The 136,420-nt window shown below is 39.0% G+C and overlaps 8 protein-coding genes across 10 annotated transcripts; 4 read left to right on the forward strand and 4 right to left on the reverse strand.

Moving 5' to 3' along the window:
• Positions 1 to 1,907: 1,907 nt before the first annotated feature.
• On the forward strand, positions 1,908 to 7,218 carry tmem276a (transmembrane protein 276a). The gene is made up of 4 exons (XM_079449504.1): positions 1,908 to 2,449; positions 4,030 to 4,143; positions 5,547 to 5,684; positions 5,937 to 7,218. Exons 1-4 carry the CDS (start codon positions 2,101 to 2,103, stop codon positions 6,185 to 6,187), a joined length of 852 nt encoding a protein of 283 aa, XP_079305630.1. The 5' UTR covers positions 1,908 to 2,100; the 3' UTR covers positions 6,188 to 7,218.
• Positions 7,219 to 11,796: 4,578 nt separating this feature from the next.
• On the reverse strand, positions 11,797 to 13,908 carry fibina (fin bud initiation factor a). The gene has a single exon (XM_079449998.1). The coding sequence runs from the start codon at positions 13,884 to 13,886 to the stop codon at positions 13,224 to 13,226; it is 663 nt and encodes a 220-aa protein (XP_079306124.1). The 5' UTR covers positions 13,887 to 13,908; the 3' UTR covers positions 11,797 to 13,223.
• Positions 13,909 to 14,811: 903 nt separating this feature from the next.
• Positions 14,812 to 29,636, forward strand: slc5a12 (solute carrier family 5 member 12; the record flags this gene model as incomplete). Its single annotated transcript, XM_079449735.1, has 15 exons — positions 14,812 to 15,156; positions 19,107 to 19,172; positions 19,273 to 19,324; positions 22,819 to 22,886; positions 23,173 to 23,327; positions 23,465 to 23,605; positions 23,852 to 23,981; positions 24,602 to 24,690; positions 24,928 to 25,040; positions 25,759 to 25,826; positions 25,913 to 25,999; positions 26,830 to 27,017; positions 27,284 to 27,387; positions 28,683 to 28,792; positions 28,869 to 29,636. The coding sequence occupies 15 exons, from the start codon at positions 14,812 to 14,814 to the stop codon at positions 29,043 to 29,045; spliced, it is 1,893 nt and encodes a 630-aa protein (XP_079305861.1). The 3' UTR covers positions 29,046 to 29,636.
• A 1,726-nt stretch (positions 29,637 to 31,362) lies between these two features.
• On the reverse strand, positions 31,363 to 76,182 carry ano3 (anoctamin 3). The gene is made up of 27 exons (XM_079449609.1): positions 76,031 to 76,182; positions 64,926 to 65,126; positions 63,401 to 63,540; positions 62,721 to 62,876; positions 60,457 to 60,557; positions 60,268 to 60,312; positions 59,874 to 60,008; positions 59,236 to 59,342; positions 57,991 to 58,077; positions 56,553 to 56,608; positions 56,310 to 56,431; positions 54,952 to 55,086; positions 54,727 to 54,823; positions 51,977 to 52,037; positions 47,227 to 47,309; positions 43,142 to 43,282; positions 41,097 to 41,261; positions 40,555 to 40,591; positions 40,275 to 40,386; positions 39,981 to 40,038; positions 39,578 to 39,675; positions 36,285 to 36,430; positions 35,998 to 36,150; positions 35,636 to 35,783; positions 35,053 to 35,139; positions 34,854 to 34,959; positions 31,363 to 34,237 (listed from the first exon to the last, which is right to left on the reverse strand). Exons 1-27 carry the CDS (start codon positions 76,128 to 76,130, stop codon positions 34,055 to 34,057), a joined length of 3,060 nt encoding a protein of 1,019 aa, XP_079305735.1. The 5' UTR covers positions 76,131 to 76,182; the 3' UTR covers positions 31,363 to 34,054.
• A 5,455-nt stretch (positions 76,183 to 81,637) lies between these two features.
• On the forward strand, positions 81,638 to 85,850 carry svip (small VCP interacting protein). Of its 3 annotated transcripts, none has more exons than XM_079449842.1 (5): positions 81,644 to 81,814; positions 81,949 to 82,126; positions 82,642 to 82,692; positions 84,054 to 84,167; positions 84,270 to 85,850. In XM_079449842.1, the coding sequence occupies exons 2-5, from the start codon at positions 82,064 to 82,066 to the stop codon at positions 84,282 to 84,284; spliced, it is 243 nt and encodes an 80-aa protein (XP_079305968.1). In that variant the 5' UTR covers positions 81,644 to 81,814; positions 81,949 to 82,063; the 3' UTR covers positions 84,285 to 85,850. The 3 variants fall into 3 exon arrangements, with proteins under 3 accessions (XP_079305967.1, XP_079305968.1, XP_079305969.1); XM_079449843.1 differs by adding an exon at positions 83,537 to 83,571 and having other exon boundaries at positions 81,690 to 82,126; positions 84,270 to 85,339; XM_079449841.1 differs by having other exon boundaries at positions 81,638 to 82,126.
• gas2a (growth arrest-specific 2a) lies at positions 85,802 to 113,003 on the reverse strand. The gene is made up of 8 exons (XM_079449840.1): positions 112,818 to 113,003; positions 109,413 to 109,565; positions 104,255 to 104,379; positions 97,797 to 97,938; positions 94,799 to 94,862; positions 94,529 to 94,715; positions 94,297 to 94,404; positions 85,802 to 86,838 (listed from the first exon to the last, which is right to left on the reverse strand). Exons 2-8 carry the CDS (start codon positions 109,558 to 109,560, stop codon positions 86,629 to 86,631), a joined length of 984 nt encoding a protein of 327 aa, XP_079305966.1. The 5' UTR covers positions 109,561 to 109,565; positions 112,818 to 113,003; the 3' UTR covers positions 85,802 to 86,628.
• Positions 113,004 to 113,656: 653 nt separating this feature from the next.
• fancf (FA complementation group F) lies at positions 113,657 to 115,543 on the forward strand. The gene has a single exon (XM_079449793.1). It carries the CDS (start codon positions 113,836 to 113,838, stop codon positions 114,838 to 114,840), a length of 1,005 nt encoding a protein of 334 aa, XP_079305919.1. The 5' UTR covers positions 113,657 to 113,835; the 3' UTR covers positions 114,841 to 115,543.
• Positions 115,544 to 127,431: 11,888 nt separating this feature from the next.
• Positions 127,432 to 135,235, reverse strand: slc17a6a (solute carrier family 17 member 6a; the record flags this gene model as incomplete). Its single annotated transcript, XM_079450386.1, has 12 exons — positions 127,432 to 127,779; positions 128,253 to 128,380; positions 128,592 to 128,702; positions 128,790 to 128,922; positions 129,705 to 129,854; positions 130,368 to 130,510; positions 130,732 to 130,818; positions 130,890 to 130,977; positions 132,395 to 132,509; positions 133,176 to 133,294; positions 133,494 to 133,749; positions 135,150 to 135,235. 12 exons carry the CDS (start codon positions 135,233 to 135,235, stop codon positions 127,432 to 127,434), a joined length of 1,764 nt encoding a protein of 587 aa, XP_079306512.1.
• Between the last annotated feature and the right edge of the window lie 1,185 nt (positions 135,236 to 136,420).

A 136,420-nucleotide genomic window follows, 5' to 3' on the forward strand; every position in this document is an offset into this window, starting at 1 on the left:
TGGATAGTAGCTTACAGTTTTATCCTGAGATCTTAACAAGGATTCTTTCTCTCCTGTTGTGAATTCTCCAATTCGTCTACCAGCCTTTTCCTCTCTTCTGCTCCATAGCTTTGCAATTAAACATTACAAACCCACTGTATGCTTCAAGTTACATACATTTTTTTTGTATGTGTTTTATCAATTTGTTTTCATGCGCTGAGAAGGTGGGCTTCCCCAGCTGGGTTTGTTTCTTATCTTATCTAAATGTCCTAGGGAGTTTTTCCTTGACACCCTTTGTCGTGATTCTGCCACATCATGTCAGGTTTCTCTTGGTCTAGTGGCAGGATCATGACAGAACTTCATGTTTAATGTGGAGAGAGGCAATTATTGTTTATTTGGCTTGCCATACACTCTCCCCGGTCTTGTCTCTGTTCCCATCCTAACAAGGGCAGACAAGGACAGGATAGCCAGGGCGGGAATGGCCGGCAGCACTGGGCGGGAATGCCCGGCTGCTCCGACCTGTAATGCCCAGCTGGGGATCTATTGCGGAAACAGGATTCCGACGGCTTTGACCCGGAGGGGAGCCCGGTGGTCTCGACCCTGGAAGGGAGTCCGGCGGCCTCAACCTTGGAAGGGAGCCCGGCAGTCTCGACTCTGGAAGGGAGCCCGGCGGTCTCGACCACTGCCGCAATGATCCCTCGATCTGCTGGGTCCTAATACGGTTGGCTCATTCTGTCATGACCAGGGTGGTGAGCATGGACAGGAGGACCCAGGTGCAGACAGCGAGTAAGGGGTTAATCTCTTGCCCGCTGTCTGCACCTGTGTCGTCCTGTCCATGCTCACCACCCTGATCATGAAACCCTCATCTTTGTCTTGTGTGCTAATTCAGAATTTCATGCTATTTGATCAAACCTTTTTTTACTTTGAAAGGCTGTATACAGAAGCATATGATCAGTATGTTGATTTCCAGAATATATTTGCGAGGCAGATCAAAATGATACACAGATGGTTTGATCAATTCACGTCAAATGAAGAATCTTTTGATTCTCTGATGCCACAGTCAATGACAGCCTTCATATTTCCTTACTAATAATTAACTGAAGGATTTACTGAAACTTGGATAAGTTTAAAGGTACAATAAGTAATGCAACCCTGTGTGAGCAGTATGGCGCTCTGCCTCCATCATCTGGCAGTGAAGAGTATCTTACAGAAGTTATTTCCAAAAGTACCAGACCTGTTTCTGCTTACATTTCAAAACGGTGCTAACTGGTTTTCTGACTTTATTTGCCGACACAAGGTGTACATTGGAAAGCTTGATGTGAAGCTTGTCCATTACTCTTGCTAATATTATCATTGCAGTTATGATTTCGATAAATGGCATTTATATTGTTTGGATCTCAATGTCTCGTATACATTTTTGTAACACTGTGTTATGGTGCTATGTGTCGTGCAACAAGACGTTACTAAGGTAATGTAAGGTTGGATTTGGTGACTTACACAGCCAAATGAGAAATAAAAAAAACAAATGAAGAAATTGACTTTCGAGGAAATGAGAGAAAACGAAAGTTTGCACCCTGTTCAACTATGAAAAACATCGTTTACAGTTACCCCCCTATGTCCCGTGCCCCCCCCCCATATATGAATATGTAAAGTATGCGTGCAAAGCAAGTGCAAATGCTGCCTGGAAATCGTAAAAAGGAAATTGTGCAGTTGCAGAATATAATAGCAATGACACAACGTTGTGCCCTATAAACACAGTTTGCTTTATTGCTTTTACGACAGTATTACACTATTATAATTAAATAAATTCAGTATAATTTAATCGAAATCCATATATAATCCTTTTAATCATTTTTTTTCATAGTGGCGTACGCTTTATTTCACATGCAAAATGTAACATCTATTTTGACATCGAGGTGAAAGCGGGCATCATCCGCCTGAGCAGGACATCAGCTCTGAGACTGAAGCTGCTGTCGGACGAATCGCCTGCGCTTTCATCAGCAGCCTCCAGTCTCAGCATTGGCTCAACTCAGTCTCCACAGCAGCGGAAACACACACACATGTCCGGGGTTTAGGATGACATGGGCTCGGCGGAGGACGTGACAGCAGTCCGCGGGCATCATGTGGATTTTAACGGCGTCCGGGCTCTTCCTGGCCTTGTGCTCCATCGGACTCTTGACCATGGCCATCAGCACGGACTACTGGTACGAGTCGGACGCACGGAAGCACCGGGATCGATGCAAAAAATACGCCAGTAAGAGAAACGACCCGGGATTCATTTACATCTCAAACCAGAACCTCCCGCTCCGGATGCGCCCCGAGCCCGGAGCAGCTCTGCGGGAATCCCAGCACCCTGCGCCCGTCCTCGAGTCGCGCTGCAGCCGCCACTACAACTCAACTACCACCGGCCTGTGGAGGAAATGCCACCGAGAAGGTTTCGACCTGGAAAACGAGGATCTGATTTTTAAAGGTGACGACCAATGAAATAGTGTTGAGTTCAAGTTGATGTTGATGGCTGGAGTAAGATTATCTGCTGTAAAACGGAGGTTTGGGAAGCGGTGGCGCTATCCAAGGTGCTGATCAGTCATATCAACAATAACAGCTCATTCGTATCTACTCAACAATCACATTAAAGCTTCGGGGGCATAAAAGTTGCTAAACATGAATACGTTTTCTGCAGATTCAATGCATTTTAGAGTTTTATCCTTAAACAAAAAGACCCCTTCTAAGACTCACAGAATATTACATCACAAAGGGCTGCAACTGTTATGTCCATTGTGTCATTTTGTTATTTGATAGTCTTTTTGATAGGGATAAATGGTGCATCACCCCTTTCTTCAGCCATGTTGAATTTATGTCATAAACATATGGACAAATAAGAGAAGTCTCCTAATTTCCCCTTGATTTCAATTAGATTTCTTAGCATTGGGATGATTTTATGCAGAAAACAGTAAATCACAAAACAATTACTTGGTGTTAGCCTGCACAAGGTGGTGTATGGTACACATGGACAAATCGTTTGCCAAACTACAGCATATCAGTGAATATTTTGGAATGAAGGGCAATGTGAGTGTTTAAGGTGCTGTGTGTAATGTTTTGGATGATCTATTGACAGAAATTGAATATAACAATATAAAATACATAACTATGTCTTCAGAAGTACATAAAGACCGCCATAGTGCTTTGAAGGGAAGGGGCGGGTGAGCCATTGGTTGCAAGTCGCAAAACCTTACAACTAGATGCCGCTAAAATCTCTACATTGCTCCTTCAAAGCAACACTTTGTTTTTCAAGCTTAAAATAATGTCTCTAAAATAATTTCAGTGGTAGAGCAACTCTTACCGGCGAGCTCTACCGCCGCTGCTACCTCGGCTACAACCTCAACCTCACTCTGTAAGTTCTGTGTTTGGGTCGATACACACATCCCCGCCCATCCCTTTCTGCAGAAGATGCGATATGGTTTCCAAACAACGTTTCTGCATTTGGCGGTTCCATCAGCTTGGTATATAGATTTGTGTGTATAGTGGTGCCCAGGGAAGCTTTACAGCGACTAATCACAATACTAGCAATGGACAATTGCGCTTATCAACCACATGGGGAGCCGTGAGCAAAAGTTCTAAAGTGTTGCTTTAATAGCTCCAAAAAAGGTTTGGTTCGTACGTCATCTGAACAAATATCATTACTGAAATTAGTCATGAATAAATGCAACAAAATGACTGATGCACACACTGCAGCATAATCTTTCCAGCAGTCTATAAACTGACCACAGAACTATATGATGGTTGATCCTGTTATGTTGTTAGATGGTCACTATCATCTAAACATAATATGACATTTACAACTATTCAGATGGTTTGATAGAAAGTCTGGTAATATAAAAAGCAATGCATTCAGAATGGAAGAGCACCTGTACTTTGACTGGTGAAGTATGGCGCTGACATTGCAATTCCATACACAGGGAACACACAAACGTGATATAGTTTGTACAGTGAGTTGCTCCGGATGTGTCAAATTCTATTATAATTCATAACTGCTTCTGTGAATGTCTGCAGGTTTGCTTCAGCGCTGTACGCCGGTGAAGTATTACTACTCCTCGGCCAATATCCCTCAAAATCTGCCTGTGAACATCACCAAGACTATACGACAAGATGAGTGGCACGCTCTCCGTGAGTCACCTTTATAATGACACTCGACCACTGTCACCATATCTTTTTTCTGCTGAAGTGAGTGGGGTGTAACTTAAAACTTTATTTGTGAAATATTTAGCCTCCGACAATCATGTACCTTCGTTTAACATTGACATGTTACCATGTCCACAGACATCGTAGCGTGTTTATATATAATAATACTGGGGATTATAATACATACATACATGTATTACACGGCTCGTTGGAATGCTTGATTCTGATTGGCCAGTCGCGACATTTGGAGGTTCGTTATTACCAGATAACAACCTCTCAAAACTAATAACGCACGGTGACCAGATGCAGCAAATCATTTTGACAGTTTTTTGACAAACTAAATATAAAAACGTCTTTTAATAACATTGCATTTACAATGATTAAACCAAAATGCCTCTTCGTGACGTTTGAACGTCGTTTCTTACCTCAAAACCGAAAGTAAAATGCTTTTCCTGGAAGGTCTGCATTCGGTAAAAATGAGCTGATAAAATATTTCACATTTCATGTCCAGTTCTTTCTCATGTGGGAAGTAGACGTGTAATAAGCGGAATAATGTACAAGCAGCCGGCTGTTATCAGGAAATAAGCCCCTTCAGTGTGACCTCCTCATGACACTGTCGGGGCTTATTTATGCGATAACAAGATGCTGCCTGTACATTATCCCTTACATTAAACACATAATACACAAATACGATACATTGGATCAATTCCACCCGTAAATTATAGAAAAAGGGAAACATCAGTGTATTGACTTCAGATGTTATACTTACAGAATGAACGTGACAGTATAATCTCCTAAAAACTATTAAAATATGATGCTACAATGAGTATTATCTACTGTAATTCTACCAAGTGGAAGTTTAATTTAATACAAATAATTTTATTTGAAATACATTAATCATGTATATATAAAGATCAAATACTTGTATTAGCAAAAGTGAATTTTCACAGGCATTATATTTGATATGTGTCAACTTCACTTAGGATGTTACGATAGTTTCCACTGTAAATAGCAACATTAACAGATATTTATAGGTATTTATTCAGCACCACAAATGTATCTGTCATTTGTGAATATTTATAACAAATATCTAACAATGACAATATGTGTTATTTGTCATCTGATGGCGTTGACATCAAATCTTAAAGGGTTAAAATTCTGTGATCATGTGTGACTGTACAGTATGACACAAACTAAGATGCATGCAGAACGTTACAGGCCCAGTTCATTGTCTGGAAAAACAGCAGCATCGATATTCTTCAGAATGTCTCGCACAAGCATTAAACAGGGTGTTAACTTTCAGCAGTCATTTCCCAGCATGCACTACTTTGCGCATCAGCTAATGTTGCAGCGTGCTTGTAATACTCCTCCGTCCTGTGTTTCTCCAGATCTGCAGCGGATGACTGCAGGTTTTATAGGCATGGCTGTTGCCATCATCTTGTTTGGCTGGACCGTTGGCGCGCTGGGCTGCTGGAAACACAATGAGCTGATGCAGTATGTAGCAGGTCTGCTCTTCCTGATGGGAGGTGAGAAGCGTTTACTCCGTGGGTTGTGTGGTTTTACAAACACCCACTAGATGGCAGCAGGGGGAAGAGGAAAGGGGGGTTTGGAGTGGCCTAAAACCTCTGCTAGAAATGCAGACGTTTAATATGTAAAAGATTAGAACACGAGAGTGCCAAAAATGACGTCATCAAAGCTTTAAAATAAAATAAATGTGCAGTGTTATTCATCAAACTTGACCGGCGCATCGTTTATTGCATGTCATATCGATTTCACAGGTACCTGCTGCATCATTTCTCTGTGCACGTGTGTGGCCGGGATTAATTTCGAGCTCTCGCGGTATCCGCGCTACCTGTACGGCCTGCCAGAGGACATCAGTCACGGGTACGGCTGGTCCATGTTCAGCGCGTGGGGCGGTCTGGGTTTGACCCTGCTGGCTGGATTTCTGTGCACGCTTGCACCTTCTCTACACAGTCCACAGATGACCACGACCACACACAAACCACGACAGGAGAACGGCATGGTGTGACACATTTCACACCACTCGTATTAGCACAGAAAACAGCGGGTCACACTGATATTAAAAATTGTCTTTAGCTGTCAAATACTGTCAATGACAAACAGACACAGATTGGGAAGATGATAGACCGAGATTTACAATGACTACACCAGTAGCAGTCTTGTTTCTCAGTCCAAAAAATCGAAAACATCCATAAAACATTCATGTTCGAAAAGTAAAACTGTATACTTTGTGTATACTTGTGTTTTTTAGTCCGAGAATATTGAAATCTATAAAACAAGAAAAGAATGGGCAAGAAAAATAAACAATGCACAATATATTCTCTCCTGTATCTTACAATTTTACAAATATAGTTTTGATTCTTCTTGTTTTGAGTGATGTTTAGATTTTTTATGAGAAAACAAGACAAAACACGGATTAGGAAATGTACGTTTTTCTGCCTCTAATGGTGCTCTCTTTCCGTTTATCTTATTTCATTATGTTTGTTATTTTTCATGATGTCTGTCCAAAGATATCAAGCGTTTCCAGTCTGTCTATCGCTCTTCTGTTTCTGTAGCTCAACGGATCCAAAGTGGAAATGTCTCATGATTCGTTTTTCCGTTCCGTAAACTGTTCTGTGTTTTGCCTGCTGTATAGAAAAGAGAAAAAACAAACCGAACAATGACATACTGTACTTGTCTTTAGTGTCTTCCTGTATGTTTTCAACAATAAATCTGACATGTTCAACAGCACAAGTAAAGAGGAATTTGGATTTGAACTTTATGTTCATGCACAACCTTATCAAGAAATCTTGACACACGGTGTTATGACATGTTTTGAAATGGTTATTTTTGATTTATGAACTTTTATTTTCTAATAAAATGCAGCTAAATCCTCTTCTGTCTGTTATTGTGACTGACTTCATTGTTTTGAAGTTATGAAGCACAGCGGTTTAATGTGAAGTCATAATGCCAGTGTGTTTGTGAGTGTGTTGTATTTTTATTGGGCAGATTTTCTGGACTGGGTTATAAAACAGCAAAAATACAATTTAATGAGACCACAGATGGAATGTGACTTTTTCTGTTTGTGGTTGAAGGATTTTTGACTCTTGACTGTACTGAAATGTTATATTTTCAGTGCTTTTTTGATTCAACATACTCTCACCGTTCAAACTATGTCAAGTGTTTTTTCACAAATCCAAAGTATAATGTGTTCTGGGAATAATTAACATAAACAGCAGCACGGAGCGCAAGCACAAGCGTAGATTATAGATATTAACAAAATCCTTTTGTTCTGTTACTATGAAAGGGGGTAAATCCAACCCTCAATATAGCTGCTCTAACAACGAAAGTCCCATATTCTAGAAACAAGAGCCAAGGCTGACACAGCAAAGGCAGGTGAAGAAAGTAAAAGTGAGGACAGATTTTAAACAAATCCCATGTTTTTATAATAGGCATCCGTTCACACATTTTTCATATGCTAGGCATTGGGGCCTGATGTACAAACTAACCAGGGGTCCCAGGAACCATAGTGATGTCCCTACTTAGGAGCACCACGAACACTCCAAAACTAACCAAAAAGCCAACACCTATCATGAGTTTAGATTCTATAACCGAGAACAAAACCTAATTCAAGAACTGAGAATTTTTATGGGAACCATTTAAATGACTATATATTCAAATATTGAAAAACATAATAAGTGGGAATTCATGTATTAAACAATTACATTTTGTGCCCACATTTATTATACTGAAAGTTCAAATTGTGTTCAGATTGTGTGCTGGTTTTACCTTCTGAATAATGTAATACATTTCTCACATACTGTTCATTATTACATAGAAACATTTTTATGTCTGAGCTGTAGCGCAGTGGTTAGCGTTCCAAACCTTGGCTCATGGGGACCCGGGTTAGAGTCGTGATTCCACACCATGTCCCATGCTCCTGTCTGCCTCCAATGTCCAGAATATATGAACATTATTACATCGTGATGATTACATTACAACGATTACTTTATAAACATGTTATATACATTATTGTATGTACAGTTATACTGTATTATGAGTTGTAATATAGTATCACATGTAAAAGTACCAAATCATTTTAGTAGTTACCGATCGATACAGAAACTTTAGCCTGATCTCTCAGGAATTCCTAACTATTTTAACAAGGTGGCTATTTCACATGAATCTGTGTGAAGTGGATTGTATTAAACCAAATACATGTGCAATAATGTCCCACCCTTTACCTCTAACAAAAGTATATCAAACCAAAACGCATGAATTTATAAGAAATAGTCAAATGAAACAATTTAGTTCAACGAGACTGTTACAATAAAGACAAAATTGAAGGTCAAAAGAGTCTTCAGGTGCTGGTTTTCTTCTCTTAGGTGTTTGTGAATCAGGTGGGAACATAGGCTGTGAACTTTAGTTTTTTTAGTTTCAGATCTTCACTTCCCCTTAGATCAAAACCACATCGGCAAGAGCAACAAGAATTTAAACCACATCCACTATAACCTCAGCAGGTCTGCCATTTCCAAGCTAAATATGTATTCAATTTAGACTAAACTAGATAGTTTGCACAGCGAATATTTAGATTAAACAAGCATTTGTAGTTGTTTGTTTATGCCGCACAAGAATGAAGACTATTCATTATGCAAAATCTTTCTTTGTCCCATGTCAACTCAGTTTGCTTTTTAAACGTACAGTATGTTATTTGTGAATTTGAAGTATTTACATTTCTATTACAGTGCCAATAAATGTTGTAATCAAAACACAAAAACTTAAGTTAAACAACCTGGAAAATTTGTATGTGTCTTAAAGAGTCACGGTAAAAATGTCCAAACTCTCTCTTTTCATTTTTGAGTCGCTAAATGAACATATATGGAGAATCGGTATCTGTGTGTTTGCACAGATGTCTGCAAATCTTTCTTTGTAAAAGTCAGATGCTAATATAACCCCCTGACATCCAGCGAAAAGTCTGGTGAAAATAGTGTTATGTGTAGTTTAATGAAGTCATTTTAGAAACATATGTATATCTATAAACAAATGAATGCATGGCATCTGTTAGCACAACTTAATTTACTGCATTGGCGCGAGTCAGAAATTATATTTTTTTTGGTTTAATAAAACCTTTTAAGTGTTAAACGCTATTTTGATGGGTTGTGCTGACTTCATAATTTTCATAATTACTGTAGCGTAATATTATGTGTCTTTTAAACAGTGTTTATTTGTTTACAGCAATATTTAAGTTGCAGTAAAGCAATTGGCTAGATAACTTGAATTTTCCACACTAATAAAGTTCAGGATTTCAAGACTCCTCCCAAACTATTTGACATATGTAAACAAGTTGGAACTGTGTGTGTTGGGTGTTTCCGAAGCTGAAAATAAATGTGTTCAACGTGTTCTCTCATCTAATGTTGAGGCTACATGAATGATGTTGGATTAAAGTAGCATTGCTGAGGTTCCCCAGTTACAATGAGACTTTGCATTTGAGAAATAAAGTGTTATTTATGGATTTTCATCAACATCAGACCATGCAGCATAATGTTCTCTTGGCACTTACAGAGGTTTTGGTTATGTTAGTGGTTTTAAGAGGTTACCATTGTCCTGAAGGAAAGCACATTTGCTTAGTTTAGGCTCAAAGAGAATCAGCATGAATGCTGTTTTACTCAAAATGCATTTCATTGGAAATGCTAGAGGCAAAATCAGGATGAACTTCATTTTGTTGTCACAACTCATAAATATTGATGCAAACTGTTGCGTTCATATTTTGCTGGGTCATATTTTTACATTTCATTCATAAACATATAATAATAAACAGCACATGTGCTTAGCTGTTTTTAATAGGGCTTGACAGCATTTTGCAAAAACAAAATCTGAACAGTAAACATGCAGTACATGAATCGAACTTTGCATCAGTGTTCCCAACTTTCGAAAGTGAGACTTCCTGATTTGTACCCAAATTTAACCTGGATTTTGTATACTGTAATAAAAACAAGTCAAGTTAGCTTTATTTTTATAGCGCTATTTACAATTTTCATTGTTACAAAGGAGCTGTACAAGAAAACATTGAACATAAGCAAAACATATAAGGTTATGCAAGTCAAAACACAGGTCAAATGTCTTACATGTCTTACAAAGGACACATAGAAATCTAGCTACACAGCAGAAAAACAACAATGGACCAAAAGAAGGCGTACGAAACACGCGTCTTTAATCAACTGTCAAACATACACGTATTTTACATATCAGATTAATACAAAATTATTTCTCACCATAACATGCCCCTTTGACACATGTCTGTAAACTTCCAGTCATGCAAAACATTCAGAAAATGCTATTTAAATGTGCTGTCATTTTATTTATTAAGTTAATTTTTAATAAATCACATTTAATTGAATCAATTTAAGTAGCAGAACAACAAAATATTGTTAATATGGCCAAACCTCACACATCTAATACACGAAATGTCCGCTAGGGACAAAAATGAACTGTAAGGTCTCAATGTTTGAGAGAAGTTTCGTCACAATTCACAGTGGCAATTTAAAAATAAATAATGGCCATTTATTTTGTTTCCTGTTTTTGTTTATGTTTAGAAAGAGTCTAGTAAATAATCTCTGAACCAAACCTAAAACATGAGTGATTTCTCATTAAAGAGTTTGTTTTTGCCTTCTGCTTCTGGTTAGTTCCATCACAGGTTTTTCCCACTTTAAATGAAATATTCTCATGGGTCTGTTGGGTGGTTGGTCAGATGTGTGTGGATGCCACCTCTACTGCTCATAGTAACATTAAAGATAAAGCATAGCTTATTAACGTTTACAGAATTGAGAAAATCGTCAATCCTCAAATGATTTGACCAATCATAGGCAAAGTTCTCCTTTTGGGTTCATATGTATTTTTAATTTATGTTTTTAATGCCACCTTTTTTTTTTGTAGGTGGCAAAACAACGATAAATGGCTCCCACAACCCCGCCCCTAAACCTAATGTCACGGGGGGCAAAGTCAAAACACACCAATGAGATCATAGGAATTCACACGAATGAGCCACCTTGCAAAATATAATTCCCATCAGATTGCGTTGATATATATTTATTCACATTATTAGCATTTTCCTTCATTTTTGCTGACATTGCTAGCTTGACGTATAAAAATCTGGATGTTCTTTTTACCACACAATACTCCCTCACTTTGTGTAGAGTTGCCAAATATCTGAGTAAGTTTAGCATTCAGTACCTTTCTACACGGACAGATGTTTATATGATAATGACTGACGAAGTCTTTAGGAAAGACAAACTCGCTTAACATTTAAGCTAGCAATGCCTGTGTTGATATAGGGTGTGTAAGAATTGTGTGTATCTGTTTGTGTGTGTGTGTGTGTGTGTGGGGGGGGGGTCCTCAGTAGGTGCGGGGGTGCTGATGAACACCAGCTGCTGTTTGTTTACTGAGTGCAGATTCCAGGAAGACACGCACACACACACGCACACACACACACACACACGCACACACACACACACACACACACGCACACACACACACGCACACACACATTTATTCATACTGTCATCACATGAAAGAAAAGATAATGCAAAAGGTTTAAATTAACCAATGAAAGGAGAGAAAAAAGTGACAAACTTTCGTGATATTTTGGAAATAACGCAGACTTCCCATTTAATATTCCTGCAAAAGTAACGTTTTAATTCAATGATTACAAATAAAACAGTAAAGTTTACACATCCGATTACAACAGTAAACGGCTTTAATAAATGTTTTAAACTTAAATTCTTCCCATTTTATTTAAATTGGGGGGGATTTTAAAAGTAAAAACAACTTCAAAACATAAAACATAAACAGACTAGGCCAGGCTGTGAACACTGTATCGACATAAAACTTTGACATAATATGATGTGGCTGAGTGATCCGCTTGCGTAAAGATGCTGTTACAGTATTTTCTGTCTTTCATCTTCATTGTGATGAGGACTTCACTAGTGATTTGGAAAATAATGCAAGAAATAGCCGCGCCATGATTTCATGTAGTCAGCTCAACATTCTTACAAAGCCGACACATCCATCAAACCTGTAAATTGTCATGATGTAAAAACAATCTCTGATACTTAAAACTAACATGATGAATCCTCTTTCACTTTTCCCGACAAAACCCCTTAAACTGAATCCATATGAGATGGCACCGAATAGGCACGGCTCTGGTAACACTAAACCATTAGTAATGACATTCTTTCCTTGGGCTTTAACCGCCAACAAGAATCAAACTCCGAATGTGAGAAAGTAAAAGAAAACAGTCCCAGCCCAGGGGATTGTGGGTAGGAAGGCTCACCATAAAAGCTTCATTGTTCTGGTTAGAAATGAAAATATAGAAACAATTCAGTGATGACAGGGATGTATTGGGAAATGTATTACTGTTATTTATTTTTTAGACCGATTTTATCCTTAAATCTTAAATGAAAAGGCTAAACGTCTAGAGTTAAAGGTTAAAACGTTCCCCAGCAAGTATCCCTGTAATCCCCAGGGACTGGTGAGGGAAGGGTAGATTGTGTTTCTTTACATATTTCTGCAGACTTTGATTATTCTTCCACATGGCAGAAAGAGAAAGAGACATTCTGTTCTAATGGCACAGGAAATGCCAAATCTCAACCAAAGATCTTTAGCCGCCCAGACTCCCTTAAAGTTCAATCGTGTCAGCGGTATACAGGCTGCTGAAGAAGCCCAGCCTACTGAGAACTGATCACTGAAACAATTTTTTTTGAAGGTTATTCATGTGAAAATGTGCTGTTGAGGTCATTTAGCCTATTTACGTATACAGGCAGCAATGTGTTTTGGATACTTTAACTTTCACACCAAAAGAAATTGAGATATCAAGCAAAATTATCAATATCAATTATTATTTACACATAAAAGAAACAATTGCAATGACCAAATTGAGCACCACGAAAAAAATAAAAACCTCCAAATTATAAAAAAACGAAAACTCTGAGAACAATTTTAAAGTTTAAAATACAACACTCCAAGGTGGACTGTAGTCAAACACTTCAAACGTACATCTGTATGTGAGTCTAAACATTAAGGTAGTCGTTTTTGAGACGACTTAACCTCGATCCATGGCTCCTGATGATCAAAGAGATGAGTTCGTGTTTATCCTTGAGCCCAGACGAGATGTCCAAAGTCTCCTGGAGAGTGTCTTTCACATCATGCATGGGTTGGATAAAGTTATTGGTAAACTGGCCCTCTTCCCTTTGTTCAGTCTCCTGGCTTTGCTTAAATTTCGTCTCCAGCTCTAGAAGCGATTTCTCAACGTTTGTAAAAGCGTCGTTGATTTGCACAATTTCCCTTTTCAGATATTTCCCGTAACTGTCCTCGCCGTCCAGATCGTAAGAAATTGTCTTTCCAAGGGTCTCCAAAACGCGCGCCGCGTCTTCGATCTGTTGTTTGATGATGATGAAATCTTCTCGGACGATCGTGTCCTGGTCCTCCTCTAGGGGACACGGTCTGCGGTCCATCCATCTGAAGAGCATCTGGCATTTCTCCGGGTCATCGGTGTCCTCGTAATCCCCGTCCGGGACGAAGAAGTGGTGAAACGTGCCGTTGGACATTTCAGGGAGCAAAGGTCCCTCGTAAACCGCACTGCAAATAGGCAATGAAAACAGGACAAGGGCGAATATTAACATGATAAAAATGTCGGTCTGCTCAGAAGAAACTGACCGAAGAGATGTCCACATGTGGAGGATTTCACATGAACGCGCCTTCTAGAGAAGACGCGCACGGCAGAAATGTGAGTCCGGCGCGCTTTTACGCACACTCATATTACACAGTTGCGCGTCTTTGCTCGTGGACATGCACAGTATGAAGGATACATGGCTATTTACCTTATTACGAATAACAGATATTGACATAATGAAAAGCATACAATAATAGGTTGTTAAATTAGTTTACTACTTTAGTGAAAGGGAGAGTTCACCCAGAAATGAACATTCTTTCATGATTTATTCAGCATCATTCCAAACCTTTATGACTTTCTTTCTCCTACAGAAGACAAAATAAGATATTTTGAGAAATATCTGTTACATACAATGTAAGTCAATGTTGTCTGATTACCAAGGGTCTTCAAAAAATTTAAGAAATATGATATTTAATATGTGAGACAGAATGTTATGTAAAAGATAATGTTTACGTTACAGGACGTATGCTTTACTGTTAGAAATAATTATAGGTTTAATGAAAACTAGGAGGAAATCATTTAACAAGCCTGTTACATATACTAGGATAAACATCATGTCACAAAGTGTCATGTAAAAGGTTACTGAAGCATATCACTAATAAATAAAACATTTACCACATGTTCTGAGTGGTTTCTATTGAAAAAGAATGTAAAATGAAACAAAAACATCAAAACAACAACTAAATAAATTAAACAATTCACAGACAGACAGATTCTGTTTGTAAGAACAAATCTGCTAACTCTTGTAACTCTTGTGTAACTGAGAAATGTAATGACTGCTGTGACCCCTAGACCCATGTTTTGAATCATAAGCATTTTTCACCCTATTAAAACGCAATAATTAACACGATCAACACGTGAGGCGCCTGATCCAGACAACATTACACTACCTGTTTGATCACAGTCCAATTCAGTCTAAACTAAACATGGAGAAATTCACACGGACCTTCCATGCTGGGGACTATGTGGTGTTTGCACTGTTGTTTGTGGTCTCCTCGAGTATCGGGGTCTTCTTCGCCATTAAAGACAGGAAGAAGGAGTCATCTAAGGAGTTTATGGTTGGAGGTCGTCAGATGTCTTGTGGTCCAGTTGCTCTTTCTCTGACGGCCAGTTTTATGTCTGCAGTGACAGTTATTGGGGCACCATCTGACGTGTACAGATACGGGGCCTCGTACATTATCTTTGGCATCGCGTACACATTTGTTGTGTTCCTGACGGCTGAGGTTTTCCTGCCTGTGTTTTACAGATCTGGCATCACAAGCACATATGAGGTAGGTTAATTCTGAACATTCTGTAAAGGTGTGATGTTTCACAGATAGAAAGAAGTTAAACACTCCTCTAATGTGTAAAAATATTGGCAGTATTTTCACCAGCAGCTTATTTTATGGCTATATGTCCAAAATATTACTTTTTTGGACAGTAAGATTGTTCCTTATCTGTCACTTACCAACTGTCGACGTAGTGACATTAAGGGTTCTCTCTGTTGATCTTCTTTTGATCTTTCATGAGAATAAGAATTAGTGAGAGGCATTTGCAAGTCACTCCCCCAAATGGGTATAAAAGGAGAGGGTGTGCCCCACTCACTCAGACTTGTCCTTCAGGGCATAATGTGTACAAACTATTCCTCCCAGCTCTTTATATTTCTGCTGGATCAAGGGTGCATTCCTGCACTGTCTCTGTTGTCACACTTGAGAGATCAGAGCTTCCTTTTTAAACTTAGGCAGCCACACAAAAACGCTGAAAAAGCTAACTTTGACAAAAAGAGTTTATAAAGATGTCTATCTGCATGTGTGCCACTGAATGCAGGCAATATATCAATCCCTACAGACCTCCCCTTCCATCGAGAGTGAGATGTTTGGTCCACCCCAGGGGGTTTATATTATTTCATTTAGGGATTCTAATGAAGATGAGCGTGTATGGGATTATGACAGAACCAGAGGCAGGATCATGACAGGACGCCCCCTTAAAGAACGCCCCAGGCATTCTCCAAGGGAGCACACTAACATGACAAGACCGACAGACCAGAGGACAGACACCATAAACAAAGAACAGAACAGACTAGGGCCAGAGCTGACACGACGGCGAAGGGGTTGGACATTAAAATAAACATTAATGGTAGGGGGAGGGGGAAAGGGCAGGTTAAACTTGGGAACTTTACAATTGAGCAGGACATTTACATTGACATTTAGGGATTTGGAAGACGCTTTTTTCCAAAGCGACTTACATAGCATTATCCTATACATTTATACATAGGTCTCTGCAATCCCCTGCATTCGAACCCACAAGCTCTTACCGCTGAGCTACAGGAAAGCTGGGACAGAAGGCAGGACTTAAGAGGGATGGGAACCTGCCTCCTAGAGCAGGGCAGAGGGGTGGGAAGAGCTAGGCGAGGTATGGGGTCATTTCCTGGAGCGGTTAGGACTGGCCGGACAGGAAGGGAAAGACCCTGTGCCCCGGCCGGTTCATGGCTTATTGTCATATGGTCATATGGTCATTATTCTTATCTCCGAAAGAGGGTCATTGAGGCCACCTTTAAAGAGCACCGTTAGCTCCTCCTCCACCAGTGGTAACAAGAAATCATGTTAGTTGCACATACTGAGTCAACTAAACTGAATGGAAGTAATATACCTGGCAACATCCCTTTACTGATGCAGGTCTTTAAGCGGCTGGGCATGATCTGACATCTGCAACTAACATCTCTCATTAACTACTGGATGGGATGCGGAGGGACAGAAGCACTCAGACCAGAGCCCCTTTAAGGTGGTTGTATCACCTGAAGTGACATATTTTCGTGATCTGGTGTTCTGTGGGAAGATCTGAAGAGGTACATAGCTGGGTTAGAGATGTCCCTTTTTTGTTTTGCTCCACCCTGAAGGTGTTTGTGGCTGCAATAACAGCAAAACACAATACACTGAATGGAAAATATTTAGGACCACATGACCAGGATTCTCAGAGGTGCAAGCAGAATGAATGTCCTAAACAGCAGTGGGGTCTTGTTGGTCTTATTGATCTTACTGAGTGCCACATTTGAGATCCTAAAGGAAGCTAAATTCAGCAGCGTGTCACTGAAGATGGCTCCCCTGACACAACAAGGGTGGTGAGGGCCTACAGGCTGAAGTTTGGACAGGGAAACTCTTACATTATCTTAAAACCATGGCCAGCTTTGTGCTCAAAGTACCCACCACTTCCCTCAGGGAACAGGTGGTGAACTTATAAGCACTCCCCTGTGGGAAGAAAGATACAACCTTATTCTTGTTGTCCAACCTTATTCTTGTCCAGTCCGCACTTTTCAAATTTTCCCATAGAGCTTTAGATACTCTCAGCAGATCTTTGTCTCTAGTAAGGAACAACAGAAGCCGAACAGAGACTAGCCTATCAGACTTTGACATATCAATCCCGAAATCTGCTGTGCCCTTTTGTTGTCTCAGTGCACTCCACAAGATGAAGGTAAACTCAAAACCTTTGCTGGATTTTATAGCCTTTGTGTTGAACTGGCTTTGTAACTGCGAATGGTCTATGACATTGGACTGGGTCCAGCCGGTTGGGTGTATTGCTGCAACTGGTGGCAAGGGAAATTTGCACTGTCTAGTCCATAAGATTTTTTTAATCTTTTGGGCTCTTAATATTTCAGGCAGGGGTGAAGTGGGACTTAAAAGCGGCCCTGGACTTCTTCAACAAGAGCATCCCACAACACCAGGCTGTCAACATAATACACCAGCTTATTTAGGAACAAATCATTCTATAAAACCACAATTTTGAAACAAATGTTTCAAAGGACCTATTAAAGAACCACTGCAAAGCCAATAAAACAACATTAAAGTAAAAGCCATGCAAGCAACAAATAGACTAACATAAAAGCCTGCCTAAACATCTTAATGTTATGTAGGGTAATGTATTTGAACTGTTTGTAATTGACACTTCACTGACCATGACATGTTACACACCTGAGTCATAGATTCAATTTTTACCCTGTTTTAAGTCATCATGGGTATAACCTCATACTAAGATCATTTACTTAAATGCTACTAAAAAGGTGTGACTAGACTTTTCTAAAGACTCTTGTTTTATTACATCAAATATAAAGTCTAAACAAGTCTAAACAAAACGAAGCATTTAGAATTATTACCAGGATTAAGAACTGCTGCTATAAATGGTATGCTGTCGGTTATGTGTTTATATATGTGAAGTCGAATGAACGTTAAACAGCTAACATCATGTGACAAACAAGTTTTCATTTAAATCAGCAGACTTCACAAAGTATTAAGTAGTTTGCCTCTCTAAAATCTTACCGTTTAGCATTTTTATTGTAAAACAGATGGCTTGTTATGTTGGACTTCCAATGTCTCAATACTTCACAGTGATCAAACTGAATTCACAATTGGTTTCTGTTAGCGCCCGCCTACCGAACTTCTGTCTTCTAGTCTTCTTCAATTGAATAGGCTGAAACGTCTGTCTTCTTCAGTTTGATTGGTTTAAGTTCTGCTTGTGTCATTGCTGAATGGATTATTGGTACTCCCCTTCCCACCCTTCAAGAACTGTATACATCCAGAGTGAGAAAAAGGGCTCAGAAAATCACTCTGGATCCCTCACATCCAAGTTACCCCATATTTGAACTTTTGCCATCTGGCCGGCGCTTCAGAGCAGCAAATACCAGGACAGACAGACACAAGAACAGTTTCTTTCCCCCGGCAATCTACCTCATGAACAGTTAAATGTTCCCGACTTATGCAATAAAAATGTGCAATATCCTTATATTTATTTGTTACCCCTCCATCCTAGTACATCCCTGCATCTAGTCAATCCTATCCCATTATCATTTCTAGCACAATTGTTTATACACTTATTTATCTGCCTATTTTTTGTCTGTGTGTTGTAGTCTCTGTGTACTGGAAGCTTATGTCACAAAAACAAATTCCTTGTATGCGCAAGCACACTTGGCAATAAAACTCTTTCTGATTCTGGTTTTGTATAATCGTATGCACATCAGCAGAAAAGTCTAAATGTTTTCTTCAGATTCACCAGCACAGAAAGTAACTACACATAACCACAACATTGGACAGAACTGACGTTCAGGATATTAACCATGCAGTGTGCTGTTGGACAGATGCTCCCGGCTTTTGTGGGAGGTCATGACCTGAAGTGTTAAATCTCACTGGATGTGTCAGCAGTGTCCGTCTCATGTGTGAACTGATCTGTACCTTGCTTTTTTCTTTTTTCACAGTATCTGGAGTTGCGTTTCTGTAAATTGGCCCGTGTGCTTGCCACTCTTATTTATACAGTACAAACGGTGAGTGTGATGAAATGTTCAGTGGTTTTCACACTAAATAAATACATTTGAGTTTGTTGTTGCGTATTTGAATAACAACGGTTGTGTTTTAACTACACAGATTCTGTACACTGGTGTGGTGGTCTATGCCCCTGCTTTGGCTCTGAATCAAGGTCAGTTTGGATATATTACATTAAAACATAAAGTAACAGTAACAGAGTTTTGAATAGTATTTCTACTATAAATACAATTTGTAGTATTTACATATTTTACAAAGCACAGACATTTTGTACATTCGACTACAATAAAACATAAAATATTGTTTTCGGGTAATTTATAAAAAAACTATTGAGGCTCTATGGTGGTGCCTCAAACTCTAGACTTGCTGAACACTGCCTATACCAGCGTTTAAGTAATTTAAGTAATTTCATAGATGAGTAGTTATATCTTCCCATGTATTTTTTGATCAGTTGAATTCATCACTTTGCAACGCAAGGCTTTATTTACATTGCTCCACGGTTCCCACAGCATTGTTTTAATATATTTAAGGCTCCTTAAGTTAAATAACAGTTTGCATTTTATAGAAAAAAAAGAAACTGAACTCTCTTTCTTATTTAATTCGCCTTTTAATAGATCCACTTTTTTCTTTTCTTTTCTGAATTAACAAGTTTTATCCCAAAGATTTTTTACCCAAAGATGACCAAATCATCATGACAATTTTCTTTTATTGGCATGAAATAATTACATGAAACACAAAATGAAGTACATTGTTTCTGTAGCTCATAAGGTTTTGGTCTGGAATGAGTTCTCCTGTGAAGTGTTGTTTTCAACAGTAGACACAGCAAACATTAGCATTGTCCATGAAATCTAGCGGCAAGGTTGCGAATTGCAACCAACCGCTGAGTCCACCGCTCCCCCTCATTTAACGGCTGACAGAAAATGACGAATTACATTCAAGCGGTGTTTGTAGAAAAAAATAGCTCATTCTAAGGTAATATAAAAATAATTCTCGCTTCTCACAATCTGTGTCAGATCATTTCATTGACAGGTAGATGCAGTAGAGTCTACTGTTGTTGTTACACTTTCTTTGCTTTACAAAAAAGTATTTTGAAACGTGTTGTGTTCTGCAGACAACTGTGAATAAAAACAAGTAATAAAGAGTTTATTTCCAATATTTCCCATTCTACGACCATAAGCGGTTCTTGTAAATGATACGCAAACACTGTTAAATACATCCAAGGGTCCGTTCTTTGTACCACGCTGACTCAGTTAGCTGGATTTGATTGTTGACGATTCTGGATCGTTCGGTTCTTCGACGCTCATCCTGGACTTGTTCTCGTAGTAACAGGTTTGTTAGCTTAAAGTCACCATGCAATCAAAGAGGAAGTGTTTTACACAGTGTTGCAGTGATTATTATAAATGATTTATCCGTGCACACCATTTTTAATTCATTTGCAATTGTAATCTTTAATCAACAACAACTCTTCACCACACGATGTCAGCAAAAAAAGGGCGGACTATACAGACTGTCCAATTGCCAGGCATTTTAAGCCCTCCCCTCCAGGCCCAACATACCAATCAAAATGGGAAGGGCAAAATAATAATAATAATACATTGAATTTATATAGCGCTTTTCAAGAACTCAAAGTCGCTTTACAAAAAAAAAAAAAAAAGGGACATGGGGCTATGGGTAGGAAGAGGTAAAGAGATGGGTCTTAAGGCGGGACTGGAAGATGGCAAGTGTCTCAGAAGTGCGTATGTCAGGGGGCAGGGAGTTCCAGAGCCTGGGAGCTGCCCTAGAGAATGCTCTGTCCCCAAAACTGCAGAGTTTGGACTTTTGAATGGAGAGTAGACCAGCTGAGGTGGATCTGAGGGACCGTGAGGGTTGGTACAAGGAGAGGAGGTCAGTGAGATACGTGGGGGCCAGATGGTGAAGGGCTTTGTAGGTGAGGACCAGGATTTTGTAGGTGATCCGGTGGGAGATGGGAAGCCAGTGCAGTTGTTTAAGAACTGGAGTGATGTGATGCCAAGATTTGGAGCGGTTGATGAGTCGGGCGGCTGAATTCTGGACCAGTTGGAGTCGGTTGAGGTGGGTGGAGCTGATGCCGAGGAGAAGTGAGTTGCAGTAGTCCAGTCGGGAGGAGATAAAGGCATGAATGAGTCTTTCGGCAGCTGGGAGTGTGAGAGAGGGTCTGATTTTGGCGATGTTGCGGAGGTGAAAGAAGGAGGTTTTAACGACTTGGCGGATGTGAGGCTGAAGGGAGAGGGTGGAGTCAAAAATCACGCCAAGGTTGCGGCACTGTGGAGATGGGAAGACAATGGTGCCGTCGATGGTGAGAGTGGGGTTATTGGTTTTGCTGATTGTGGATTTGGAGCCTATGAGGAGGAATTCAGTTTTATCACTGTTGAGTTTGAGAAAGTTGTGTTGCAACCAAGTTTTAGACAGGAATTAATGTGGGAGAGGGGAGGATTGTGGGGGGATTTGGTGCTGAGATAGATCTGGATGTCATCAGCATAGCAGTGGAAGTCCAGGCTGAAGTGGCGGAGTATCTGACCAAGAGGGAGAATGTAGATGAGGAAGAGGAGGGGGCCTAGTACAGAGCCTTGGGGAACGCCTTGGGTGACTGTGACTGTGGTAGAGGTGTTTCAACTAATCGAATTTACTATCTAGAACCTACAATTTGAGAAAGCCTGTGTATTGTAAGCAAACGTATGTTAGCTGTCTAGGTTTACAACTCTGTACTATTTGAGTAGTTTTCAGGTGTAGTACAAGAAGAAGTCTGAGGTTTTTTTTTTTGCTCCCTCTGTTTGAATGAATTCAAATGTGTTAAGACTTGACTGTGAGCTAAAACCTTTGGATCCAATGTAATGTTGTGGAATGATTGGAAACTGTCCATTCAAAGAACACAAGCCATTATGATTTAGATTTGGGTCAGATACAAATGTAGACGCAGTTCATGAAGAACAGAATGCAATTGTGACAACTGACTTTTAAGTTTTCATGGTTCGGGAATGTTTTCTCATTACTGTTTTATAGGCATGAAAAGAAGTGCCTACGCCATAAACTAAACCATTCACTGTTGTTAAAAACTCTTAAAGAGATACCTCACGTTAAAATACAAATTCTGTCATCATTTACTCAAAATATCAAAGATATTTGGAAGAACGTGAGGAACCAAACAAATCCCATCCACCATATAGTGCCATAGGGAAAATAAATACTATGGGAGTCAATGGGGGATGAGTTCTGTTTGGTTGCTGACATTCTTCCAAATATCTTCCTTTGTGTTTAGAACAAAGAAATGTAAACAGTATGGACCAATCTGAGGGAAATGATGACATCATTTTCATTTTTGGCTGAACTATCTGTTTAAGATTGTAGTTAAGCATTGTATGGGAAAGATAATCCCATGACGCATTTCAAATGGCTGTTATGCAAATGACGTATTGGTTGATATAGATGCGGCAGACCTCCCATCAGAAGCTGGTGCCCCAGGGCCTAAAGCGCCATACACTTTTTCCAAGGATAATGTTTATTCCTTTTTCCAGTGGTCCACATATTTGATCTTTCGGGAAACGTCATTATCACAAAAGAATCCCCTTGAGGGGCATTGCTGCATGATCCCTTTACTATTTTATATCCACACGTTGTATATTTTTTTCTCAGTGACAGGTTTTGATCTTTGGGGTTCAATATTCGCCACTGGCATCGTCTGCACATTTTACTGCACATTGGTAAGTAAATAAATCTGATTTGCACTGCATAAAAAACGCTCTCTTATCACATACGGTGACAGTTTCGGTGGGAAGGAGATGTACTCAACCTGAGACTTCTGTTCAAGAAACTAAAATAAAGGCATTTGACTATATAAACACTGATTCTATTATGACAGAAATGTTTATTAAACAGAGGTAACTGGAACAGTCTGTTTGGCGTATGAATAACTTTTAGCAGATGATAAACGTTTCATTTTCTGACGTGAATTAATTCAGCGTAACAGAGTGTGTGCGTGATGTTCAGGGGGGGTTGAAGGCTGTGGTCTGGACGGATGCCTTCCAGATGGTGGTGATGGTGGTGGGCTTCCTCACGGTGCTGATCCAGGGTTCGATTAGAGCGGGGGGGATGGAGTCTGTTTGGAACACGTCTCAAGCTGGAGGCAGACTACAAGTATTCGAGTATGTACAGTACCTTGCTTCAGCATGTGTCATTTAAATGTCATTTTTATACATCACTGACATATTTAGAATATTTTCTTAATGCAAGTGCCATCTTTGTTTTTGCGAGATTCACCATTATCTTCAATTTCTTCTAGCTTTGATATCGATCCACTAAGGCGTCACACTTTTTGGACACTTTCTGTAGGAGGGACCTTTACCTGGCTGGGTGTCTATGGGGTAAACCAATCTACCATTCAAAGATGCATTTCCTGCAAGACAGAGCGCCACGCACGCTGGTGAGCGGACATTATTGTGTTTATGCAAAACTTCATGTGGATCAGGAATACTCATAATACAGGCCTCAACTACTAGTGATGTCAATGGAAATGAAACTGTGCTCCAGATACAAAGGATGGCACTCGCTGCCTTTTTTGCATTCAAAAGCGCTGTTGAAAACATCTAATGCGGAAGTTCTGCCTGTATAACAAAGTTCTCTGATTGGTGATTTTGTGACGCATCTTTTTGTTTCGGCTTAATCTTAGGGCACTTTATCTGAATCTGCTGGGTCTGTGGATTATTCTGTTCTGTGCTGTGGTGTCTGGACTCATCATGTATGCCTTTTACTCCAGCTGTGACCCATGGAGAGCTGGTGATGTCTCTGCACCAGACCAGGTGATCTACCTTCTAAAAGGGTTGGGTTAAGGGCAAATTAACCCAGTAAATGGTTTATATTTGACCCAACAATGGATTAAAACAGCCCTGCATTTCAATCTTAAATATTCCAGCATAGGTAGATTGTGTTCATCCTTTTTTCATCCTTTTCAACGCTGGGTTGAATATAACTCAATAGTTTTTACAGTGTATTTGATGAAAACATATGTCATTGTAAAGCCTTAGCAACATTTAGCAATGCACATCTACTACAATTTATGAGCAACTTCACACTGTAGCAACCCCTTGCAATGTCACATAACAATAGTGTTTGTAAACATATACAGTTGCGGAAAAAAGGAACATTTCATTTTCTTAATCTACTATCTCTGTGTTTAGTTAAAAATATCATTTATGTTTCATTCTGTAAACTACTAAAAATGTATTTAAACCAAATTTTAAACAAAAAGTGGTTTCTATTTGCATTTATCCGAAGAGAATGAAAACTGGAGAAACAGGTGAATTTCTTCAGACATTGAATACTGCAAAGAACAAATGCGATAACCTACATTTTATTTATAGTTTTTTTCCATTTTCATTTGTCTTGTCATACTGTACCTGATGTGTCTTTTGTTGTACAGATCATGCCGTATTTTGTGATGGAGATTCTTGGTGGATTTCCAGGGCTGCCAGGGTTATTTGTTGCATGTGCATTCAGTGGAACTCTAAGGTAAATTTGAGTGTTTTTTTAATACTTGCAAATCATTAAAAAAATCCCATACTGTCCAATATATATATATATATATAAAACAGACCATGTGTTGTAAAATAAACAACAAAGTTCACAGAGATACAATTTCTTCAAGAACTCATGTGGAGCCTGTGTGTGGCCATTTTATTTTGGGGTGAACTATTCCTTTAACTACAAGGAGACCTGAATATCATCAACTTTCTGTTTCTCTTTCAGCACAGTCGCTGCCAGTATCAACGCTTTGGCGACTGTGATGTACGAGGATTTTGTGAGCCAGTGTTTTACAGGGTTATCCAACCGAGCAGCCAACTGGATCAGCAAAGCGCTCTGTAAATACATCCACCGCACTCCTTTAGGACATTATAAAGTAGATATATGAGAAGTGTATCCATTTTTTAGTAAGCTATTCATTTTCCTGAATGATAAATTCAAGACATCGCTATGAATAGAGGGTCACAGTAAACACAAATCAGTTCTGTAAAATGTCTTCATTCTTTTCAATGACAGTATTCAATTCAAAACCCATTTAATTCAAAACGGATGGGGCTTTACATTTTCTTTTAGCAAGAAAGGTTTCAGTAAATATTGTTGTATGATGACTCTTGTAACGGTTAGACACAGGTCAAAAAGGAAAGGGGAGAGAATCATAGCAAACCAGAGCAGCCAAGCCACAAATATACTGCACCTGGAACAGCAAAGTTCTATAATAACACAATTTCTCCTTTAAAGAATAAGAGTCGAGGGTCTTAGCGAGCCTATTTTTATAAAAATAAAACAGGACTAGAAATGGTTTCATGTACAGTTCCATTAAATACGACTAGAGTAGTGTTTTCCATTACAAAAACTGCTGCCCAATGCTTGGGTGTTGAGTGTGGCTGCCAGGATGTTGCTATGGTTTTCTGTGTTGCTTAAGTGAGTATATAGTGCATTCTCCAAGTCAGAAAATGAGTCCTTTTCAGTGATTCATCTTTGTAGCACAGTTTGTTCAAATCTTATATTCCAAATAAGAGTAAATGTAAGAATGTAAGATGTTTTTACTGAATGTAGGTGTGGGGTTCGGTGTGGCCTGCACTACTATGGCTGTGGGTGCATCATACATGGGTGGAATTGTGCAGGTAAGTTGCTCATCTGGGTGGGATTGTCGTACAGTATCCTTCACAGCTTTCTGTGAATTTGTGTTTTTCTCCTTTCTGTTCCTCAGGCGGCCCTCAGTATCCACGGTATATGCGGAGGCCCAATGCTGGGCTTGTTTTCTTTAGGAATCCTGTTTCCTGTCACCAACAAAAAGGTTCATTTACACTTTCTTAATACAGCAGTACAGTTGCAGATATTGATTTTAGTGTAATTTGAAAAGCGTAAACGTTCTGCTATACTTTAAATGCACCAAACTCTCAGAAAACATTTTATTTAACAACAACAACAATAATTTTTTTATCATCTTTAGCTTGCCAATTACACTGCAGTTTATGGAAGTGTATATAATAATTTATCTTTGAACAAACTGGTGCCAATAATTTACAAAGATGTAAATCTACAGTAAGTTACTGGCAAACTGCTGCCAGTAATACTGTAATTTCTAAAGAAGTTCTTCACAGTGTAATTCATGGCAGAATTAAAATTCTTGGGTGAAAATTGTTATAAAAAGGATGCTGCACTTTAAAAAAAGGATGCTGCATTTGTATATGTATTATTTTTAATAATTATTCTTTAAAGGATTTTTCTTAAAGTGGTAGTTCTGTCATCATTCACTCTTGTGATTACCAAACGTTAGGACGTTCTTTCTTCTGCAGAACACAATAGAAGATATTTTGTAGAAAGTTGGTAACCGAACGGCACTGGACCCCATTCACTTCTATTGTATGGACATGAATGGGGGCCAGTTAACAACATTCTTCAAAAAATCTTCTTTTGTGTGCAGAAGAAAGAAGTCATACAGGTTTGAAATCACAGATCCCTTTGCAGGAGCATATTCACTGGTAGCAACTTCATAATGAGAATATGAATATGTATATGTCACATAACATAAGAATGCCTTTAGGCATAGTTTGAAGACCATGACATTTATAGAGAGTGTTTCCATTGCATTTATATGACATAATTTGTGCTCTCTCCCTGCAGGGGGCTATTGGGGGTCTGATAACAGGCATTTCTCTCTCATTCTGGGTCGGTGTGGGATCCTTTATTTATCCAGCGTCCAGTAACAACACACATCCCCTTGAACTTAACACTGCAGGCTGTAACTTTAGCATCACAGCAGATGGATCCAACCAAACATTACTCTCTATAAGCACGCCCACCCCTGACAGGTGCTGTAAACTGTTCTTGTATTATCAAAAAGACAAACTTCATTATACACACTGTGCAAAGCTTTCTGGAAAAGAAAAGAATATTCAATTAAATGTGGTTTATATGATCTGTATTAGCTGTACTACAACTGTGCAATGATAATGTGAGTTTTCTAGGTACACATTGTGTGCAAACAGTATAGATAAAACATTATTACGTAACTACAAATGTGTAATTAAGCTGTTCCAATGCACTTTTAATGCAAATGAATGCTCTGTGTGCTCAGGCCCTGGCTGGCTGACTCATGGTACTCCATGTCCTATCTGTACTTCAGTGCTGTTGGTTTTATTGGCACCGTGGCAGCAGGGCTACTTATCACACTTCTGACGGGTGAGAGAGGACCTTTATTAGCTTCTCTACTGGCAGGAACAAAACACATTAGGTTATAGGCCGTAAATCTGAAAAAGAACGCCTACTGCTCTCAAAGAAATAGTTTTTTATAGAGCTGATTCTCAAATATAAGTCTGCCTACAACGCTAGTCAACAACTTTAACCAACAACATAATTTAGTTTAATTTGAAACCAGTTTGCTAGTGTGTCATGTCTGATAGTTTGCATTGTTCTATCCGCATAAACAGTTAAGGTTCAAATGACACGAACAAAAACCTTGTTAGAAATAAATAAAAGTCATTAACTTCTTTCGGATCCAGAAACACAGGTGCTTCATTCAAGCAAGGAATGGCACAATGCTTTAGCTAAACTTTAGGAATTGTTTAGGAGTACATGGCCATGTCCCTATTTGCATAGACCTATCGCTAATAATTGAAAATAACACAAATATTGCTACACATGGCTCATTAAAGAGGTCTAAATTATGTCTGCCATATCAGATAATTGTTGTTTGCTTCTACAGGCCAGTATCGTAAATGAAATTTATATGTACACATACATACATCATGTCCATAATTTCGTACCTTTATGCTTACTGCTTAAAACATGAAAGCAAAGACAGGTAGATCCATATCCATATAACAGTGAAAACATCAAAAGCTTGAAAATATTTGTCCACGGTAGGTTAGCGTGTGTCATAGATGATGGAAAATCGAATAAATGGCAGGAAACAGTTAATGAGTCAAAACATGAAGAGTAACTACAAAAACTGTGGACATGACTACAACAGGAAATGACGTAACAATAATACAGACTTCAAAGTAAAAGACGTGAAAGCAAACAGCAGAACACAAACGTAAGAATGATTAACTTTTAGGATTACAAACCAAAACTGCTAAGAAAGCGACTTGTTTTGAACGCTATTTTTAGTAAACTAAAACAGTCAAAGGATAACTTTTACAAACACAATGGAAAACAGCAATGTTAACATGTTTGTATAAAAGCATGCGTGGTTTCCAAATCCAGAATAAATAATATTCTGCACCACATGGGGATATTTAGCACTGGATACTCATCTCAGCCATAAACAACCAGAGCCAACAACATCCAAGAATTCATTATAACACTGAAGAGTGAATATCCCAGGAACACCATTGTCATAGCAGTTCAGACTCATTGATTAAGAAGTGATACGCGCATTTAATGGCTGAAATGATGATATGATACATTATCCTGACTTGATGTAGATTTGTACATTGCAATGATGCCGAGGTAAGTGTTGCTGGTGTCTGCAGGGCCAACTGACCCCAAGAAGTTGAAGCCAGGGCTCACCCGATCAGTGAGGGATGTCGTCTGCTTCTGTTCTAAAGGCTTGATACGTGCAGATCTCAGTCAGGAAAAGGAGGTACAAAATAAGCTTTGTTTAGAATATGATCACATCTATCGCAGATGCAGTCTGAACCTTTCTTTGCCTCTGTTAGGACTTGGCAGACTTTGGCAAAGCATGGGAGACACATCCAGGAGTCGAGGATGATGACCAGGAACGGACGATAAAAATGGACAACTTCAACGGCAATACTGATACCCCTCAGACCAAGGGTTACACAAATGCAGCCTTTGATCACAAGGAAATGAGTCAAGATCAAGCAAAACTGTAATTGACCAGAGAAAACTGTCAAGAATGCATAATAACTTTTTCATGTTAAAAAGAGTCAATGCTTATACAGAAAATAATTATCCAATCTCCTATACAATTTAACACGACTGTTTTATTATGCAGAATGCTTTTTACATGTAAACAACGATTAAGGTGTCTTATCGATAAATCAATACATTTACTTTGTTCCAAGTCATGTGTCATACAGGGTCGCATTGGACAATATAAAGATGAGTATGATTTTCTTAAGTATGAAGGTACACCTGGATCATCACCATTTTTGTTTCTGGAACTACAATCCAAACCTGTGGCTCATATCCTATTCCTTCTTTTTCATACGAGCTGGATTTTGTACTCTACACCAACCGAAACTCTTCAACCTCCAACCCTGCCCCATACACTGCCAGAGTCCTAGTCCATTCATATTTCTAAGGATATAGCTATAAAAACAATGAATAATATATATATATATATAGGTTGATAAAAAGACCCAACTTTAAGACAGACACAAAATTCTGGAAAAAGTATTGTTTCACAAGAATATTAAACCAGAAAAATGAAAATTTGCTGTTAATTTATAGCCGTATTCACACCATGAGGCCAAAGATATAGGTGATAAATTATACAATAAAGATTTGTTGAAATTGCATGTGTGATGTGATGTAAGCAGTGAAATGTTACAGCAAAAAGTTGTATTATTATACTTAACAAAAAAAGTTTAAAAATAGGTAAGGTTATTGATTTGATCCAGTTACTTACAACTAAGGGCTGAAGTCTTCAAGTCTTAAAATGAATTAGTTTGTGTAAAACGTCCAGATACGATAAGCATTGACCGTAATGGTACAATGCATGCTGATGGCCATTACTTCTAAACATGATCTTTATTGTTTCATTTGCTTTTGACAGGCATTTTCAATAAAAGACATTTAATACACAACCAAGTGTATCAGATAAAACCTGAAGAACATTTGTTTGTTCAGTAGCCTGATAGTAAATGAAAACACTTCAAGGCTGTTAACAGCTGAGCCACTACAACATGTACCGATTCTCTGGTATAAGCAGATATAGGCCATGCACAATTCACAGTAAAAAGTGCACGAATACACAAAGGTTTGTATAGAGCCCTGGATGGGCGGGGCTCGTGAATTACGTCATGCATAGATTACAGAACACCAGGAGAACGGTGTGTCATTGTACAATATTTCACTTCAGCAACTCATTTCCATTCTGCCTGCAAATCTCCAGCCTTACTTAGCATCTTAAACAAAGTCGTAGGGACTACTTTGCATGATTTGAATTGTCACAATGACAATACTGTGTGTAAACAATGTTTACTGATTTTGTGTATAACCTGGACAAAGAATTAGTAACATATACTGCAATGTGTAACAATACAAAGCGCGTTGAAAACGTCAAGGTCTAACCCTGTGGTTCTCAACTGGTTTTGTGTTAAGATCTGGATTTGAAGTTGGACATTCTATTGCGACTCAATCGTTTTCTCATTCCTTTTTGTTTTGGTTAATGTCTCCTAAATTTCCCTGGTAGTAAAGTATTTTTTAACTTGTCCACAATCTGAAAACCACCAGTTAAGAACCACTGTTTCAATAAACTGCATTTCTTGCATATATTTGATTTTGAATATGATTCCAAAACATGGGTAATAGGGAGTAGGAAATAAGGCTTGATTTGAAATGAAATATGAGAATAGGACAATCTACATACTCATATGGGATCTATACACATGCAAAAATATATATTTGTAAAAGCAATACAAGATTAAAGATAAGCAAATATGAAACAAAGTTCTCGTCTGCAAAACACTCACAGGAGCCTGAGGAAGACACAAATGTACATGGTTGTGGTGTTCAGACATTATGCAATCATTAATACATTTGCTAAATCATATATGTATACGACCTCTATGGAAGGTAAATCCTGCCGAACTTAAATAAATAAAGTAAATGAGGAAAATGTAAAGAAAAACCAGATGATTTTTTGCTTTGAGATTTTAGTGAAAATGACATCAAATCACCAATTTCAATTTATTTTTCATTTTTAAAAATGAAGTTATGTATAATGAAATTGTTAATCTGGTTTTAATTTTCATTTTGCTAATTTAATAAAATTATTTAAATTTGGCAGGATTTACCTTCCATAGATCTCAGCATCCTGCCTGTTTGATTCAATGATCGTGTTTGATTAGTTATCATCTCTAGAGATGTAGAGATGTCCAAGATGTATTTGACACCAAAAAAAAAAAACTTTTAGCTGTCTGATGGAAAAATGTGTTCAGATAAAAATCATTGGAAATCACGATCGATATGCTCCGTGTTCATATTTATTTGTCACACAGAAAAACATTAAGCTCATTGCATTGCACTGCGGGCAACGTTATTCCATGCTATGATTATATGCTTCAGATTTTGATGAATGTAGTGGGTCATTTGGGTTTTCCAGACACATATCAAATTCGTATGCACCCGTATGGTAGTATGCCATTCTGACCACAGCCATTGCCTTGGGTTTCGTGAAATAATGAGATGCATGCTGGGAAACTCATTTCATCAAACAGACACACACACACACACACACTCACACACATGCAAGCACACTAATACAAATCAAACATGTGCATACACACCACTCAAAAACAAATGACAAAAGGTTCAACCAAAACAAAATGTTAAATAAGGAAATACAGTTTCATCGTCCCAATGACAACTTGGAAAATGTATTTGTCTAATGACCTAATTGTATTTGGATTCATTAAAATGTTTTATATTTCTAAATTGTTATAATCACGTCAGAATACTATTGCAATAGCTTCCTGCATACTGCACGCAATATACGGTATGCTGTCTGCCATCAAAAACAATACTGCATGTGATGCATTATGCAACGATAAACATTTCATACAGTACTATGCTACAGTTGTCACATCAAACATTAATATCATCAAAGGTACAGCATTCGCATTGGGGAATAAAGAAGACAGAATACTGTATAAGTGATATTCCAAACATATACAGTATGGGAGGGGACATGGACTGACTCACCCATAAACCTAAAAACACATCACAGTCGTGCATTAACAGCAGCATCAGAACAAAGCTACAATGCAACACTATCAAATTCAATTCACACAAACTACCAAACTAGAAATCTGACATGGGGGGAATTCACTAAGAATGATCTGGACTCACTGATAAGGTGGTTTATATGCACATGATGCACTGTTTTAGCACCTGATTCGAATGATGCAAGACAGGAACTCGTCTGAATGAATGCAAGCCCAGTTAAGATCTATTTTCACATTTAATCATCATCAATGGACGACCATGCCATGATTACTAGAAAATGTAAAGATATATCACAGTTTTGTGAAACAGTTTTTTCTGTATTATTGAATAAAGCCTTATTCAGCCCGATTCAGCCCGCAGCAATCCATCCAGTCAAGTTTCACACGGGATGCTTTCTTGTATTCAGGCAACATTATTTGAGTTTTTTTAAACATCTCTCAAGATCTCCGTGTCATTCGATTGTGTTTCTCCCTGCTGCTTTTCAAAGCAAGAACGGCTCCTTGCTTATTCTAAATTACACAGATCGTAAATAAAAGTCCTATGGAAATGTACATTCAGAGTCAGAGGGCACAATTGTTTTACAGATTTGAATATTAAGATGAATTGTTATAAATAGGACACGTGTTTGCCCTCAAAAGTTTACAAAACAGCACTGTACAAGCATTTAGCACTTGGTAAACCTGGGTTACAGACTAATACTGGTGTGCACACTACCGAAGCTTTGCACAAAAATACTGCAGGAAAACAACTAAAGCTGCAAAACTGTTTAGTGAATTCTCCCCGTTGTCTTTTACAAAAACACGCTAATAAAAAAGCTGAAAACCAAAAAGACATCATGCGATAAAAGCATGCTTGCTATTTCTAGGACTGTTTTGCAACGTTTGCAGTTGACTCTTATTTTGCTTTTACAAAATGACTGTTTGTATTGAAACAAATGTCTGCATATCTTTTCAAGGCAATGCATTACATAAAAACGGTCCTTTTGCATAAACAATCAGGTTAATGTTTGATAACCTTTACCAGAAATCGCTTTTGTAACAAGAATCATAATGTGAGATGCTGGCAAGCCAAGAGTGGGGGCATTGGTTAGTTAGTATCCTTTAGTAAACGTTGTTACGTAGCCTGGCTCCAGGAAAGGAACGGCTTCACGGCGGGATGCTAGCTGCCATGTACGTATAGACAGAATGACAAACAGGTAGACATGTAGGCAAGCAGAAAACAGGAACCCCAAAGCCATTCGTCGGCATAGTACACCATCTCAACCAGCTAAACAGATGCTCCGTTTTCATTGAGAAATAAGACAGGACAGCATTGCCAGTGCAGGCCATGTTAAGAAGGACCAGTATTTGATGACGGATCTTCTGAAAATGCTCTTAATCAATTGAATTTGTCAAAATACAAAATAAAATAACCAAGCCAACTTAGAGAGGCGAATCTAGTTGTGCTTCCATCTAAATCCACCTCCACATTCTTTTATTCCCTTTTATTCCGGGTCTTTCTTTAACCTCAAAGTGCAGCTTACACATTTCCGTCTCTAATCCTTCTCTAATGTGCAAAATGCCCTCGGGAGGATGAAAGGAAAGACTGGAGTTCTCAAGTAGGTGTCTGTGATTGAAAAGAATCTCTTTGGTGCAGAGCACAGCTGCCGACTCCAGGTTCCAAAGGCCCAACCGGAGATCCGGTTATGACCTCAAACACAGAGTCCTCTCTGTGGTTCAACACAGAAATTAAGATTTGAAGTGGGCAGCACATGCACAGAATCGGTATAGCTAGCCGTCCAAGGCCGCAGAATGGTTGAGCATGTATGTTCACTAATGCGCTGTTGCTATGACGTCTCTTCGTCACTTCCGAGTCTTGATGTTCTCTTGTGTATACGTGGTTCTCCTGTGGGCATGTACGTGTTAATGTGTGAGTTTATGGGCAGGCACGACTAAGGCCACTCGTGGTGAAAACGTTTGCCTTTCTTTTTCCGTTCTTTCTGTAGGTGCTCCAGTTCCGCCTCATAGATCATCTCCTGCATCAGGTATTTCTCTCGACGCATGCGATCGCACAGGTCTTTGGGCATGTCTGGAATCATGTGGGCTATGAAGGTCTTGATGCCGAACACCAAATGCTAAACAAAAGAAAAGATAACAAAAGTTTCTGTTTCGGAAATACACCACAATACCGAAGTTAAGGCGATTGTCAGAGGGACTTTACAGTGAATTATTAATTCGATGGGGAGTAGCTTTAATGAGCACTTTTAAAGGTTCACAACTGTGCATGTTGTCTTTGTGACTTACAGTTGGAAAGAAGGTGACTATTAAGAAAACCGAACAGTTGTAGCAGCAAAATATATGCACAGTTCTGCATAATTTACCACCCAGACATCCCCCACTATGAATAGCATGATGCTAACTAACTCAACAAAACATTATCAAAACAGTCTTGCTTTTCAAGAGCTGAGCAGCTTTTTCTTCCAATATGTGTTCATTTCCTGTTTAAGTCTGCGGTTTTGGCCAGACTATTCTACGACGAGGTGAGCCGTAAGTCTGACTCTGATAAATCAACAACTTTTGAAAGTAGCTTGTGTAGCTTTACTGTTTCATATTATGAATTGCTTGAAGAAACGCAACTTTCAAAGCACCGGTTGCCTCCCTACCACAGCCTTTTAATTTTGTGTATTAAGCATGGTACAGATACATTTAGATTTTTATAATTTCAGTATTAAATATCAAAGTAATAATGACCTCAAAGACGATGATAAAGGCTAATCTGGCAGCCAAAACGTGCCAGAACTGCAGAGTGAAATCATAGGGCTCTGGACTCCATGGAGGTGCTCTATAGTCCCGATATCTGTAAAGAAGAATGAAAGAATTAGGTTTGGAGATTCTAATCTGGATAAAAATGTAACTAAGAAAATACAGTGCTAAATGAGTTTAACAGCACCTGCAATATCGTGTGTGATAACTTCCATTTTTCATCTCGCCCATGTCAAACACAGACAAGCTGTTGTTCAGGTATCCCCTCAGACATCTGTTCAAAAACATAAACAGCATTGTATAAGTCACTTTTTATTTTTGAAGTTGTGTAATTCTTATTCTGTTTTGCAGTCTATGGAAGAGAACAAGGTGATAAAAACCTTGCAAATCATTTGAGCAAATTTGGGGGTTGTTTTTTAAAACTTCCTTGTGCAACTAAAGTGTAATTCACTTTTCTGCTCATAACTCTTTGATTCAAAGAATCCTTTGACCATTTTTCATCAGATTTTCTCTCCACATTTTTACATATTTGACAAAACTGACATTTTTTGTTGACCCAGTAATTGTATTTCATCCAAATTTGGTTTAGATGATTTCTTGATATGAATCCTCATAAATCTGAATGATTTTATATTTGATTTTTGAACGTGAACACAATAGTTTCATGGAGACTCTCTAGGAAAGTTGCCAAAGTCAAAGCTGCATCTTGGCAACCTCTGGTTTGCTTGGCACTGCAGTTGCCGCTTGCTGATTAAATTAAATCCTCTTACTTTTCGTTCCGGTAACCCTTGTCCACACAGGGGCCATATTTGAAAGCAAAGACAAAGCGTGGGATGTAGTCTGAAGTGATGGCGATTACAAAGGCGTTTGTTATGACTGCCACAACTCCGATTCCCTCCAGGATGCCATGCCAGATGCCTAATTCAAAAAAAAACTTTGAATGTAACAAATCAAGAGGATTTTGATTTTTGTCCAGATTATTCAAATCAAAATGTCCTGGCCAATATTCAGATTAGAGTTAAAATATGTGGAAAACCATGCCAGCGAACTCATTTAATAACAAATACAAAAAGATCTAAACGCAGGTTGGAAGTAAATGACACAAGCTTATATAGAGGCCAAAACGACAGACCGATATCAGTAGCCCGTGCCGGCATTGGTCGCCTCCACTGCGTCACAAACTTGTAGGCGTCCAATCGGATTTCAATGATGTTGTTGAGCAAAGCCAACAGTGGAGCCAGGGGGAAGGCAGCCACGAAAATAGTGGTGAAACCAAACTGCAAAACTGTACAGAACAAAAACTAATCTTATAGTCCACTGTAAATAAAATAAACAAATTATCATTATAATTTAGTATAATCACTTGCACAGCATTACATAGCACATTTATTTCACCAGACGTTGTGGAGCAGAACCCACCCATTTCCAGGTACTCGTCCACCAGGCCGTGAGCGTTCATGGGCTGAAGGTTCCAGTCTCTGTCCCACTGTGGAAGCTCTTCTTTACTTTTACTCTGCTCACCTGCACGCTTGATCTTACGCAGAGACCACCAGTTCTGCAGAAGTCTGGAGGAAGAACACAGTTATTTATTACCACTTAATTGGTAATAGCTGAGACCCAACTGCATACGTTGATCCTCATAGACTTTGAATGTCCTTTAATGGATTTTTGGGGGTCATGAACAGTCCTGGCCCATCCATCCCAACCCCTGGACAATGTGTTATTGTGTTTGTCAAGCATCAGGACCCACCCTTAATGGCATGCAGGCATTGCAGGTTTTTGTTTATTTTCAGATTTCATGAGGAATATCAAAATCAGGTTTCCATATATTGTAAAGTTATCAAATTGAAACAATGTTTTGGTTCAGTTCACTACTCTGATAGAACAAGCACCATTTCAAGAGTTCTGATATTTCTAATAACAGAACTGGGATGTTTAAAAGACCTTGGCCTGCCTTTGGCTTATTTTAAACTACTCTGGTTGGCAGGAATCGATATGAGAACTGACAAAATTTAGTTTGAAACATATGCTATCCAATATTAACAATGTTGACAGGTCTTTTATATAAAAAAAATCTATATCACACAATTGTTCTGGTGAATCAAATATCAGCACGGCTATTAATACTGTACCTCTGGTCTTATGCCTTGAAATTCAGTACAGCAGCTCTTTTACTCACGTAATATTGCTTAATCGAAATCAACACATAAGCCAGTAAGCGTTGTAGAGTATTCAGTCATGGTGGACAGGAATTATCTAATGTCCCTTATTATGGTTTCTTGACTTCAAAGTGAACTCTGTACCGGGAGCTCATTCTGATGATGCATCGTTTTCTCTTTAATGCAAAGTTGGCACAATCAGTCTAGCATGAGAGCAGTGAACAGGAACCGAGGACAAACTCTGTTCCTGTGTCCCAGTGCAGATAACAGCTCCTGCTGTCCCTATGAACCTCACTGAGTAACAAATTCATTAATAAATTATGATATCTTTCTGTTTGTTTCAGGACATTTTACATGACTGGTTGAAATAATAGGTTTCATGTCTTCACTATAGCTTAAGTCTTCATTATTGTTAAGAAAATTCACGTGCCTTTATGAATGCCCAGCAACGTTGTCTATATTGACAAGAAGTGGGAACCAAGCACAGATCCCTGAAGTACACCAATGGTTAGTTAACACCCCTCCCACCCAAGATATCCCAAAGGATCTCTTGGTGAAGCAGAAAAAGCAAAGTTCAATTCCTGTAATTTATTTCAAGGCTTGTCAATATATATTCTTTCCCTGCAGCTAATGTAATGTGTCGTCTGTATTTAGGAAGTTCTTGATCTACGTTTGCTCAGTTGGGAGTCCTTTGTTCCATGTCTACACACTGCAGCGCATCCCACATGGTGACTTGAAGCATATTGTCGAAAGCAGCTAGAATGAATCAGTCGCAGGTCTGAATGAAATCGTGCAAGATTACAAAAACCTGTAATAAGGATGGTTTCGGAAGCTTCGTAAAAAACCCTCATTACCAGTGGTGTAGCGTCTGGGTATGCAGGTGCATATGGGCCCAGGGGATTGGTGGCCCGCATCCAAGTTTAATTCATCGCTGTCTAATACTGTTGAAAATGACTAGATGACTGATCTCAGTCTCATTTATAAAGCTGTGCGTAGGATCCGTACTAAAAGTGTACATGCGCCCGTAAGCCCAAAATAGCGGACAGAAAAAAATATTCAGACTTGTAAAACCGTGCGTACGCACACCTGTAAGCAATATTTGCTTTATATATCACAGATAACCTGCAAGTGTGAGTACGTGAATCAGCCAGACATCCCACCCTGTACACGCCCATTAGTAGTCAATGCAAAGCACCTCATGAATGCTGATTATTATATTAATATACCTGGCATCCAATCCTGACGTCACGCCCCATTATGAACATAAACCGTTTCCGGATCCAACCGCTATCAGATGCCTTAGGAAAATAAAACAAAAATGATGGAAAACTGCCGAAAACCCCCGATCCCATCCTTTATTTATGTAACGAAATCACAAATGGCCACACATGAGATTCACTGCGATTTACAAATCTGACATCAATCGTCAGGGTAACATTCGCCTTCTATCAAGAGGGTGGGGGACCTCCAGGCATTCTCTGTGTCCCATGGGTGCCTAGAATTCGGGCCCGGTGACTCTCAAGTTGTCCTGAGACCCTGGTCCAGTTACGTGCCCAAGGTTCCCACCACTCCCTTCCGGGATCAGGTGGTGAACCTGCAGACGTTCCCCTCTGGAGAGGAAGACCCAACCTCCAACGTGTTGTGTCCAGTACACACACTGTGCCTCTATCTGGACTGCACGCAGAGCCTTAGAAGCTCCCGGGGAGGGCTGTCTTTAAACAGAGATTGGCCCCGGATTGTGGATGCCATTACTGTGGCATACCAGTCCCAAGATCGCCTGTGCCCGCTGGCTCGTGGGCATAGTTTTACGGCTCCGGACAGGTAAACGGCTTCTAGAGGTAAACGCCACTGTCTGTGATGACCTACAGTACAGGCTTCTCAGTATGATGTGATACGGCTCAGCGGCGTGGCGTGTAGAGATAGGTCTCTTAACACAACATCGAAACTGAAGGGGATCGTCTCAGTTACGACTGTAACATCCGCTCCCTGATGGAGGGAACGAGACGTTGTGTCTTCATGCCACAACGCTTCGCTGGCCCGCTGCAGCGACTGGGAGTTACCTCATAGGTTCCTCAGCCCAAAGGGTGAATGAGTGATCTTCCTTTTATACCCGTATGTATGGGGCAGAGATTGGCATGCGTGTGCCATTGGCCAAGCCCATTGGCGTTTTTAAATTCCTCTCGGAGATGATAGGTTTTGAAAAAAAAAACAGTCTGTCTCTCAACACAATGTCTCGTTCCCTCCAAAGATTTTGCATATGGGCCCAAGCATGACTGGCTACAACACTGGTCATAATGATAACTTGTATTAATGTGGAAACAAATATCCTCAACTCCTTAGAGGTGATGCAGTTTTTTTATATCTGGGTCTCTTAATCCCTTGTTGTTTTTATTTGTAATAGTTTATTAACCTTTATTCCAGAACTGGTCTATGATACCTGCAGAACGCAATCCAGTTGCAGCCCCATTCATAAGCTAAATGTATATGCTGCTATATATTAATGATATATGTTTAAACAGACTTTACTCATCATTACTTGTTAATAATACTCACGGGTAGCCCAGCTCCATGAAATTGTTCCAGATTTGTTTTAACACCATGATCACTCCCATTTGTAGACACAAGTCAATCAGACAGCCACTGGGGTGACACTACAAGAAGAAAGACCAATAATAAAACATCTTTATCTCCTGGTTGTGAATTTGACAGGTAATGTGTAGGGTTGAGATGCAAACACACAGCACATGATTCTGGCAGACTGTGTTATGAACAACCGCAATAGTTATGATCATGCATTTATGAGGAAGTCTGCACTGAATAATGAAATTTTTTATTAAATTCTGACGGTAGTTGCATAACTGAGGAAAGATGTTAATACGGGTGCGTTGATGATGCCAAAAGGCAATAATATCCAAGTGCGAGAGGACTCATTTACAACCCATCTTATCTCACCCACCTCCTCCATTCTCCATCGGTTAAACAGCTTATTATAGTCGCCCGGCCTGCCAGCGAACCTGTGAAACACGCACAAACACAATAAACACACACCACAGTAACATTAGTTTAGCATCAAAATTTAATTAGCCATGCTAACATGGGAGAAGGGGTTTGTGTCTGCATGTTTGTTGCCACCAAGGTTTAACAGCACAGCTCAAGTTGAATTGTCTGGCTAAATAGAGTAGTAACTACGGAATAGACTTTCGTGAAAAACAAACAACAAATACAGATAAATGTGGATCTGTGCTCTCACCTGCCTAAGAAGAATGCTATGTAGAAGGTGGAGCTGTTGAGATTGACAAACTGGAAGAGGAACATCTTGAGGGCAAAGCTGTTTTCCCATTCTGACTCTGTCCGCGGGTGTTCTAGACCACAAGTAACACAACCTTAAACCTCAAGTCATGCTAGAATGATCCAGTCATTGGGAAAAATGTCACAGCAGTATCTTATACGCTGTTAGAGGAAGGTGAAGAGTTGCCACCTCTGGAATTTCATCTTAAATCAATAGTCACACTGGATGGATCAATCCTTACCCAAGTTTGTAAGAAGGTAGGCCACTTTCTCATAGACCTGTTGGGTAAAAGAAAATAGACGTGTTGAACAATGAACAGTTTTAAAACTGAACAGATTTGTTCTGACTATGCAACAACGCACGTACGTGCACAAACAAATCAAATTTCATAATACAGCTGTGTGTTCATACAAAACACTGTAGGAAAACAATTATTATCGTATTATGATATATTTAGCATATTTCCCACTTCTAGGAGAATGACAGCATATCGGTTAAATGTTTTAGGTTTTATTTTGCACTAAACATGGCAAATATAAAAATTAGTAAAGACAGTACGGGAGTTTCATTCAACCATTTTTTGCAAAACCTGCTGTTCATAGTACTTGCGCAAATCGGCACATTTTTCATCAGGTTCTTGTCATAGAGCTTAAGACAAATTCATTCATTTTACAGCGTTAATTTTTTGTTATACTTAAACATTTTTAGCTGGGTAATTTTGTTTGGTTGTTTGTCTGTGTCTTGGTGTACAAAAGCCTTTGGGACTGGAAAAAAGTCACTAACCACATTCAGAGACATGATGATCATAAAATTAATGCAAACTCCAGTGCCTGAGGTGGCAAACTGCCAGTTCTTCTTCACAAACTCCCACTGAAAGGAAGCAAATTTCTCCATGGCAATGAGTCGGAACACAACCACGGCAAACACGGCTGTCAGAACCAAAGAGATCTGCAATAGGTGTGTGTCAAAATGTAATATCAGGAACATAATGGTCACAAACAGTAGATCATATATACAGTATAAGATGCATTTTGACAGCTAAACCTCCAATCTCATATATCAACACCAGCAAAGGGAGACAATTTATTATAATATTCAGTATGGAACAAGGCCACCTAAACAGTAAACCTTCTCGATATTAATAGGCATGATTTAATGTTTCCGATAATTACTTTAACAACACTGTACACTGTGTTAACAACCATTCAGAAACCATAGCAACCTCATCAAAGCTCAGAGCCGTTGAAAGAGAGAGTTGCATCAGTCCCATAGACCTCTACAGGACAAATACAATGACAAGCAACAGGTAAATATCATAATAGCTAGTTAAAGTCCTATATTTTATTTCTTTCTAGCAGTTAACGTGAGTAGCGCTTCCCTAGTTAACAACCCGTCATAATTCAACACTGGTAGTGTAGAATACAAATAATACAACTTGCACAACACAATATCCCTTGCCTTCTAAATCCAGACTTTCAGCTGTTGATCTTTAATTTATATTTAATAATTTACTTATGCATTCCTGTAGCTCAGTGGTTAGAGCACGGCACTAACGCCAAGGTCATCAGAAACTAAATAATGCAATGTAAGTCGCTTTGGATAAAAGCATCTGCCAAACGCATAAATTCATTATAATACAACATAACCATACACACCTCTGTCAAACTGGTCTTTTTTTATAAGGATGTTTATTAAATAAATACAGTTTTTTGAAACCTGTTTTGTGTGTGCTTGCGACTTTCTGTCATCCATCTCTTCCAGCAGGAAGTTCAATGAGTTTCTATGAAGACTGCCCATGAAATTAACAAGTTATTTTATTTTGCCACCACCCACCCCGTCATACTCGTTCACAATAACCCATGGACTCCAATGCCCATCAGTCATTGCACCCCATTGGCCATCTAGATTTTCCCCACACCTGACTCTCGTAACCAGACCCTTTATATGTTGCACCATGGCGTTGTTCCCTGGGCGGTCTAGATGTACACTACCTCTTGTTGGTAACATAGCGGAGACATGAGTTCCTTGAGACTTTACATGTTTTGCATGATCATGTGGACGTTATCTTGTTTTTGCACTAACCTGTGGAAGTTACCAAGAATGATTAAAACCTGTTCAATTTAACCTGTGTGGCATCGTTCGTCTTCTGTGTAAACTGTTACGTTTCATTGCATTATATAATACAATTATCTTATTGGCTGCAATTGGTCGCCTTGTTCATTTTTCAATGTTCTTTGTGTTTTTGTTGCAATCATTGATTATTCTTTAATAAATTACTTGTTGTGCAGATTTATTTGAAGTTCACATGGGAATGTAATAATAATCATAGAGGCACGGGAAACATATGAATGCATACAAACTGTAATGCCATGCCAGTAAAACACTGAAATCAATTCATTTAATGTGTTTATATTAAATGAAAATGGCTGCAAATACAGTCCTTTCTGTTGTCTGTCCTGCTTGAAATAAAGTGGACTTGTCTTGACGCCATTGAAACAGGCTGAGAGTTTGGACCTTATGTGGTGGCAAGATCACACTGCTTCAAAATGCTCTCTTTCAATAGCTCTGGCAAAACCCCAGAAGCATCCAGAAAATACTACTTCTATTACAACGAAAAGTAATGATTAAGTAAAACAACACTTGGAAAAATTTAAAAACAACCACTTGGAATGGAAAGCTGAAGGGTTAAAGTTTTTATCTTAAGTTCTGGAGTTGTCTGATCGTTATGTCCTGTTAGACATTACGTATAAATTATCTAATCTAGATAATTTGAAATCTTTCTACAGAAATACTTTTTTTAGCTGAACTGACTGAACACAGGATCCTACCATAAAAAAGATTCCCGACACAGACACCATGAGCCGGCTGAGTTTATCTGTGAGAGGCTGGAAGGGTTCTGGTTTTCCTGAGATGGGGTTTACTCTCTCCTTCCGGGAGTATTTGGCTTCAAACTGGGGCCGTAGTTCCTCCTTTTCAAGAAGACAACATATTATTTGAAAAATAAACCACACATTTGCTTTTAGCTGCCATGACGGACTCTCATAACACAAGATGTTCAGCATCATCTACTTTGGCTGGAAACATAGTGATCAGTGATGATGCTATACCAGAGGTTAAATCACATGACATAAATGAACCACGGTATATTCACTTCAGAATCCTTAACATGATGCATCTATTGACAAGGCATATACAGTGTGCATCTTTTAAGATCAGTCAACTGAATATTGCAAAAGGATTGTATACAGCAGTAATTCTCAAACTCTCTTTAAGATATATCCCATTTATGATATATCCCATTATGCACCTGACTTGACATTTTTTGAATCTACTGAAAGTAATTAATTTAAATTATTAACACATACAACTTCTCATAATACTAATTACAGAGGAGTTACATTTTTGTATGTACTTTAATACTATAGGCTATATTAAAAAACAAACAAACAAGCAGATACAATTTAAGTAAAACATGAATATGCAATTTAATTTAATGTATATAATTGCTAAAATCATGATTCTGTATTTTATTAACCATTAACCACAAACGGGTATAAAAGAAAGATGGCGGCGGTCATTCATTCACCCTTTGGGCTGACGAACCTGAGTGGCATTTTCCAGTCGCTGCAGCGGTTTGGCGAAGTGTTGTGACCCGGTCTGTTTACCAAAAATGCCAATGCTTAGTAATGGATGGAGCGTCTGCACTTCGCTCTAAGGGGGAAGTAGGGAGGCTATATAGCGCGCTAGACTCACCTGGAAAGGGTAGAAGGCGCTTTCGCAGACGTACGCCCAAGCCAATCCACTCAAGGTCTCCTCCTCCCGTCCAGGGCCAGGCATGGAGATTCCAGAGGCCTGGTTTGGTGCCAAACCGTGCCCTTCCCCTGCGACAGAAGGTCCTTCGTCAGGGGAATTGAGGACCTGTGCCAGGAGGCTCACTGTGGGGAAGAGGTACTTCCGCTTTACCCGTGGCCAGCTTTGTGCTAAGGCATCCGTGCCGAGGGGACCCTTGGTCAGGTAGTACCAAAGCGGGCAATGGGTGGAGTCCGGGGAGGCAAACATGCTCACCTGCGCCGGGCCGAACCGCTCCCATATGGGCCGGACTGCACAGGGATGGATTCGCCATTCACCGCGGGGCATCCCTTGACGAGAGAGCGCATCGGCTGTCTTGTTAAGATTGCCCAGAATAAACATGGCTCGCAGAGATTTGGCCACATGCTGACTCCATAGGAGCTAGTTGCGACACCCAGGCTTGACAGGAATGTTCTGACAACATGCCGGATCAACGAAACCCGCCTCAGCATGCTTGCCAAGCATGTGACGCAGGAATCATGACCGTCTGACTCAGGGATGAGTCACACCCAAGGATACAGAAATTTACTCTTTTAGGTCTGTAGCTCGCTGCCGAATTGCCCAGGGGAAGACCGCTCAGAAGGGAGAAGTCCGCTGCTCCGCGTCGTAAATCCAACAGATTGAAGTGAGTCTCAGAGACGATTTTCCTTGACACCATATGCAACGCAGGTTCCGAAGAACAAAGGATGAATGAATGACTGCCGCAATCTTCCTTTTATACCTGTACAGGGCCGAGACTGGCGTGCGTGGGCCATTCACCAAGCCCATTACCGTTTTAAAATTCCTCTCTAAGATGATAGTGTGGCGAGCAGGGTGGGACGAGAATAGTGAGGGATAGGCATCTCTCACGGAGGAGCTCAGGAAGCATAAGAGAGGAGCGACAAGAGTGTATGACGAGAGAGGACAGGGCCCGGACATGTGTTAAGTTTGTGTTTATGTTTTATGGCCGGCAGTCTACCGTTAGGTGGCTGCTGGTCTATTACTTCCATGTTTGTTGTTTATTTGATTTGATTAAAGTTTTGTTCAATGGTCGCCGGGTCCCACCTCCTTTCTTCCCTTTTATGGAACTGTGCTACATTGGTGCCAAAACCCGGGAGGAAGGATAGACATGCTGTCGGAGAGCCCTCGCTGCCGAGGGTGATCGTGGTGCTGAGGAGTTTAGGCAGAGCGGACGGGAGAAGTCTGCTAGTGGCTGCCCGAGGCGGTGGTGCTGGATCCAGGATTTGGATGGGATGAAGACCTCACTGCCGTGCTCCTGGGTCGAGGTGGGAGGGCTGTCGTACGAGAGGGAGCCTAGACATCGGCACCATTCGCCGTGGGCCGAGCCTGCTGCCACCCGCCATGAAGGGGAGGAGCAGGAAACGGGGGACCAGCTGCCCTACGCTGGAGGAGCCTCCACCGGCCGCCAGGAGGCGTAGGAGGATCGAGCAGTCCACCGAACGTCCAGTACTATTGCATGGCACCGAGAGGAAGAGCTTCTCGGCTGGCTGAGGACCGAGCGACAGCATGTCGGGGAACCGGAACAGGATTTTTTTCTTTTTTCCCCTCTCGTCTCTCTCGCTCCTTGTGCTTCCGGCTCCTTTTCTTTGGTCTCGGCTGTCCTTACCCCCAGGCGCACGGCTGACCCTACCCCCGGTTCCCGCCTCCTTCTTTCCCTTTTATGGAACCTTTTATGGAACTTTGTTACAGATAGGTTCTCAAGATCAAACCCCAGTCTGTCTCTCAACACAACGTTGAGCGACCGACTGAAAGGGAAACAAATTTTACTCGACCAACAATACTTATTAGTGTCTAATAATTACAAACAAAAACACATGTTAAAATTGTAAATAAAAACAAAAAAATAAACAGGAACACTAATAGTTTGAGAACCACCGTGATACAGAAATTAGCAACAACCAGACCAACAGCAAACATCAGTCACATCTGGATGCTCTATCTCTCAAGGATTTCCCCTGGACACGCATTACACTGACACACTCACACACATACTGTATCATACAAATCATACACTGAACACAACAATGATTTAATGACACATGCTGAGATGATACAGAATGTAATTCACAAGGAGATGTTCACACTGACTGAGTTTTGATTTGTGGATGTAAAAATAAAAGTCCCCCCCATTTTGCATACTTTGGATTCATTCTTATTAATAGTTGTGCATTGCATTACTTCATGCTCATTTGCATAAAATTACCTGGCCACATCGCAACTCTCCTTGAAAATGTCTTCATTAGATGGGTTTCCATTCAAACTTGATCCAAATCTTTTCAAAGTTCACAGTAACAGAAAGACTAATGTGAAATCGGTGCATTTCCATCAAGTTACTTGAGGGGATAACAGGGGAATTGGAAACCTAGTAACCAACAGTAAATAAAAAAGATCTGGAAACCGGAAAGACACAATCAACGGGAGCAGCCGCTTCATCAATGTTCGCTAAATCAGAATTTATTTATAATTTGCATTAATTGTTTTTCGCAAAAACTAAAAACTTTTTTGCGAATTAACTTTTTCAAATTTAAGATTTTTGGCATTTCCGATGCGAAACTTAAAACTGTGCAGAAAACCAGGGTGATGAAAATTCGACTTTTGATGCAAATGACTGGAGGTTGGCGAGTCACTGTACTGATTCTATGGGGGTCCATACTCCAGCAATGGAGGCTGACCACTGGACCACTTCATTCACTTCATTGCATCAGCTAAAGATGAGCTCTGCTCTGTATACTGTAGTTGTATTGTTACCTCAAATAGCCAACTTTAATTCAATGTCATTGAACAGTCACTCGTAATTGCCATCAGTGTGAACGTCCCTTGAGTTGTATTCGGGTCAGGAATACAGCATGCACAACATAACATGATTCGATATAAGGCACACTCACAGAACACATCATGACACAGGATTTACACTATAAGGAATACAACAAACACACACCACTTTCAGTTCATGAACTAAACGGTCATGTAAACAGGTCTGACAAAGTGTATCTCATGGCCATGTAGGCAGCAATTACATAACCTGAGCTAAAAATGTACAGTCTTTATAAGATGGCAAGCTCACCTCCTCTTCCTCCCAGTCAATCAAATCCCAGTCGTAGGTTAGTTCCGCCCTCCTCCTTTTCCAGAACTCAAGGAACACAGTGGCTGTGGTGGAGAAGGGTATGGTATGATTTGAACAGAAAGAGATACACAACAGGTCCATTTTAAGGGCAAAGTCACTGTGAGGGAAGGATATGCATCGTAACACATCTGCTAAGTGGCACCTAAAGGAAATCTGAAGGTCACCCTTTCTAAGTTATAATAAAACACTTTCATGACAAGACTTATCTGATAAAATGTGTCCAGTGACAGCTGGACTCAACTGCGATCCTTAAGGCTTCCCTATGACTTGCAAGGGAATCAGGTGTTCCTGGACACTGAAATGTTGCGTTTCCTGATATTGTCAGGAAACTACTAACTTACTGCAAACTGCTATCTTTTTGTCGGATTAAAAGCCTTTAACAGTGATGCTATTTACCTATAGCAAGCATTGCCCTCAAACGTGCTGTGCAATGCAAACAAGAAATGCTTAGCTTTTACATAGCTTAGACCACGCAAATAATAATGAAAATGAATGAAATAACCGAAGCATTTTAATTGAATAGTCATCTTTTACAATATTTTTTTTTAGACAAGGCATTGACAGATGACAGGGTTCAGCGAGCAGTACGCATTTGCAAGACGCTGGTCAGTCAATTCTCCTACAGCTGGAAAAAAAGAATGGCATTGAATGCAGCCAAAAAAAAAAGAGTTGAATCTGCCTGAGCACTTGATTACAGAGTGTCCGACGAGATGGGCGATAAAATAAAAAATGATTGCAAGGGTTCTGGAGCAGTATAAAGTTTTGAATCATGTGCTGTCTGCAGAAAAGAAAACAAGGCATCTAACACTGACATGGCAAGACATAGAGGTGTTAGAATCCATCCACAAAGCTCATCATCCACTCCTATCTTAAAGGAGTAGTTCACTTTCAAATAAAATTTTCAAGATAATTTACTCGCCCCCATGTTATTCAACATGTTTATGTCTTTTTTTCTTTAGTAAAAAATTAATTTTTGGTTTTTGATGAAAACATTCCAGGATTTTTCTCCATATATGTCATGATTCTGCCTGCTCTTGTCTTGATTTTCTGGTCTAGGGGCAGAATCATGACAGACCCACGTGTTTTATGTGGAGAGAAACATATTCGGGTCAATCAGGACATAATATGCGTTCTCTCCTGTCTCGTCATTTGACCCTGCCCCTCTCGTTTCTAGTATAGCTTTCCTCCTGTGTTGCATTACCCACACCTGCCCATCGTTATCTCCTTTGTTAGTCTCCCTATTTAATGCCCTCTTGTCTATTGTCTTGTGCTGGTTTGTTGTACTTAGTTCATGCTTCCATACGTTATGCCATGTCGTGGAGTGACTATTATTGTTATATAGTCAGTGTGAGTGCTTTGTTAGTCTAGGTGTTTTTTGTAGTCAAAGTTCTTGTCAAGTGTTAGTCCTCAGTTTATTGTGTACTCTGTTTTGTTACCCCCTCGTGGGTTTTTGTTTTGTTCCTGTTTTATTATTAAAGTCCTTGTTAACCCCTTCACCCTGAGGCTGCCTGCATTTGGGTTCTCCCCTCACAGATCGTGACAATATAGTGGACTTCAATGGACTCCAAACGGTTGAAGGTCAAAATTACAGTGCAGCTTCAAATGGCTTTAAACGATACCAGACGATGAATAAAGGTCTTATCTAGATAAACGATCGGTCATTTTCAAAACAAAAAAAATTATAGGCTTAAATGCTCGCCTGGCTCTGTTCTGCGATGCGCATTCATGACTTTATGTAATACGTTGAACACTTGCACGTTCAACTTGTAAACACTGACTAGGTACTTCCGCCTACATCAAATTGTGACCTTTTCAACGCAATAACGTATTTTGTGAAGTCATGAACACTTAAATTGGAAACTAAAAATCTAAGTTAAGTAAAACACGGCTTTCATGTTCATGTTCAATCTTTCTTTATACCAAATAACTGTTATGACCTACTTTAAAGCAAAATAGATGCAAGGAGAGAGACAGACAGAGAGAGAGAGAGAGAGAGAGAGAGAGAGAAATCTTTTCTTCCTGAAATCTGTCTTTTATTGTTAAGATTTAAACTTGCAAATGCCGTAAGGTCCCCCTGTTTGTCTCTGTCCGTACACTCTCAATCCCTGTCACAGCGCTCTAATAACACAGTCCAAACGTCTGTTCATACTGTATGACTTGCATCCCCATTCCTGGCGCCACAGAAGTCTGCCGAGCAAACCTGTAGCGGTACAACTGACAGTGTTTTGTGCTCAAATGTTAAGGTCTGTAAAATCTAGCACTACTATTCATATTAAAAACAGTTTTTTTGTGGGCCAATCACCTGACCTATAGCCTAGTGCTCCTAAAATCCTCAAATTACACATTGTGTGTTACATCAAAGTCAATTTAGGGAAATCGTGCCACTCGGCGGTCATGTTTGCAAAGCATCTGGGCAGCTATTTACGTCATAGCAAGTCCACAGTCCTGTCTACTTGAATGGCGTAGGGCAGATATTTCAAAAATTCCTGACAAAAATCAACAGCATATGTCTGATCAAATAATTAAACATGAACTGTGTACATAAATTGGGTTTGCTAAGGTTAAATTGCCCTAAATATCACTTTTTTCGAGGTCCCCTCATCTACTGCGCCTGCTAACAAGCTGGCAAGTGCCTCACGAGGGGCCCGCCTTAGAGAATCGCCAGTCTTTACTGATTGACGATTGGCTCGTTTTACTGGAAGGTGGAACTCCCTCCGCTAGAGCGGCCATATTGAGCGTTGCGTTCCTCGCCATTCATTGTAACGGCAGTGGCGTATCTTGTTAATAAATATATCTTTGGTTACATGCTGCAAAATATACAGCTACTTTCAAATGCCCATCTTTAGAAATATTGATCAAATGTTCAATCGATCAAACATAATTACCAGTCATATATGTGTTATAGTATTGTAATAGACTTGTTTTGGTGCTTGGATCTCAGTGGTTGAGGAAGCTGTTCATTTTCATTGAAGTCTGCTGCATTCTTCACAACCTAGCATTTGGAAAATTGGGAATTGCACTTTACAATTCAAACAGTACTATCAGCACAATAAGTTTAGTAAATTCTTACTTTAGACCCTCTCAGTACACTTTGGTAATTTGTCTTTCTAAATGAAACACCATGGAGAGGCCGGTCTGTCATATATAATTATTAAGGATTAGTATTATAATGAAACAACTGCACTAAGCATAAATCAGATTACTTCCTGAGATGTCCAAAGACCTTAGAGTGTTGAGCTGTGCATTTAAGTTAAGGGCCTTGCGCGTTTCTATAAACTCTTCCATATTTTAACAGGTTCAGCTATAAAACCTACAGAAGGTCAATGCATTCATTTTTACTGCTACTCATAACCGGCAGGTTATATGGAGGTTTTTTAATTTTATAAATGTGATATAATTTGCTACAGTAAAGAAATATGGTAAAAATAAGCAGTGAGTGCAAACAATGGCAATTGACTATGCATGGGCGCTTCTACATTTATTAGTGTGACTACAGTATTTTGTTCACACAAAGAGGTTTGTTCGGGGATTCAAACCGGTTTCAGTACAGTTGTAACTGACAAAACAAATCAGTGTGTACATGGCCTTTATCCATCTTGGGTTCAAGACTAGCATTTATTCCCACAATACTCCTACAATTTATACAACGATGCTATTTGTTGTAATTACTATAAACTTGTGTATTACAGTACAATACAGTTTGTTGAAACCACCTTAAATGGTGATGGTGTTAGTGGGTCACTGATGGATGTTTATAGCACTTCACCAGCTGATATTAAATATGGCCATGACTAATATGTTGCTTTCCACAGCTTTGCACCTGAGTGACACAGAAGCGAAGCACACTTCACACAAAGACATGGACACAAACACATCCATCTACGCAAGCTTAATTTCACACTCCGTTGCGTCTGAATCCCATCTGAATGCAATGCGTGGTCTATTGGAAATTAGTGTAACTGTCTTCTTCAATGGTCGTTTTTCTATTTCATGCCGAGTGCTGACATGATTAAGCAACAGTCTTAAGTAAATCTCTGAGTATTGACATTTCATACCACCACAGTAAAGTCACCACAATTTTACAGCAATTTATAACTAAAACGTACGAAAAATGAATACGACTAAATGAGTAAAAGTACGATCTGCTATCGGCCCTACTGTAAGTTATTCCATTCCTCTTGTCCTGTAAATGAGCCATGTTGATTTTCTCGCTTCTCGTTCTCTTTTCTTCAGGGACATGATTCATTAGCCTTTTCCAGTCAATTATGCACAATAATCTGTCCACAATTACACACCATTGGCTTACCAGTGACCTCTGGGACAGTCTGACACTTATTTATGTATCGATTTAAATGTTTGCACGATTGGTCATGTCCATTCATGTATACTACAGAGTGAACTAAAGTCCGTGCACATGTGAAATACTTAACTATTTGGCTTGTAAATGAGGTTGACTGTGTGACCTGATCGTTGGGTTTGTTGTAATGTGAGACAAAGCAATGATTTATTACAGTCGCTTCTCTTGGGCTTTAGAGTCAATGCTATTATAGCCGCAGCAGACAACTATTGATTCTTATTTTGCACTTGCGTGCTGAAAGCCCTCTTTTATAATGACTTTATTTGTACTTCAAACCAAATGCTTTGTGCTGGTGGAAACAGTTGAATAAATGTATTAAAAAATATTTCTCACCCCATATTGCCATGAAGATAGCAAAGAAGACAGTGCCTCCATTATCAAAAAGATGAGTCACCTGTTGGTGCAGAAAACACAATGTATTACAAGAAATAAATATATAATAACAGACAACAGTGAGCTGAGTAATCTTTGAGCTACGGATAAAGATCTATAAGAATCTTAGATACAATACCAAAAGTGCAAACAAAAGTCTTTAATACAGCACATTTCGCATAAAATACATTTTACACTACACTAGACTTTTATTTGTATACATTTTCCCATTTGTATTTTTCTCCTTAGCGTTTTTTGAAGAAACAAGACGAAATTGGTGCCGAGCTTGAATTCATTTAGCCAAGGGAGCATTTTAACATCATTGTTGACTCTATATAGATAACATTTCTCTCAACCAATCAAATATACAGTTCATTTGAAGCTTACGACCATGGGTAAGGTGATTCTACATCATCAACTTCACTAAACCGGTTTTAGGGATATGGTTAAGGTTAACAATAATGTTGAACCAAGAACCTCTCTTAATTGGCAAAATCATGAAAGGCTTTTAACCTCAATCGATGAGCAATACACATGTCAACAAAAAAAAACAATAGAAATATTTACTGACAATAATTTTATTCCAACCAAATGACTGAACTTTCTATAGTGGAACTTTTTTAATGATTGTGCTCTTACAATGAAAGTGAACGGTATTGTTTTGTGTTTCACAGAATGAAGTGCTACAAATACCATGAAGGTAAGTTAGATAATGACAGCATGTTTAGACGAGCTGGCCATTAAAGACAGAAAGTTAAAATCATTAGTTGGAAGTAAAAAATGGACTACTGGAGTTTAACTTATTGGAAAAAGTGGATGTGTCCAAGGATGTGCTGGAAACAAATGAAGGCGAGTCTCGTCACTCACTTCTGCTCCTTAACATGAGATTTTGGCAGGCAATGAGATAAGACGAGTGGAGCGTCTTTGGGGTTTCTTAAATATATGAACAGCCAGGCTTTGGCATACTTACATATTACTCAGATAAGTGTTTATTTAACCTGCATTCAAAGAGTAGCCTGATAGTCCACTGGCATATAACCCTTCTGGATGTGATAGGAATTTATGAGACTTTTGGATTTTCGGAAGAGTGTTTGGAAGAACCACAGAGAAAAGTGTCTGAAAAGCAGGGAAGGCTGTTGGAAGGAGATGCAGCAGTATTTGGTGTTGAGAAATCCTTGCGTGAGAAATCAGTCAATCGTCAATCTCAGAAGGATTTCAAGGACCATTTTGATAAACTGTTTCATGGTGTGTGGGTGAGACCACTAGGAAGGAATTATTGAAAGGTGTAAGGAACGTGGCCTTTTATTTAGCTTTAGGTATAATTTTATATTGTTACCGCCAGGGCCGTCCCGAGCATTGGGGCGGTGCGCAGTGCCAGTTACAAGACCCGCAGGGGCGTAGCACAGAATTCCGGGGCCTGTGAATGTGTGAGGCACCTCCACACTATATATCAAGTACATTTATATATGTATTAATAATACAGCACTGAATCTCATTTCTGTATGAATTGTGATATACTTTTAAACCAATATATCTCCTCAGTATCTCATTAAACATGAATTGACAATTTAACTATATTTAAAATGAATTGTGTTTTAGACGCTGAGCAGTATTGTCCAAAACATTACACATTTAACAATTGTACAGTAGAAATGTTTTTCTGGTACCCACTGTAAAATGTGTAGTGTAAGAATAGGCTTAAAATGACCCAAATACTACTTTTATCGGATCAAGCACTAGCTGTAAATTGTATTGTACTTCATCTACCTGTCGATGAGACTATCCATCATCTGCTGTGAGTGGAGTCATTGAACAAAGAATGTTGGCGGGAGATGGAAAACCTGAAGTGGAATACTCGGATCTCTAGCGGAGGGACAACAGAATGCTTTCAGCAGGGATGAGTCCATTCCACTTCACTCATACAGCCTATCGTGCAGTTCACCGATTCATGCTGTGCTCGTGTGAGGCATGTACACAGACGCGCAGCATAGGCGCACAATTGTAAAATAATAACATTAATAATTTCAGGAACTTGAAAAAACATTCACATGCCACCCTATGTACTCGGTCACCCTTTTCCCCCACTTGAGATGCCCCTGCCGACCTGGCTGGTGCTTTTTTGTCATAATATCAAACACATCATTGGCATAATTTCATTACATTACAGCTGCTTTCACACAACAAGCTTTTCTGGTAAACTACCCTTAATAGATTCTGTGTCAAATTACTGGTATGATGCAAACTGTAAAGGAAGAATTAGGATTACCGGTATAGTGGCATGTACTGTATGATGACATATGACTGGGTCGGCCCAATCATAACATTCAGATGCAGATGATGTGCTTAATCTGCACTGTTTACACCGTTTATCTGTTCACATGAGAAAGTGTTTCGACAACACCTCTTTTTATAAAGTTGATCAGAACCCCTTTACCCATGTCTTTTGCACACCCTCTGTGTAGCAATACGTGCAACTTTTATTTTATGATTGTCAACCATAAATATTTGCCAAAATATTAAATTGCCGTTAATTCTTCGAATTACTAAGGTACAAAAAGGCATTACATGGGGATTTGATAGGTAAATGTAATATGCATGTATATGTAATATGTAATTTTTTGTGGGATTTTTATGGGGAGGGGGAAACTGGGAATGTTGAACCATAGTTTTTTTAGGAGAATGAGACAGAAAGTTCATATCAAAGCTAGTACCTTTGCGTAGACACAGCTGTCGCTCAACGTCCAGGAGCTACAGTTTCCTTCACACATGGGGCACATGATGGTGGTGTTGGCCTCACAGATCTCTTTACTAAAACCCGATAGAAATATAAATCATAAATTCAAGCTCCTTATAGCCTCAAGACTTGTTTTGTGTGTGTGTTGGTCAAGGTACCCGCATTGCCCATTTTGAGACGGCCTCAGACACCTGAGACTGACCTTACTTGGCTGGAGTCCATGGTGAAAAGCCCATAGAGAAAAACGAAGAGGCCGACAAGTGCAGCAGGGATCAGCATACCTGTATACCAGCCCAGCCATGCAAAATACAGCCCGATCTTCTCCCCGAAGTACCGCCTACAAGAGACACACATAGACAGACAGAAATATACGTGAAATAATATTTTAGACATTTGTACAACCATATGATAGTGATGTTACATAGGGGATACATTATGTTAACATTGGGCCTCACACAAATACCAAAATAATACAGAAATGCTAAATATGTTTTTATACACGTTTTCTTTTCTATGGGTATTTATATCATTGTGTGTTTAAATTGCATTTTAAATGAACGTTAGATCAGGACAGTTACATCACTTCATTGATGGGCTAAATCTGCAGATCATCAGCCTATTTTTCTGAATCCACTTTAAAAGCTGAGCGATGTAATTCAGCTTCAATAAACGTTTGTTATGAGCCTGAGACAGCGTTTTATTCTGGCTCAACCCGAGCTGTGATTTACACTGGAATGCTGCACCCACACCAACACAATCTCACACATATGCAGGAGTAAGTGAGATTAAATCTCTTCTCACATAACAAATGTTTTCTTGCACGACTTCACTGTTTGTCCTGAGCTGCTAGGAGTTGGTACGGTAAGCCATTCAAAAACAAAGACTTGTTCAAAGACAAAAACTGTCATGAAAAACACGGATTAGAAAGCTTTGGCCGTACAGGGAAGTGGGGACTTTTAGCCCTTATGGTTACAGTCATGAAACAGTATTTACTGTACCTTACACTGTCAAAATGAAACCTATCTTGTATTTTTGTCACATTTTGTCAACATAAGGGTTGGCAGGTGAGGACAGAAGTATTCATTTTGAAGCAAATTATCTGCCTGTACACACTGTTCAGTCACAGACAATGCGTACAGTACAACACCAATAAATGTGCACTGTAAATTCTGTTAAGTTTACAGTAAACTACTGGCATCAGGGTTGCCAGCCAGTTACTGTACTTTTTACAGTAGTAGTACTGTAATTTACATTTACAGGATATTCAGAGATTACAGGAAATTACTGTATATTTTAAATAGCTTTATTTTTAACAGTAAACTACTGGAATATGTGTATGTTATATTTTGAGGAAGCATGTTACATGAAGTAGATATTTTCTTGATTGCTGAATATTACTGTCAGGAATTAATTTACAGTTGAAGATTATTTGAAAACTGTTAATTTAACCGCAAAAAGTTTTGTGTAATGCAGAAATTAATTCACATGTAATTTAAGAACGAAATATATATTTAATATATATATATATATATTTAAATGTATACGGTATGTGTATCTCACCGAATGAGGTCTAAAGGCTGATATTTGTACCAGATTCCCCAGCGTGCCCATCTTTCATACAGAAGATGTCTGTGGTTCTGGGCGCCATGAGTCTTTATCGGGTGTCTGCTTTTGTAGCTTCCCTATAAAACACAACTGTTTTTATTAAGGCTTCTGAAACGCAATAAAAGCAAAAGTATTGAGGTACAGAACTGCATCGTGACTGGTAATAAATAACCGCTGTGTTGATTTCACTTATTTTACCTCATGCGGAGGAAACGCTGCCTCATATGTGTTGTTGCCAAGTAACCGATTGATGCCTTAAGACAAGGAAAAAACAGAAGAAAAGGAGTGAATTTGCTTAACATTTGGCACCCATTCGACGCGTACTGACACATGAATAGCTTGCAGTGCTAAGCATTCATATGACAGTTTATTGAAAATGTTCCCAGAATGCAACATGAGGGCTTAAAGACTGTGAACCGCTACTTCAAAAAGTCTCATAACACATGATGTGACAAGTTCAGCAACATCACATTCACCACAAAAGGAGGGAAAATAATGCAACAGCAATAAACACACACCCACATATAGCTACAAATAACAAAGACACTTTGAAACAAAGAACATAGTGCTTTTCCAATCTTAAACTTCAAACTTCCAATCCTTTTTATTTTAACCTACCTAGTTTTACCTAGTTGCGTTGTGCCCTAGTAGTTTTAAAATACTATGATGATTTTTATTTCTTTATTTTTATTTGTAACTTTTTTAAATGTGCTTTAAGTGATGAATTCTCAATGTGTCATCATAATGTTAAGATATTCTGTTTTGTGGATGCTTTCTATAGAATGTTTTAGGTGTTTGATTAATAGTCAACAGATCCCAGACAAAAGTTTATAAAAGTCCATTTCTGTAGTTTTTACTACAAAAAATAATGAACGAATGAATGAAAAGAATGGTCACATGTGCGTATGAGGTAAGTTGTCACAATGCGCACCTGCAGTTCAGTGAGATGTTACTAAGCTTAAGGACATTCAAAACAAACTTGTCTATGTCAAAAGCCAATCTGAAATTTCAAATAGTCATCACTGTGGCAGGCACAAATATAAATAAGTATTTGTTTGGCTGATTGGGGGTTAAGGTGCAAAAAATAAACAAATAATAAATCATTATATAAAATAATCGGGATGATGTAAGAGTTTATTATGGCAATAATGACTAGCTTTTTTATTTTTAAACTTTTATATATGTGTAAAATAATATTGTGCTTCTGTCCTTCTGAAACCTTGTATCTCCATATTTTGTGATTGTTATTGTTTTTGACATAAACCATATTGGTCACCCTGTTTGTTTGTCACTGGGTTTTGCAAATGTCTAACCAATAAAAAGTATAAGAAAGTGCTTTGAAAAGTGCAGCGTTTTTTCCCATTTCTTGAAAAACATTTGGACATCCAAGGTTTTGGAAGGACAGTGATATCATGCATTCATCTATACGGAAATCACCGTTGACAACATAAAATAAATATTTATTGGAGGTTTGTGTACATGTTTTTGTGAGATTGCTCAAAAAGCACAATTGTACCAAGTGTGAAAACGGTGGCTTCATCTCTTGCATTTATAGCTATTATGTTTAAAAGCGCTCATATTTGGGCATCTTTTGTGCCGGTTGATAAGCACAGAAACTGCACAACACTGTACTAACCTTCCCATGCGCTCCCTGACTGGCCCATGAGGAGCCGCTCGCGATGACCATAATAATTAAGCAGATACAGACAACACAACGGAGGAGCTGCAGAGAAATGACACCGTGTGACTCGCAGAGACATGCAAATATACGCTCAAACATGGACCAGGAGGGACTGGTGCTGGTGCTGATGGATGGGGTATGAAGACTTTGTGAGATTGTGGTGAAGGATTTAAGTACTAGACGGTAAACAAGTCTTCTAGTATTGATGGATGAAGGGATGGGTTTATCTTATACCGTGCGATACTCCCTAAGCAGTTCAGTATACAAGGTGATAAATTTACTCTATTTCTATTCAGTTCTTTGATGCCTCAGGTCATCTCGCTGTATTGACATAAAAGTTCTCTCTTTACGTTTATTTTGGCCCTCAGAATCTCACCGTGATGGACCTGAGCATTAAATGTTGGGTGTTTGGTGTTTTACTCATCCAATACAATGTACCATTTTACATTATTATTTTTGCATTATTCAAAATTAAAACGCATGATCACATTTTGCCCGATAACTATATGTTTTTTTTCTCAGCTGTTTTGAGATCTCGGTTATGTTGCAATGAGCTGCAGTGATGTATTAAAGGAGATTATGAGTTTATTTTCAGTCTAGTCGGAGTGAGTGGGGTGGTCACTGGCATTCATTTATTAACAAAAAATCCCACCGGCAACAGCAGTTTTAATCAGCAGGGAAACACAAGACAAGAGAGCCACATAAGAAGGGCAAGAGCGTGACTTAAAAAATAAGAGGACTAAAAGAGATTAGAGGAAAGAGCCATATTCAGTTTGAAAGGTCAGAGGGATATTTCAGGACAGAAGAAATTATATTTTACTTAAAAGAAAACCTATTCATTTCATTGTTCGAACAACTAGAGAACAATGCACATAATGCAAAAAATCCTAATTGTCCTAAAAACAGATCGATTTTGTTTAAGCAAAATACCAAAAATTTGACTTTAGTATTTTCGGGTGAAATGTGATTTAACAGATCCTTCATGTACGCAAATGATGATGGCATTAAAATGTATTATTGTTTTATAATAACTATTAGCACCCATCCATAAAGAGATGGTATATACAGTAGTTGTGCATGTAATGTACACAGAGATCCCTGTGGAATGAGAACAAGCCACGCTAGACAGATTTGATGAAGATGGTTTCGGGGAGGAAGCGGGTGGGGGGGGGGGACGATGGGGTTTGGCGGCTTTCTTACCCATTTTAGACTTCCCATCCTCATACTTCGTCCGTTGTAGTACATGATGTACTATTCTGCTCCTCGTCGAGTTTGAGAAAAAGGTCTCTCTGTTGTTGATGGTGAAACTACAAGGAAAAAGGACACGTCATTGATTTAATACCAAGCTAGAGCTTTTGTTCTGGAGATAATCTACTAAACTGATACACATGAAGAATCACAGCACAGCCACGCAGCTGACCAAACGTTTTTAGGGGTCAGTGATCAGAAAGAAGATTGTGTGGCTTAGTACAGCCAGCTGTCTCAGTATAAACAGAGAAAAATGCTTCGCATTGTAAGACAGATTTTTTTTCCTCAGTGAAACATATTGAAGGGATTGTTCACCCAAAAATGAAATGTCTTCCAACCTTGTGTCATTTTTAACCTGTATGACGTTTTTCATTTTTCATTTGAAGGATGTTGATAAACAACATTGGTGCCTATTGACTTCCACTGCAGGACACATCATATCTTCTTTGTGTTCCTCAGACGAAAGAGACACATATAGGTTTTGAACAACATGAGGCTGAATAATGATAGAATTTTCATTTCGGGGTGAAAAGAACACCAAGCCGTTTCGCTTTGTACAACATTCATAAAGTCATGGAAGAGGGACGTACTGGTGCATTCTGGCTCTGCTGAAGGGGGCAGTGTAGCAGTCGGTTTCTTCTAGATCTGGTAACGCTTCCTTATCCAGTTTCATAGGGTTCCTGGGCAACCAGCTTTTCAATTGACGAAACTTCATCTGAAATCGACTGCAAAGAATAATCTATGCTAGTATTTGTCCCAAAATAAGGCCTTTTATCCAATATGCTGGCTAAAAAATAATAGCACAAAGTTCCCCCTTTTCACCATCACAGGGTCTTGTAGAATTTAAATGTATTATCATTTAAATGTTTTATTGTTAGAATATATATATTTTATATTATTTAACATCAAGAAAACAAAGCACAGGTAAGAACTGAATGAATATCTTGAATATGGAAAAATACAGAATGGTAAGAACTTTTATACCTGCCCATATTTTTTTTCTTCCAGTCAGTGTAGTAACACTTTCTCCTATAAGAACATATATCACAGCATTGCTAGTTCACATTGAATGCACAGACATGTAAAAAAGCTAATAATATAATAACATCCAGTTTATAGTACAGTATACTATAACATAGTATACCATGATACTGCGTTAACCTGTGTTTGTACCTGAAGGGCATTCTGATGTTCATCTGCTCTGCATATTTGCACAACGTGTCCCACGGTGCGTGAATCTTCACAAACATGATATCATTGTTGGTTAATGAGGGCTGTGTAATAAAATACAAACCATTATCAGAACATAACACACACGGCCGTATTGACCATACAGTATCGCCTAGCGAGAGGGGATTTATCAATCTAAAAACACAGATTTTAATTTTTTGGAAGGTGGTTATTTCGTATGAATTACATTTCTTTCAACACAAAAAGCATGAAGGTCCTACCATAGCCTAACCCCTAAACTCAACCATAATGGGCGGACAACATTAGCCACAAATGCAATAAAGTGTAAAACTGTTATGAGTTGTGATCATGTTATTTATAAAAACAGTGAAGACTGGGAACTGAGCTTTCTAAGCGGACTGTATTTAAAGCAACCACTGAACTGCATCAAGCTGATTTCAAAACTAACACCATCGGTACTATAGTCTCCCTTCATATTGTTATGCCTCTCTCTCTCTCTCTCTCTCTCTCTCTCTCTCTCTCTCTCTTTCTCTCTCTCTCTTTTTCTAGCTCAGTTAGGAATAGCACACTTGTATTATACTGTGGAGAGATATATATATATAGATTTGTGTTTATTTGATACCGATTCACGCCACTGGGAAGTCAGATTAGCGATAATTTAATGGCTTTTCTCAGTTTTACACTGTAATATTGACTGCAGTTTTAAAAGAAAATGGATGTGGTTTCGTGCGAATGACAACGTCAATGTAATTTTATCATATGATATAAAAAAACTGCATATAGAGTAATAATATTTAGTTTGTCCTCAAGGGGTGGACAATTAATATTTTCTGAAGGTTCCAAACCTGGACGTCAATGGCACGTGCTTATAGTTTTTCCAGATACTTTTCGTCATTCATACCCAAACAAATTTGGGTATGAACGTGCAAATTCACTCCTTGACATGCAAGCCGCTTAATGGAAAACAGAAACACCCCAGTACACAAGGTGGCGCTGGTTAAAATCAACACTTTATGCTTCTGACACTCGCTTGTCACACAGAAGAATTCATCTTGCTTCCTCTTCGTCAATGTGTGCTCGGCAAGACCATTTTGTGCTTGAGCGCAACCAAGTCGTGTTTTACTGTAACTTCAGCAGCTCCAGGCACGTGAACAAAGGCGTCAGTCTCATTGGTCGGACAGTTTTTGACGCGCCGTGTCAAACCAAAACAACAAGCCAGAGACGTTGCCGTTCCAGAAGACAACTAAAAACGAACGGTTACATTTCATTTACAATACTGTTCCAGAACAGTACAATCCGAATATTACAGTGTGTGCAGCGCATTTCACAGAAGATTGCTTCATGAACCTGGGAGAGATGAAGACCTGTACGTATATTTTCATTGTAAAAGACTTTGTTACGGACTAACCCGAGTTGAGTTTGTCGTGTGTTTGTAGTGCATGTTGTTTCTTTGTGTGATCTGCAAATGCAGACACGCACACAACGTGAAAAAAAAAACATAAGTCCTAGTAATAGTGGCAACAAATGTGGGGTTTATAATGGGGTTTATTGTCTTTATTGAGTCGCGACAAGAAGTGGCGTTGATCAACACTGCTTGATCAAGAATGGCCAAAGTGCGCACGTTATTTATTATGTTTCCATTCCCTGCTGTAGTGCTAGCTTGTTTCTCTCTCACACAAACTCTGTATGATGTATATGGTTGTTGTTTATAGTCTTTATAACGTCGCATTTTTTTACTATTTTACATAATTTTTCTTTTACAACCTTACCAATCCTTTACATACTATTCAAGTCGTGCTGGCAAAGTTGATGTATCGGCTTGATTATCTTCATTTTCCGGATCAGATTTGGTCTCGAATTGATATAAGGAAGTACCGATGGCATCACCTGTCAGTACAATTGCTTTGGAGCATGATGTTCCCAATATGGTAAATCACACACTTGCAGTATTCCACTAAGCACTGGTTAACTGACCAATCATAGCACACGTCGCTTTTCAGATCGATGAGCTTTGTACAAAATCTGCTCATTTCATAGAGGTGGTGCAAAGAGGAGATACTGTACAAACATGCACGGTATGTGGAAAATACAGCGTTTTTTAACCTTAATTTGTGTATACACACTGCATTACATCTAAAACACACCATTATATTTTTTTTAGCCGTGTCATATGACTCCTTTACTATTCAGCCGGAACTGATCCTTAAAAATAAATAAAGAACCTAAAGAAAATGATCATTCATTACCTCCTTTTCCAGCATTAGACCCTCTGCCCTCAGATTCCTCTCAAACGTGCATCTCTTCTCGACCTGAGGGCTGGATTTCTTATACACTAAAATGTAGTCGATACGTTTCTTCCCATCTCGAAACATTAATCCAGAGGGTTTTTCCAGGTTGTTCGCCTAAAAACAAACAGCACAGTGTCAAAATGTTTTGCTTCGCCCGACCTTTTTATATTTTTTGTACGATTCTGTGATGCAGTTTATTGTGGTTATATTTATTTTCATGCATCATCAATGTTTTAGTGTATATTTAGCTCAAGTAAATTTTGAGCTTTTACATCAAAAAATATTCTTATATTAAACAATATTCATGTTTAACTTAATTTTTACTTTCGTAAAAATGAAATTGAAACAACTTTTTAAAGGGACCATGATATCACAGAGATGTGGAGATAACCGACCACTCTGGAGAGCCCTGTGAGACCCCACATGGAAGACCCATGGGTGCCACATCGGCTCCAGAATATTAATTCTGGGAAATATTTGCACTAATATCACTCACTTTCCATTAAAAATATGAATACCAATATAAATAAGAACTATATCTACAATTCTGTATCAAAATAAAAGTATTTTTGTCTAAAGTCAAGCCGTTTCACATATAAAACTGGATGCTGGGATTGATCGGAAGACAGGTGTTGTACCTTTATGGAGTTTATACGAGCCTCTAGTTTTCCTCTGGACGTTGGCTTTTTTTGGACGAGCAGCGTCTCATCTGTTTTAGGCTTAAACTCCTCCACCTCCACCTCCCTCTCCTCTGTATAGACATCCTGACCCGTGTCTGCTTAAAAGAGACACAGAGAACATTTAAGTTGATACGTTTGAATCAAGTTTAATGGAGAATTGGTCTGGTTAAAACAAGCTTAATGTCTCTTTGGATTTCACCCACCAACATGTCACTAATCTTGAAAAGCAATTGAAAATAATGATTACACTTTCCACTTACATTTAGCAGATGCTTTTATCTAAAGTGACGTACAGAGAGTTCAGGGAGCAATAAGCGATATGTCATATAGGAGCAATAATACAATAATATTGAAAAGCAATTGAATAGAATTATTAAAGTTTCCAGAGCTGAAGCTCCTCCTCGCAAACCGTCCCAGAATATCACTTGGCAGTAAATGTCATTTAATTATTAATGAAATAATTAATAAATAATAAAATAGCTGCGGTATATTAAGTGGAATATAAAATAAATGATGTATCAATGTATATAAAAATAACTTATTAGAGTTGAATCACCGCTAGCTGTATCCGATCTCTTATATTTCCATCATGTTCCTGTTACAGTCGCAATAACAGACAGACCGTAAAAGATTCTGTCTGAATGTCCATTAAAGACAATAGTATGTCAGGAATCTGTTTAGTCAGAATAACTATGAAAAGAAGCTGACTGAACGACCTCATGATTTATTCTGCCGTTGTGTCGACCTCATCAGGTCAGGAGCATTTGCTGAAAGATCTCCTGGCAGGACACTAACAACGTCTGCCATTAGTGGGACGGTACCAAACTCAAGGGAGAGCGCGATGCTGTTCTTTTAGGTTTTCCAGCGGTGTCAGCACCCAGAAACGATTACAGCATCTTCTATAAGAAGCATTTGAGCATCAGGTCTGTATACCTGTAGAGCTGAATGAGGGTTAATGTTTGTGACAGGCAGCAGCTGCCTCGGAGGAGAGACAGAGAAAGATTAAAGGGATGGTTTACCCAAAATTTCACCCGCGTGTTGTTTAAAACACACCTTATGTGACATACAAAGGAAGACTGGTTTTGATTCCATACAACGGAAGTCAATGGAGGCCGTTGTTATGTAGTCAGTAGTAACAGTGATGGATGCCTCAATCGACAGTCTAATGGCAAAGCTCGTGTCCTTGGAAGCACTGTATGTGCAGAGATTGACTCGGTCCATAACCTATGTTCTTCCCCTGCTGTTTCAAAGGCGAAGAGATCAGATAAACCAGCAAGAAACTGAAATAAATCTTGGCCAGGCTGATGGAACTGTCAAACAACACCGTTCGTTCATCGCCGATGTTATGAGTGTCATCTCAATTGAAAACATGTCCTTCTTTCATTAAAAAGGTCATGGAAAGGGAAACGAAATGGAGTTAAAAGAGTTTATTTTTTACGTTCACACCCCGTCCGCAGGTGTGAGTGTATCTGCAGGTGCTCACCTGTGGGAGGAGGAGGTGTGATGTGTGTGCAGGAGGCGCTGACACTCTGTGTGTATGATTTGGGTTCAGGACTCAGAGGCACGGATAAGAAGTGGTTGAGGTTTTGAGGATGTGTTTGACTCTGAGCAAGACACGGCAAACTGCGGCGAGACGACTTCAGCGTCTTCTCCTTTAAAATCTCACTGATACTGGTGTGCATGCCTGCAGAGAGAGAGAGAGAGAGAGAGAGAGAGAGAGAGATGTGGTTAATCTGAGTCAGATTCAAAGACTCTGTAATGTAATACAAGTAAATGTCATTTACGTTATCAACTGCAAAGGTATCATTATCACATCTAGGATTAATGGGGAATTCCATTTGCTAAATTAAATAACTGCTCGAGTTAGAGTCGGCTGTTTCTGACTCACAAGGTCATGCAAGGATTTACTGATTCATAATACTTCAAAACCACATGGTAAATCCTGTTTAATGGTTTTTTTTCTAAAAAAATATTTACCATTCTCTATATAATATAAACGTTTCCAAACGACGATCCATAGTTTTATTTTCTAACCAAATTGACATTTAGTTTTGTTTCTAAAGCCTACAGTTTTTGTAGAATTATTCTATTATTGTTGTTGTAATGAGTGGGATCAACAAAAATGTTGACGCATTTAAAGATTTATCAAATTTAGATCAAGGAAGTGACATCATACTTGGTTCCAGTGACGGACCAATAACCGCAGGAACGCACAATAATGGAAGAACCCATTATAACAAAACCTCTGAGTACCAGAATCTAAGACAGGCATGGTCTGTTAGATACATGACTTCTCATAAGCTTTATATTAAGCTCCATCATTGTATTAAGATGCTCAAGGTCGCACTTACACGAGTCAGTGAAAAGCTGAGAAAATGCCTCATCGTCCCCGCATGACTTCACATTGAGGAATGCTTTTCATATGACCTTTAACATGAGTGCTTCATCATTCTGAGCCGACCGTAACCCGCTGCTGACCTTATAACAGTGACAACGATTAACATGAAATGAGAAGCATTGATTCACTTCCGTTGACACTCAAGCACAACACAGAACATGTTTCCATTCTCTTGAGTAACCTATTTCACAGAATCAGAGAAAAGCCCACCCAAAAGTCACTGATATCCTATAATGGTACCATTTCTTTAAGAGGAGGCCATATATAGAAACCACTGCAGAACTGAAGCAATGCAGGGAGAAATTCAGCGGCTTACCAACAGCAAAGTTAAGGGTTCGAATCCCAAATGAATAAAAGTAAAATGTTCAAGAGACAGTCTCTGAGGGTGGTAAATGATTTAGATGCAGTCACGACTCATTTGCATTCTTCACAACTGAAGCATCTCTACCACAGACATCTATGAACACTTACGTTGAGATTTCTCTGCTGAAGCTACTATGATGAAATGAGCTCTCTTTCATACAAAAGTGTGTAATATTTCCATATTGTTCATATACAGATGAACTCTCTGTACGTCGCTTTGGATAAAAGCGTCTGCTAAATGACTAAATGTAAATGTCTGGGGATGGATCACCACTGCCCAGATACATTTCTCTCCACAAGAACACCAGCTCCCCACAGGCGAGAAAATAAGATATTTAACCGCACGTCAAACTCATTAACTAAACGCAGACTAATAATCCTCTACACTTTATCTCTCTGTGTGAGAGAGAAGCAGATGGTGCTATGCCCAGGAGTGAGCTGTATTGAGAATATCTGCGATGTATAAAAAGTTACACACGAATTAAATATGAATACTATCACAATACGCTTGGATCATTTCCAAATGTCGTCTAGTTGCAATTGACCAGGTGTGTAACAAATTAATTTCTATTGCGAAAGAAAATATACACACATAAATGCCACTCTTTTCGTAAGTTATGACACTTTACATCAAGGTTCCCTTTTATAAAGCATGTATAAATGTGTTCATTAATGATTAATGAGTCGTTCACAAATGCATTTTAAAGCAGTTATAACTGCTTGAATAAAAAGGGACTCCTGCCAAATAGTGAGCCAATATAACTCACATGTTATAAATGCGTAATAAATGCATTTATTCATTATTAATTTGACTCGAAAGCAGATTCATTGTTATCTTGATGTTGTTTGCAAAAGAAGGCTGTCACCTTTGACCTTTTTGAAGTGGGCTGGAGTTTTGTTCGTACAGGCTATGCTGTAAAATACGGAGTGGACTTATACAATTATAAGAAAAACCAACATAACACCCTACGGTGTCCAGTCTGACAGCCTATTTTGCAAATAACATCAAGATAATAATGAATCTCATGCATGTCAAATAAATAATGAATACATTTATTAAGCATTTATAACATGTGAATTAAAATGGCTCATTATTTTATTAGAATCCCATGATTTTTTCATGCAGTTATAACTGCTTTATAATGCATATGTAAAGGACTTATATATCATTAATGAACACATTCATAAAGGCTTTACAAAGGGTACTGTAATGTAAAGTGTTAACGCGATACTAATTGTAAAAATTATTGTCTGTTAGTTTGCGATTGGTCTGATTTATTTATAGCGGTATTAAGAAGGTATGTTTCAAGTAGCCTATTTTTCTCAACAATCATTTGATAGCATTAACCAGTAACCTAGGTGACATCAGCCTGTTTTTGAATAAAGGATGATCTAAAATTTCTGATGTGCTGAAGCAGGTGGGCTTGTTGTCATGTGAACTCCCATTGTGTAGGTTTCTATAAATATATAAAAGCCTATCTGATGTGCAGTCGTGATTTTAATCTGTAGCTCTGAGCTGGCTTAAACTGGTTTGTTAGAAAAACCTAATCCTGTGTGCCATCGTGTATGCAAGGTATATGGGATAATTGAAAAGGCAAAAAGAACTCAACAGGAAGAATAAATGGTTCTAGTGTTCAACACTACAGTACACACACAAAAACAGAGAGCAATATTACACAAACACGGAAGAGAGAGCTCTACAGAGCATGATGCCCATGGGCGTGCGTCCCTAGGCCATTTTCAGGGGGCTTTAGCTCCACAAAAAATTCAGCGATTGTCCATAAACCGTATACGCATTTCTGATCGCCTCAGTCCCCTTTAAATTTCATATGAAAACACCAGCAGACTTCGGCTCCTCCCCGTCTTTCAGCGTGGTCTTCAATCTGTAGACCGAGGATCAGAGGACAAGAGGGTTTTTCCATAGATTTTTATGATATCTGCATCATGCAGTTCACAAAATGTCATGGGGGAGTAATCGGTTTACTGTAAGTTTTCCCTGCGTTCACCCCTCATCACACCACAGCTGTTTCCTCCAGCGAAAATGATGCCCGTAAAACGCAGGTATAGTTTACTTTATAAAACAATCGTGTAATTGCTGTTTTCATTTGAAAACGTAACTTTCAATATAAAAGATGTTACAGTGCAAGTGGCATTGGCTGACTTCAGCCTCATCACCGTGTTGTTTACATTGCTCATATGGAGAGTCAATATAAATATAAATTTAAAGTTAAATGTTACATTGTTATATTTGTCTGTTTGTTCTTGAACATAAAAAGAGGTTTGTACAGTAACATTTTGTGTGTAGCTGTGTGTGTGATCAGGAGGACTCTTATGTGGCTTGTTCAGTACTCAAATGTTATACCCATCCATGCAAGGCAGTGGAATGCTACAATAGGTTTGCCATCCATCCCTGTTAGTAAAACGTTTATTTTCTTTTTTTATTTATTTTTTTTCATTTTCTTTTCGTATTTATGTGCCTCTGAAGCACCACCAAATGAAATTTGTAAGAGAAAGAATCAACATTCTTATAGAAAAAACAGACACGGCTATCTGGCCTTGCTGTGACCGGAGGAAAAGCAATTCTGGATTTAACTAGAGACGTACAAATCAAATGAGTATGTGACTGTGAGAGATTACAGCCGTGTGTGTGCGTGCGTGCGTGGCCGCCTGCACGTGTCCCCCTGCATAGTTCGACGCTTGACCTTAAATCCACAGTAGTAAAGGGAAGATAAACCAAACAGATCAACTGTGTCTCGCTGTTACAACCCAGTACAGGATTTGCAGTTCAACTAAACCTATATTAATCACATTAGATATTCGGGCTGTTTGCTGAAAAGTACTATTTTGTGGTGTTTTCTTTTCTATTTGTATAAAATACAGAGATCACTGACCCCCAGATGAACCATTGTAAACAACCTAAAGAAGTACAGCCGTATATCACTAGAGATCATGTCCGGGTAAAACAGACATCTAATTAATACATAGATAGTTTTAAGCCTCCAAACTAAATATTAAACCTTGCAGTTTTGTAATAAAAAGGTCTTCAGAGGGCAATTTATTGTTTGTTTTATTTTCATATCATCGATAAGCATTAGGCCACAGTAAAGTCTACAAGATAAACTAATGGGCTGTTTATTAATGCATTCTGTCCAGGCCTTTTCTGGTTATTGGTGGTCAATCCGACTCGTAAGGTCTTGGTAGAACGATCAATGACCAAACTTACAAATCAAGGTTTTAAAAGACTTTTCCATGCAATATTAAGACATTGGATGCACATCAATGAAGGACTTCGTTTTCACCACTTTAATGATCTTGTTCTACATCGACTGTGACTACTGACTGCATCCTTTTCAATGAAAGTATGTTTTATGAAAATAAATTCTGTAAAATAGTCAGTAGCTTGTCGCACAAGCAAGTATTGCTTTCTTTGTATTTTAAGGCAAAACATTATCTGCTCATAGCATTCAGTGCGAATACTTTAGGCTACTAGTATACTTTATTCATAGAACCTACGTTGAATCTCACAGAAACTATTTTACGCTTCAGAATTCCTTTTTTTCTAATAATCACACATTTTAGTTTGATTCATATCATACGAAATCCTAAAGTTTGGAATGACAGGCTAGGGCGTATAAATGTTATATTTTTGGAGGGGGGCGAACTATCCCTTCAAGAATACATCTTCTGGATGTGTATGTGTGTTTTAAGCATTACATAAACTGAGATTATATTTATAAACACAGATCAGTAAATGGACATCATAAGAGTAAAAAACCAATGCAGCGAGATTAGTATTGTTATAATGAATGTATCACCAGTTCAAACGCAGCCTACAACTAAACCGTCATTACAAAAACATAATTCAACTGTAAACATAAAACTAAAGCAAAAATTATAATAAAAGCATGCACAGTACGAAACGAAGTAAATTGTAATTTGAAAAATCAAGATGTCCCTTCCTTGAGGAGAAATTGATGGAAATGAGGTCAGTGGGTTTGCCCGTCTTTCCTATCTCAAAGCTTGCATAATTCATCTCCAGCTTCTCATAGCTCTCAGCTCGCAGGAGTTTTACATCGGCGTGCCCCACTAAGAGATGCTTTTTATAGATCATCAGAGAGACCGAGGGCTGGTAACCCAACACGAATCTTTACGGGACGCTAACAGGCTGCTGGCTGCGGATCGGACCCAGCTTTATTCAGACAGACATGTTCGGTGTAAGCTTGATTCAAGCTCAGGTGATTCAAAGCACATAGATCGATAATTTGATAGCATTAGGAAAGTGCAGTACAGTCTAAATTAATTCTTTCCATAGTTCAGCCTGCATTGTACATTGGCCTCAACACAAAGATGTCGGTCCATAGCTTATAATGCAGTGTCTAGTTTGCTTGATTTGAATGACCTATGATACAAACGTCCAATACATAAGAATAAGACACTTTACCCAAAAATGAACAATCTGTCCTGTGTGACCTGCTTCTATGCAACTGATAATTGAATGAATGGGTGGATTCAGAACAATGGGATTACAATACATTACGACTCAATTGCTGATAAAGCACCTGAAATAATCCGCAAGAATCAGATGATCACACAAATTTACAATAACATTGTGAGAGTAAATGCATAGGCATGACCAATGTGCAACTTATTGACACTCAATAAAGAACATTGACAGTTTGGTTTTCCATATACATCTCTCAAATGTTTCATTAAATTGAAATAAAAATGTAAATATGGTGATAGAAACTATGCCCTCACACAGTTTCTGTTTAACTATATTTGCCTTGAGAAACTTGAGAAGCAGTGGTATTGTCTACATTAAATCTTTTTACACGAACAGGTTAATACATACACAATATCTCTCTTTGTTCATAAATTTGACTAGTTTCCCAAGGTCAGAAAAAATATTTAGGAATATCAGTTGATAAGGCCTTAGAATTAGTCAAATATATGATAACTTTGCAGTGCTCTTCTAGCTCCATTCCCAATTCACTGTGAATAGGGTTGCAAACAACAATAAATTATTGAAATAATTGGTAAATATAGTGATAAATAAATGATGGCTGTGTTATTCTATTGTACTATTCTTTCATCTGTGTGACTTAGTGAGTCGGTAGTAGTAGCTGTCAAAATCCCGAGCTAAAGCATAGAATAACACAACCCTGTCCATGACAAGTTGAATTAAACGACAGGATATTATCGTTCTCTTCCGGTCAAGCTCTGTGTAATGATGATGTCACAGCCCCGCCTCACTCAGATTGATATATTCCTCTCTAATCGCACTTGAATCCTCTTATCATCGCATGCAAACTATGAGTTTTTACATATGGCATATTTATTAATGAATTTTTATGTTTTTTGTTATAAATTATAAGGATTATTTACATTTGGCATAACATTGGTGTACATTAATAGTTATTTACATTTTCCAGGCTGTATTTGACTTTACTTTTGTTACAACTCGACGACTTCTCCAAGCACTTCCAAGTTTTAAGTGGAACGCAGCTGTTGTATCAAACTTAGTTTCAGGCCTCTGTGAGCATGACGGTCATACGCTCTCAACCCACAAAAGCTCATTTCTCGGACATTGTAATATTTGATTGATTTAAATGAATGGGTCCATCTTTAATATTGTTCCCTTCATATAAAAAAATACCACTTCAAATCATTTCAATTCATTTAACATTGTGTCAACGTTTGTTTTCTCTTTAGGATATTACTCAAGCATTAGATCGAATTGCTGGCAGCTGAATACATGTGCTTTTGAATCACAGGTACAGTACAAGTTGTTAATAATGACCGATGGTATTTGTGTCTGTGATCTGCAAGCAATTCTCATCCCCATCTGTGCATTACATAACCGGGCAGGTGGTAAATCTGTGTCTCATGAGAAATGTGCAACACACACACACACTCGTCCTGACACAGAAAATCACTAAATCACAGCCCCCTATGAAAAAGGACATCACGATGTGTGAGAAAACAGGCCGTCTTAATAAAAATATATATTTCAAATAAAAATACATATTCTGTACATAGTTATGTGGAGCAAGGGTGCACATGTGATGCTGACATTGTCCGCCCCATAGTCACACCCACAGTAAGTATTTATTGGACAGCTGCCCGTATATCAGGAAGTCCTCGTGTCTGCCCAATCTGTTTAGCTGCATGGAGGCAGCTCGACCAATCAGAGTTTCCGGACACCCTCGCCCACTAACTGTTTTGACAAATTTCTGGTCTGAGAAGGGACTAAATTAAAGCTTAATTTCTATCTTCTCGCTGGCTTCCTCATGTATCTGTACATATAGTCTTTAAATGGAATAGTCTTGATCGGTGTACTGTGTTTGATCTGGTTCAAATTGTGGGATGGCTAACCTGTCAGTGGGACCACATTCTTTCCACCATGTGTCTCATATAGTCTTTGGCGGTTTGTCATTGCTAGACTTGATTGTCTTTTATTTCCGTCTTGGCCACAGATGGCCCATGGACCGCGATGGTCATTCATGACACACTAAAATGAAACCCTTGAGATTAGCTGCTTTCTGCACCGTTTACAGAGTCAGAGTCTGTCAGGAAAACAAAGTGGACACTTCAGAAGAATTTTGTTTTACCATGCATCAAACTTAGTAGCTGGTGAGTGTGAAAGCTTCAATGGATTATATATCATAATTCTATGTGAAGATCTATGTAATTGAATGAAATAGCATTTATCTCCTTCCTTCTTACTTGTGAAGTAAATCAACCAACACTCATCTTTCCCCACATACCCTAAAGTTGTCTGTAACCGAGTGGGGATATAAACTCATGGTGGTGGAGGGTGAGGGTGAAGGCAAAGATCTGCAAAATAATACAACAAATGACAGCTGTTTAGTTGGATAAATGAAAAATCAATGACACCATGCTTACAATGCCTATTATTATTGTACCACTTTCAGAACAGAATATATAAATTGCACTTTGTCTTTTTGTAATAATGTGAGTCCAGCGTCCAAACAGGCGTTGATATGGACAGCTTGGCGTATAAAATGTAGTCTAAAATTCAGGCCTAAACATCAAAGAGTGTGTTTGCCTCTCTCCCTCTCTCATTCTCCTCCTTTTTATGTGACTGTTTGAAGTTTGGTTTGAAATCCTCACTTGATGGTGACGGTGTGTCAAATACCTATTGCAAACAGTTATAGTGTTATAGTGAAGCGGTCTGCATAATACAACTAAATTGGGGTGCGTTTCCCAAAAGTATGGTTAGCCAACTATGGTCGCAAGTTCCATCGTTTTAGCATATTTCAACGAGTCAAGTCGTTTCATCAATCAACCGTAAGCATTATCGCAAAGTTGCGTGCTTGGAAATACAGGTCTAGGACCCAGGGGGAATCCCTTGGCGTAGATACCACTCGCGAATGGAAACAAACACAAATTAGAGGTCTTTAAAATTGCGTGGACAGAGAGTGCAAACTGTTCAAAATAGTAAAATGTCCTATGAATTAGTACCAACCATCGCCCCAAAAGAAAGGCTACAGTGATTTTCACCTATAAAACAGGAAGATTTAATTAAACTTATTGAAACATCTAAGGAACTATTCCCTATCCCATTGTTTCTCATTTATCTCAGGAGTATGCCCTAATGGAAGTGTGCTGAACATAGCTTTGGATACTAAATGACAACTTAAGGCAAAACAGGCAATAGTGTCCATCGAATATTCATTAGAGCCACGGCAGTTACCTCTCGTGCATCCTTGCAGACTGCAAGAGTCCTAAATAATTAACTGTGAGTCAAAGCAGTTCTAATGCTTGCAATAATCAGCGTATCCGCTCATGGATCGATAGCTAATGACCATCACCAAGTCACGTCTGGCAGAGAGAGAAACAGGATGGTGAATGGCACAATAAATAATGGCCATTCTCACAAGGCTTAAAGCGCATGACACACACCACATTTATTGCAACATCTTCTTCAACCAAATTTTACAGTTTTATTGTTAATGTTGCCGCTGGTATTTTATTATATTGCTTGTTACAACGATCAAACTAATAGTTACAAACTATTTTTTAACAATGTGTTAATTATCATTGTTATTTAACTTCATCATTCATTTTATTAATTTATTACTTTTGTATTAATGTGTTTGTCTGTTAAAAACATTCATTCAGTCTGTTTGTATTTGTTCAGTTTTCTGAGCTTAATAAATAAAATCCACCTCCCTTTTGCCAAATCCAAAACCTCTATAACTTCTTCCTTCTGCAAAAGATTTGTTGAGACATTTCCAGAATGACTTTTACTTTATCAAGGAGAGACGCTTACAAGACACACCTGGGGAGGAAAATCGATATTAAAAACTACAAAGGACTACAAATAGGGCTCAAGACAGGAAATAACCAATGTTCACACGACAAGAGACAAAATAAGCTAGAATCATAACACTAATGTTCTTCAGTACTTGGTGTCTTATGAATACATACCTATTTCCTACAAACTCAGTTTTGTTATGATTTGACTTCACCCCGTTATAGGTTAAGGGGCGGGGTTGCAGAAGTCACTTATTGTTGCATTGGCACTTCTTGAAATGTCCATAAATATTCTCAGTGACAATGCAAGCCACATTTTCTTTATAAATAGCCAATTCAAACCGTAATAACTCGCTTTAATGTTGGTCATCAAATTTTATTTATATATCCCCACAGCTACTTTATGAAAGGTCTATTGATGTTTGTGCTTCTCTGTAAAACTTTAATGTTGTACGCATTAGCATTAGTACTAACATAGAGTAAGTAATGCATTTCTTTGCTCTGTCAATGTTAATGTAATGTCAATGTATTAGTTGATGTTAAAACTAAAAAAAGGTTTATAAACGTTGGAGAATATTGTTAATGTTAGCCAATGCATCAAGTAATAAAACTTTATTGTACAGTGTTGCCATACTTTAAAAGAAGCAAATATATTTATTAAAAAAATGTGTAATTTATGTCTGGAATGTCACAAAATTGCATTAAGGTTATTTCCCTCACATCCCATAGCAAGCTGCTAAAATCATCAAAATGGTCTCTCTTCTTTATATCTCACTGTAATCAAATGATCAGGTCTGCCAGAATGACTTGAGAGTAGTGCTTTTCAGCATAATGTGATTTAATGGGCAGATGACCACTCGGTGTGTGTGGGGCGGCCCATTAAGCAAAATGGAGTCAGATCAATGGAAAGTGTTTTCCCATAACCCAGAGTCAAAATGCCAGAATGAATAATGTAGGTTCATGTATCATATCCCCAAAACTGCATCGATAAACAACAGCTTAAAATATTCCAATGAAACGTTCCTTGAAATGTTCCCAAAAATGTCCAATGCAATAAAACTACACTGTTATTCATATAAAATATAGTTTCACTAGAAAGCACAGATAAGTAGACACGACATTGCGAGGGGATTCTCTCTCTGCAGGGAATTACCCTCCTCTGACGCATCAGTAGATATTGTTCCCTTGTCAGAAAAATAACCCAAAGGAATGCTGCCGGAAGTTTTTTTTAAATATGAATGATGTAATTAAATCAAATACATTTGCATTTGCACTTTGTTTTTAAAGGGACGAATCCTATTAGGGTGTGATACCGTCTCCTATAATAAACATGTGACAATGCGCTTAAACGATCCCGTTTCATCCCTCGAGGTCTATTCATTTAAAGGATATTACACATTGGGATCAAATGATATGCGCAAAGCACTTTACCATAACTTGACCACATACGTAACAGCATCTCCAAAGCACACCAACTACAGCGCCACACTTTCCCCCAAACCCCGCGTTATCACTTAAACATCAGCGAAACCAGCGCGTACACTGACCCTTCAGCTGCTTGAAGGACTGTATGGATCCAGAGTGATGCACCATGCTGCTTCCCGGTAAAGATCCTCGCTTACAGAAGATGCTGAAGGCAGGATACATAGGAAAGTATGGAGCGATCGAGTAGGTGTCTCTCCTCTGCGCAACCCAACACCTGTCTACCCTCGCCCTCCACCATCCGGGGCTGTTGTCATGGTTACGTACTGTAAGAGGGAGGACGGACACCCCTCGGTGGCTCGGGATGGATTGACTCGCGTTGTTTAGGGGGCGTTTACGCAGGACGCGCTCTGTGTTGTTCTTAATCGGAGTTTTAATACTGCGTCAGATACGTTACGTCGCGTCTGGCGCGCATAGTTTAATCTGTACTGAGGCATAGGCCTCATATTATACAGGGGTAATACATTAAATTAAATGTAAACAGTGTTCTAGAAGATACCTCATTCAAATGAGGCCAGGTCATTAATGCTGTCACACACCAAATGACAGCAGCACTGTGAAAACCACCTGTTTGATTCTGTGATTCTTAGCTTGGAATCACATGTTTCAGACCCAGGTTTGCGCTTATCAATAAGTGTATACAATCTACTGACTGTATACGCTAACTTTCCTCTAAATATCTCCTGCCGTGACTGAACAGGTCAATCTGAATGCAGTAGACTCATGACCTATACGGCTCACACGATAAAAAAAGAGTCTGACACAGCTCGAGGATAAAGTGCAAGAAATCAATATCCAGTCAGGTTAGTGCTGACACCTCAACCATGAGTGACAAATGACAGAGACATCTGATGAAACCATCGAAACAGAATCATTCATACAATATATCAAACCTATTTAAACCACATCAATATTTATGTAACCTAGGTGCCCTGAAGCATATTTACCTTATTCTCAAAGCAAGCACAATTACTACTCAATTCCCTAACTTTAACTTCTGCAAGTATCTCACTGTCTGTGCTTTGCCTTATGATACCTCAAAGCGCATAGTTTGTACAGCTGTGCTTATGCGTTCTAAATGTGACCTGACTTTTTATATAAATATTTTTACCCGAATAACAATAAACCTGATCTAACCACATTGAAGGAGGGATCTGAGCCATAGAGAATATAATAGAGATTTGAGGGTGAGCCCTGGCAACCCCTTAGCAATGCATAGCAATGGACTAAGAACACTCACAACGCCTTAATAACTGTAAAGAAACACACTACTGATCACTCAGAAAACAACGGCAACATCATAGCAACACCCTAGCAACCACAACACATTTGTTACCACCCAAAACAGCCTAGCAACTGCATAGCAATCGACTAAGAACACTCACAACGCCTTAGTAACTGTAAAGAAACACTCCAATGATCACTCAGAAAACCACAGCAACAACATAGCAACACCCTAGCAACCACAACGCCTTTGTTACCACCCAGAACACCCTAGCAACCGCATAGCAATGGACTTAGAACACTCACAACCCCTTAGTAACTGTAAAGAAACACACTACTGATCACTCAGAAAACCACGGCAACAACATAGCAACACCCTAGCAACCACAACACCTTTGTTACCACCCAGAACACCCTAGCAACTGCATAGCAATGGACTAAGAACACTCACCACGCCTTTGTAACTGTAAAGAAACATTCTACTAATCACTCAGAAAACCACAGTAACAACATAGCAACACCCTAGCAACCACAACGCCTTTTTTACCACCCAGAACACCCTACCAACTGCATAGCAATGGACTAAGAACACTCACCACGCCTTTGTAACTGTAAAGAAACACTCTACTGATCACTCAGAAAACCACGGTAACAACATAGCAACACCCTAGCAACCACAACGCCTTTGTTACCACCCAGAATACCCTAGTATCTGCATAGCAATGGACTAAAAACACTCACCACGCCTTAGTAACTGTAAAGAAACACTCTACTAATCACTCAGAAAAGCAGGACAACAACATAGCAACACCCTAGCAACCACAAAGCCTTTTTTACCACCCAGAACACCCTAGTATCTGCATAGCAATGTACTAAGAACACTCACAACGCCTTAGTAACTGTAAAGAAACACTCTACTAATCACTCAGAAAGCCACGGTAACAACATAGCAACACCCTAGCAACCACAACGCCGTTTTTACCACCCAGAACACCCTAGTATCTGCATTGAAATGGATTAAGAACACTCACAACGCCTTAGTAACTGTAAAGAAACACTCTACTGATCGCTTAGAAAACCGTGGCAACAACATAGCAACACCATAGCAAACCATATCAACAGGCTAAAACAGACATCATACCTTCTCTAGCCATTATCAAGAAATGGTCTTACAATTAATAAAATTTAATTACCAATTACCAAAGCTGGTTGCCATGAGTACCAGTTCATAAATTAGGTTTGGTCCCGAGAGCCAAACACAACACCCCAAGGACAATTCCAGAATGCTACTGCAATCACATTTACAGAGTGTTAATTCAGCTGACTAAAGACATGAGTTAGTCAGTCTTTTTCCTATGTGAATTATATGGACATGAAAATGAACTGTTAAATCTACACTGCAATCTCTCAGCTTCAAATGAAAACTGTATTTCTTGTTTCATTATGCCATGATAAAAAAGGCTATAAAATGGGGAGGCTCTTCTCTGATTGGATATCCTATAATTTGCCTTTCGTGTATATACCGTCGTTCAATGTCTTATGTTTGGATGGATTGATGGTATAGGTATTATGAAGGAGTCAGGCATGTGGATGGACTGATGGGATGGGTGTTCTACGAGGGAGTAAGGCATGTGCAGTGAACGTCATGGTCATTTAAACACTTTAACATCAGAGCTGTCACAAACAACAAATTAACACAAATGCATAGCTTAAAGTATCAAAGAGTGAGAATATGCGAGAGATTCCTATCTGCAGTTATGTTTATTCATAAATCAAAATAGGATTTTATTCCTCATTTCCTCAACATCTTTATGTGTTTTTATTCATCCAATAAATAAACATCTGTCTCCTATGCAAACAGCGGCTGCCTTCACTGCATATTGGCCCTTAACAGGGCATGTTACCCCCTCACCCACCTTCCTGCACATACATCAGTATGTGATCATATGATTTGACACAAAAAACATGGTCTTGTTTTGATTGCCTGGTCCAATGACTTTGCTGCAGTGTGCCGCATGTCATTTCCAGAAATCTGATGCTGCCACCTGCTGGACAAATAAGTGAATGAACCCACAGAAACTGAACTTCTGTAAAGTTATTTGGCACTATCTGCCTCCTTATTTTTAGTCTCTAGAGTCTTCAAAACATGTTTATATATATGGGTCAAATACGAAAATGGTTTAAGCATAAAAACAATAAGTTTAATACTGCTTTAAATGGTTGTTGTTCAAAAGAGGTTTTCTATAACCCGAATTCCAGAAAAGTTGGGACGTTTTTTTAAATTTGAATAAAATGAAAACTAAAGGAATTTCAAATCACATGAGTCAATATTTTATTCACAATAGAACATAGATAACAAAGCAAATGTTTAAGCTGATAAACTTTGCACTTTTATCCACTAAATTAGCTCATTTAAAATATAATGCCTGCTACAGGTCTCAAAACAGTTGGGACTTGTTCTCTATATGTAAAAGATCTGGACTACAGGCAGGCCAATTAATTACCGGACTCTTCTACGATGAAGCCATGCTGTAATAGCTGGAGTATGTGGTTCTGCATTGTCCTGCTGAAGTATACAAGTCCTTCCCTGATATAGACATCATTTGGAGGGAAGCATGTTGCTCTAAAACCTTTATATACCCTTATAGCATTCACAGAGCCTTCCAAAACATGCCCATACCATCAGAGATGCTGGCTTTTGAACTGAATGCTGATAACACGCTGGAACGTCTCGCTCCTCTTTAGCCCGGAGGACACGGCGTCCGTGATTTCCAACATGAATGTCAAATTTGGACTCGTCTGACCATAGAACACTATTCCACTTTGAAATAGTCCATTTTAAATGAGCCTTGGCCCACAGGATACGACGGTGCTTCTGGACCATGTTCACATATGGCTTCCTTTTTGCATGATAGAGCTTTAGTTGGCATCTGCTGATGGCACGGCGACGGTGGTTTCTGGAAGTATTCCTGGGCCCGTTGAGTATGTCATTGACACAATCATGCCGATGAGTGATGCAGTGTCGTCTGAGGGCCCGAACACCTCGGGCATCCTGTAAAGGTCTCCGGCCTTGCTTTACGCACAAAGATTTATCCAGTTTCTCTGAAACTTTTGATGATGTTATAGCCTACACTGTAGATGATGAGATTTGCAAAGTCTTTTTTTATCACGTTTTATCACAGATTGGAGAGCCTCTGCCCATCTTTACTTCTGAGAGACTCTGTTTCTCTAAGTAATCCCTTATATAGCTCATCATGTTACAGAACTGATATCAATTAACTTCATTAGTCACTAGTCTCAGCTGAATCTTTGCTTGCTTTTGAGCCATTTGTTGCCCCAACTTTTTATGACCTGTAGCAGGTATTACATTTTTAATGAGCTCATTTAGTGGATAAGAGTGTAAAATCTCTCAGCTTAAACATTTGCTATGTTATCTATGTTCTATTGTGAATAAAATGTTGTCTCATGTGATTAGAAATTCCTTTAGTTTTCATTTTATTCAAATTTAAAAAACGTCCCCCCTCTTTTCCGGAATGCGGGTTGTTCCTTGCTGAGGTTGTCTGTCGGCTTTTTTGCCAAGACAAACCAGCATAACATGAAGATTTTCTGAAGACACTCTTGTATAGTACTGAATGCATTTTGGCCTCGTCATCTATAAGCTGACAAAAAAATACAGAAGCTTGTGTGTCCCTGGCTGTGAGAAGGGCCCACACATCATCATTTACATATTTTTGTCCTTTCATACTGGCCAAAGTCACATCTGATAACTTGGTTTTCCATGTTGATTTCCTACCAGCTGACACGTCAAAGATCAGATCACTGCTCATGAGTTGATAAGGACACATAATGTGCTGATGGAAGGATCTTGGTCAAATGAATATCTTAGTATAATGCAAAGTATAATGTCTCAAAACATCTGAACATTTGTGGATATGTTGAGATGCAGTGATGTGTGTGTGTGTGTGTGTGTGTGTGTGTGTGCGCGTGCGTGCGTGCGTGTGTGTTTGTTGTTTTACCTTCGTTAAAAAAGATAGTTAGAAAAAATATGTCTCCATCAAAGAACACAAAAATATCCTTAAACAACTAAAATAAATCTCCAGACATGTTGCAATAACTTTATAGCAAGAATTATTTATTTTCTTCGTTGTTAAGGCAAACAATTCAATTAAAGTGAAGATTTAAAAACTCGACTTTTTAAACATATAACGTTCTTTTTAATCTAAACCATATTGTCCACATTAGACATTTTTGTATTTATGTCATTTGTGATTGCACTGTTTTTTTATTAAAAGTATTATTAAATCATTTTATTTATTCGTTCGTTTTTACGAGGCATATTAAAAGTCTGATGGGTTTACACTCGCAGGGTTGCCATATCCGGTTTACATTACCAGCCCAATGTGAAAGTTAGGCTTAGGTTAGCCTATTCAAAGTTAGCTGAAAACCGCAGACTTGGCAACACGGTCTGGCGGTATAACGACGTTACAGCATGGCGCTGTTGAGCTCGCGTTTCATCCAAATCCCCCCGAGTCTCGGCTAACTGACAGCTACACCATCAGCGCAACAAAGACTTCATATGAACGCGTATTAAACAAACCCCAGATGTCAGGAGACGTGAGAAAGAGGTTTGCTGAGGTTTCTGTTGGTCTTGCGGTGTAGTCAATACGACGTACCAGTAGCGATATATAACGTTAGCTCTCTAAAGTAGCATCTTAGCGCAGGTTTGTTTACATGGCTAACGTTAGTCCGGTTTCATAAGGACTTTGCAGGAGCACAGAAAGAAAGGCTTGCTAGAGCACCCGAGATAACAACCATAAGTGCCGAAATTCCCTCGTGTTTGTCTTGAGAAGACTTACTCGTGCCCGTGCATCAGTATGGGGATGTGTTTGCCGTGTCTAAGCGGCGCTGAGGATGATGTGGTGGCCACACCAGACCCTGTGAGTACAGCAAAACAACGATTCATACACAGAATTACTTGTTAACACGTCATATCATTGTCTTCTTCAAACAGTTCGGAGCATCGTGTTCATTCTGCAGCCAAAACATCGCTACAGCTGACTGTGCATCCTGTGACGCCATAACTTATTTATGTGACGTCACAATACACATTATTTTTATTTTATTTAAAGCAATGTTTATTTCATTTTAAAATCTCTCTTTCATTATCAAACAAAGTGCAAGTACAGTCAACACTACAGCAACACAGCTTTATCTCTTTTTTATGTATCTTCTTATCCGGGGACAGAAGACCCGTGTCACGTCACCCGTGTCACGTCATGTTTACAAATGAAATATATAGCACATGAAATACTTTCATATAACATATTCAATTGCACCGTGGGATTCAGCGTGCCACGCAGTGCTCTATTATGACACTACACTTCTTACATTCGTCTAAAACAATAAATCAGTATATACCATAATGCTGTAACATTTGCTTTTCATTTCACAGGAGACAAGGAGGAGACAGTTGGCAGAAGCTGCAGAGAAGCGACAAAAAGAGGTATTACTGAAACGCGAACTAAAATGATTTAAATCATTAAAATATAAAGCTGAGTTTTAGTTTCCTAATGCTGCCTAGATCACATACATGCGCATAATACAAGTGCAAGTACGCAGACATGTATATTTGGTCATTGCTTGGCAAGCACATGGACATGGAATAGGAAGCTACCCGACATGATCAAAGAGTGACTCTGTGTACTTTCTTAATGCACCTTCCTGGTCAAATTGCCAATGATTCGTCAGTCCACACTATTCCACATTTTTTATCAAGAAACAAGAGGTTCAGTTGACTTCACAAATCCAGTAAAGACTTGTGTTGTCATTCGGGAAGCACATTTGAAATGCCTTGATCGTCTTGTTACTCCGTCATGACAGTAGTTGACCTGCTGCAACACTGAGAATGGATCGTGTGCTTGTATTGCGTTGTGAATTGCGATCTGAGACCTTCCGGGATGTTAAGATGTGTAACATGAAGCGTTTGTGTAATGGTGTAGAGTGTGCCTATGGTCTCGGTCCTGTTCGTGTGTCTTTCACATCACGATGCTTGTTCTCTCATGGGCTTCGAGACACTTGGAAGTCAACCTTTCATGACCTTACAACTGTCACGAGAGGTTTACAACGGTCTTTTCTGCTCTCCACCTTTACGGCCTTAACTGTATTTGTTCAGTTCTTCTGCGCTTGAAGGAATTTGAGTACACCATATATGAATAAACTATTGAGAGCGCTCATTTCTCCTTTTGCATTTCATTTTGCCTTGCAGTTTGGGATTCTTATTAAACTTTTGTTTTAACAGTGTAGTGATTAAATTTTTATGGTTGGTGGGCCTTTTTACCGTCTCTTAGAAGATAATGGGAAAACGTAGGGCTAAAGCTGCACGGTAAGTAAACATCCTCATACGTCTCCACACTTCTGGAAGCATTCCACAGCTGTGTCACCATGACAACAATCTTCTGTGATGTCATATTACTAAAATACAGTCATCGTGATGTCAAACTGCTTATTTTAATAATGCTACGTGAGACAAGAACCGGCTTAAAAACAAACTGCATTGGTTCATTTTGAAATCTGTTCAATGGTTTAGTGAAATAGATTAAATTAAACAGATTTTCTTAAACTCGTGATGTTATAGTGGCGGGGACACAAAGTGTATGATGTCATCAGAGGCATTCAATTTGCACACTACCCTTCACTTTTCCAGCATGTCTAAGGCGCACCATGATTTTGCATGTGAACACTAAATAACGTTCACTGATGAATTATTCTTTGTTGTATTGTAATATAAGAATTGCATAAGAAAAGATCAAGTGTTGTGAAATGAGGAGTATGGTGTAGTAGCTGTGCTTTATCTTCTCCGTGTAGACGACCCACAGAGGCATCAAAAACCCAGAAGCCTTGGAAAGGAAAAAGAAAAAACAGGAAGAAGTGGAGAAAGAGGCCATGACCTCCGTACCTTCTGGAGGCGGTGGGCTAAAGGTAGCTGAAAACATATTTGTAATACATTTTTATGAAGAGTAGTGTGAATATTATGTTGGTTTTGCATCTAATAATTTTGAAATGTTTATTCTCTCTCTTCAGTGGCAGGTTGGCTAACACAGACTGAATGGAGGATCAACCTTCATCTGCAGTATTTCCCACTGACTTGAGAGATTCTTGATGCATTTCTGTCCTTGTTTTGAAGTGATGCTAGAAGAGGAGAGTGTAGAGACGAGCTTTTTTGCCAAGCTATTCATCCTCCAGGCCTTCTGATTGGCCATAGTGCATTCAGGCCACACCCCTTTAAATGCCAATATATGCTAACTAAGAATTGTGTTTTACGCAATCTATTCAGAATATCATTTACGGTCATCCATCATTTTTACACCAACTGCTTTTATACTGAGGTGCTTTTGACATGGATTAAATATTCAAGACCTGAATGTTATTAAAATGTACATTAATTCAACAGAAAATACTTTACTCCATATTTAGCTATTTATTACACATACACCGGAGTGTTTACCAGAGTGCTTTGTTTGTAGGATCATAGCTTTATTGAGATGTTGCTTATTGCGTTTTGAGATTTGCTGTCGACTGTATAACACGTGGGAAAAGATGGGTTGATATTTAAAGTTGTGCATGAATGATCTTATGTGAGTTGTGTGAGCACCTTTCACTGCCCATTGGTTGTATTCCTTGCTGTTTTATGAAGTTGAATGTTTCTTATCAGATAGTCACTACGATTCTATCACACTTTTCAAAAGGGTTGTACTGTTTTTGTTGAAAACATTACCTTGTTAAACTCTTCTGGGTCGTGAAGCTGTGACTTTAAACCCGACTTAAGGTTAGTCAAGCTAAGGCTCACTGAGTATCTCTTGTCCGTTACAGTATGTAGCAACCTAAGATATAGTAATGCTTGTGTGAAATATACAGTTCATACGGTATCTATAGATCCATATCTGAGTTTTTCATATTGCCTTTTTTGATAAAACGGTTGTATTTCTTAAGCTTTTACTTAGCATGCCTACGACAGCTCAATATTTATTACAGAGAAACACAGTTTTGCACCAAAGGTATCAGTCAAAATAAATAACTTCTATTGTGGTTTCTTTCAAAATGTTTTGTTAAAGGAATAATTCACCCAAAAATAAAACTTTTGACATAATCTAACGCATGTGTTGTTTGACTCACTTTCTTCATGAAACACACACAAAGAAGATATTCTTTGGCCAGTTAACAGTATTCATTTTGATTTGTTAAGAAGAGTACCAGACCTTTTAACTGGGATTTTTATAGTCACCCTAGCTCTCGCTTAGCCGTGGCCAATTTGTGAATGAATCAATAATTGACTCAGATCCTTTAAGTGAATTACTTAATCTGATTTACAAAACCATTGTGAATGATTGGTTCATAAATCAGTCCCATCCACTCACATTGACTGAAAGATCTGGTTGCTGGGTTTCATTTCTTTTGATGCAAAACAAGTGGATGCATTGCAATGTTTGTGTTTACCAGTAGAGGGCTGCAGCACACTTCTGGATCACAAAGCGAGAAGCACAATGGCAAAATGTCATTGTTTTAAAAAAGATGTTAGTGTGTTGATCTAATGACCTTTGAATGATGATTTTATTGCATGATGTTTTAATCTTTTTATTATTGGTTATTAAACTCTGGCATGTGAAGAAAGACATTTGCTCTGTCTAATGTACTCAAACCTTATTTTATATCAGATGAAATGCTGAACAACAGATACTGGGCATTCAGTGGTTACGTTTGAGTCATTTCTAATACTGGGAAGACCTTTTTTCATCTATAACCCCGAATGAGACAAATTCAACAATGTGCTTTCATTGCTTTCATTATATGTCGCTCATGGTCGATCACATTTTCCATTCTGATATTTGTTGTAAACATCAACTGAACTGACCGAGTCTAATACACACGACTGGATATTTTCATTAAAGAGCAGAATCCTTTAAACTCACTGTGTGCGCATCATAAACACAATTTAATACAAATACTACAATAAATGCTAAAGAAGGTTGTTTTATGACATCAAAACATAACAAGTTACAATCTTTCAACTGAATCATTCATATTGTTAGGACAAGACAATAAACACCTAGACAGAAATGAATACTTGAATTCATCCAGCGATCAAGATTGAGTTTATAAGTGAAAAAAGCTTTCCCAGCGTAGAGGTCATATCATCTAAATGAGATGAAGAACATCCTTAAAGAATAAAACTTCTAGATTTCAGTTCCAGACTCCAGTCCGATTGTACACACTGAATCAAACTATGCTTTTATTCTTACGGATTGTATTTCTATGCAAACATCTGTTTGTTTCAGAAGCCTGTTGAAATGTCCCTGTGACCTCTACGGTCGCTAGCCAGTGAGCTTCAAAATAATGATATAAAATCAAAGTCACTGTTTGTCGGTCGTCGCAGAATGTTTCTTTACTTCTTGCTTTTGTAGTGGGCCGCCACCACCAGGTAGCTGTCAGGCGTGAGGTCTCTGATGCTGGGAGATTTTCCTGTGATGGGCGATATCTTGCCTTCCACGCGAGAGATCTGGAGCATACGACACGGGTCGTGCTTCAGCAGATAGCTCTCGAACGTCTCCCAGCCTCCGCCAACACGTACCATCACGTGTTTATTGTGCAACATCTAGAGAGACAGAAAGAGATGCCATTCCTTACAAACCAGGCTGGGAAAGTTGCTTTTAAAATTTATTTCACTACAGAATACAAAATACATGCATTAAAAAGCTATTTGTAACGTATTTGGTTAGATTACACACGTTCTGTAACTTAATCGAAATACTTTGGAACGTAATAAGGTACGTAACACAAAGGGACCACCAAACAGAGGACTTGGTTTCCTTTGCACATCAGTTTTCCACAATATATCTTAACGCAAAATTCAGATTAGTTTTTTTCGCATTGTTGGTGCGTTACTATTACGGCGCAATATTTTTTCATGTTATTTAAATAGTTAACTATTGTTTGGGGCCGGTAACGGACGCTTTGGCCATTCGGACGAATACAAAATAAACTTATGCGCACAACCCCCCGACCCGGTCAACAGAATTAACCACGCACAGCAAAAACCTCCCCGTCGGCCGAAATGGTGAAGGACGGATGTGGGCCAAAAAATCAAGGCCTGATTTCTCTTCCCAGTCCAGCCCTGCTTATTACACGGATAGAGGCGCAACAACACACAAACGTGCCAAATATACAGAAATACATGAAATACACTGTCAATTATTTTTATTGTGCACACGAAGATAAAAATCCGGCATGTTTTGTGGAAGCGTTTCCTCTCTGGAGCGTCCAGTCTTTCCATCCATCCATCCATTTTCTTCCGCTTATCCGGGGCCGGGTCGCGGGGGCAGCAGTCTAAGCAGAGATGCCCAGACATCCCTCTCCCTAGACACTTCCTCCAGCTCTTCCGGGGGGACACCGAGGCGTTCCCAGGCCAGCCGGGAGACATAGTCCCACCAGCGTGTCCTAGGTCTTCCCCGGGGTCTCCTCCCGGTCGGACGGGCCTGGAACACCTTCCGAGGAAGGCGTCCAGTAGGCATCCGTAACAGATGCCCAAGCCACCTCAGCTGACCCCTCTCGATGTGGAGGAGCAGCGGCTCTACTCCTATCTCTAAGGGATCGCCCAGCCACCCTGCGGAGGAAGCTCATTTCAGTCGTCTGAATCCGGGATCTTGTCCTTTCGGTCAGGACCCAAAGCTCATGACCATAGGTGAGAGTAGGAACGTAGATTGACCGGTAAATTGAGAGCTTCGCCTTGCGGCTCAGCTCTTTCTTCACCACGACGGACCGGTACATCGACCGCATTACTGCAGAAGCTGCACCGATCCGTCTGTCAATCTCCCGTTCCCTCCTCCCCTCACTCGTGAACAAGACCCCGAGATACTTAAACTCCTCCACTTGAGGAAGGAACTCTCCACCAACCTGAAGTGGGCAAGCCACCCTTTTCCGACTGAGGACCATGGCCTCGGATTTGGAGGTACTGATTTTCATTCCAGCCGCTTCACACTCTGCTGTAAACCGTCCCAGTGCATGCTGAAGGTCCTGGTTTGAAGGGGCCAACACGACGACATCATCCGCAAATAGCAGAGACGAGATCGTGTGGTCCCCAAACCTGACACCCTCCGGCCCCCGGCTGCGCCTAGAAATTCTGTCCATAAAAATTACGAACAGAACCGGTGACAAAGGGCAGCCCTGCCGGAGTCCGACATGCACTGGGAACAGGTCCGACTTACTGCCGGCAATGCGAACCAAGCTCCTGCTTCGGTCGTACAGGGACCTGACAGCCCTTAGCAAAGGACCACAGACCCCATACTCCCGAAGCACCCTCCACAGGATGCCGCGAGGGACACAGTCGAATGCTTTCTCCAAATCCACAAAACACATGTGGATTGGTTGAGCAAACTCCCACGCACCCTCCAGCACCCTGTAGAGGGTGTAGAGCTGGTCCAGCGTTCCACGGCCTGGACGAAAACCACACTGTTCCTCCTGAATCCGAGGTTCTACTATCGGCCGTATTCTCCTCTCCAGTACCCTGGCATAGACTTTCCCGGGAAGGCTGAGAAGTGTGATCCCCCTGTAGTTGGAACACACCCTCCGGTCCCCCTTCTTAAAAAGAGGGACCACCACCCCGGTCTGCCATCCCAGAGGCACTGTCCCCGACCGCCACGCGATGCTGCAGAGGCGTGTCAGCCAAGACAGCCCCACAACATCCAGAGACTTGAGGTACTCAGGGCGAATCTCATCCACCCCCGGTGCCCTGCCACTGAGGAGTTTCTTGACTACCTCAGTGACTTCGGCTTGGGTGATGGACGAGTCCACCTCTGAGCCCTCAGCCTCTGCTTCCTCAATGGAGGACGTGACGGTGGGATTGAGGAGATCCTCGAAGTACTCCTTCCACCGACCGACGACATCCCCAGTTGAGGTCAACAGCCTCCCACCTCCACTGTAAACAGCGTTGGTAGGGCACTGTTTCCCTCTCCTGAGGCGCCGGACGGTTTGCCAGAATCTCTTCGAGGCCAGTCGATAGTCCTTCTCCATGGCCTCACCAAACTCCTCCCAGTCTTTGCTCTTGCAAATTGCGCCGTGTAAAAATTGCGAATCCGCCATGGCGGAAAACTTGGGCGCGCGGACCATTTCCCGTCATTAAGCCAGCAAAAGTGGATTTGGACACGCTTTAGACCATGCGCTTAGATCGCTAAAATAGGGCCCTGAGTCAGAAATAACAAGAAATGCTTCTACTGTTGATACTGTAAGCAGTCATGGCACCTACACACTCGTGTCTATGTGTATGTTTCTGGTGTAATCCAGGCCTTCAGGCAAACTTGTGAAAAACTCATTTGGTGAAAAAGTCACAGCCATTAAATCTTTTAACACTTCATGTGTCACTATCACACCCTTTTATTGGCTATCTGTCACCTTCAGTTCTAACTGTGGAAGTCTCTCTAGACAGAGAGTGGTGTCAGTCTCAGGAGTCTGAGGAGTGCAGAGGCCGGATTTGCTGTAAATTATTTTCTCAGATCCGTACAGATTCCCCGTACAGTCAGGAATCCCACTGGTGTTACCGCTTCATTTCTGGTTGTAAATGTGATCATTTAGTTGCTAAATTGGTTACGTTTGCTTAACTCAGTCTCTATTGAAATCTTCAGTCAATCAAACTGCATCAAATCTTTATAGATTATACGAAAAATGATGTCATCATTTCCCAACCTTTTGATCTTGTTATCATGAATGCAATGCCAAAGCAAGTTCAGGTGCAATTGTCTTGGTTAATTTTAAATAAATAAATGAATAAAACAATGCGCAATATGGGTGAAACTTTGAGAAATGTTTCATATCTTCATTTTTATTTGAATGTATTATTGCAATGTTACCAATGAATGTTATTCAACAAATGCAATTATTTTGTGTTTAATAAACTAAGACACATTTTATTAGTTGATTTTTTATCAGCATTTCATTAGTAATTGATGATTATACTTTATAATTTCTCAACACCTCAAGTATTGGAAATGAAAAACTAACACGCACTTTTTGTATAATTAACACTTTGGTCAGTGTTGTTTTAGAAAGATATCCCTGTATCTTTATCCGAAAAGTGTTCATTTTAACACCGTGGTAACAAATCTTCTCAACAAGCCATTACAACCTTTTTTTATTTCTTAAGTGAAACTGAAACAACATGATCAACATTGTGTTTAGATATTTTTTTGTTTTTGCAAAAGTTTAATGCTTACATGTTTTTAAGACTAAAATGTAAATTCTGTCACTATTTGCTCACCCTGTTGTCATGTTAAAGCCGTCTGACTATTCTGCAGAACACAAACCGTAACAGAAAACCATTGGACCCCATTGATTTGCATTGGTTTTGTGTCCATACAATAGAAGTTAATGGGGACCAAAGGTTTTTGGTTACCGACATTTTTCCAAAATATCTCCTTTTGTGTTTTGCACAAAAAATAAAACTACACAGGTTAAAAATGACAACAGGGTTACTTAAATGAAATTTTCAATAAAAACATTTAGCTAAAATCAAAATTTCATCAGACACAAATAAAAGAAAACAAAGCAATCTAAAAATCATCTAAAGATCCAATGATCTTAAATTATAGACGATATGTGTTTATGTTAAATGTTCAAGTTGGTTATTATTTTGGGTTTCTTCCAGAAGCTTGGTATGCTGCGCGTGTTTGTGTTACCTCAAATACTGTTACATATTGGTTTGCAAATATTTCTAAATCATTTTGCGTCTACAATACATTATTAAAATAGTTTAAGGTTTTTTTAATTCAGTCACAGAGCTCAGTGCTGCACAAAACCCTTCTCATAATAACAGTTCATCACAGACCCAATAACAAGAGCCATTGAAATAATTCTGCTGCCTCTCATTCTTCCATTACAGCCTTTATCCCCGCGGCCTTGAAAACACACCGCACAAAAGAATGACAGGAATTACAAAATGTCACCCTGACAGCTCACTGTAACCTTCCTCTGTGGGATAAAGAGCTATTGCCCACAGACACACACACACACTCAAAAACAAATATACACTAAACAATAAACAACAGCAGATAAATCTCATACTGCGAGCCGCAGCTCATATAAACTCTCCGGGGAGATTATATTAAAGATTCATAAAGCTCTTAGCAGGCTGATGGAGGGACATTCACAGGTCGGCTCCTCGATGGGTGTTTGTGTGGCCCTGGAGCAACAGATATAATAGCAATTGGACTGTACAAGTCACCATCACCCCATACACACCCGCCACACACACACACACACGATAGCATACAGGTCTGTGATGTTGAAGGTTATCTAAAAAGGTCCATGTATACAATAAATGTTAAATTATAGATAACAGGAGCACCGCAGTTCACTGATACAGCAAAAATACTCGCACACAAAGAAAACAAAACAACAACACGCTATAATAAACTATAACGGCCGCAAGCATTGAGAAGGTCTTTCTCAAAGACAAACACAAGAAGAATGTGTCCTTCAGACGCATACACGGGATTCGATCAATTCACTGCGAAGCGAACCAGCCTTGCTTTGGTTTTTGAGGTATTCGGGATGACTAACTGTAGCCTTGGTTGCCGGGCAACACGTTTCAAGGCTGATGGAATCATTCTCTTCAAAATAATCATAAAAAGGAGTTAACGTTTCATTTAAGACACAAGACAAGCATGCAGACACAGAGAATCTCTGTTTATCTACCAAATGTTTATATTTTATCAACAAAAAACTATTAACACAGAACTATGATGTCTAAGATCAGTCTGGAAATGTTTTTTTGGAACATCTAATGTACACCTTGTATTTTTTAAGATTTTAACGTAGTAAAGACTGTGCAAGTCTAAGACCCTCATGATTTGTTGCTTTAGCAAAGCTGTGATGACATTTAATTCTTAGTCTCTATATAACAATAAAAAAATGTGAATGAAAAGACTCGGATTGAAAAAGGATCTAATATGACTTGTTACACTCTGCCCAAAAGAGTTCAAAATGTGTCCTTTGTGTTTGTATCTTAGGAAAGAGATTATAAAAATATGGATGATCTTAAAAACAAAATGCTAGTAACAATAAAGCTGGTGGTTGCCAGAGTGCACTATTTTAGTTCACCATGGCATTGGTTTTCCTTGGTATACTTTCATTAGACTTTATACAGTAAGTATGATATTGCAGTTTTGTAATGCAACTGTCAATATACCTAGTGCAGACAGGTCGTGACAGGATTGTTTGGTCATTGTCATTGAAGGTGCAGTTTTAATATGACTCTATAGGGGGCAGCAGCAATACAGCGAAATACCCGAGGCCAAAGCAATTAAACAAACACTAATGCAATTCTCCATTGACAATGAAAATAATACAAACTGCTGTGAGTTATCACGATAAATCACTGCAGTCCCGATTTTAAACGAAATATCAAGAGAATGGATTTATATTCATCGTGGGATCATGAGATGAAGAATTTGAAATTGAGATGAGAAGTTGAACAGGTCTAAGTTTTACAAACCGTCAGATATGAATCATTAAACAACTACAGTAGATTCTGTAGAAAATAATTTGCTCACAGACACAATGTTAGGATGTAGTGGGTGGTTGCTACGTGGTTGCTAGGGCATTCTAGGTGATTATTAGTGTGCCGCTACTGTACTGTATGGTTGCCACTGTAAGTGTTCCAAGGAAGCTCATATGGTGTTTGTTACAGCTTACTTCCCTCCAAGTAGAATTGCTCTTCTTTTTTAAATCATAAGAGCATTATTTCAGTATTTAGTAATCTTTGCCCTGAAGAGCATCACTTGTAGTTTAGAGGGGTTGACCAACACCTTACAGTACAAATGAACTTTTTTATTATGTTATGTTTTTATTGTGTTTTATTGTAGTCTTGTATTATGAGTAAGCTGTAGTTTTTTTTTCAAATTATGGCTCAAATCAAAACAAACCAACTTCAGTTTCATTGATATTAATTGGAATGCTCGATGCTTTTTGGAAATAAACTCTTCATTTGTACTGTAAGGTGTTGGTCGACCCCAAAGTATAAGTGATGCTCTTTAGGGCAAAGATCACTAAAATAATCCTCATACCATTTAAGAAAGAAAAGCTCTTCCAAAACCATTTCCATCTTTACTCAAACAAATTCTCAATGTTATGAAAAAGAGCACAAAATAAACAGCTTATAACCGTACTGGAAAATAACGCTACTCATATTGGTTTTAAATGGTTTTATGGTCCCCAGCTCATCTAAACTGGTTAATGATCAGTAACGTGGACCTGATGTTAACCTAGTTGCTGGAAGATCACCTTGAACCAACAACAAATCACATACAAAGCTCCAAAAACCACACTTGCTTAGATATACACACGGATGTTTGTCTACTTGCTGAGTTTTTGAGTTATTCCCATCCTGCTAAAACCATGAAACCACCTCAGGCTGTACAGTATCTCATTAAAGATAACAATTCCAGTCTTGCTTATTTAGTGAGCGATGACTGATGAGAGCGATGCTCTTTAATGAACCAAAACACACTCTCATGAGAGCAGCTATGATGAGAGTGATGGGGATGCACGGATACAAAGTCTTTTCAGGTCTTCTGGTTGCGTGTTGCTAAGTAACAGGTTCCCATGGTGACCGTGCCCATCTCACTAATCACTATTTGTCACTTAGAGGGGTCAGTGCTGTTATGGGACGCCCCACTGCGGTGTCTGCGTGCGTTTACCAGCGTTTTGAAAGTGTTTACACAGCAGTAAATAATGAAAGTTATGTTTAAAAACCTTACGAGCAAAATTCTAAGACAAGAATGCTGTTTAAACGGAATCGGAGGCGACGCTGCAATGCCATCTTTGGTTCCAGATGCTGAAACAGCACCACATGTTTGATGTATGTCTGCTATGTAGACAGCAGGATATTGCTTACACAGATAGACGCCTTCTAAGAGAGCATCCTAACAGATAGAGAACCACAATCAATCTACATAGATAGCCTTAATAGAATTCCCTCTGTAGATAACTCACTAAATTCAGATAACGGTGTCAATATGAAAGAATCATTTGAATCCATTTGTTTCGTGTGTTTTATACTCACCCTGATGAAAAGCACTTTCTCCCCAACACGATAGCGGCCCTGCGATTGTCTTTCTACACAGAACTTATTCGGGCACTTACAAGGTGGGTCTTCAGAAATGTGCTTTACCTGATGACACACATGTACACACAAAATTGACACGTACTGATGCAAGGCTTGAGGAAAACATCCATCAACATTACATCAATGACAGTTACGTGCAGTAGGCGCCAAGAAGGGAGGTGTTACTCACGGCATCATCCAGAAGTTTGCCGGTACTCTTTTTACTCGAGTTGGTTTTGCTGAATGGAGTGTTGAGTGGAGAGGTGGATGGAGAATTGGAGGTCGGTGATACAGGAGAAGGCGGAGGTTCAGGTGCCTTCTCCTCCTGTTCAATCTCTTTCTCCAGTTTTATGAGTCCAGGTGGCTCTACTTTATACCTGATGCAACGGTTACCATGTTTTTTATCAATTTACAGATTACAAATCAATTTTTACACTGTTCAGTGGTTTATAAAGCGTACCTAGATGCGATTCTCCCAAGCTCAAGCAGGCATAGACAAACCTCTCGAGGCTGCTTGTGTAAAACTGAAAGGAAAGTGGATAAAAACATGAGATAAAACATCAATTACTGAAAACAGTGAATGGTTAAAATGACTGATTATGAAATGAACCAGGCGATTGAAACATTAAATGAAACGTTATGAAACAGAATGACACTAAATGCTGATGATGTCATTTCTCGCTTCATTATTGTGGATGTGACTGAGCATGATGTGAACACAGACTGCTAGCATCCTCTGGTGTCACGACAGTAAACGAGCTGCACACTGTGATTCAACAACACAACATGCCTGACATGGATCGGTGCCCAGTTTAAACTACATTTCCCATGATTCAGTGCAATGACACGGCACAACATGCAATAAAATCTACAGTCCACACCACACTTCAGAACATCCCACCTGAGCATTATGTCTTCGTGTTTTCAGTTAGCTATGCTGAGGGGAAACAGGAGGGAAGCATTAATAAAATGATCATTTTTCATATATTCTCTTCTGGAAGTGATTTGTTCTAGATTACATTTCGCTACAACAGTTTTTCATGTTTTCAGTGTTTATGGCACAGCTGATTTAGATATATACATATATTTTCATAGCAGTCAGATATTTTTGATATTATACTCTTTTGGAGAAAATCGGTAGCACTTACATAAACACATATTGAAATAATAGAATAATTTATGGAATAAAATATTGAATAATTGTTAAAGCTGTAAAAAACAAGTACATCTGGGTTACTCAAATATGCAAATAATCTATAATATAAATATTAGGATTTATCAAAAATATTAAGTGTATATCAAAAATATAATTTGTTAATAAAATGCTTTAAAAAGAAACGTATAATATACAGTATGTTCATTTTAGAGAAATTAACTGTTGGATTTTTAATACATTTATTTAGTCCTACTTAAGGAAAAAAAGATTATATCAAGTGAATATAGCTTTTTATTTTTGGGATATTTACTAAATCACTGAATACATTTTTTAGAGTGCATAACTCCTATTAAGTAAGCACACTGTAAGTGGATGTGTTGTAAAATACAAAGCAACTGTACTGTTCTGTACTACACTAAACAGTACAATATCACACTATAAAAGCAATCTGTAAATTGATATTATATGCTGTACTATACAATTTTATCACTTACACTTCATTTGCTTTGGATAAAAGTGTATAGTCTAAATGAATAATAATGTCCTATAACTTACAATATACTCATCTATACTGTACTGCACTATAAGGTACTGTACTATACTACAGTGCACTATACCACCCTGCATCTCTGGGTTACGACTATAGAATACATCTACAACAGCAAGCACTTGATCAATCTGTTTACACTGGTTTGCATTTCATGGTTTGTCGATTTTTTGAATATGCAAATGAAAGAGAGGATTGAAGAGCCGTGGCTGGAGTTTGCATCTGAGTGTTATACAATGGGACACAGCACATGTCACCACTACAGTACACACAAAAGAACACACTTCATCACAACAATACGCTCATATACTTTGAGCGGTGTGTGCGTGTAACTCCAGCAGGAAGAGAAAGGCTTCTTTCTGCATTCATAAAAATCGGAATTTACCGTCTCCCTCCCTCCATCACCTGATTCTGTCTTTCTTTATGCAGTTTGAGACTTGTTTTTCTCTCCAGTTGGCTTGAGTCAGAAGAAGAGGACAAAGAACCTGCTCCAAATGTCTACCTTAGAGGCCTCACGGTCTGTGAATCTGACGCTAAAGAGCGAGATACTGGGCTGCATAGCATTATTTCCAAAGGGAAATACAGAAAACACAGCTATATTTATACACAGACATGATAAGCGTAAATCTGCTACAGAGACACAGAGCAATCCATCTGTTTTAGATTGATTGCAGTTAAAGCAAATCAACCACATGTTTTATACATTTCAGCATATTGCAGTTTAATGAACGGCAAGACAGCAAAATAATCATGTTAACGTAATACCATTCCCATATAATAAACTGCAACTTAAATGATAGGGGAACAACAAGTCTTAAAGCAATACAGTATACAGAATAGAATTTAATTGTAAAGTGCAATATAGACGGTCTCAAAGCAACAATGTGCGCATGCGCACATTCACAAACATCTGAGTGCCTGTAGATTATTTCTGGAACAACAAGCAATAAGAAACTAAGAAGTGTTACTTGGCTAAACTTGCCTCACCAATATTTTGAATTTAGATTGCGATACCAAGCTCAACCACTAGATGTCAATGTGCCATACGGTTTCTTAAAGTGCGACAAAACTACAGGGCCCATTCAACAAATTGTTTATTTCACAAAATGAACATACAACAAAATTCAACAAGTTGTTTATTTAATACAATTATTATACACACAATAAAATAATAATCTAAATAATTTTTTACATAAATTAAATAAAATATCAATGATCATATTATCAGACACTAGCCAGACTGATGAACAAACACAGACCCAAACGGTCTTTTGCACAGCACAGAACAGTATGATACATTATGGTGTAGTATAGCACAGTATAGTGCACTGTTCTGTAGTACACTGTCCTATATTGCAGTAAAGTAAAGTGTTATATAGTAACATGTTACCTAAATTAAAAGTTTAAATTCCATATTATTTTCCATATGCCTTTGACCCAATGCAAATACATTTACATTAAACCAGAAAACCCAAAGCTCAGAAAAGAGCATTTGCAGTGTTCCACATTATATTAGTATGGCCTAACAAATTCTAAACATTATTAGGGGCTTGATGTTTGTATGCTTTGTGTATTTTTATGTTAAAGTATATCTTTTGTGTTGCTGAGGATTGGTGTAGGTCTACAAGGCAATACATCATACATTTGTGCTTTATGTTTCAGAAGTCACATGCAATTGCAACTGCTCAGAGTAAGGCATTTTAGCCATAATCCTTTGCCTGCATCAGGGATTTGTTTACAACGTATAACACTCACCCAGTCCATCAGACTCAAACAGACAGGTGTCGCCAACGCCCACCTCTCGACACCATGACAGGAAGTTGGCTGTGTTGTCCCTGGCAAAAAAGGAACCGGATGGGGCGCTGGCTCGGCAGGGAATCCTCCGACTGGGGATCAACTGAAAAAGTTTGTGTCTGCATTACAATGGGATCATAGACAGACATTTGCCATGAAAATCTGACGCATATGGAATGTCAGTGTAGTGACGCGTGGCCAACATAAAATGTGTTCTATATCTGTCTTCTGCTGGTCAACCGCTCACCAGGGTTTGGAATAAAGCTATAGTCATGATAAGTATGAAAACCTGTTCACACTTTTATAAGGGAAAGAGGGATTTTTGGAAGACCAGCTAAATCAGGAAAGAATGTTAATGTCCACGGATGCAAGGGGTTTAGGAGTTCTAGAAATCCCCTTTACTAGAAATTTCCTGTCCAACATCCATTTTTTGCTCCGTCTCTATTATCTGCTCTGATTATACACAATAACTCCCACAACACAACACATCCATCTATTCTATAATCTAGAGAATATAGAGTAACCGATAGTAACAGATAAATGCCTGCCTTAAGGGGGTAGTCTAAACAGGATTTACGCAGAAAGGTGTGATGAGATCATGTTGGAAGAATGCAGTCGTGACAGGAATGGATTGTTTCTCCTGCCTTTCCAGATCATTCTCCGGCTCTGTGAAAGATCGCTTAGCAATGTATTGGCTCATAATCTAAAGTGATGTTTGATATAGCATGTCTGTAGACTCGGCACTGTGTATCTTCTATCCCTGAGGAGTCGTGACCTCAAATATTCTTTACATCTGTGCCATTGTATTTCTCTCTCTCACACACACATTGATCAGCCGGCCCAGCATACAGCATGGCCTCTGACGCATAAAAACACTGCCAATCGAAGAAAATATTCATTTCATTATTACTAACCACAAAATATTTATATATTTATTAAGGCATTTACTGTATATAGAGTATAAACTCAGAAGAAACAGATAATAACCCTGAGATAAATGCATGACTAACATTGAGGTAAAGTTGTTTCAGGCTATTTATTATTTTCAGGGAATCACACATAGTAAAATCACAACTGTTTCTTACTGGACCAAAAAGTTAAAAAAGGCAACCCTCAAGTCTCTACAATATTTCAACCTGAGCAAACTGATTGTTTTTATTTGTGCTATTTTTAGAAAACGAGCGTGATGGTCCACCCCTAACCATGACCGTCACTGACTTCTATGAAAATGTACATCATAATAATCCTGTAAAAAACAGTAATAGAAACAAACGTAAAACAAAATTTTTTGTAAAGTAAAATAAAAAAATGTTCATGTTATTTTACACTCTACTCATACGTTTGCAGTTTATCTCAGTAACATTTTTAACATCACAATTGTTCTGTAAAATAAAATTCTGTTAAGTTACTGTTTTTTTCCAATTCGCTAAATCATAAATATGAATTGCCATGACATTGTGCTGGGCATTCACATATCTAGATATGGGTCCTTCTTGTGCTGTAAGCTTGTGGGATTTTTCTCTTAATGTGTTTACAATTATAAACTATCGACTGAAATGAAACACTTTGGAAATTCAATATTTCTCCCCTGAGACCCTTTGGTTCTGTTTCCCAGAAGTGAATCCTATGAGACAATCTCTATAAAACCATGGCATAAATGGACTATGTCAGCCAACATATGTACACGTAGCTGTATATGCCAGACACAGAGGTATTGTTTGATTTGTTTCTTTGTGTCCACTATGTTTCCTTAAATTAGTCATACAGTATACAAACTGAGCACAGTATGCAAACTTTATGCAATTCATGAAATACCCAGATGACATACTATGTTTGTCAAAATATAGGCTACAGAGCACACCACAGGGAACACTGCATAACCTATAATGGCAGTTTGCATAAATACAATTAAATAAAATTACGACTTGTGCTACATGGTCGTCTAAAGCCATCTGGAAGCTTTACTTTATTAGGAACAGACTCATCTGTTGTGATAAGACAAAGCCAAACCAGTCAACTACAGACTTTGACAAATACAGTCTATAAGTTGCACAGTGTAGTTTCTGTGCCATTATTCTTCTGGGACTCTATTAGTAGAACAGAAAAGCCCCATTCTGTGCATATAAGAGGTGGTTCTTGGCCAAGACAAGCAGAAATATTGTCTTAATTTACCCCTGAAAAAATCGCCTGATCTTAATGGTTTTCCCATCTGGGGGAGTTTTTCAACACTTAACAAGTCATAGCTTTCATTGACTCGCTCTGTTTAAAAGAGAAAGCTCGGTGATTTTCCAAAGTGCATCGTCTCACAATGCCAAGGTTTGGCAGGGGGTGGCAGGCGGCCATGATTTCAAACAAAAGACTTTGTGTGAGAAAGAACTACAAATACATTCACCTGAAACTGATATGCAGCAGTACGGCTGGATTTTGAATGCTAATTTTGGAAAACACGCAAACGTGTTGGCTGACACGCTAAAGTAATTTATGTTACTGCTGTGGAAATGCATTAAATGTGTATATCAGTGTTGAGAGCAGAGAACAAGAAAAATAACTTAATCATAATATTAATTCATTACATTTATATCGCGCTTTTCTGGGAACTCAAAGCGCTTTACATGGAAGGGGGAACCACCACCAATGTGCAGCATCCACCTTGATGATGCGACCGCAGCCACACCCACCACACACCAGCTGATTGGTCGAGAGGAGACAGAGTACGAAGCCAATTAGTACATTTGGGGATGATCAGGAAGCCATGATGTTTGGAGGAGAATGAGCGAATTTGGCCGGAATGCCGGGGTTACACCCCTACTTTTATTCCAAGGATATTTAAGGAACTTTCAACATACATTTTCATGATAATTTACTCACCCCTGTTGTCATCCAAGATGTTTATAAAATTTTTCTTTAGTCGAAAAGAAATTAAGGTTTTTGATGAAAAAGCTCGCTCACAACATCACGTATTTACGTGAGGGTCACGCTTGACGTAGGCGGAAGTACCGAGTCAGCGTTTACAAGTTGAATGTGCAAATACTAAGTCAAATGCTGTTTACAAAAAAGGGAGGGACAAGATGAGATGGATTTTTTCGCCCTGCCCTACCAACGTGAAGCGTGACCTTTTCAACGTAATAACGTATTACGTGAAGTCATGAGCATGCTTCGCAGAACAGAGCAAGGCGACCATTTGTTTTTATTAAGCATATACACTTGTACTTTTTTTTATAAATGAATGATCGTGTCACGATCGTGGAAGGAGAACCCAAGTGCAGGCAGCCAAAAACAGGGATGAAGGGGTTAACAAAAGCTTTAATGACAATAAACACAAAACAAAAACCCACGAGGGGGTAAAACAAGAATAGATAAATAATAACAAGGACTAGACTAGACTAGACTAGACTAGACTAGACTAGACTAGACTAGACTAGACTAGACTAGACTAGACTAGACTAGACTAGACTAGACTAGACTAGACTAGACTAGACTAGACTAGACTAGACTAATAATTCAAGATACGAATAATCCAACAAACAGGTAGCGCATGGGGAAAGGCATACAAAAGCCAAAGAACTTACAATGACCGAGCACAGGACAATGAACACGAGGATGTTTTATAGGGAGACAGACAAAGGATAATTAACAAGGGTCAGGTGTGGGTACTGAAACACTAATGGGAAGGCTAACGAGACAAAAGGGCGGGAAACACTGACGAGACAAGAGAAAGAACATGGCAAGTCTACATTTCATAAAGCCATGCCTTTCTCACACAAAACCTAAGGCTATGCCATGACTCCGCTGCAAGACCAAGAATAAACATGGCATGATAGCGGAGTCATGACAGATCGCTTCTCTAGATAAGACCTTTATGCATAGTCTGGTATCGTTTAAAGCCCTTTGAGGCTAAACTGAAACCGTAATTTTGACCGTCAACCGTTTGGAGTCCATTGAAGTCCACTATATGATAATAATCATTTATTTTCAACTAAAGAAAAAAATACATAAACATCTTGGATGACAACAGTGGTGAGTAAATTATAATGAAAATGTATGTTGAAAGTGAACAGTTCCTTAAATGAGTCAGGACCTCTGTTTTAATGTCTCATCCGAAGGACGGTGGTTTTTGTATGCTAATGGTATGCAAATGTGTTTCTATTGCAACAAGCTTTAGGATGATGGATGGTATTTATCTTTTATTTGTTCAATAGCAATGCTTTTAAAGAGGTACACTTAACAGCTGTATAACTCTTAGTAATATGATTGAAAGCAAAGAATAAAGCAGATCTGGGGAATTCAATTCAATTCAAGAATGCCAGGGTGACATATTTCATCTAGATTTATGCATCATCTGCTAACATTCTTTTAGATTTCAAAAGTTATTAAGAGGCTGTGAACATAAAGAGACCACTCCAGTTTTGCCTTAAATCAGCATTTCTGCATGTTCGTGGCATTATAGTCCAGTGTGTATTGAATTTACTCACCCTAACCAAAAAAGTATCACTTATTTCTGCAGATCACAAAAGAATATATTTTTTTAGAATGCTGGTAACCAAACTATTAATGTGGCATTCCTCAAAGTATCTTCTGATCCCAAACAAAATAGCAAATGTGTTAGAAACTCATGTTTTCAAAATGCTAATGTTCGTGTATTTCCTATAATTGGAAGAATAACATTGCTTTGTCGGTTGCCATGACTTTCATGACCATTCTCTACACAGGCCCTCTCTTCACTGTATGGCTTTGCATCTGTGGATCACAACAAGGAGATTTACATGTGGCAGTCCGTCGACATCTGTTTATAAAAGCTCTCAGAACATATGCCGACAGTTATCCTACAACTGTGTTTACAGTAGCTGACACATCTGTTAAACCACGTCTCCAACACTGCGATCCAAGTTCTTATGAACAGTCTTACTGATTAAATTCAGGCTTAAATACAAATATTTGTTTATATTCACCAAGCTTTAAACTTGTTTGAAATGAATAAATATGTTGAAAAGGGTCTGAAACACAACACGTGTCCAAACACGTTCAAATCAAAGCACAAGCTGAACGTGTCTGGATCACATGCACTAACCACTATAACATTCCCCAATGCTCCCCAGAAGTCAGAAGGAAAGCACATACATGATGTAAACACAGTGTACCAGTCTGTGAAAACCCAGCTTAAGTAATTTTTGTTATTTACTGTTTTATAGATAATGTATGTAAATAACATTCAGTGACAATATAACCTTAATATCTTTAAAGATGGGGTAACATGCTATTTCATGCGATCTGACTTCTTTACACAGTTAAACATGCTGGCTTCTTCTGCTTAATATGGTCAACTTGTCAAAAAACGACTTGTACGTTTGACGTAGTATTTCTGTGCTCGATTTACAGCACTCAAACTTGTTTCGGAAAGTTTGTTTTAAGTCTGTAAGTTTCATATCAGGGATCCTGTTCCTTTTGTTGGCCATTCTCCTGGAAAAGCATGCCCACGCGTCATCCACCGAGCAAAAGACCACGCCGCGCGCTAACGAGAGAGAAAGAGCACGCCCATCAATGCCACTTCACTTGGCTGACGGAAGTTTAGCTGTTTTTGTTTGGATGTTATATAAACTGGATATCACGCTGGATTTGTTTGAAACTGATAGATGGTGCGGACCCGACGCTAAAAGATGCCGGACATGAACCAAATACGGTAAGTCAAACTAAGTCATGTGTCTGTGTTTTGTCGGCAATCGGCATGTATGTGCATAATGTACACAACACGAAGGGATAATTCAATGATGTAATATGTGCTGCTTCTGTAGTTCCGTCCCCCCTGCCCGCCTCCAGCAGCTTGTATTTTTCCGGAAATATTGGTACAGCTGTATCTCTCTTTTATTAATTTGATCATACTAAATACTCTTTGAAGATATGACGTATGCAATACTACTGTATAGGTACTCAAGATTAATATGTGATTTGCAGAAACTGAGTGTTATCCCGTCTTTAATATCGACTGAGTAAGGCCATGTCAAAACTTTTAATCATAATGCAGTTGATGCTTGAAATCAAAACTTTAATGCACACAATCTCATATTTAGAGCCTTAAGCCTGGTTTTTACAAACAGGGTAATTTTTCAGACGAGAGTTGACCCTAAATCCCTTTAACAGATCTATGTGAAGCCACGTCATTTCCTGTTCTAAGCTTACTTGCGTTCTTATTTTATTAGCTTTGGCTATCTTCAGTTGACTGTGTACACATCACACTTTCTTTCAACATTGAAAAGGGGAAGCTCAAAGCAGCACACGACGCTTGTCGCTGGTGTTGAGCAGGCTCTCACTAGGAAGGGCTTTTTAACTTAAATGTTTGTAGTTTTCTAGCATGTTGTGTCATCACATATCAAATGAATAAAGATGCTGTTTGTGTCTTGTAGGAAATAATATTATATCAGTACCTTTCCCGGTGGAGTCAAGTCTGCGTTGTTTTGCCTGAACTTCTCCTGCAGAGTCTCAGCCAGCTGACACAACAGGAAACCGTTGTCTAACCTGTCCATGAAGCTTTCCGCAGTAATCTCGACACCTGACGGAAAAGATGATAGAAAATGATGGACATCTCACAAATGATTTAACTCTGTCATTGCCATATATATACAGTATATATATATATATATATATATATAAAGCAACTTAGTGTTGAATGTATTATTTGCATATTAAATGCAATGTATAGCCTAAAACTACACTAATTTAAATGCTGTTTAAGTCTACTTCCCTGTATACAAATTCAGATGGCACTTTTACATCCAGTTTGGCACCTTAATTCAAATTCAAGTCAAATGAAGGAACTGAATATGGATTAAAGACATTCACTTCTGAATGGTGCACAATCCCCTCTAGGTTTGATTCACAGATAAACACGCTCAGTCACAAAAACAGATGCTTAACTTGGAAGGACCCAGCTGATCTATTTTGCAATAAAAACACACTCAGAGAGAAACACAATACTACTATGATCAACATGTGGCGGCTGTATTTTACTGACTTCCAGACGATCATTCCTTTTCTGTGAGGTCACTGTGAAACAGGAGGTGGTGGCAGGGGGTTGGGATATCTGTGGAAGGAGCATATTTTCTCATCCACTCCATTTTATTTTGTTCATAGAGGGGCCGTCAGTGGTTGGGGGGTTCGGATGTTTTAATGAGTTCCAAATGTGGTAATTGAACCTTGCAGAGAGAAGACGGGGAGCCTGTGAAATTCCTTCTGAACATACCTCCTCTCTAGCAATATATTAGCCAAAGAAACTAAACAAACGCTTTTCCCAATATTCTGGATTGTATAACAAAACAACAGGTGAGAATTCGCGTAATACACTTCGCAAAGATTCGGTTGACCTGATCAACTAGCTTAGACTGTGTGTGCTCTGACGTTGTTTACTGCAGTTTTATTAATATAGCACTTTTCACAATGCACATAGTTTTAAGCAGACCTACAGACATCATATTGCAGCTTTAGTGAGAAGTTGCGTGTCAAGTAACATAAAAGAAAGATGGCTTGAAATGTTTATGATGACTACTTTTATTTTAAAAGTTGATGTTTGCAAACACCACTGATCAACATTGCAACTACACATATAAAAAAGTAATGCAAAAAAGTACATTACAAGAATGGAGAAAGACACATCATGTATACACATAGCTCTTCATGGTTGTTTTCCTGCAACATACTGTAGATCAATTTCTCAGTTGAGCAGCTATTAGTCTAAAAACATAACACGGAGACAGACATAAGCCACTAAAGAGGCTCTCGACAGGCTTTGCGAAATGAGCGGTTGGTGTGTGGTTATATATGAAGCCCCTATGCGGCCCATTGCGGCTCCTGGCTTCCATTTGCTTCAGGCAGACCAAAGACAAAGCCCTGGTTTTAGCTGGCTGTTTGAGGCCTGAAAGCTGCCAGAAATTCCACAGACATCCCCCTCTATCCACACACACACACAACTGAAGCCAAAACTATGACACACTACCATTCTTTTCTGCTCATAATTCGTGTCCTGGATTTGAATCACTTCAAGTGATCTGTATTCAGGTTCTGATTAATGCAGGGAAATGTAGGGAAAATGAAGATTTACAAAGATAGATGGGATTCATCAAAACAACAATGACATATTTGCAGATGTTGGATACACATTAGGGGCCACATAAATTTTAAGTATACATAACTATAAATACCTTTAAAAATTTATAATGCAGGTTCGCTATATTAAAAAGTAAGATGAAGAGATACTGCAGAGGAAAGAGAACTCTCAGGATGCCTGTCTAGTGTGTCTTTTGGTTTTTGTTGATGTTTTGTTTCGTGTGAGCACATGGCCTGGTTGACAGCCTGCCATGTGCTTTCTTGTCATTGTGGTTTGACCCCGCCCTCTCGTGACCTCGTTAATTATCTCGTTATTGTTTCAATCTCCTCGCTTGGTTTTGGTCATTGTCTTCTCTCTTTCCCCTCTTGTTCCTCGTTTGTGTTCTTCATTCCTTTATATTCCCTGTGTTTCTCTTATCCTGTGTCAGATACATTTTTATGTTTTACCACTCTGACTCCCCTGTGTTGTTACTACTGCCTAGCACTGACTGCCTTAAGGTGGAAGTATGGTCCGTCCGTCCGTGCGCGGGCCACACAATGCCATTTTCGTCATCAGTAGGGTCCGCACACCCCGCCCATGTGCAACCCTTTTTTTGAGACCACGCCGACGTGCCTTGTAAAACAGCGCATAGGCGAAAAAGTGCAGACACGGAGGCAGAATGTCTAGTATTCCGGGACCTTTAGTCCTAGCCCAGTTTAAATCTTTTGTATCCACCCTGACAGCCCTGTCTTGAAAGTCCTGTCTTGTTTTTGTTACATTCTACCAGGTAACACCCTTGTCCTGTTTCGGCCCCCAAGCTGTTGCCATCTGTTAAGTGTCCTGCCACTTCCCAGTGGATTAATCTTGCCTCGCGAGAAGGCCACGGGTCAAGCTTCCCTCCCCATGGACTGTCTCCCGTTTATCGCCCACCTGTGACTGTCTGACGGTTATTTAGTTTTTTATTTGTCACTGCTTGTTTATGATATTTAATAAAGCTCTCTGTTACACCGCACTTGAATCCAGACTCCCATCCCTGACAGAATGATCTGATCAAATATGGATTCAACAGGGTTGGATCTCCACATGCTGGAGTTGCTTCTCCGGGCCCAGGTTGCAGAACTGCAGGCTAACCCCAAGGAGTTGCAGCTCACGGCCGCCACTGGCCGTTTTTTCTCGTCTACCGACTGTCCTGAGAGTACACCCTCACCTCACCTCTTGAACACACGTATGTACGATGGTGAGTCCCACTCATGCCGGTTCTTCTTGTTTCAGCGCACTGCCCTGGTGACCCTGCAGTCCCCATTGTACCCTCCTAAGTTTCAAAGGTGGCATTCACCATATCATGGCTCACCAGTCAGGCAAGGGAGTTAGGACATACGGTGTGGGAGGCCCGTACGCCCTTCTGTCAAGAGTTCAGGGAGTTCTGCCGGAGTTCTAGGTCTTCACTCCCCAGGAGTATGACGACTCGTGGGTGGTGTAGAGGAACCATCTGAGCTTCTGGAACCTACATCATGCATCCCTCCCAGCGCTCTCTCCCGATCACCTTACAGACAATTTCGGTGAGAGCAGAGGTGGAGGGCTACTGAAAGAGCCAAGTCGGCTGCTGCATTCCCTCAGCTGGCACGAGAGTCACCTATAGCTTCCCTCATGCCGGCCTCTAACTCAGCCCCCCTTGAGCCGGTCAAAGAGTCTGCTGCAGCTTTTCCCGAGCTGGCCACAAGTCTGCTGTAGCTTCCCTTCAGCCGGCCACCGAGTCTGCTGCAGCCTCCCCATGACAGCCTCAGAGTCAGCTGCAGCCTTCCCCATACCTGCACCAGAGTCATCTGCAGCCTTCCCCAAGCTGGACACTGAGTCTGCTGCAGTTTCGCCAGACCGCGTATCCAAGTCAGCCACAGCTTTCCCAGCTCCAATGTCAACTGCAGCTTTTCCCGAGCCAGCCACTGAGTCCCCCATGCCGGCCTACGGGGCATCTGCAGCCTTCCCCGAGCCGGCACCAGAGTCATCTGCAGCCTTCTCCGAGCTGGCCTCAAAGTCAGCGGTAGCCTCCCCAAAGCCGACCACTGAGTCTTCCCTAACTCCTCTGCTGCAACTTCCCCATCTCCCATGTCTGAGTCTGCTGCAGTTTCCCAGGGCAGATAGGCCCTCAGTCAGCGTCCGCTTCTCTGTAGCCGCCCATAGAGTCAGCTACGACCTCCCCAGAGCCATCCACCGAGTCAGTTGCAGCTTCCCCCGGACCTGCTTCCAAACCAGCGGCTGTTGTTGCTTCCCCCCCTTTTCTTTTCTTCTGGTTCTTGGGCTTCCTGTCTGTTCGTCTTGGTGGGTGTCTCCTTCCTTTTGGAACGCGTGGTGGCGCTCCGGGGGGGGGGTTGTACTGTCGGAACCCTGTCTAGTGTGTGATGTTTTTTTCCCTTGTGTTGATGTTTTGTTTTTCGTGTGAGCACATGGCCTGGTACTTGGCCTGGTTGACAGCCTGCCATGTGCTTTCTTATCATTGTGGTGTGACTCCACCCTCTCTTGTGACTCCACCCTCTCGTTAACTATCTCGTTATTGTTTCACTCCACTTACCTGGTTTTGGTCATTGTCTTTTTTCTCTCTCTTCTTGTTCCTAGTTTATGTTTTGATTTCCTTTCCTTTATATTCCCTTTGTTTCTCTTGTCCTGTGTCAGACCGTTTATGAAGTTTTACCACTTTGACTCCCCTGTGTCGTTACTACTGCTTAGCACTGACTACCTTAGTCCTACCCCGTTTTTATTTTAGTTTTTGTAACCACCCTGACTGCCCTGTCTTGAAAGCCCTGTCTAGTTTTTGTTAATATCTCCCGGGTAACACCCTTGTCCTGTTTTGGTCCCCGAGCTGTTGCCATCTGTTTAGTGTCGTTGCACTTCTGTGATCTTAGTCTTCAGCTCTGGCTATCACGCCTCTTGAGTCTGCCACGGGTCCAGTTCCCTCCCTGTGGATAGTTCTTCCCAGTGGATCCATCTCTCCTCGCAAGTCAGCAAAGGGTCTAGCTTCCCGCCACGCGGACGGTCCCCCGTTCATCACCCCCCTGTTACTGTCTGACTCTTGTTTTGTTTTTTTAATTGTTGCTGCTTGTTTTTTGTATTTAACAAAGCTCTCTGTTACCCTGCACCTTAATCCAGACTTCCATCACTGACACAAACACCATGAGCATATTTAAGCATCACACAAAAGACACACAGTGAATCAGGATATGCCCAGAGCAACCTATGCAAACACAAGACGTTTACAGTATTTCCTCATGAACAGAACACACCAGTAGAATCAAAAAGGGCCTATGACATAGACTTGAAGAATACCTTATAACTTAGTTAAATTGACATGAGTGACATAAAGATTTCAGGACATGTTGTGTTTTGCCTGCTGGTCCCATTATGGGATGCTGGTGAGCCACCTAGCTTATGCAGTGGTGACCAACTAGACTAACAAAAACACACCCTGAATCAGAATGTACAAATGTAGAAATGCATTATAAATGACCTACCCAACATGCTGGAGAGCCAAAGGGCCAGGTCTTCCTTCATGGGCAGTAGACTGGCCTCATGCCGGCTGGCCAACCATTGACTGTACTGCTGTAGATCTGTGAGACCGGGACCTGCAAGCTGCTGCTTACTGCTCAGAGGACTAAACATCGCTTCTGAAAGCAGAGAAAGAGAGGTATATCCATGGGTTCTGAATCACATTCCCTCAATCATCTGAACACCCAAACAAATGCTTCACTTTCCCACGGAGCACTACCATTGTCTTTCTGCCCTAAAGTCCTTCTGATCACTCAAGTTGTTTACCATTTTACAGGAGACTCTTATCTTATTTCCTGGTCCTCACATCATTATCCAGCTCTAGGCTTTTCTCTACTGTGAAAAAACATTTTAAAACAGAACAGTCACACTCTGTGGCTTCTCTTCAGTCCACCCCTGCCTTAGTGTGAATCTCCTTGACCAAACACTATGAATCATAATATGAAAAAACATAGTTATAGTTTATTTCTTACCCCATTGGCAAAGTTTCTTCTTTTAAAAATAAATGTTATAACATATTGTTTAATATAAACTACAAAATATACTCGTTTATACTCATACTTGATCTCAACTCTCTTACTCAACCCCAAATGAACACAAAATCATCTGGGAAAAAACATCAGATGGCCGAAGACTGCAGATATGAGGGGATGTATTCGCTATTCAAAAGGCATCTAACGGATTCTGTCCTCGTTCTAGTTGGGGTAACAATACCAAAACATCTCAGTGGGTTTCTCTTTTTCTCAACCTTTTCCAGCACAGGAGCTCTTTCAGAAGGAAAACACAGCAAGAAAGAAAATGAAAGAGGAGATTTAGGTTTATCTGATGGATCCTTGGCAGGTAAAGTGAACTCAGGCGTTCTTTTCTGTGGAGCAAGGAAAATATACAGATTGACTTTCTTTTCGCTTTCGTCTGCCAGCCATTCAGCCAGCCTGTCAGCCCACGATAACAATGTAACAATTGTCAAATTCAACTCCTCATTCTCAGGTTGCTTAGCTGGATGCAGGAGAGGCTAAACTTGGAAAGAGGTCTTTGTTCGGCAGTTGACAATATTTACACTTCTCAGAACTCAAAATTCTCATGCGTCTCTGGAATTCACATGTGATGCGCAGTGCATTGTGGGGAAGGGGAATTCCCGCCAAATGCTGGGTGGCACTGCATATTGTCGCCACATTTCTCCATGAATAATTTTCCCAAAACACTATCACTGCAATTAATACATTCTCACCTTTAATGTCATATATTATTCATAAGCAATGCTTTCATGTGCAAGATACTCAGTGATTAAAGTGTTTGCAGAGTAAAAGTATATTTGTATACATTGCCGTAAATGCAAAGAGCAGATGGATGTCACAGTGAGATATTACTGCCTTAGTCAAACAAGGAACACTTACAGGGAAACTTTTGTTTTTTAACTATTTAACAGCGCTGTGTCATACAAACACGACTTTTATCCAATGGATGAGAAGACGGTAGTGAATTAATTAAGTTAAATTAAGAGGCTGTGACATCCGTCAATCAAACTGTAGACCGGGTGGCAATCCTTCACATGTAAACTTGCCAGATAAAGCTGCGTTCAAACTAGACTCTGAGCATGCGAAATTCTTCAGACGGTGCTGCGAAAATGGGCAGGGGATATTACTCCATCTTTTGTTACATTTCTGTAACGAAAGGTCACGCTGTGACATTTTGATCTTCTATTTGTCTCACATGACGCGAATTCGCAGGTCAGATTTCACCAAACTTGAACTTAACCATGCAGCGAAATGTGAAATATCCTCTGACCTCTGAGGGAATGGTCTGTAATTGTATGACCCATTACATCCATCACTTCCATCTATCTATCTCTGCATGATCAGCTGTGTTGAATTTAAAAATATGATCATGTGTGTTTTCTGAGCGATGTGGTTTAAAAAAGCCGGACTCCAGATCCTGAAATCTAAAAAATATGGGGTTGTTTTTTGAACCCATGGTGGACAAAACGAATCATTGGGGTTTTGATTTCCTCTATGCTGGGTTGTATGAAAATAACCTTTTTTTACAGTGTACGTTTTCTTATTCTTATTCTTATTTCCTATAGCTAATTCTGACAGACCAGCATTCTCTTAGTCATTTAGACAGAATATCACCATTTGCTGCCATAAAAGGTTCAGGCAATCACATAACCATCATCTAAAAACACATGATCGCAAAAGCAAACCCCCATACTTCTTACACATGGAAAGGAAAAGTGCATTTATCACCTACGTCACCAATACAGTGTGAAACATTAATATTGAGGTTATATTGAACATAATATTCTTTGAAAGGCAAGATTTATAAAAATATAAACTGTTATAAGCAACTGTTGAGAAAGATTGAAGGTTTCCCCTGTTATTTCATATGAATTTTCCAGTCATAAAGCTGTAAACCAGAAGCAGCTTGACCTTTTCCACTTATATTAAGTTATTATCAGAGCTGATTACATCCAGTATTCAAAGTAACCAAAGACTTATCTAAAAGACTATTAATGCCGCCCTGTCAAGTTATATAAATAATTAAAATACTGTAGATGTATGACTGCACTGACTTCCATAGTGCAGAAATTTGGAGCCATGCTCTAACCACTGAGCTAAAGGAAAGCTAATATTTATATTTATGCTTGCACATCTGATTCTATTGTAGTTATTTGAGCCGAGATGATGTGTCATGTTTGTGTCCTTAAGCATTGGAGGGTAAAACACTTACACACACAAAAAATACATATTTTGTCTGCATCTATACATTTCATATGATATAATCTGACCTCCTGCATAAATTCAGTTCAAAGTTCAAGTTTATCTGACATTACAAAAGATAGTGCTTAGATTGAAATCTATTTCTTTTGAACAATCTAAATTCTGTCTATGCTGTCTGCACATTCCAGCAGACTGATTTTAATTATGTTTACAAGCTTTTGGCCATTTACTTTAATTATTATTTCAAAGGCACTATAACTATTTAACCGAGGCAGCTGGAATAGAAAAAAAACACGCAGAGTGCCCTTTAAAAACAAAAATAATAAAAAGTCTGTATTTTCTGGTCTCGACTGTAATCATTCAAAGCTGCTGGCAGTCATTGTCTGTTTTTGACACTTAAAGAGAAACCACAATTGCATAAGGACTTCATTGTACAGCCAATTAAAACTCTGAGATGAATTCCTCCCAAAACGGTTCTGCAATATTTTTAACACACCAAAATAACTTATCAAGTAAGTTGTACATGTGTATATATTAATCAGTTAGTAAAAATAATAAAATGTAATTAAAGTAAATGAACGAATAGAAATGAATAATTAAAAAATGATAAATGTTTAAAAAAGAGAACGCATGTAAATTTGTTTAAACACTCACCCTCTCGAATCAACCGCTTGCAGTTCGTCAGCTCTTTAACAGCAGACTGAAGTTCCACATGAATTCATGCTTTTCTCAAGCACAGGACTGCACACTGTTCTTCATAATATTCAGACTCAAAGATCCGACTGTCATTGCGGCTCTCAGTTGAAAGTGCGTTCATGCAAAACAGAACAAACTGTGTGTGCGCGCCTCCTCTCCCTGACACGCGAAACATGACGCGTCTTAGCACGACACGTCTCTATTTCACCGTTAAAATGTACGATGCTTTAGGAAGTATAATGACGAATAAAAAGTGATTTATTTCCTATTCGAAACCAAAATGTACATTTATTTATATAATAAACCAGCCATGCTGAGCTTCAGGAAAAGTACATGAGTTCAATAAACAAAAACGCAATGTAATGAAACGTAAACTTGACGAAAAAGACTCAAATTTAGTCAATTTTGACTAAAACATCCTGTACAAAAAGTGAATTTACACTAAAACGAACAAATAACGCATATTTACTATATTAAAGTAGCCTATATATGTATTGTGTATACTAACATAGCAAAACGTTGACATTAAAATATCACACATACATATATATATAGTTCAACAAAAGAAAAACACTATATAATGCAACGTAAACTTGACGTAAAAAACGAAATGGAAAAAGCAACAAAATATATTTACATATTATAAAATATCATGTAAAATCAAAGAAAATTAAACAGTGCACTTTAAATGTAATAACAAATAGTTATTTATGTTATGACATTCTGAAATTAAAGTTTGTTTATAAAGTTGGACAGACTAGCTTTTAACAACTTTTATTATGAAAACTGACACAGAAGTGCAGAACTGCGATGATTGCGTCACGCGCGTTCTCCGCCAATAGCGATGCAATGATACAGCATGCTGTTTGGTGCCACGAAATCCACGTTTCTCTTGTTTGTATGCGTCAGCGCAGCGTGTTCTGTGTGTATTCTTGAGTCTGTGCTCGTTTAATGCAGCGGGAGAAGAGCGTCAGTGATGGATGCCGTGTTAGGGCGTCTACAGCAAGTCGTGGAGTTACTGGCTGTCTCTCGGATGGACTGTGTGAATGAATGGGATCATCAGACCGTGCTCAGGGCGTTCGAGTGGGCTCGGTACTGCGAGCACATCCACGCTCTATCCCACTCGAATCCTGCACTCAGATCCGCGCTGGAGTCCCGCCTGCACGACACCAACCGGCGGCTGCGGGGAGCATTGCCCTCATACTCTCCGGTCATGATGTCTGAACTGGCTCAATGTCAACACAAGCTGCTCGTTCATTTACTCAGAAATCCCTCTTCACCCTCCTCTGTTATCCACGTGTTTTCCCTCGATCGCAAAACGGGGTTTGATGTGGACCAGACCCCCCTTATCACGGCTAAATCCGCCTTAAAAGTGTTGTGTTCCAGATCGGACTGGACTAGTTATTCCGGGTTACAGGTTGAAACGGAGGTAAGAGGCAAACTACTCGAAAATCGTCTGAAATCAACACTGGCTCAGTGTGGTAATGACGATTCAGCGAGAAATCTGCTGGATTCAATCCTACGCGACAGCGCAGGGAAAATGGAAAACCTGTATGACGTCATAGCAGCCGCGCTACTCGCCAGTGATGACGTATCTCGCGATGTCATCCTCGACTGGCTTATAGGCCACGACGGATGTTTGAGTAAATTCTGCAGATCGATGTCTCCCAGGCTTTGCTGCGTCCTGTCGAGAGAGGCTGTGACGTTTCGGCGGGCTTACTGTGACGTTTTGCAACGGTGGGCGAACAGCCTGGAGTATGACGTCATGCGGGGCGCTTGGGTACCGACGTGTTCTATAACGTCAGAGGAAACGGTGACATTTAATGTCATATTTGATCGATTTGGGGCTTTGATAAGTTCAGGGTCGCCAGTGAAAGAGGAGACAGAGACCAAAATCGCAGAACTGAAAGTGGAAAGTGGGGACTTTGATGTTAAAGGTGTCAGTGTTTGGACAGATCTCATACTTCAGCTGAAGGTGTAACGTGGACCACATTTAATGGAAATAGGTCATATTTCAAATATGTCATGCAGTAAAAAGTCCTGTTTAAGAATAGAAGTACACTTATATGTTGTTGTTATTCTTTTGCAAAATTATTCTTGTCTTATTTTCTTTTTGAAAATGATGATGAAATTATTTTAAATTATCTTGGATTCACTTTTGTCAAATATTTATACTTTTAAAAAATCTATTAAACGATGTCCCTCAGCATGTAGAGAAAAAAAGTTATTTATTTTGCGTATGATATCTCGGGTTTCCAGCAGGCAGGGGGAGACAGCGTCCCTCACTATCGCCCATGTCCTTTCTTTGACAGCTGGCATTGTTGTTGTACATTGTAAGTTTCGATTGTATTTATCTGTTTTTACATTAAAATAGATGATTGAATACATGAACACCAGGGATGCCCCATTACAGAAAACCTGAAAATATTAGAATTTTAAAATAGGGATTTATATCTTAAACATTAAGGCAGTACAACTGAAAATTTCATTTTTGGCACTTATACGGTTTGCGTTTTATATTTATACTCGAGCAGATGAAAGAAAACTGCACTGAATAGGCTGCATGACAGATGGTGGCATCTTTGTCACCTTGGCAACCATTGGCATTAGTCTCAGAATTTCATTTGAAATTGAAGAGACGAGGCAGCACATGCATGCGCCTCCTTAAATTGGTCCCCGGGGATGCAGAGAGATGCGTGCTTCATCGGCTGGTTTCATATGTCTGTCACATTAGGGAGGAGGAGAATCTACATCGACCAGGGTCACTCCACATTTAATGATTTATGAGGTCACACAAGGTTGTTGAAACCAGCAATCAAACCTCATTGTTGATGAAATCTCAATAGCATTGTATTGCTTGTTGATTCTTTATATGAATACGTTAATAGCTTCGTTAAGAGGATCGTGTGTATTAAGTGTTCTATACTTTTTTAAGTCAACATAAAATCGGCCATCTAATCGTAGCGCAGTGCATTTGACATCCTATGACATGCAATAAGATAATAAGACAACTGATTTAGTTGAACCTGTGGTTCTTATCACGTGGAACATGTTAACCGTCAAAGATTGAAGAGAAAAGCAGTTTAATTGGGCGTAACATTATTTAACCAGGAGTGTAGAGAGTCTAAAATGTAGTTTTTAACTAGTGTATCATGGCTCAGAGATGATGCAGTTTCTCAGACGCTTCGGTACTTTTTTCTTTCACCCTTGTCTCCTTGGAAACAATGAAAACGTGTTTTCTCAGCTCAAATATGCACAGAGAAAGCAGCTGGGTGCTCTTGCTGTGAAAACACAACCCGCTCCATGTGAATAATCAAAGGCGTGACTTCCTGCCTTAGAAAGCAATTCAACGGCCTTCTTTTTCAATTGCTTTAAATATGTTAATGTCATTATTCTGCCACAATTCAGATATTTTTTAATTACTAAAGAATTTGAAAAGCCTTTTTTTCGAAGATGGAGCATCTTTATGCAGGAATGTATTTAATGAATGCATTATTGACCATACTATGACATACAGTATGTTTCTTATCTTCTTATTATACATTTATACATATTATATCTTCAGCAAAGGTGAAACATTAAAAGCAATTTATTTTGAACAAAACTGTAATATCTGGAGAAAGCTCTCTGTAAGGATCTTTGTTCATTGTAATGGCTTCAACAAAACATATTTTTACACACATGTTTTTGATCCAGTCACCCTGCACCAAGGCGAACCTTAAAGGAAAAGTGACCGGGTGATTTCATTTTCTAAAACACCTAATACTCTTTTTAGTGGCTTCCTAAAATAATGCTTTATCAGCAGCTGTTTCAATGTGTCACTACACAAAGGTCGGCCGCCATATTGGAACAGTCAAAGCAGGCCCATAAACAGAAATGTTGAGAGCAAGTTGACTGTTTCTGCAGCTGTTACATGGGGTTGTGTAGTCAAACATTGTAATACAACAAGGCATATGCTTTCAGAGTACAACTTTTTAAAACATTAGTAGTATTGATTTAAAGGAGTAGTTCAATATAAACTGCCACGGAGTGCCTTCAAGTACTATGTAATCACGTTGGAAAGGTCACAAATTAAGTGTAAGTTCCAACCAGTGTTTACGTGTGTGAAGAAAGCAGTCCGTTCAAAAGTTCTTGGATGTTGAATGACACAGTATATGTCTTCACGTACGATTAATGTTTAAAATTGTCACTTTGTGTGTCAAATCTATGTGACTCGTAATCTTTCCAACATGATTGCATTATACGGAAGTCGTGGACGTGGATCGCAGAGGCAGTAAAGCAGTGTATTTATGTCTAATAAGTATACATTACAGTATTAGGATCATTTTTTATTTCATTCCGACTTTAACGGAACTTGAAATGTTGAGAGAATTGGTTTCATGTACAGCTGCTTTGTAACAATGAAAACTGTAAAAAGCGCTATATAAATAAAGTTGTCAAGTCAAGTCAGCTTTATTGTTATTGTTACAGCTTTATTGTTACAAAGCAGCTGTACAAGAAAACATTGACTACAAGCAAATATAAGGTTATCCAAGCTGGCAAAACTCCCTGTCTAATAATATACATTATGAAAGTCACTTATGCTATTTAATTTATGGATTCCTCTCACAATAATACACCAGTGTGAGACATCAATATTAGGATAATGGCTTTTGTTTAGCTTTTACAGATGATGTCTGTCCTACGGCAGACCCCGGTCACAAGGTCTTCACTACACCAGCAGAAAGAGGCCAATCTGATTGAATTGAAGTCAATGGGGGACATGCATGAGTACACTAAATACTGATTTATTTGTGGAAACACCTTATAAATTGACTTGCTGTCTACAGATATTCGACATGTTTATCACGACATTAATTCCTGTGGAATTTATCAATGTGGATTGAATGTCGTATACCTAGGCCATTGTGGTCAATTTTGACCATTAAGCTTTTCCAATAATACGGATGCAGAGGTTGACATCTGAAAGCCATATTCGTTCAATGTAATATTGTTGAAAGTTATCTGCATACTAAATGACATTCAGAGAACACTTCATCAAAATAACCGAGACACTGCTTAATTACCGTGGCACACGCAGAAGTATGTAGAACATATGTTTCATGTAAGCACACACCTTCATTATTTGAAGAGAGCTGGTGTGTGTGTGCTGGGGGTGGGGTGATAACAACACCAGCGAGGACATGGCTTGTTAGGCATGTGATGAAATACCCAACTCGCAAGAGATGGCAGATGGAAGAAAAGTGCAGACGAATTTTACTGAGAAAAGAGAAAATATTATAAGAATATAAATATTCCTTCATCATCTCTTCCGTTTAGAGGGAGAAAATCTATCTCCATTGCCTCAGCTTGTGACCCCGAACATTGTGTTATATTTAGAAATGTAGAAAATTATTTTTAAATAAATACTGTATGTTCTGTTCTACTCCATTTTGTAGTACATATCAAGTTATGTGTTGTGTTAATGCTGGAATATGCACGGAGTTGTAGTCAAAGTGGATTTAGGAAAGTCATGCCACTCGGCGGCCAGTTTTGCAGTTCAAAAAGACGTGAATGGGGAATACTAATATTTCTACCATTGCCGTCTAAAATCCCAATTAAACAATCTATTTACAAAACAACTTAAACTGTACCATAACGTTTGTTTCCTATGATCAAACTATACTTAAAAATTAACATTATTTTTCATGCGCAAAGCTTTGCTAGGGCGGCCAAATTGCATGAAGCCTTGCTGCCCTAGGCTATATTGAACGTTGCGTTCCTCCCTATTCATTTCAATTGCAGTGACGCATCTTGTTAATGTTAATAGCTTTGGATTTAGTGCAATACAAGTACATTTACATTTAGTCATTTAGCAGTCGCTTTTATCCAAAGCGACTTACAAAGAGTTCGGGATGCAATAAGTGATATGTCATACAAAGAGCAATAGTATAATAGGTACAAAGTAACTAGTTTCAACAAAAGCTAGACCACTACCTGTTGAGAGAAGAGGGTTAGTGTACTTTTTTTTTTTGCTGGATGGTGAGATCGTGTTGGACCGTGGGGTGTGCCGGAAACACGAGTAGTTCTGTCTTGGCCGGGTTCAGCAGCAGGTGATGCTCCTTCATCCAAGCTGAGATGTCATCTAGGCAGGCTGTTATGCGAACTGCTACAGTGGTAACGTCTTGGTGAAACGAGATGTAGATCTGGGTGTCATCAGCATAACAGTGATAAGAGAAGCTGTGTGCCCGTATGATGGGTCCTAAGGATGTCATGTAAATGGAAAAAAGCAGTGGTCCAAACACCGATCCCTGAGGGACCCCAGTGATCATATGGTGAGCAGCGCACAGCGAGCCCCTCCATGACACCTTGAATGATCTGCCGGAGAGGTAGGATTGGAACCAGCGGAAAGGGGAGCCTGAGATTCCTAAGGATGACAGGGTTGCTAGCAGTATCTGGAAGATGAACTTTTTAAAATGAAGAATTGAAGCGTATGTTGGACACTTTATGTACCTGATGCATCCTTTCCTAAGTGGATGGGGTAGGGTTAAGCATATTTTAGTTATCGGCAACACATTGCATACATTTGGTGATTTGAAAAACAGTGAATGATTCAATGTACTAGCATTATGGAAACATCCGTTTAAGACACTAACTTTCCAAAAATGTGGGGGAATCCAGGTTGATTGGGACACTTAAAAAGTCAACTTGTTTTGTCCCTTTTATTTTTTTAAAACAAAATGAACAAAACATTACACAAAATTTGTTAAAATAGGCCTTATGTGTTAAATAGCATAACCAAACGATGTGCTTAATAATGAACAAATCCTTTTTAAAAGTGATGCTGAGTCTATAGCACATAGAGTAAATGCATAGTAGTGCAAAGTACATCCTTTTTAATGCAACCTTTTTTGTGCATGTTGTTATTTGTGGTCTGTAAAGGCAAAATTGACCTTTGTGTCTCTTCAAACCTCACATTTGGCCTTTACAGTTTACTATACAAACTCACTGACAACAAGTAACAAAAAACTGTTTGTAAATTATTTCATAGTTTTCTAAAACATGCAACTGCATTTATGACAAAAACTAGTCAAACAGCTGTAGAAACAGGGCCGGACAGTAATACAATCCCCAAATTATCACAAAACATATATTTATAATAATATTATATACAATCCACCAGACAGTCAATAAAACATCTCTGATGGTTCAACATTGCCTTCTGGGCTACTTTATAGAGCAGAAATGATGCTAATACCAACAAAGTATAGCATTGCCTGTGTGGCTTGTGTCAGAATGACCGGCAAACTTCAGCTGAACTGTCTTCGGTTTCATTAACACTGATATCAGCTGATGACACATGTGTTCTCAGCTCAGCACAACGACAAAGTGATGGAATGACAGAGGGAGCGACAGGAAGAAATAGAGGAAAGGAAAACGAAAAAATGAAAAGGAATTAGCAAGGATGGAAAAAGAGAAGCCGAAACGCGAAGAAGAAATGGGAAAGAAAGGGAAGTGGGAAAAAGGAAGGAAAGGACGTGTGGGGTGGGTGTGAAATAGTAATTGAGGAGCCTGGTCCCTAAAGGGGCCATATAAGTGTGACATCGCTCTGCTCCTTTGTGAACATTTTTGACTCATACACAATACACGAGGACACACAGCTTAAAGTGTGACAGCTCGAGTCACAGAATTACTTTTATTATGGTGTGTGTGATTGTGTGTGATTTTCGCTCGGCTGCAGACATCATTAGCTCTCGTGGTAATACAGAAGTTCAGCAGAGTTCTCAATCTTTTGTTTTATTGCCTTGTGTTGCCTCGGTTTCATCAGCAAGCTTAATGCTGTACAAGACTCTGCTGACAGATAACTGTACTCTATAAATACACCTCCTTACGGACCAGACTGTGTTCACACCAGCTGCAGAGAGAGAGAGAGAGAGAGAGAGAGAGAGAGAGAGAGTGTGTGTGAGGGTGGGTTGTGAAGTTTTTGCCACGCATTCTGGTGTAATAAATCAAGGAAAAGGTTCAGGCTTTGAGATGTGCGACGATGATTGAAAATATGATACGGTACATGTCAGAAAAATGCTTTTTCTGATATCTCAACATGAAATGTATGTTCTTCTGGATAACAAGGATCTCAAGTGCAAGCTATTTTGTAAACATCGATTTTATATGCAATCTTTGTTCTATTTATTGAATGTGTGTTTTCAATTTGCAATCCGTGGTTTAGAGCATTTATAGACGGTTTCATCTCAACAACATACACAAACGTTACTGCGCATGGTGTCAATGTACCACATGGTTGTGTAAATGCGAACAAACTACAGGACCCATTCAACAAATCGTTTATTTAATAAAATGAACGTACAACAAAATTCAACTCTGATTGTTAATATGATTTTTATTTATGTTAATATTAATCCAAAATTCGCGTCCGATGAAACTGTCTCCATACTTTGGGATCTCAGGGAAAGGTTTCATGTGAACCTTTCAAATGAAGAAAAGAGGATGACCTGGGGTAGACCATAAACCATTATTATTATTTTTAATATTATAATTATTATTTCTCTAGTGACATTTTTATTTTTATTCAGTTTTCCGTAATTATTTCTAAACATTTTAATCAAATGTGTGCGTTGGTGTGTGTGTGTGTGTTTGTGTGTGTATTCATTAAAATCTAATCCATGTCTTACTCTCATACACATGCACATACATGCACAGATCCCATCTGCTGAGGGTCGGCTCTGAATGGGAAAGCCTCCCCCTGGGGACGTGTCGGCCCTTCTCAATGTGTGGTTAAGCTGGTTTGGCTCGTGCTCTTACACGCTTCTCTCTCTCTCTCTCTCTCTCTCTCTCTCTCTCTCTCTGTCTCTCTGCCTCCTTCTCCTCTTGATCACCTTCAAAGGGAAAGGCCTTGAGTAACACCTGAGTACCATTCCCGCAACAAAGAAACAATTAAAAATGATATGTCTTTAATATCTAACTTGTCCTACAAAGCAGTGGGAACAAATGGAAAGCAAATTGAGACCTCTTGTTGAAATGTCCTGCGATGCTTCTCCTGAGAAATCTCATGTCGTCTAACATGCATGTGTCCTTTTTAGGGTTTCAGACTGTGCTTGGATTTGCCATGGTCTGCAATAAAAAATAGATTTCAATATAAACTGATATACCTGGCTGTCTATGTACACTAATACAGCTCACTTGGATGCATGGTTTCTACTAGCTGTCTCCATCTTTTCGCTCTCCGGGCAACAAGAATAACAAATAATCCACAGCTAGTCTCCACAGAGCAGCCGAAACCGGTTTGGAGACGTTCTTTTTAAGATGAGAAAATAAAGTCAGATCCCACGTCATTAGCGAGGCTGAACTATTTTAAGATAGTGTGAAGAACAGGGTGGTGGAGAGGGAGGGTACAGCTCTCAAATGCAAGAAAAGTGTTGATAAGCGATGAAAATTTTTATTTAGTTTTGTGCCGCCATGTTTGGAAAGGCGCCGTAGCACCAGACATGACATTTCTAACCTGCTAACCTTTTCAAACAGAGAGATGTCAGACATCATCCGTGTGATTTATGTGGCAGAGAGAGTGAAGTTATTGTCCTGTGCATGAGGAGAGTAATTTAAAGCGTAATTACATGAACAAATGCCTCAGGACATCGCTGGTTCATAAACACACTGTGGAAGAACAAGCGGGCAGCACATTGATAAGATGAGAAGCAAGCCTTGTATTTCCAAAAAAACAATGATTTCTTTGATCGATGCCTGTAGATTTGCAGATTTACAGTTGTGTTCTTCATTTTCATTTTGAATAAAAAAATCAGATGGTTCCCGATTCACAATGGTAAACTTATAAAAAGTATTTTAAATTTGAGCTGTTAGGTATTACATGTAATCTTATGAGACACACAGGGATGTTGATAGAGAGTCAAAACTTACAGATGGGTCATTGCCAGGGCATTGCTCTGGGGTTGCTAATGTGTTCTGGGTGGTTTCCTGTATGTTGCTATGCAGTTTAAAATGTGAAAAGGTGGTTGTGAATGTTGAATGCTTTGCTATGTGGTTGTTGGAGTTTTCTGAATGGTTGCCAGGGTGTTTCTAAATTGTTGCTAGGGTGTTTCTATATGGTGTTTTAGGTATTTTCTGGTGATTTCCAAGGTAACCACTAGGGTGTTCTGAGTGGTTTCTTGTCATAGGCCTTACTTGGTAGATTATAAGGCATTGCAAAGCTTTTTCTAAGGTATTATTTTCAAGATTACGCGATGCTTGCAATGTGAATCTATAGCCCAATGATTGGTTTTGTCCCTATTGTACCCAACCATGGGTTAAAACAACCCCATATATTTTTAGCATGGCCTTAAATATTCGGTCCCAAGCACCGCTAATCTGTCAGGCAGACAATTACATGAAATAGAAGGATTGAGTACAAGCTCAAGGCACAGTTCTGAGTCACTGTTGACTCATTCTTGTTATGTCATAAGTGACTGTGGGTTTAGTCAAGAAATTCGACAGATTGCTTGAGCAAACCATCATTCTGTTTCACATTCAGGCATCTGATGAAACCTCCCCCTTTGTAATATCTGTCTGAGAGTTGGATTGTATTTGTGTGTGTTGGGAGAGGATCAGGGGAATAATTGTATTTGGACCCTCGTCTCCCATGAGTACTACCGAGGCTTGGTCATTACTTACTCATTTTGGATGCTGATTAGAGTCCCAAGTCCCCTAGAGATGCGGGGGGATACCCTACAACACCTGCTGCCCTGAGCAAAGCAGTAGATCACAGTCATTTATTACACACATACAGGAAATCTGAGGTTCTTTGTTCTGTTTAATAACTAACTTATATCAATATGCTATATATATATATGTTGTGCATATAGTTTATAGATACAATGTGAGTATTTCTAAAAATATATTAAGAAAGGCAACAAAATATCTATAATATAATTACAAACATAGATCATATAAATAACATAATTATAATATTTATTTATATAGTTGCTGCATTTTAGGTTTTTGAAGCTGATGGATGTCATGTGGGCGGATGTGTCACGGAAGCAATTGGCGTGACGCGTGTCATGGGTGGGCTGTGGGAAAACACGTTCCAGTCGGCTGGTGACAGCATTGTGTGTCCTGTCACATTAACACATGGCAAAGAGGAAGCCAGCCCAGGTCATTAGGGTGCGATGGCTCATCCGTTCATTTCAACAGAGCACGCCTGCTTAACATCTTCCAGTTAAGACAGCTGAAAGTCAACAATAAATAACCTGTATACCTGACTGGACTCTTAACAAATTATGCGAAATCAACGTAGTGAAAATATTTATATATTTATTTCCATGCCTGAGCTGCAGTCTTGTTCTTGTGGTCTTGCGTATGAGCAATTGTGTTGAATGTATACTTTTGAACTTTAGGTTACAGAGTTTGTATAAAGAGGATCATAAAGTAAAGCGTTGAACACGATTAGACTAGATGTACATCAATTAAAAGATATAAGAGAAAAAGCTATTTTATTTCATTTGATTTAAATGTCCTATATTCTAAGACAAAGTATTATAAAATGAACTAATCTGAAAAGTAACCTTTTGGAAAACCAACACAGTTTTAAGAACTGCTGAGATAATGGCACACTACTCAGTAATGTCCTTTATTTAATAGCATAATAGATGACTGATGTGGATGGCGTGGCCTTAAATATTTTGCAATTGTGATCTAAACCACTTCCCCGTGTGGTTTGGAATCTGACCCTTTTTCTTTGAAACGTGAGGCTTACGTTATACAGACTAATGTAGATACACAGGGCATTGACTACAATATCTAAACGAATGAATCAGATGTCATCACAGTGCAAACAGTCGGACCTGAACATCGCGTGCAGGCTGCACAAAGCCATGATCTGGTTCTCAGTTTACGATCTCAGATGAGACACAGTGATCTGTTTCAAACATGCAAATGGTGAATATTTCTTGAACCTTTGACCAGCTTTACCATTAGAAACAATTCACCAACATTGACAAACTTACACCGAATGATGAAATGAATGTTCCAATAAAGTGTGCATTTTCTCAAAAGAATTTAAGATCAGACTCTGATATTGGTCTGGATTTCAACTCCACGAGAAAGCAGTGTGGTCAACAGTCTGTTGTGTTAGCGTGTATTGATTAGAGATTCATTACCATTTAATTTTCTGGTGGTAATTTGTCCACTGCACAAAGTCATTTAACCCATTTAACTGTTCTACTAATGTAACAAGTCAAATTTATTGACTCGGACCACATGTTAAGGTGCCTGCAGAACAGAGAAAGCTCTGAGGAGTCTTTGATGAATGAAGAAAATGGATTTTGGTTGTCTAAAAAAGCCAAGTCACTTCGAAATCAAGCCTTCCGTTTCTTTGAGATGTCCTGCAATGTTTCTCCTCTTTAATATGACCATTTAAAGAAAGAAAGAAATCAAATTGATCACAAGCAAAGCCAAAAACATTATAAAGAGAATTGGATGTTTCCCGAAGAAAGAGGTTTCAGAAATGTCCACAAGACAACAGACACGATTTGAAATCAATGCCCAAGATATTTTTAATGACTATATCATGCAAAAATAAACATCACACTCTATAAAGAACATCAACTCTTATCTTTTCAATACCAGAAAATTGCCTTTAAATGTTTGGTCCACCAGTCTCAAAAATGAACGTTAAGACACAATAACGTCTTGATTTGAATAATTGTATATAAAATGACAATAAGCAGTTCATACAGTATAACACTTTTTTGACATCAACAAATCGCTCTGTTTGACACAACAATAGAATATAACAATCACTTGTGCACTTCAGTCTCAGGCAAGAGGCCATGAAAAGAGCTTTAGGTTTGTGACATTCATCACACAATACACAAATTTAAAAAACATTTAGACATCTAGCTGAGTTTCGAAACTTAAAGCATGGCTCAGATTCCAACATTTGAAGATGTCTGTGAATCTTCAACCATGGACAACAGACATAACAACTTCAAGCTGATTGTGATGTTTCAATAAGAATTCCCCGTCCATTAAAATGACTCTGTAAACAGCTGGACACATTTCATGTGTAGATTTAGATAAATATATCAAAATGCATGATGTAACCAAAACATTATTGCGTATGTGTTCTTAATAAATGTGTTTTCATTTTAGAGCTGGTAAACTGAAAACAACATCAGTTGTGTCTGGACTAGATCAGTATCACTGCAAATCCTGCATACAAAGGTCCTGGTCATATTTCCCATCCTAAATACATAATAATTCGTTTTTTTTTAAATAATATTTATTATTGTAAGCTTTGTTATTTAGTTATTTGCAGTAGAATTTAACGAAGACAGGTTTTTATGATATTCACATATTAAAGCTTTCTAACACTTTTTTTTGCTTTGCATGGCAGCAGTTAAATACATTGCTGTGATCAGCAAATCCCCCTTTAGGATTTTTTGACCTTTCATATGAAATACCTCCTTTTGACATCACAATATATCTTGTAGATGGACAGCTTCACTTTTATAACGGTTTCTATGATACACTAAATATGGCCCGATAAGAACAGTAAGCACAGATATCACTAACCCAGCGGCACAGTCTCACAGAAACAGTAAATCCATGTAAAACACATACTTAAGATATTTTTTTCCAACTAACGTGTCGGTGCATCAAAGTATATCAGAAAATGTCTAGAATGAAACATTTTTTAATGAAGACCAGCTTAATACCACTGAAAATACAAGACTGTATTGCCAAGCAATGACGTTTCACGCGTTTGAATGGTTTGATGGTTAGCTGAATGAAATATGTTTTGTGCCACGATTTATACAAGATTGCACTTTAAAAAGTTCTCAAGTGTACTTTTAGGACATTTAAAGGTTCATCAATATATTTTACTTTATGCATGTTAGTACACATATTCAGTTATTATACGCTTTGTAAGATTGTGCTAGATTCTTTCTTGTTTGATGTCTATTTTGCTCTATCTTCTACATCTAAATCCCAAATAAAGGGACCAGTTTATAATGTGTAATATAGTACACGTACATAATGATAACCAGCACTCTTTGTAGTTTTGAGTTTATACTATATAATATAGTTAAAAACCCAAATTTTGCATATTTTCCAAGGGCTCTGTAAACCAGAGGAGACAAAATATCGTCCACGTGAAACAGTTGTTTCTTTTGAACAAAACTACGGATTAACCTACTCTAATCTGCTTCAGATCTATTAAACTCAACAACAACTCATCTACTAAATTCACACAGTGGACGACACCTAACTGAACCAAAACTAGAACCTGTGCTTTGAGTTAAGATATGTCTGTGCTGTATTGTCTGTTGATTAAATGCTATAAACCACAGTAATATCTGAACATAAATATTTTTGTTTAAATAAACATCTATTCCTACTCAAGTCTTTAAATTGATTTAGTCATATATATGTCTTCTAAATTCCTATGATAGGACTTTATATTCAGTATTTTCTAAGGATAGATTTTCTCTCTGAATACATTATGCACTTTCTCATGTACTCTTCCTACCCAATCATGATTTCCAAATTGGATTGGACTAAGACTCTCTGATTGAATTATCTATGAGTACCCGTCTCTTCTATACGCCTGTCCCGCTTCCTCTTGGACGTATTCCTCAGTTTTCTCCCAGCCTTTGGCCCATCCCCCGTTCAGCTGTGTCGTGGCCCCATATGTTTTGGCGGGGCCCCCAAGAGCACTCTGGGCCCCGAATGGTGCATGGCTCAGTGTGATGTCACCAGTCTCCTCTGCTAACTCGTCTTCATCGATGAAGCCACACTTCTCGTCGCTGGTCTCCTCCGGATCTGCCCAAGGCTGCTTCTCGCCTGAGGCGAAGATCCCATAAAACACCACTCCCCCGTAATGCACCAGCGAGGCGATCAGGAAGACGTTCTGCCACTCTTCTCGTGTCTGATGGCCAAAATGGAAAATTTGATAATACAGATTTTGTTATTTTCAGTGGGACGAATATTGAGCAGTTGATTGTCTTAGTGGCTATACCAAGAATCAAAAAGCAGTGCCTAGACTTGTAAAAGTAGTATACTTTCTATGTAATAGTTTGTTAAAAGTATGCACTATGCATCAATAAATATTTCTAAGAGTAGCATTCAACATTGCTATCACATCACATGGTACGTTTCCAAGTGGGATCCAGGTACCATCTTGGAAACAAAGATGGACGACCATTATGCTCCACTTCACATTTTGGAGAGCAGTATACCCATGCATAAAGAAAATAAGCATGCTGTTTACACTGTACAGCATATACATTTTATGAATGGTGTTTTTATTTGTAATTTGAAACATAGCCAGGCTCTATTGGTTTTGATAGTCATAACTACAAACTTGCTAGTAATAATGAGCATAACTTCATTTCAGCTCACCTTGTTTTTCGTCATGGCGCCTACAATGAGAGGGCAGACCATACCAGAGAGTGTGCCCACCCCGTTAGAAATACCCATTAGTATGCTGGCATACCTTGGCGCAATGTCTAGGTGGTTGACATTGAATCCTGAAAGAAAAAATAAAACAAGTTCAGAATTGTTTTCATACTCAGCACCCTGTACTTTGTCTACTGCAGATAAAGACAATTGGTCGTGTTACATGCATGCATTGTTGTACCATTGTACATATTTAATCTGCATTCTTGCATTACTGTGGTGGCTATCAATCTAAATGTCTAGGTTGACATATTCCCATATACTATGTTTTGTAACACTCACCTGAAATAGCAAAGCCGCTAAATCCAACTGCTAGCACCAGAAAAGAGATGGCCATACCTTTACTGTGAGAGAAACCCACCACCAACAGAAAAGTGGCCTCCATTCCAAACCCTACAAACAAAATGTTGACATGCATTTTCAATTCAGTGAAAAGGAATTGTGTGAGTTAAAAACAATTACAAATAATCACTTTCTCACCTCCACAGTTCATTATTTTCCTGACGTTTGTGGTGGATAGAATATTTTTCCTGCGCAGGAAGTCAGCAAGTTGACCGCCGATCGGCACTATGATGGTCATGACAAGATGGGGCAGAGCAGAGACCATTCCGACCTGACCGCACACAAATCACAAACAGATCTTACAATCAGAAGTGCTCAGGAATTCACCATCCAAGATTGCTCATCAAAAAAAATTATTCTGGAGTTATTAATGCAACCCTATTGAATATACTGTTATTTTCCCCATGTCTTATGACAAAACACCATCACTTTAGGCTATACATATTTAATATATGAACACTGTAGCAGGTGGGGAACGTTGTATAGCTTCAATTTCATTTCTAACACTAAAAAATATCAGTGGATCTAAAAAATATAAGTTAAATGTTGTCATTGACTACTTCAGTGAAGATCCGAAGAGTTTTCTCAAAAACTCCCAAAACACCTTCCAACTCAAATCTCTCTTGCTGCATGTATGAGCAGTTATGAGCGGCAGGATCAAAGCATTGGTTCAATTGCAACTGTCAGACCTGCAGGATTTATTTCAGTCGTTTTACTTAGAGGTCAAAGATCAATAAGAGTGTCAGGCTTTATTTATGTACACCACTATGAGCTGACATTTCTGAATGTCCAACATGAGAAACACAATCCAATATGGGTGACTCGATCCATGGGTAGTGACAGCAGTGAATTAGAGGTCAAATATAAAACAGAGTAATGATTCAAAGTGAATCCTTGCCAGAAAATATACATGTTCTGGGTAGGTTTACAGTCAAAAGTGTAATAACATGCAGATATGTAATCACAATGTAAAAACACACACACATACATGTATATATATATATATATATATATATATATATATACACATATACACAATAGTTGTTCTCTCACCTTACTGATTTCAAAGCCAAACACTTCCTCAAAGTACGCCGGTTGACTGATGAGCAGCAGGTAGAAGGTCCAGCTTCTGCAGAAATTGGCCACAATGATTGCATAGACCGGCATAGAGGTAAAGAACTTCCTCCAGGGTGTCTTGAATTTCTGTAACAAAAAACGTTACATATTGTTTGAGTTTGGTATCTATATTGAGGTCTTATGTTCTCGATTTGAAGACCTCTTGAAATGAAATGAAATTGCTGACCAACAAACAGAACACACTGCTCATCTCCCAGAGATTTGTTGCTCATTAACAATCAGCCCGTTTCTGGAAGTAGACGGGACGTAAGGAATACTGTTTCCGGGTCCAAGCCTCCAATGGATTGAGGCGACTACTTAAGCTACAGCAACTACAGTTTTTGTACTCACAGTCTAACGGAATCTCTGACATTAATATATATAAAAAAATTAACCGCTGTCTGGACATCTGATGTTTCGTTATGGAGACAAAAATTAGGGATGGTGTTTTTGACATTTTACAGCAAACTATTAGTGTACATCAGCATTGTTTATGTTTGCCTATGGCTTCCGATAGATTGTTTAGACCCAGAAGCAATGGTGCATGACGTCATTCTTAAAAAGCGGATTTACAAGCAGAAATCACATTGGAGAACGTACCTCAGCTGCCCCAAGCAGATTGGCACTTTCTCCAATGCTCTCCTCTATGTAGGTTCTCTCTTCTTCTGTAATGGTGGGATGATCTGCTGGGCTCTCATAGGACACAAGAATCCAAAACATGTACCAGACCATCCCAAAACACCCTGTAACCCGACAGAGAGTCAAAGAATAATTCAACCCGACCTAGAAGTCTAAGCACTGACATGAAAAGTCAAAGAATTGATTGAAACAATATCGTTCTTTAAAATGTCTTTGTAGAAGAAAGTCACATACAGGTTGATTGAATGATGACTGAATGTTTATCATCATTTAACATCAGATACATATGTTCTACTGTACATAAGCATGTAATGATTCCACCCACCATATATATAGAAGACAGAAGACCAGCCTGAGTACTGCACTAATATTCCAGCCAGCGGCATAGCGATCACAGCACCAGCATATGAACCTGAATAATAACAGGTTTTTTTTAGGTTTTGATAGGTGTGTGTAGACTATCACTGGGTGTAAAGTATTTACCACAAAAAGAGGTGGTTGCCAAGCGACTTCTCTCCATGGGTGGAGCCCACTTGCTCCAAATCCCATGGCATGCTGGGTAGGTCACACCCTGAACACAGAGAGACATTTTTTGTAACCCAAATATTGTACAGTTATTATTTTTATAATGCCTTTAAACACGTTGTTATTAAATTACTTCATTGTTAAAAGATTCTGTATAAATTACAGTACGATTAGCAGCAGTTTGCCGGTAACTTACTGTAGATTTCCATTTATGTAATTTACTGGCAACAGTTTGTTCAAAGATAAATGAACATTAACCTTACAGAAAAAAACTATAAAATAACAGCCTCATGCGAAGCATTCTGGGAACCAAAATTGGAAAAAAAGTTTTTTGCGGATTTCCGTTTCCCAGAATGCTTTGCATGAGGCTGTTATTTGATCATCTTTTACTGCAAAGATAAAGACTTGTTAATGTTTAATATTTATGTATCTTTGAACAAACTGTTAACAATAAATTAGACAAATATAAATCTACAGTAATTTACAGGCAACTACAGCAAAAACGTTTACAGCGTTTGATTTATTTTATAAATGTCATTCATAATTAATAATGCATTCTTTTCTTGCTGGAGAATATCAAAATGCTGTTTAAAGAAAGAAAACATAAAAATTGCTTTCATGGGGGTCATGAACACAGACACAAAAGCGACCCGAGTGTTTAAACAAATGAAAACTAACACATACAATTACTTCTCAAATAAGGATTAATGATCCATGCAGAGTCGAGCAAACCAAATCTGATTCACCCACAAACACACTAATGTCGCCCATTAAATCTACATTAGCAGCTAATTGTCACACAATCAGTCCCATATAGACACAAATTGCACGATGCTGCATAGGACAGCAGAATCTAATGTCAACACACAAAACACAGGCTACTTCGGTTACAATAAAACCTCAAATGGGATTTGATTCATCTACAGTAAACACTCTTAGGAAACTAAACAATCACGCTGAATAGCAGACGGCCATCACGCAGGTAAAGGGAGACAGCTGCTATAGTATTTCAGTGTTCGTCGTGTTGTTTGAGAATGAGATGATGTCAGGATGCAAGCTTTATTCTCCGGATCTGTCAATCCTGCAGGGTTTTAAGGGAGCTTGTTTAACAAAGCCTGTCTGTCTATTTTACAGTGGGATTGGAAACCTGAACCTGACACCCACCCAGCATCCTAACGCTTAATTCTGATTATAAATTGGATTTCTAAGCATATGGATGCATTTTAAATGATATAAAAAGGCAATTTCGGGGATCAAATAAAATAAAAGTTTGTTCGGAATAAATGACATACTGTATGTCCCCACGGTGTATAACCATGACCACAACGTATAAGTCCATGAACAGTCATGCCATGCATTTTTTACTTTTCACGAAGCTACAATCATCGTGCATTTTGGAAAGGACGGAGTGTTGACAGATTCTTTTCATTACTGGTTGAAAGAGGAAAAGAAGAAAGTCGTACCTCGACCAGACCCTGCAGTATCCTCACAAAGATGACGCAGCCGTAGTGCGCGCGCGCAGCAGATGGGATGAACATGTTGAGCGTTGATGTGAGCAGAATGGCGAGACCAAACACCCTCGAATTAAAAGAAAGACAAATCGCATTTACTAACGAACATCATCTCTCTTTCAAATAGAATAGCATACAATGCAAAATCGTTTTTTATTTCGTTTTTTGTTTAATATGATATGTTGTGTGTCGTCATAACGTGAACTTTCTAACATCAATCTAAGTGTCTTAAAATGAACGTGATTGGGTTTTCTGGAATGTCTGATATTGCTCATATCTTACAGACATAACGTGCGTCGGCTACTCAACAGTAAAATACAAAGTATTTGTTATTTTTCCGTTCTTGTTTACACCAGTCCAGTTTAGATGGTTTTTGAAGGCCATGTCTCACATCACGTGTGCGGGCGCTTTATCTGGTTGCCATGAACCCTGAATACAGAAGAGCAGACATGCTTTCCTCTGGAGACCTCATTAGCGCAGACTGCACGTGTTTCACGCATTCTTTTTTTCTAAGCTCCTTTGTTCACTATAGATTTTCCTTATGTTTGGAAAAATAGTAGGTGGACGGAACAATTTCTGGTTATCTTGTTATTATCAAGCGTATAAAAGTGTAAAAAAATACCCCATAAACATGTAAAACAAATAAAGATGAATTAATAGGCTATATGTTAGTATAAATAAATCAACAAATTAAAAAAATCAACATTTCGTTTTTTTGCCTAATGTAAATTACCTGTTGGCCGCCAGCCGTGAGGATATATATCCTCCAGGGATCTGTGTCACTATATAACCCCAGAAAAACGACCCGTGGATCATTCCCACCGTCTCAGGGTCCCAGTTAAATTTAGCTTTCTGGGAAAATAGGCATACAAGAACACATAGATTAGCTATCTTTAAGCGCATGCGAATGAAAGCATTTTCTTACTAGTTTAAACATTTGAAGAGTTTAAATCATGAACAGAATCGTGGTCAGATGGTGATGATGCGACATGAGGGAGGGGCATTCACACGAAGAGGAGGGTTTTCCGCAGGTTATCTGCCCCTCACTCACCTCTTTGATTATGATCTTGCCACCCCTGTGAATGGTGCTGTTGTTGACCATGTCGACGATAGCGACTCCGAGGTTACAGCGGATGCCGAATGAGATGCAGAAGCCGAGGCCGCTCATGATGGCGATGATGTACCGGCGCGGGAGACCGAAGCACGTGCAGTCGCACAGGGGCGCTTTCTTCTCCGTTATCTGCGTGGGCCGCCCATCTTCCGTCAACTCGATAACCTCACCCGTCTTCTGCTTTTTTTCCATCACCCTATGAAAATACAGGTTACGTTATGCAACGTGTATGGTTATGAAAATCAAAAGTTAGAAGAAAAGAGAGAGAGAGAGAGAGAGAGAGCATTCTTTACAAGTTTTATTATGCTGGCACGTATAATAGGCTTTGTTACCAAATAGCCTACAATGGAAATTAGACGTGCGTGTTGTTTACGGGATTAAAACTGTGTACATGCTTCATTTGTGTCTTTGTGTAGATCATTTGTTTCAAAAACTGATTCTTTTCTCAATGATTTAACCAAAGGCGCTGGTGGTGTTTCTGTCCGGCATCATCATCTTCCCTTATCTCTGTTCTGAACTGTCTGATCACGACTTTGAAAACGGAGTTATTTGCACCGCATTGCAGCATTTTTGTCACTTACATCCTCGTCTAAGTATTTAGATTATCACAGATAAACACAGACGTGGACATATCTCGATAGACTATAAGCTATTAAAGATTTTTTCTATTTTGTGTTAATGAAGACTAATCTTTCTGACTACCTTAGACATAAAAACAACTAAATAATACAAACAAAATTGAATTTGATGCTTTATTGCGTTTATTTGATTGTTTTATTGTTGGTTGTGATAAATAGATGTGCTGCTGCGTATCACATCGTAGTGACATTTATTTATTTATTTTTTACTGGGATGTTAAACATCCACTCCTCTATTCTAGGTGATTCACAATCTTTTACGCAAAATGTCATATGTAGATAATTGGAATGCATTTATCCATAACAAATGATCTGCATGTAAAATACTGTAAGTACTGTTTTCGTACAACGAAAAGAATGTAAAAGAATTACCAAATTATTTCAAATATGAGTAAACGAAAAAAGCAGTGAAAACACATTTGTCAATATATGTGCGTCAGTTGTAACCTGTAAATATAGCCTAATTGTGAAATGTATAGCCTAAATGTTTTTTTTTTCATTAATTCGGGGCCGACAATAAAATAATATATTATTGTTTTCTATTTTATTATTATTATTATTAAATTATAGCGATATATTTCAAGCTTGTCGTGTCACGATTTTCTTTTCATGAATTATTAATTTACCGCTGTGGGCAGAGGATGAATCCTCGGAGGAATTCTTTCATCTCCAGATCTACACATGATCACATCACGATCTTTACGACACACATTAATTTCTTATGTACATTATACTAACGAAAAAAACCTAAAAAGATGCAAAGACACCATCACAATTATGTATTTTTATGAATTATTTATTATTTTGTAGTTATACGAAGAATATAGAGAATGTGTATATCATAGAACCATTATATTAATCACTTACATCGAATTAATAAATATCGAATATTGATGTAAATAGTGCAATATTTCATATTTGTATCCATCGTGATTTTGTAAAAGGAACTGACTGATACCTGTGCATGTGTCCAAGGGTTTTCCCCGCCAGATTCCTCAGTCTCTCCTTACCGGGGGCCAAAACTCGATCCTTCATCGTATCCATCTCCAAAGACGATATTCCACTTGATAATAATAATAATAATATTTAATTTGAAATGGCTACAAGGTATTTCAGCATATTCCTTAAGTATGGGAGACCGGGCGGTGCTTCTTTGACCAAACGAAAAATCGGATTTTGCTTTTAATCCTTAACATTCGACCTTTAAAAGCCCCCAAAATGCAGTCAAATAAAATATTGTTTTCCAGTCACTGAAATGTCCTTTAAAAATCCTTTTCCTTCGACCTCTGGAATTCCTCCCTTTTCCATTTTCTCGAGATAATTTTACCCATAAACGGGACGAGAAAAAGATACTCCCATAGAATTCATTTATTTAAAAAGCCAGAAAACAAGAAAATATGCAGGTACTGCAAAGAAAGAGACGGAGAAAATAAATTTGGATAGGATAGGTTGAAGCCTACGCTAGATGCCGGAGATCTTTCAGTACCGTGGACAGGGAACGCGCGCGTCAGTCCAGCTGTTCCGTGAACCCGCACACAGTGAGGGAGCTGCGCGTTCCACACCTGCGCGCTCCCATCAATCACTTATGAACTGCTAAAAGGACATGCATTGAAAGCTAGCAGAAACAAAGATCCATTGACAAATATGTGTGGCAGTTAAATATTTCTCCCATTTAAATTTCATTTAATGACTTTGTGACGTGAGCTAGGCTTCAAATAGCTTTCATTTAAGCAATCGTTTACGACCTCTTCGGCTCAATGGAACAATACATACAATATGACTAGTTCTATTAATACAATATGAAGTGTTTGAGTCAGTTGATTTTCGATTCATATTAAAATAGTTCATGAAAATGACCACGCCAAACAGTTGCCCAAATCTGACCACGCGTGGGAGCTCTAGGGCTGAAAAACACAAGCCTTCAATAGATCGCTCTTAAAATTGTTCATATGTGATTGTTTTATTATTATTTCTACATGCGTTTTCCCAGAATAAAATAATCTGCTTTCAGGGTCAATTAGGCATTGTGGCTATGTTAATGTGGTGATAATAGCCTACATTAAAACCTTGCACCTGAACTCAAGGTTACTACCTTTGAGAGCCCTGTAAATGATGCCAGCGATTGTTGTTGGCCGGAATATTTCGGAGTAGAATTCTCCCTTTTGGAAGGAATCCATCGAATGTGATAAGTCGTTTATTTCATTTGTTTGAATGTTTTGTCTGGTTTTT

Source organism: Barbatula barbatula (genome assembly GCF_947034865.1).
Source record: "Barbatula barbatula genome assembly, chromosome: 25".
Lineage (NCBI taxonomy): Eukaryota > Metazoa > Chordata > Actinopteri > Cypriniformes > Nemacheilidae > Barbatula > Barbatula barbatula.

What these genes read in the sequence shown, in the direction of transcription:
- tmem276a (XM_079449504.1), top strand. Translation starts at nt 2,101, where the DNA reads ATGTGGATTTTAACGGCGTCCGGGCTCTTCCTGGCCTTGTGCTCCATC. An exon ending in CGAGGATCTGATTTTTAAAG is followed by an intron (nt 2,450 to 4,029) that starts GTGACGACCAAT and finishes GAATGTCTGCAG; the next exon opens with GTTTGCTTCAGCGCTGTACG. An exon ending in AGATGAGTGGCACGCTCTCC is followed by an intron (nt 4,144 to 5,546) that starts GTGAGTCACCTT and finishes GTGTTTCTCCAG; the next exon opens with ATCTGCAGCGGATGACTGCA.
- ano3 (XM_079449609.1), bottom strand. Translation starts at nt 76,130, where the DNA reads ATGTATCCTGCCTTCAGCATCTTCTGTAAGCGAGGATCTTTACCGGGA. An exon ending in GTCAGGGAGCGCATGGGAAG is followed by an intron (nt 56,609 to 57,990) that starts GTTAGTACAGTG and finishes CCTTGTCTTAAG; the next exon opens with GCATCAATCGGTTACTTGGC. An exon ending in TTCATGGAGCTGGGCTACCC is followed by an intron (nt 36,431 to 39,577) that starts GTGAGTATTATT and finishes TTCTTCCTCCAG; the next exon opens with ACTTCTGCAGAACTGGTGGT.
- gas2a (XM_079449840.1), bottom strand. Translation starts at nt 109,560, where the DNA reads ATGTTTAGTCCTCTGAGCAGTAAGCAGCAGCTTGCAGGTCCCGGTCTC. An exon ending in ACTTGACTCCACCGGGAAAG is followed by an intron (nt 97,939 to 104,254) that starts GTACTGATATAA and finishes AAACTTTTTCAG; the next exon opens with TTGATCCCCAGTCGGAGGAT. An exon ending in AGAAAGTGCTTTTCATCAGG is followed by an intron (nt 86,839 to 94,296) that starts GTGAGTATAAAA and finishes CTGTCTCTCTAG; the next exon opens with ATGTTGCACAATAAACACGT.
- svip (XM_079449841.1), top strand. Translation starts at nt 82,064, where the DNA reads ATGGGGATGTGTTTGCCGTGTCTAAGCGGCGCTGAGGATGATGTGGTG. An exon ending in TGGTGGCCACACCAGACCCT is followed by an intron (nt 82,127 to 82,641) that starts GTGAGTACAGCA and finishes TTCATTTCACAG; the next exon opens with GAGACAAGGAGGAGACAGTT. An exon ending in CAGAGAAGCGACAAAAAGAG is followed by an intron (nt 82,693 to 84,053) that starts GTATTACTGAAA and finishes TTCTCCGTGTAG; the next exon opens with ACGACCCACAGAGGCATCAA.
- fibina (XM_079449998.1), bottom strand. Translation starts at nt 13,886, where the DNA reads ATGTGGACATCTCTTCGGTCAGTTTCTTCTGAGCAGACCGACATTTTT.
- fancf (XM_079449793.1), top strand. Translation starts at nt 113,836, where the DNA reads ATGGATGCCGTGTTAGGGCGTCTACAGCAAGTCGTGGAGTTACTGGCT.